This window comes from Camponotus floridanus, unplaced genomic scaffold (genome assembly GCF_003227725.1).
Source record: "Camponotus floridanus strain SB8 unplaced genomic scaffold, Cflo_v7.5 scaffold34, whole genome shotgun sequence".
Classification (NCBI taxonomy): Eukaryota; Metazoa; Arthropoda; class Insecta; order Hymenoptera; family Formicidae; genus Camponotus; species Camponotus floridanus.
Window position 1 is genome coordinate 1,596,752 of NW_020229481.1, and position 103,572 is coordinate 1,700,323.

At 38.5% G+C, this 103,572-nt stretch overlaps 6 protein-coding genes across 12 annotated transcripts; 4 read left to right on the forward strand and 2 right to left on the reverse strand.

Moving 5' to 3' along the window:
* Positions 1-7,402: 7,402 nt before the first annotated feature.
* Positions 7,403-18,275, forward strand: LOC105252190 (transformer-2 protein homolog beta). Of its 2 annotated transcripts, none has more exons than XM_025410696.1 (5): positions 7,403-7,598; positions 11,847-12,344; positions 15,941-16,155; positions 16,253-16,350; positions 17,238-18,275. In XM_025410696.1, the coding sequence occupies exons 1-5, from the start codon at positions 7,584-7,586 to the stop codon at positions 17,246-17,248; spliced, it is 837 nt and encodes a 278-aa protein (XP_025266481.1). In that variant the 5' UTR covers positions 7,403-7,583; the 3' UTR covers positions 17,249-18,275. The 2 variants fall into 2 exon arrangements, with proteins under 2 accessions (XP_025266481.1, XP_011257774.2); XM_011259472.3 differs by having other exon boundaries at positions 17,825-18,275.
* A 2,210-nt stretch (positions 18,276-20,485) lies between these two features.
* LOC105252191 (beta-1,3-galactosyltransferase 5) lies at positions 20,486-22,386 on the forward strand. Its single transcript, XM_011259473.2, has 2 exons — positions 20,486-20,837; positions 20,929-22,386. Exon 2 carries the CDS (start codon positions 21,086-21,088, stop codon positions 22,169-22,171), a length of 1,086 nt encoding a protein of 361 aa, XP_011257775.1. The 5' UTR covers positions 20,486-20,837; positions 20,929-21,085; the 3' UTR covers positions 22,172-22,386.
* Positions 22,387-22,774: 388 nt separating this feature from the next.
* On the reverse strand, positions 22,775-26,348 carry LOC105252192 (protein angel). The gene is made up of 6 exons (XM_011259475.3): positions 26,177-26,348; positions 25,541-25,913; positions 25,145-25,323; positions 24,688-25,061; positions 24,370-24,616; positions 22,775-24,069 (listed from the first exon to the last, which is right to left on the reverse strand). Exons 1-6 carry the CDS (start codon positions 26,201-26,203, stop codon positions 23,653-23,655), a joined length of 1,617 nt encoding a protein of 538 aa, XP_011257777.2. The 5' UTR covers positions 26,204-26,348; the 3' UTR covers positions 22,775-23,652.
* Positions 26,349-28,849: 2,501 nt separating this feature from the next.
* Positions 28,850-35,928, forward strand: LOC105249811. Of its 5 annotated transcripts, XM_025410753.1 has the most exons (12): positions 28,967-29,177; positions 29,417-29,584; positions 29,832-30,011; positions 30,259-30,434; positions 31,366-33,765; positions 33,911-34,165; positions 34,256-34,354; positions 34,418-34,501; positions 34,592-34,857; positions 35,265-35,424; positions 35,512-35,614; positions 35,687-35,928. In XM_025410753.1, exons 5-12 carry the CDS (start codon positions 33,570-33,572, stop codon positions 35,706-35,708), a joined length of 1,185 nt encoding a protein of 394 aa, XP_025266538.1. In that variant the 5' UTR covers positions 28,967-29,177; positions 29,417-29,584; positions 29,832-30,011; positions 30,259-30,434; positions 31,366-33,569; the 3' UTR covers positions 35,709-35,928. The 5 variants fall into 5 exon arrangements, with proteins under 5 accessions (XP_025266537.1, XP_025266535.1, XP_025266536.1 ...); XM_025410749.1 differs by lacking the exons at positions 33,911-34,165; positions 34,256-34,354; positions 34,418-34,501; ... (2 more) ...; positions 35,512-35,614; positions 35,687-35,928 and having other exon boundaries at positions 28,854-29,177; positions 31,366-33,535; XM_025410750.1 differs by lacking the exons at positions 29,832-30,011; positions 33,911-34,165; positions 34,256-34,354; ... (3 more) ...; positions 35,512-35,614; positions 35,687-35,928 and having other exon boundaries at positions 28,851-29,177; positions 31,366-33,535.
* Positions 35,929-36,392: 464 nt separating this feature from the next.
* Positions 36,393-38,192, forward strand: LOC105252193 (putative nuclease HARBI1). Of its 2 annotated transcripts, XM_025410762.1 has the most exons (4): positions 36,393-36,888; positions 36,969-37,218; positions 37,391-37,526; positions 37,584-38,192. In XM_025410762.1, the coding sequence occupies exons 2-4, from the start codon at positions 37,012-37,014 to the stop codon at positions 38,156-38,158; spliced, it is 918 nt and encodes a 305-aa protein (XP_025266547.1). In that variant the 5' UTR covers positions 36,393-36,888; positions 36,969-37,011; the 3' UTR covers positions 38,159-38,192. The 2 variants fall into 2 exon arrangements, with proteins under 2 accessions (XP_025266547.1, XP_025266548.1); XM_025410763.1 differs by lacking the exon at positions 36,393-36,888 and having other exon boundaries at positions 36,955-37,218; positions 37,391-37,496; positions 37,584-38,191.
* A 7,273-nt stretch (positions 38,193-45,465) lies between these two features.
* LOC112638647 (putative nuclease HARBI1) lies at positions 45,466-53,952 on the reverse strand. The gene is made up of 3 exons (XM_025410725.1): positions 53,686-53,952; positions 53,484-53,582; positions 45,466-46,083 (listed from the first exon to the last, which is right to left on the reverse strand). Exons 1-3 carry the CDS (start codon positions 53,899-53,901, stop codon positions 45,466-45,468), a joined length of 933 nt encoding a protein of 310 aa, XP_025266510.1. The 5' UTR covers positions 53,902-53,952.
* Between the last annotated feature and the right edge of the window lie 49,620 nt (positions 53,953-103,572).

Sequence of the window (103,572 nt, forward strand, 5' to 3'; positions counted from 1 at the left end):
ATAGTCGCGTGCCGTGTTGAGGACTTCCTCTAGTTTCTGCAGGCCATCCTTTTCTCCTTCGGCTGGAATAATCAAGTCGTCTAGGTAGGTTAATACTGTACCTTTCGCTATCAATTCTTGGAAAACCGCCTTAATATGTCGTTGGAACACCGCTGGAGAGTTGCTCAGTCCGAAAGGCACCATCAGAAATTCGAACTGCCCGTCCGGTGTGATAAAGGCCGTGTAGTGGATACTTGGTTCATCTATTGGTACGTGGAAAAACCCGTCCTTCAAATCTAAAGTGCAGAACACTTTAGCTTTCGCCAGCCTGTCCAACTGATCTTCCACCAATGGTAAAGGATACCTGTCCCGGACTATCTTCCGATTCAAACGTCGATAATCAACGCATAATCTTGGCTCTCCGTTTTTCTTCTTCACTAGCACAATGGGACTAGCGTATTCCGAATGACTGGGGCGGGCTATTCCCTTACTGATCCACTCGTTGACGATTCTACTTACTACGCTCCGTTGCTCCGCCGATAACCTTCGTGGGTTTTGATGAACAGGTACTTCATCCTTCAGAATCAGATGCATTTTTATGCCACTATCCTTCACTTTCTGGGGATGATAGCTTTGTACCAGCTCCTGCACATGCTCCCTCACTTGGGCACTCTTTACATGGTTGAGAATAATTTCACCTTTCGATCTTTCGTCTTCTTCGTCTTGAATGTCGATGCATAGGACTTCCGTCCACGTTGCTTCGTCCTTCGTTGTGTCGGTAGAGGCTTCCGGCCCCTTGTCGAGGAATTCCGTCAATGTTGCTTTCTGCTTGCGTATATGAATTTCCGCGAAATCAGATAATTCGCCACCTAAGAGACAGTCGTGCGTCATGAAGTGATCGGGCACCACATCAATATCCAGTGTAAGGGTGAGACCATCTATCGTTACGTATGCCGTAAACCTTCCTAACGTGCTGTGGCCCGTGGCACCCATACCGTCGAACTTTACCGTTGTAGGCCGGATTGGTGGAGCACCGAGTAGTACATAGAAGCTTGATCGCATTAAGTGTAAGTCACTACCGGAATCGATTATTGCCGTAACATCTTTGTTTAGAATCTTCACGTCCTTGTATATCTTCTTATCGCCGTGCGAGCATACTGCATCGACCCTCTTGGTTATGCCACCTTTGTCTTGTAAATCCGATCCCTTAGGGCATTTCGCCGCGATATGGCCGAATTCACCACAAGAATAGCACTTCGATCCTTTCGCCTTATGTGGACACTCCTTGCCCAGATGTTTGCTATCGCCACAGTTATAGCATTTTTTGGGGTTAGAAGCCGTTGTCGTCCGATTGGCGTTACCGGCTGGCTTATCCTTGCCCGCCGCCTGCGGTCGATGTTTTGCCTTATTCCTATTGGTTCGTTGTGCCTCGTATTGTATAAACCTCTGCCGCAATTCCTTGATAGATGTCGCGTTATACAAGATAGCCTTATTGGATTCTTCGTCTCTCACGCCGTCTATTATGTATTGAATCTTAGCTTCAATCTCAATCTCAGCGTGACTCGCTAACTCCAACACCCGATATATGTATTCTTGAAAGGTCTCGTCGGTTTTTTTCGTTACTGCGCTCAGTTCCTTATGTATCTGTCTGCTGTTTAGTGCCTTACCGAATTCTTCGATGAGCGCTTTCTTGAGGTCGCGATATGACCGTGCGTGGCACTCGAAATTAGCGAAAAGTTTTGCCGACCCGCGCAATAGTCTTTTCACATATACAACCTTCTGCGCATCTGTCCAAAAACATAGTTCGGCCGTTTCTTCGAATAGCACGAACCATCTTTGTACACTTTGGGTGCCGTCTCCGCTGAATGTCACTAACGCATCCTCGACGTCCTTGAATGTCAACACCGTTCTCGATCTAATATGTGCTTCCTCGCGCATAGCGTGACCATCGTCAAAAGCAGTGTCCTCATTGGTCCGTGACATCCCTAGATCGCGGATCGATGTCACCGCTCTCGTGCCGCCACCTATCGTGCTGCGTGTAACGCTCGTTATACCGTCGCGCACGTCCGCCGTATTTCCGTCATGGACGCCATCTGTGTCTTTCCCGCCATCATCTTCTTCATCACTCGTGTTGTCCTCGTCGTCCTCGTTTCGTTGTAGGGCCGCCCGCAATCTTTCACGGAGAATCGCCTTTGTTCCCATCGTCTGTAATCCTAGCTCGCGTAATCGGCTCTGTAACGCTTCCTTCCGTAACTTCTCCAGACCGTCGCCGATCGCCATCGGTGTCCTCTCGCTGCCGGGAATCCCCGATGCCTCGCTCACCTGCGGTAGATTTTCTTTCGGCTCTAAAGCCCTTCGCAATCTCTCGCGTAACACCATTTGGCCGCCCGTCGTTGGCAATCCTAGATCCTCGAGCTTCTTTACTAGCTCGTTAGTCGACATATCGGTCGGCACGCTTACCGCACTCGCCATATTCGTCGTATTCGTCGCGTTTGCCATTAGGCCTGTCGTTTCGTCACTTCGACACGCGCACGTTTCTCCTTGTAGCACGTAGCCGCACCTCACTACATCTGCCACCTCACAGAATATAGTTTTACCGTGTCGTCACTCAGACAACGTCCCGCCTTATATACTCGGTTTGCCGCGTTGTCTCTCGTGTGTCACCCGGTTATTTTCTTGTATCCGAAAATTCCGTCCGCGATACTATTATTTCCTTCGCAATTCCGACTCGCGATCCCGGACGAGCCCCCAATTTGTAGGATCGCGAAACTAGAATACGGAATTAACTGGCGGACAAAACTTTATTCGTAATCGAATTACACACGAAAAAAAGATCGCGACCGTTTTTTTGCTCTTCTTCCTCTTCTTCTTTTTTTTTAAGATGCTCTCTTTTTCGCTATCCCCTCTACTCCTCTCTCGACTCTCTCAGTGTCGCCAACTGTGGGAGATCCCTCGTTCCCACATAATTATAGTGTTTTGGAAAGCTCTCGAGATAAGCTACAAGAATATGCAATGAAAAATAGGGGTTCCCATTTAAGATTTCAAACTTGCCCCCCCTCACCGCCCAGGGGGAGGGATAGGGGGGGCTGATTTTAACGTCATTGTACGTCCCCCTCGAAATGACGAAATTTTGATTCTAACCATTTTTTCGTAGTGTGCTTATTTTTCGAGTTATTTGGCTGCCTAAGTTAAAATGGGTCACCCTGTATATACAATAATAATTATTTAAGAACATATTTACTATAATGCAAATAGAGTTCAACATTCTTAATCTAATTTAAATATTTGCAAGAAAAATTGCTAATAAAAAAAGTTTGTATAAAGAAATGATTATACATTTTCTGGATTATTATTGTTTGTGCAAGATAATTAGTATAATATGTAAAACTTTAAAAATAACTCGATCCTTTGAAAACTAAAGAATTATATATAGGAAATATTTATAAACATACATTGTTTGTTTTATTGATAAAAATTCACTGAATATACAATATTTAACATATTTTGAATATTTTTTTAAAAATATTTTTTGAATATAACCTATATACAATTCTTATTAATGTTTTTCAATAAACTAAACTATTTAAAAAAATATATATGTATTACATATATAAGTTATCTTGTATTAATATTCTAAAATTCTTGTATTAATATTCTTAATATTCTAAAAAATTAAATTCTAAATTCTAAAAAATGTATAGGCACTTCTTTATACAAGCTTCTTTATAAACAAACTCTTCTTACAATATTTAAATTAAATTAATAAATTTAAATCTATCCACATTAGTACATTATTATGGTATATATGAGATAAAGTTTAATACATGCATTTTTATAAATAACATATTGTAATGATTTAAGAATATATGTACTAACTTAAATAGAATTCAACATTACGTATTAATCAAATTTAAATATTACAGGAAGAGTTTACTTATACAAAAGCTTAATAAAGGAATAGCTATATATTTCCTAGATAACAAGCTTGTTGTACAAGCTTCTTTATAAGCAAACTCTTCCAGCAATATTGAAATTAGATTAATAATAATGAATGCTATTCGCAATAGTACATATACTCTTAAATCATTACTATGCATAGTATATAAGACTTCCTAGATAACAAGCTTGTTGTAAAAGCTTCTTTATAAGCAAACTCTTCCAGCAATATTGAAATTAGATTAGTAATAATGAATGCTATTCGCATTAGTACATATACTCTTAAATCATTACTATGCATAGTATATAAGATTTCCTAGATAACAAGCTTGTTGTACAAGCTTCTTTATAAGCAAACTCTTCCAGCAATATTGAAATTATAATTTATAATTTCTTATCATTCATATATTATCTTGCTATATGTATTAATGTTTTATTAAGAGCACATACAATAATGCAGAGAGGATTTAAAATTATTAGTGTAATTTCACTACAAACAAAAATAATTATAATTATAATTATTATATTATTTTACATATTAACATATATGTGTACATATGTATATGTCATGTATATATATTATATATATGTATATATATGAACATTGCGCGACAACGATTCGTTCCGTGGCCCCTTTCTCGCGGGACAAGAGGAGCGTAGAAGTGACCAATCAGCTGGCAGCGTGGCAGTGACTGATTGGTTAGAGGCTACGCTTCCCTTGCCCCGCGAGAGGGACCACGGAACGAATCGTTGTCGCGGAGTGTACATACATATAATTACAATATAGTTTATATATTTTATACATATTGTAAATATAATTGTAAATATAAATATATACAAGTAATATGACCTTTTTGCGATCAGTTTTTCATACTTTCTTTTAAAAAAGAGCATTATTTATGCACATATTTACATACCTTCTTTATTCGACTTTTTTTTCTCTCTTTCTCCTTCTTCTATCCTCTTCGAGATTCTTTTTACTTCTTTCTTAACGCACTACTATTATGTAACACGAAAGAGCAGAGTAAAGGCCGCAGCACACACTTTTGCATAAGCGCATAACCATAAGCATAAGGAAATTGATTGGTCCCCAAGTATATGCATAAGAAAATGAACCAATCAATTTTCTTATGCTTATGGTTATGCGCTTATGCAAAAGTGTGTGCTGCGGCCTTAACAAATAGGTTATGGATGACGCAGCGCTCGAGCGCTATGCTACTTCCCGCGAATATATCGGAATGCACCAGCATCCAATTGCAGAAAAGGAGGCTTCAACATTTCGATATATTCGAGTTATCGACTTAACATGCACTTTTTAAGATAGGAGGATACGTAATACAGTATAAGTATATACAGTAGTGTCACTTCGGTGTCGGCACCTTTGATCGGTGCTTATGCCAAGTCACATGACCCATCGCCATATTAAAAATTGTAACTAAAGCCTATCGCACACGAAATTGCATAGCTGCATGTGCATAACATAAGACCATATGGACCAATGAGCATCGAGTATTAAGTCGCCATATTGATTTACATAACATAGCATAAGCATAAGCATAACATGTGCATAAGAAATGAAAAAATCCATAAGAACGAAATTTTTATGCATATGGTCTATGTACAGCCAATCAAATGTCAGACATGAATTCCCGCCAGGATGACAACCTAGTTCCACCGTTATAGAAGTCTGTGGTATTTATGTTCACGCTAGACTGCATTAAAGAAAATAAATAAAAATTCATAAAGCTAAAATATGGAAGATCATAATAATTATTATTTGAAAAGAAGTGAAAATGAAGAAAATATGTGTGAGAACAGAATAATTAATACAATGACTTCGAGAGAGGAAGATTCGTTATTAGTGGATCTTGTTAAAGGTTATCCGCATCTTTATAATAAGGAATCAAGAGATTTTAAAGATATTATTAAAAAAAATAACTCATGGAAAGAAATAGGTCGCAGTATATCCAATAATTTATTAAAAGTCAAGAGATTCATTCTTGTGTATTTAAAAAACATTGTCGCATCTTCTTTCAATTCTTGAAAAAGATGTTGAAAATCACCAAATAGTGGTCGACGTACATATATTGGTCGTATCCATAGTCGTTTTTTTACTTTTTTACGCTTTTGTAAAAGAACATAACTTGCTGATATTATCGCAGTGAAAATCAAATCATCCGTGTCCATTTTGACAAATTTGCTGAACGTATCGCGAGTTTTTGTAAATAATAGGTTAGAGACACGCATTTTCAATTGTTCCTCAATTCTGATTGGCCAAACTTATGTCTATGCACATTTGTGTAGATTGCGTTCTTTCTTTATGCTTTATGCTATGTTATGTCTATGTTCTATGCATTTTGTGTGCGATAGGCTTAAGGGCCTATCCAGACAAACTTGCATAGGTGCATATGCATAACATAAGACCATATGGACTGATGAGCATCGAGTATTATGTTATGTAAGTCAATATAGCGATTTAATACTCGATGCTCATTGGTCCATATGGTCTTATGTTATGCATATGCACCGGGTGGTACCCGATTGACCACGTCGCTAATTGGCCAATTCAAAATAGGACTCTCTGATTGGTTAATCGTTGCTGGTTACCTTAGGCACAGGTCGATATAATTGGCTGTGATCAATCGCAACGTGGTCAAACGGGACGCTTCCATACGCACCTATGCAAGTTTGTCTGGATAGGCCCTTAGCGCCGTAAATTAGAATTCTTTCTTATAAAATGCAAAGTTATTGTATAAGTGAATAAACAGAATGCAATTGTTAATCGCATTAAAATTTGTTTAGAACGAGATTATAGCTTTTTAAGTAATGTTAATACATATATTGAAGAGGTTAAATAAATCGCATAAGCACAAGATGCATATTATACACATTTAAATATCAATTACCTTCAGACATTTTTATTTTTTCTGTGATTGACACAAAATTTAAATTTTATCTTTATTACTTAATATTTGAATATCACAGCATAACATGTACAGATAGCATGTGACACATACGTAGCCATATTGAAAATTGTACAATTGACGCATGCGCACTCAAAATTACGGTCTTTAGAGGACAAAGAAGTGCCCCTACTGTATGTACACTCCGCGACAACGATTCGTTCCGAGGCTCCTCTCTCGCGGGGCAAGGGGAGCGTAGAAGTGACCAATCAGCTGGCAGCGTGGCAGTGGCTGATTGGTTAGAGGCTACACTCCCCTTGCCCCGCGAAAGGGACCACGGAACGAATCGTTGTCGCGCAGTGTACATACATAACGTGAACTATATATTTTCAGCACGGGCAGTGAATTTTGGAACACGCCCGATGTCCGCATTCAGCGGACTCAACCGCTAAGTAGCAAACAAATATGACTGGTTTCTACTTTCAGGTCCGACCAATTAGCGTCGAATTACATCGGAAAATCTAGTAATGTTGCTGAACTGTTGAGTCCGCTGAATGCGGCCAATGTAAATTCTACATGAGGCTTGAATCGCCATTTCTATATCCATAGCAACGCTGCCGGATGTTGGTATGTTCATTTGTATACACTTAGGCCCGGCGTTTCCTGTTAAGAGATACGCCATATTATCATTAGTCGACGATACGGAGTATCTGTTGGAGCTTTCCATTATTTCTTCGATTAAGAGACCTCTGAGGAAGATTAATAATGAGCGACATCGAGGTGAGTCTAATCTTTGTGAGCCTCGCATGACAACGAGATTTGTGATGGGTGAATTTTGATAATACCTCACGGGCAGCCTTCAAAATAGCCATTGTATCGATCCAACAACGCGGTTTTATAGTCATTATCAATTCAACATAAACAATACTCGATACCCTTTTATACTTCTTTTATACCCTCGATACTTTTTTGCTTTTCCATCCTAAAACATATTTTGGCAGTAAATATAACTCTAATAATGACGTTGAATTCATAGTGCTTTATGATGATAATTATAGTAGTCTTTTAATAAAAATGTAAGGTTATAGATATATTGAAATTGAATCGTTTTTCCAAGCAATTGATCATTTAGTTTATATTGCTCTAATATTTAGAATTATATGTACAAAACGATGTGTTAACTCTTATTCTTGGTATAAAAAAATATTCCGACATGATAATTCTAAAGTTCAAGCTAAATTTGTATAATACTTGTAATATATGTATTGTAATGAAAATAAAAAGTAAATGCACACACACACATACACATACATATACATATTTTTTTCACAAAGAATCAATCTGTACGAATGTTTTCATATTATCTTATAATGTAGAATATTAATAAATTCTGCTACGATATATATATTTATATCGATTAAAATGGGATACTCTGTATATATAGATATATATATTTAAATTCCATTTGATTAATTTTTATTTCAATTAAAGTTAGCTATATATATAACTAACAAATGAAATCTATATATATAGATTAAATTTCATTTGATAGCTATATATATATAGCTATCAAATGAAATTTAAATGTATATATTTATATATACAGAGTATCCCATTTTAATCGATCACCTCGAATAACTTTTTTATTTTTGATTGCAGAAAAAAAACGTTTCAAACAAAAGTTGTTTGGATCGAAGGGGGACATAAGATGGATATAAGATATCATTGGTTTGACCTTGAGTGAATATGCCAAGGTCATATGTTTAATTTTGTTTTTTTAAATGAAATTCCCTATTTTTCATTGCATATTCTTGTAGCTGTCTTTAAGAAAAAATATGTAATTTGCAATTAACAACTACATTTTTTTCTTAAAAATAACTAAGTGTTTTTTTACATCAATTAATTCCTCACATTATTTTGTGCATAAAAGTATTGATATAAGATAATCGAAAAATAAATATTCTAGATATTTTACGTTTATATAAAATTAAGAAATAATTATTTCAAGTCTCATAACTCAAAAAGTACTTAATAAAAAAACATTTAATTATAGTGTTTTGGAAAGCTCTCGAGATAAACTATAAGAATATGTATTGAAAAATAAGGAGTTCCATTTGAGAAATTAAAGGTAACTTTCGCGTGATCTTCAAAAGACTATCCAAGGTCAAATAATTGTCACCATCTTATGTCCCTCTTGAAACCATACAACTTTTGTCTGAAATGTTTTTTTTTTACAATGAAAAATAAAAAAGTTATTTGGAGCAATCGATTAAAATGGGACACCCTGTGTGCGTGTGTGTGTACAGGGTCACTTAATTGGCACCCACTATTTTTATATCGATATTCCTCGTGGAAACCTGAGTCGAAAAGTCCTGAACCATCTTTTTCTATAATGTTTAATAAAACGGTAACTATTGAATAAAGTTACGCCAATAAGAACCGGCTTTTAGCCTCCTTGACGAAATTTTCTTTAAGGAAACGCTTTTAACGAAAGAAATAATTTTCAAAGGAAAATAAAGTTTTTCGCATTATAAAAGAAAAAATGGTTTCAAATTTTTGTCATTAAAAAAAGAAATGGTTCAGGACTTTTCGACTCAGTTTTCCACGAAGAATATAATATAAATAGTGGGCGCCAATTAAGTGACACCCTGTATATACACACACACACACACACACACACACACACATTTATAAATTCAATTTGATTAACTTTTATTTCAATTAAAGTTATCATTTATTTCAAAATATTAATATGATTATTGAAAAATTATTCAAAATATTAATGTGGTTATTGAAAAATTTAACTTTTTTTTTACATTTAATATCTTTGTTTTATTTACCGTTATATGAATAGCTTAGATATCGTGATACAAGTCCATCCAAACTTAATGTTGAGTTATTAGCAGATTTGAGATACAGACAATGTGATTTATTACTAATCATTATAACTGAATTTGTCTATTTTCGATGTCAATCAGATTGCATAGTTAAATTATTTTTATCTGTATTTAAGGTAAAAGCAAATGTAAAAGTCTATTTTTGAAATTTGTACCATTTAATATCAGACCAATTTATATAAAGAAAAATATATATATCTTAATAATTATATAAATTATATATATATAATAATATAAAATGTGTATACACACAGAAAATATAATAATAACAATGTATATACAATAATAGTTAGAAGTAATGACACTAAATGAGTTACAAATTATGATAATTACATATTTCTGTAAAATTTTATACATATTTTGAACAGCGATTACTTTTAAACAGCTAATTTTTTCCTTAAAATGTAATTCCTGAAAATTTAAAAAGTAAAAAATTTTACCATTATAATTACAATGGTGAAATTCTTTGTTTCCACCATAGGGAGAAAGTTATATGATTGTTCTGCATTTAATATTTAATGTTGCATATACAGGACGAGTTATTAGAATCTTTATAAATATTGATACATTTTGGTCGTTTTCTTTAGGTGAAAATGTCAAAAGGTTCGAATTTCTTCAATTCTTTAAATGGAAAGGCTATTTTTAATCAGTTATAATTGTAGAGACTAAAGAGAATTCAACGATCTAATCTTAATCACAGAATAATTTTGAAAAGAATCTAGAAAAACAAAATGAGTAATAAGTAAATAATAGAAGTAATAATTTTTCGAACAAAATAAATTTTATTTAATAAGATGTTCAAAGTATTGTCTATTCATTTCATGACACTTTTGACTCTATGAAAGATGCGTAAATTTCTTGCAACATATTCTTTGGAATTATTCAATAAGTATTGCTTCGTGTCTTTTGGATTGATAAACATAATGTTGAAAGATACAAAAGAACAGAATCTGTCAGGGATTTTATTGGAATAATAGTAAACAAATAGTATGTCAAGATGTACCAATAACCTCTTGAAGATATTGAATAATTGAATCAGTATTGAATTCCAAAAGCTAGCATCATATTAAATAAAATTCATTTTGTTCAAAAAATTCTTATTTTTATTACCTATTATTTATCTTATTTTTCTGGATTTTTCATTTCAAGGTCACCTCACATGGTTAAGATATTACAAATCGTAGAATTTCTTTTTCATTCTCAACAATTATAGTTGAAAAACAAGTTTTTCTGTAAAAAATTTTAAATATTAATCTCCAAAATTTTTTTTCCACATAAAAAAAACTAAGACAATCAAAGTGTAGGCCTTTCAAAATTATTTGCCTTTTGTTTTAAACTATTTTTGTATATACTCAACATTTATGAACATAATAATAAAATAGATAACACAATAATCAGTGTTTCCTGTAGATAATTTCAAAATTATCTAGATAAAGATAAAGATAAAAATCCATAAATTTATCTTAAATGAGATCAAGATGATTTTGCTTTTACTTAATCTAGATGAAAGATAAGATGATTATTGCGATAATCTAGATAATTATCTAGATATTTTTGTTTATTTTATAAGACTATAAATATTTGTAAAAAATGTGACACAGATTATAAATGGGATATTAAAATCATAAACACATATTCTTCCTCTTTTCCTAAAGAATATTTAAATAATAACAAAAAGGTATATATAAATGATATGATAAATATTTATTTATTAATTTATATTTATAATATATTTATAATATATTAATAATATAATAATCAATGTGTAACAATACATATATCATTTTTATAAAATATACATTAATGCATTGCACAAATTTAAGTAAAACAAGTACAAGATAAAGTATATTTGTAATATTATTTTTCAAATAAAAAATATATTTTAGATATTTTAGATAGATTTTTAGAAGCTTGCCTGGAAAACTCTTTTGCATAATGAAAACGTCATCTTAGACAATTTTTAGATAAGATGACATATATTTTTTATCTGAGATAAAGATAAAGGTACTTTGTATTTCTTCATCTAGTTAAAGATAAAGATGATCCATTTCTTTATCTAGATAATTATCTAGATAAAATTATCTAGATACTAGCAAAAACTGACAATAATATAATTATTTTTAATTTACAGAGAAGTGGCAGTCGCAGCGCGAGCCCACGAAGGCCACGAACTGCAGATGGCGGTCTAAGGGATTCGCGATCGCATTCACGATCGCGTAAATCACGCGAACGGAAAGAGGCGCATAGAGAGGTCAAGTATTCGAGATCGCGAAGCCGTTCCGTATCGCGTGGCCGGAAGTCATATCGCGGTAGCAAGTACACGAATGTCGGACATCGAGGCAGTAGCCGTAGTAGGAGTCGCTCGCCATATCGTAGTGGCCGTTATTCCCGTAGCAGATCACGTTCATATTCTCGATCGCGATACTCTCGCGACCGACATGTATATCGATCTCATTCGCGCAGTCCAATGTCGTCTAGGCGACGACACGTTGGCAATCGCGACAATCCATGTCCATCCCGATGTTTAGGTGTATTTGGACTATCGATTTTTACAACTGAACAACAAATTCATCACATATTCTCTAAATATGGTCCCGTTGAACGAGTACAGGTTGTTATTGATGCAAAGGTACGTAAAATTATTGATGAAAATACATAATAACTGAATCAAATTCATCTATAGTGTACATGAATTTTTGCTTAGAATGAACTCTACATTTTAGAAGTTTGCCGATTTTCTAATGAAACACCCAACATAATGTAAATAATACAATCTTTGTAAGTTATATATGTATATACAGGATGGACAAAAAAAATGTTCAAGCTGTTATTCCTGAGAGTATGCATTAAAGTAGAAAATGTTCTAAATAAAAGTTGTTTGGCTCTGAGGAGAGAAAAAGATGGGAATATTAATTCGACCTTGGAGTGTAGGTGTCAAGATGAAGTTCTATCTTGTTTTTTTAAGTGAAATTACTCTAATTTGTCTGAAAGTAATCAATTGATGTGAAGAAAACATATAATTGTTTTGAAGAAAAGATATGAATTTGTAACGAGCAGCTACATTTTTTTCTTAAAAACATTTTTTTTACATGATTTGATTCCTTTCATTATTCTTTTTCTTAAAAATATTTTTTTTACATGATTTGATTCCTTTCATTATTCTATGCATAAAAATATTGAGATAAAATAATCGAAAAATAAATATTTTACGAAATATTTTATGATTTATGTAAAAAATTTTGTCAACATAAAATATAAAATATCTCTTATAAACTATTTATTTTTTGGCTATTTAATTTTAGCCTTACAATTTTTTATAGTGAAACATTATGAAGAATCGATTTATATAAACAAATTAAGTTCCATTTAAAAAAACTAGATTAATCTTCAAGCGATTTTGATACCCAAAGTCCAATTAATATTATCATTCTTTTTTCCCATCTTAGAATCAAATAACTTTTATGTAAAAACTTTCTTTACTACTACTGTAATGCATGTTTCCAAAGACAATAGTTTGTAATGCTTTATTTTGTCCATCTTGTGTATGTATATGTGTATTATACATATAGTATATATATATATATATATATATATATATATATATATATATACAGGGTCTACCAAAAGTGTGGAAACCCCTAAATATCTCGGAAAATATACGTTTTACAGAAAAGTGTTTCCAACAAAAGTTGTAGGGTTTAAGAAGATCTATATACTGATTCTATCAGTTTGACCTTGGATGGCGTCGTCAAGGTCAGGTCAAGGTCACATTGACTTTTTTAAATGACACCCCTACATTTGATTGCATATTCTTATAGCTTAATTCAAGAGCTTTCCAAAACACTATAATAATGTTCATTTTTATTAAGTACTTTGCGAGTTATGAGGGTTGAATGATAGAGTAGCGCCGGTATTAACATTATCCAAGGTGTACTACATGGAGGTTACTCGCTCGGATTTGCATCTGTTGTGTGTGTGATCCAGCTAACTAAGGCAAGATCGGTCGTGGATCCAGTCAGCAAAAGCAAAGACCCAACCAAATTACAATCGAGCATTTAAAGACCTGGAAAGCAATCGACATAGTAAACAGTAAATAAATTTGTGGATGCTCATTTATCATAATAATTGTTCGAAATGTGTGCGTGTGCGTGCGTGCGGTGCGTGTATACAGAGATCAGGTTAGGTTGCACCAAACGATTGCAAATGTGTTTCAATGTGTTAAAGTAAATGCTGAAAGTGGCTGCCATTTACTTCCTGACAATATGCTAATCTTTGGTAGAATGTAGAAATGACTTTACGATTCGTTTCAAAAGGTATCAAAGCCATTTCATCCCTTATTCGCTGTATCAATTCGTGAATGGTTTTAGGTTTTGTTCTGTAAACCTTACTCTTCAGATATCCCCATAGATAATAATCAAGAGGAGTTAGATCTGGTGACCGAGGTGGCCAATCCTCTCCTCCCTCATTTCCGTTCCTTCTTCCAATCCACCGTAGCGGAAAAGTCTCATTTAAAATACGACGTGGTCCTGCACCAAAATGAGCAGGAGCTCCATCATGCTGAAACCATATTTCTTGGAAATTATTTGGAAAAGTATTCTGTATGGCTGGAATTATTTGATCAACAAGTAATCTCTCATACCTTTGAGCGTTCAAATATTCTTCAAAAAAAAACGGCCCTATTAAATAGCCATCTATTATTCCGCACCATACATTTATTTTTTGTGGATGTTGTGTGTGAGTTTCCCGCACCCAATTCGGATTCTCATCTGACCAGAAACGAAAATTTTGATTATTAACTTCTCCTGTTAAGGTAAAAGTTGCCTCGTCTGTGAAAACAATTTGATAAGGGAAGATGGGCCGGACATCTATTAGTGCCATCATTCTTTCACAGAAATGTATACGACGCTCCTCATCTCCGTTTTGCAATTCTTGAACGTATTGCAATTTATATGGATGGAACTTGTTCTTCTTTAAAATTCTCCAAACCGACATGGGAGCAATATCGTGAGTTTGAGCGACTCTCTGAACACTAGAATTGGGATCTTCAATAAATGTCTGCAGAACATCAAGTTGTTTTTCTTCGTTGGTTGCAGACAATGGTCTTCCTGACTTAGAGCGATTTCTTACGCTACCAGTTTGTCTAAAACGTTTTATTGTTTTTAACACAGTGGACTTATTAATTCGACGGTTCGGATACGTGTCATTAAATAATCGAACGACATCAGAGAACGATCTTTCGTTATCACCCCATCCACGCATCATGAGGATAGTGATTCTTTCACGTTCCGACAAGTCGCCAGCCATTTTTAAAACGTTTAATTTTAATTAATCGTACGTTGTATTTGGACGATAACAATTAATTTCTGCTTGCTCAAAGCTGAAGTTAGAAGGTGCTCGTTCTTTGATAGCTTTATACATTCTTAGTTGAATTTTAAATGCGAGTTAGACTGCATGTAGTGCGTCACATAGCGGTAAATGAAGGAACTAACGAGACGTTTCATACACGTTTTATGGAGCAATTTTTTGGCAATTTGACTTCAGCGAAATATGAGGATATGTTGAGGAATCGATCTTGCCTTAGTTAGCTGGATCACACACACAACAGATGCAAATCCGAGCGAGTAACCTCCATGTAGTACACCTTGGATAATGTTAATACCGGCGCTACTCTATCATTCAACCCTCATAACTCGCAAAGTACTTAATAAAAATGAACATTATTATAGTGTTTTGAAAAGCTCTTGAATTAAGCTATAAGAATATGCAATCAAATGTAGGGGGTGTCATTTAAAAAAGTCAATGTGACCTTGACCTGACCTTGACGACGCCATCCAAGGTCAAACTGATAGAATCAGTATATAGATCTTCTTAAACCCTACAACTTTTGTTGGAAACACTTTTCTGTAAAACGTATATTTTCCGAGATATTTAGGGGTTTCCACACTTTTGGTAGACCCTGTATATAGTATACGTGGTGTGTGCGCGCGCGCATACGCGCACACACACACACACAACATTTACAATAGTTACTCCAAGGTATTTATATTGGGGAATATAAAATAATACCAAAAGTTTAGAACATTTATATATTTAAAATACATATGAACCATTGCCTCTTGTCACATTGTATATATAAATTATAAATTAATATAACTTAATAATACATTGTAGAATTAATGGTGATAATAATATGTTACAATAATATAAGTCATTTTTATTACATAGACTGGAAGATCTCGAGGATTTTGTTTTGTATATTTTGAATCATCGGAGGATGCCAAAGTAGCTAAAGAGCAATGTACTGGCATGGATATTGATGGAAGAAGAATAAGAGTAGATTTCTCTATTACACAGCGTGCTCACACACCCACTCCTGGAATATACATGGGAAAACCTACGCATTTGCATGATAGAGGATGGGACGGACCCAGACGTAGAGAGTAAGTGTGACTCTCAATAGTATTCCAACTCGCAATTTAATAAGATGATTGTGTGTGGTTTTGTATATAATATTTGTTTTTTTTTCTTCCAAACTAGGATTAGTTATAGAGGAAGTTACCGTCGTTCTCCTAGCCCGTACTACAGCCGCCGACGTTCTCGCTACGATCGTTCCAGATCACGTTCTTATTCACCACGTAAGTATAACTTCTATTTTAATTTGTATTGTAATGTAAGCAGTCTGCAGTCATATGTTTCATCATTATATTGAAATATTGTGTATATATATATATATATATATATATATATATATATATATATTAAAATATACGCGATTACATATTTTAGAAGAGAGGGAGAGAATGTAGATATGTTTTTTTATCGAAAACTAAATACTTACACAATTACAAACGTTTTTAGTTAATTTTTTATGCTTTATTTTATTATTTTATTATATAGCTTTTTTTATTGACGAAAATTTTATAAAAAAAATTTCATAATCATATCTTATAATTTCTAAAGAAGAATATGACTTATTATAGTCATATTTGTGTTATGGTCCGACAATTATTTGCTATGTTATACATACATATATATATATATATAATGCATATTAATATATTGATTACTTCTTTGAAAATAATTTTGAAGATATAAAAACATTGATTTATATAATATAATTGAAATGTTTTTCATACTCAAGACACAAAAAAAAATTGATTGAAACTAATAGTCAAATATAATTAACTCAAATATATATGACATTATTACAAATCTCAAAAGAGAAGATATTGATGAATAATTGTTTTACTATATTTCATTAATAAGCGTTTTAATTTGAAAAATTGTCAGATATTTATGCTGCAATATTTCTTTTAGATTCATATTTTTGTAGACTGCTTATATGTCTTATTGAACCGATAAACGATTAATTAGATTGCAAAGTAAGTACTTAAATTAGCGAGAAATGGCAGACGGATGCGTCAGAGAAATGCATTCAATAAATCGTACGGTAGTAATTAAGCAGCAATCCGTAACTTGCGTAACAAAAATCATGGTTTTTTTGTTCCTTAATGAATTTCAGGTCGGTATTAAGTGACACGAGTGTGATGCGAGAGGCCAGGTGTTTTGGAGAGAGCCCTTGACTTTGACCCAAATATTTCTCTCTTCTAACAACGGGTCAAAAAAGAAATTATATTAAAAAAATATGTCACAATATTACTATTCTTACCTTACCAAAATTCTGCATCATATGCGATTCAATTGTGCAGCATTTAAGTTGCAATATTATATAACATCGATTAACAATATTTCAATGCATAAAATGTAGCATATTGCATGAAATCAGTAAGGTTGGAATAGAAGTAAAAACCTTATTTTCATAAGTTTATATTTCTTCCTACTAGTATTATGAAGATAAGGTTTAAATTATGTAAAAAAGTGTTATAATGTGAAAGCTGGAATATGATTGAGAGCTCGGTGTTTTCTCGATTGTTAGCTTATAATTATATCGATTGTATTCCAGCCATTGGGCTGAATCTGATAAAAATATGGAGTTATTCTCTCCAAAAAACAAAAAAAAGCAAGAAAACGAAACAAAAAGATGCAAAAAAGAATAATAATGAACCTCGAGTAAAAATAAGTTCTCTAACTTGTTTGTTTGTTTATAAGGTTTTGAATCAAGAGGTATTGGATGATAGAGGGAAGTTTGAAGTTTCTCTCACTCTGAAAAAATGAGTTTTGAAAAGTTGAAGACAAGATATCCGAAGACACGTTTATCTTGCTCATTATCAAGAATCCGAAGGTTTTCTCGGTTGCTTGTGACAAAGAATATGATCTGCAATTCATTTCCGGCTGAGAAGTCTCAAGCTTAGAAGAGAACTTCAAGCGCTCAGTAATGCAAGTCCGAAGACAGTTGATCGTCAGGCCCCCCGACCGAGACAGACGAATCGTTTGGTTGGGGGTGAAACAGGGCCGATGTGTTTCCGAAAATATTCAAGAAGCATCGAAATCTTTTATAATAGGAACGAGCGTAAGGTGCTCCCAGACCTTTATACCGATCATATTCTTTATCAGTTGGTTTGGTTGCTACGTGTCATATTATTCGCTTTAGAGAAATGCAGATTATATATAAATATATATATATATATATATATATATATATATAAAATATTTATAATATATATATGTATGTATGTATGTATGTATGTATGTATGTATGTATGTATGTATGTATGTGCATATATATATATATATATATATATATATATATATATATATATATACACACACATTATATATATATATATATATATATATATATATATATACATACATACATACATACACACATACACATATATATGAAAATAAAATAAAAGTTGTATATCTTTCCTTTATCATCTTCTCCCTCCACCATCCTAAGACCTCTCCAAGAAAACATTGTTCTGTTATGAATTTTATCTATCCAACAGTGATCAGAATTTATCATAACATTTCATCAATAAATGTTTTTCTATCATGACCGACTAATCCCTTTACTTTTTACATTATACGACGTTTCTGCCTAATATAGACAACTTTTTATATTTGTGCTAAAAAGAATTCTAGTTCTAGATTAATCTATTTCAATAATTCTCCATTAATATTGCCTTTACAAATTTATAGATCTTAATCCTGTAGAAGTATGATATGTATATAATAGAGAAGTCCGTCTATCTCGTCCTGATTTGAAATATAATGCCAATAAAACCAGCTTCCAATAAGAAAAATTACTTCACGAATTTATAAATTCCAATTTGCCACAAATCATATCATAAAATTTTTAATTTTAAACGAAAAAATTTAACGAAATTGGATTAAAGTTTTTTATTTGCCGAGCTATGATCTATATCATTCTAAATATTGAATTGCGATCCACGAATCCTTTTTATTTATGTCAAATGCCCACTTAGAATCATAAATATTAATTTCTCGTATATTTTAAATTGAAAGAAAAAAATAAGTAATTCACAATTATTTCTAATCTTATTGTTTAAAAGTTTAAATCATGATTGTGCTATAGATTTGAAAATTATGTTCATATGAATTATTTACGTGTATAGTTTATATATTTACACACAGACATTTTCATATAAATTATTATAAATTAAATATCAAAAGCAGAAAAACAAGAATAATATCATGAATATATATAAATATAATATTTATTTTCTCTTTTTATCAGTATAAAATTTATTCAATCTTTTATTAAATTTTTCGTGACATAAACATTGTTATATGTTAAATCATATGCAACACGCGCATATATATTTTTTCTCACACGCATATATATATATATATATATATATATATATATATTATATATATATATATATAATATATATACACACACACGCACACACACGCACACACACACAGGGTGGCCCCGAACGTTCCAGCCAGATATATGTCTCAAAAGTCCCGGACCGGTCGAATATTTCATAAACTATGCACTTTAGAAAGAAATATTTCAGACAAAAGTTGTATGGGGCTTGAAGGGGACCATCAGATAGTGGCAAGTGATTTGACATGGGAGAGTCATTTGAAAGTCACGTGAAGATCACCGTCAATTTCTTAAATGGAACTCCCTATTTTTTATTATATATTCGTGTAGCTTATCTTGAGAGCTTTCCAAAATAATATAATAAAGTATTTATTCATTGAGTACTTTTCGAATTATGAGGCTTGAAATCATTTCTTAATTTTACATAAACCATAAAATATCTTGTAAAATATTTATGTTTCGATTATCTTACCTTAATACTTTTATATACAAAATAATGAGAGGAATCAATTAGTGTAAAGAAAACACAGTTATTTTTAAGAAAAAATATGTAATTTTTAATTAACAATTAACAATCGAAAAATGAATATTTTACTAGATATTTTATGGTTTATTAGCAAAATTAAGAAATGATTTCAAGCCTCATAACTCGAAAAGTACTCAATGAAGAAATACTTTATTATAGTATTTTGGAAAGCTCTCAAGCTAAGCTACACGAATATGTAATAAAAAATAGGGAGTTCCATTTAAGAAATTGACGGTGATCTTCATGTGACTTTCAAATGACTTTCCCATATCAAATCATTGCCACTATCTAATGGTCCTCTTCAAGCCATACAACTTTTGTCTGAAACATTTCTTTTTAAAGTGCATAGTTTATGAAATATTCAACCGGTCCGGGACTTTTGGCACACTCTCTGTGTGTGTGTGTGTGTGTGTGTGTGCGTGTGCGTGTGCGCGGGCGCGCGCGCGCGCGCGTGCGTGCGTGTGCGTGTGCGCGCGCGCGCGTATATATATATAGCAGCCAATTCAGCTAAAAAAAGAAAATGTGTGCCTCCAGAAGCACAACTGCTCACTTAGATCCGATTTTATCATTTAACTTTAATTTTAGTTTAACTCTGTCTTTTTTGAAGGGCACAGAAGGAGAGAAAGAGCGAAAGAGTTGATGAAATCGGACATTAACCGCTCAGTGAATGGTCGTGCTTCTGTACACACCCATTTTCACTTATTAATGGCCAATTAGGTTAAATCCAACTAGATCAGACTATTTTTTTAGCCATTTAAATACATAGAAAAGAAAAGAATTTTGTCAATCTAATGGCTCTTCCAATCACGAGAAGAAGGAAATTCTTAAATTTGGTATGTTGATCATTTGTTGGCGTGTCAATATAATTCAATTGCATTGTATCATTATTAATAAACATTTTTTTTTTCGTGAATGATTACGAAGAACAATCCACTTGTCATCATTATGTCTTCAAACATAATAATTTGGATGAAGAAGTGTCTACAATAATATTGCGATGCAGGAAGCTATGATTATCTTTTATTCCAATTTTCGCTGTTAATTGATTGTTGATCCTAAATACAAGGAATACAGGCAAGATATGGTTTCCAAGCTTGGGTTCTTGCTGCTTGGTTGTATGGGATGTGTTTTGTTATTCTTTATATTCATGGAGAGAGATTTACGGTCACAGACTTCTAAAACGAATCTACTACAATCTCAAATGACATATGAAAGGCTAAGCAAATCATCAGATGATACGAGAATTATAATCGAACCATCATGCAATGCTACCTTCTTGATATGGATTATCACATCTTATGCAGGTGATCCATCAGATAGAAGCGCTTTACGACGAGCGTATATAAATGAGGAATTACAAACCTTAGGAATTGAAAGAGTATTTCTGCTTGGTAAGTTAAATGATGACGCCAAGAAAAGAACGCATGTATCGCAGGAAGCATTATTGGACGAGTCGCGACGATTCCATGACATACTTCAGGGAGATTTCCTTGATACTTATAGAAATTTAACTTGCAAACATCTGATGGGCCTTCGATGGGCAACAAATAATTGTAAACACGCAAGATACATTATGAAGATGGACGACGATATAGTTGTAAATATATATGATTTATTAGAAAAGTTACACTCAGGTATAATAGAGAAGGATTCATTAGCTGGTTACATAATGAAAAATATGGTCCCTGTTCGAGAGCTAGCCAATAAATGGTATGTAAGTCAAACTGAATATGCGGACAATATTTATCCTGATTTTGTCTCTGGTTGGCTCTATATTACAAATTCACAAGTGACAAGTCAATTGATCAATTATGCCAAATCTTCTCATAAATATTTTTGGATAGATGATGTATTTGTGACTGGTATTTTAAGGAAAGATCTAAACATAAAAATCCAAGATATCAGTAAGATATATACAATAGATCATAGATACTTGGAATGTTGTATAAAGGGAAAAACAAATCTGTTGAAATGTGAATTCTTAATTGGTCCTAACGGCGGTGATACAGAGTTACAAGTGAGATTCCAAGAATTTGCAAAGTTTTGTCATGTAAACTGTTTCACTCGTGCCGAAAATATTTTGGTTGCCAAAACCTGTGTAGTTGCATATAAAGAGCCATATCTGCACAAAGGTGCTTTCCACATAAATCCCTTCAAAATTTTATAAATGAATAGGAGCATAGATGTAAAAATTAATATTTCCTTATTTCATGTAAAATCTTTGCTATATTTTTTAAAATAGATTCATTCCCTTGGGCAAAATCTCAAATGTTATTTAAAGCACGTTTTGATTAAGATTAAAAAGAGCAAAAAATTTTTTGATGATAGAAAGTAGCAAAGTGGAAGCATTTTTTATAAAAATGAGGAAGTACTATAATTTTATTGGAGAGAATATTTTCTGTTTATTATATTGTATACAAAATTTGTACAATATTTTATATTTTTTATTATTATATAAAGTTTTATAGAATTGTAGCTGTTTTTTATCTACTTTATATGCATTTTAATAATATTAATTTTAATAATAGTTACTATCACAGTCCTATATGTGATAATAATTTCTCTAGTTTGCAATATATTATTATTATACATACAGCTAATACAGATCATATATCAATATTTTTAGCGCAAAAATAAACAAGCTTTTGATACTCGTAAATCTTTAAATAAAATTAAGCAGTCAGGAGAAAAAATAAAATAAAAACATAAAATTTTATTATCAAAATTGTTTAAAAGAAATTTATATATATTATTTGTAATTACTAAGTCATTGAAAAAAGAAAATAAAAAGTAAAACAAAAAAATTATATCTCCATAGTTTTTGTGAATACTATATCCAAAGTATGTTAACTCTTCTTGGAAAGAGAGAGATTAAACAAGTTTTAGTATCATTTAGCTGTTATTGAAAAATATGTTATATATTAATGCACAGTTTACATGTTGCTTTTTTACTAGTTACTAAGATGCCAGTAACTAGTTTTAAATATAAATAGTATGTATATTTATGTATTTTTATTATAATAATACAGCTGTGGCACACTATGGCTCATAACTTGATGAAAATGTATTAGTTACTGAAGCAATCTGAAGCATGATTTTTCATAAATTAGGCAAAATTCATTTATTCCGAGTATATTTGATCAATTTTTTTTAAGAACAATATTGTTACATCATACAATAATAATTATGACAAATTTGGAATACATACAGATTATTCAAAGTAGGAAAATTTTATTTACTTAATCTGCAACACTTAAATCATTCTCCAGATTAGCAAATAATACATTCCAAATCATAAGACTGTTCTATATTATGTTCAGCCATCATTAATAATAATGAATGATACTATGAGGTCGATGATGCTACACTGCTCTCAAGCATTACATTTAAAATAGAGAGTTAGCATGCCTTGGCTATATTAGAAATAAATTGCAAATTTGTAATTTTCATAAAAAAAAAATATATATATATATTTCTTAAACTTTTGCTTTGAAAAACTAACAATGCATCTGAATTTCCCATTTTTCAGAAATACCAAATACGTTATCTCCCAACATAATTCACAAATTATTGATAGTAATATTTTTAAAGATCTATTTTGTTAGAATAAGAAAAAAATAATAATAATGATATATGAAAAGCAGTATTTTAAAGCACAGATTTTTTTCTTGGTAACTGAAAAGTGGCGCCTATACATAAATGATCACTACCTATTATAAAATTTGGTATTTTTGGTAAAGCGGTACATTGGCTTACTGTAGGTAGAACATATTTTTCTATAGGTTGGATATTATTGCTGTAAAATATGTAATCGACTGTAATCCACTTATCCTGATACGTCGTTGCTTCCTTCTCACCATGGGCACTTGCATGTCTATAAACACTATGCATCTTGAAAGGATGTGTTAGAGTGCCAGATGAAAATCTTACTGAATAGCCCTTTTCGATCTCGATTATCTGTGTACTAGTATTAATGTTGACATTATTTTGTTGTAGAATATTTGTGTTACAAGATACGGTCATATTCCCATCTCGTTTCTGAAGAGGCAACTCGCTATTTTCTAGCTAAATAGAAACATAAAGAGATAAAAAGATAATTAATAACATATATATGCTCACATAACACGTAGAAAAGAAAACTGATAGATTGAATCATGGATTGAATAAAGAATAAGACATACATAATAAAATTTTAAAAGCATATCATAGTATCATGATATAATATTATTTTATAATCTATGCTAAAGTTAAAGAAAAACTTTAAACATGATAGTACTCATTGAAACGAACATATTAAAGTAAATCTTTGACTTCACAAAATAAAATAAAATTTCAGTATTGTTAAATGTGCAATTAAAAACATACCATGACTTTACCAGTACCTTCCTTTCGCAATCTTTGAGTCAAAATGTTAAAATGCTGACAATTATCAGTAATGCATAATCGTGATGGTATCAGAGATTTGGACAAAGAATTATATTGAGAAGGCTCTAAGCTTCGTCCTTTGCCATAATATTCAAACGAACCTTCCGTTAAAAATTTGTAAACGCCTGTAAATGGTTCCAAGTTGAAGTCACCCGTCAGTATGATCGGTAAATATTTTGGGCCCGTTCTACAGAATTATAAACATACATATAAAGAACATTGGATATGATAAAGATATTTTGTTAAAAAGTATATTACATGGTATTTTCAACAAATGCAAATCGTTCTATTTCTGCTAATAAAAGCTGTGTCTGTGCTAATCGTACATCGTTACGTCTTGGATTATATAACAAATGAGTGGTTGCAACCACGATTTGTGTTTCTGGATTATCCCTGAGGGATAATTTAGCAATTATTCCAACATTATCTCTATTCAAAAGCTCAATACCAGCTTGATATAACTCCACTTTTGCGTAATCTAATAAAACAAATTGATTGGAGTGATATAGCAAGAGCAAACCATCCTTTTTATCATTGGTTCTTTTTTTATATAGATATTCATATCCAAGTTGTTTGAATGGAATTACGAAATCTAGTAGATGGTCCTCCTGCATTTCTTGAAGACATATTATCTGGAATATGAGAAAACTCGCAATATTTTGTTTACATTCTTATTAAATTTGACAGACCTAAATATAGAAAAATAAGTCTATACATTTGCATCCGCCTCACGTATCTCCTGTATCAGCAGAGGTTTTCGAATTTTCCAACTCAAAGCTTTCTTGTTATGATCCTGATATAAATATGAATGATCTTCTAACAAGTTTTGTGCAAGGATGTTAAAAGATAAAAGTCTCAAAATAAAAGAATCATCCATATTGTCAGCCAATCTATCTAAAAATGTATAATAAATTATGTTCTTGGGGCAATAAATAATAATATATATAAATGATTGTTTCTAACTGGACACACATACATACATACATACATATATATATATATATATATATATATATATATAATGTGTGTGTGTGTGTATGGTGTGTATGTACATGCATGTCCATTTGATAATTTTTTTTTACATTTGAAAAAGAAAAATAACAATCTTTACTTTTTCCGATTCGTTTCCACTTTCTCATAATCTTATATCTTTCTTTATCAATATAATTTCCATGCTTTGTATCTGCTGCACATATATTAGTTTTAACATTGTGCGTTATATCCGAAAATGCTCCAGGTTGACAATAAACCAAATTATTCGAAGTTGTGTGAAATGATACATCGCACATTGTAGTAGTATTATTTTGATCATAACATGTGTCAAGATAAGATTCCATCTTGGTTTTTGTACATTTTTGATGAGACGCAGGATCCATAAAGATGGCGAGATCGAGATAATTAGAAACAAAAGCTTCCGGAAATGGATTCAGATATAGGTTCTCTAGGGACAATCGTTGCCAAATTGGCTCTACCATGTAAAAAATCTGAGGAAAAGTTGTATAATAAATAATTAGAAACGGTGTAATGAATGCACACGCAATGAATACAATTAAATATTATATAAAGAAAATGTAAAATGTGTAAAAGATGTATATAAAATAATTTTAAACGTTATTTAATAAAACTAACTTCGTACTTCTTTGAAAAATACACAAAAAAGTGTTTACACATGATTAAAAATTATATTAAATTTAAATAATTAATATACACTATTTTTCATCTTAGATGTTTAATTTAATCCGCTTACCTTAAATCTTGATAAAAATATACTCATTCGATGTATTTTGCATAAAAAAATTGAAAAAATTAAAATTGCTGCTTTTTAATTTTGAAAAGAATAATTAAGTATTAAAGATAATAATGCGTGTGAAGGTTAGAAAATCTGTCATATCGACGATGTAAGAACAATCAATTCGTTCTTTTTATTTGAAGTGCTGTACTGGGAGTGTATTGGAACTAGCGAATTCAAGGTAATGTTTCATGGAACGAACGTACGACGTTAAGCCGTAATCACACTACGGGTTGCAGGCTCGATTGCGATTGGAATTGACCAATCAGAGTAGCCGGCCGATAAATTGCTTTGTTCTGATTAATTTCAACCGCAACCGAACCCGCAATCCGTAGTATGATTACGGCTTTAGGACCACTTCGACCAAACCATTGAACTATAGAACTAACTGGAAAGAACGCTCCTTTATTACGAGCCGAGCCTGCCTGTGCGACGAAGGCCATCGCTATTTGGAATCGCTTTCTCTGTTACACTAACATGCTATATTTCTCCTATAGTTTCATGACTATCTATGCCCATACCTTAGTCAGTATGGCCCGGTTTCACAACTCGAGTTAATCCGAGTTTAATACGTTAAACTGGGTCCTGATTGGTCCATTTGCTACTTAAACTCGGATTAACTGGATTGTGGAACTGGGCCTATATGTTCGAATAATGAATATATAAAAAATATTATTGTAATGAAATGAATTATTTAAGGAAATATAATGGCGACAATAAACAAAATAAAATAATGTTCTATTTTGTTAAATTTTTGAAAAAATTCTGTACACAACTTTAATACACAGACATATATTTTTAGTTAAGGTAATACATGAAAAAGAGAGACGGGAATACCAAATAGATATTGTCTCCCTCGGCTCGAGATCACCGGGCAATAACAAAGACAGCGCTCGTTTCAGTTAGTTCTATAATTCAATGGACCAAACTCAATATCAGTGCGTTCGAAAATATGTTTGGTTGGTGTTGGGAAAAAAGATAAAGTTGGCAGTATTGAAAACTCCCAGTGCTGCGTTTTGTTTCTCCCACTGGGATCACTAGGATTAAAAAAATTTGCTACTTGAAATATTAAAAGAGGTAAATAAGTAGTTAAATATATTTTATAATAATATGTTTAATAACATCACATATATTATTATTAATACGAAAGTGTGTTTTATATTAATAATGCTATAATTATAATAAAGTGACATAATTTACCTAAAATGTGATTTAAATTCAATATTTGTATATCTGGTAACAACATTTTCCAAATAATCTGTTATTTTTTGTACTATTTTCCTTTCACCTCTATTGTTATTACCTTTATTTTCGAATAAAATATTTTGTAATTCTTTATCATTGGGTGTGTTTTGGGGTCGCATCGCTACAGTAGCGCTACAGCTTTTTTGCTACAATTGTAGCGGTAAAATTGGTTGAAATTGAGTATAGCGTTACATTTGTAGCGCTATACTCAATTTCAATTAGCATTACTATTGAACTGCGTAATGCTATTTTATGTAGCCTCAAAATTAAATTTATTGTAAAAGTCCTGCTCGTAATATGGAAAATTGATATGAAAAATTTAATTAATATGGAAAATATAGAAGATTTCCTCATAAATGAAATTTTCCTTGAGGATGATTCCTCAGATGATGATGGCGAAGAAGAAGAATTTATAAGGTTCTTTTTACATAATTTACAAGGTAAGAAAAATGTATAGATAATAAGAAAAATATATAGATAATTTTGTAACAATAATTGAGATAATCTTTAAAAAATAACAAGTTCGATCTTATATCTAAAAAATTAAAAAGAAAATCTTGTATCTATTTTTTAGAAGAAGAAAACAACAATAATCTGATTGCTTTAGAAGTGGGAAATGTAATATTACATGAAATATTTTATCCTGAAAGGGAAAATAATGAAGTGATAAACTTAAATTATGTTGAAGAAATAATACCACGTTATAATGATGATCTCCCAGATAGCACAAAATGTCCTTAGGATTATCCTAAATATGTCCAGGACATCCTAGGATATTTATGGGCTATTTTGTTGTAAAATTAAAAATATTTTTTATTTGCATATATGACCATTTTCAACCATATTAGGCATTTTATTTAATTCAAAAATGTCAAATATTGTAATAAAATATAAATATCCTATAAATATGTACTGGATGTCCGCTGGATATAATTCAATTGAATAATATCCATCGGACATCCAGTAGATATTTATATAGGACATTTATATTTTACTGAATATACATTTATCTAATTTTAAGTACAAAAAGTGCTAAAGAGTTTAAATAAAATAAATAAACCTATATATTGTTAGAAATATAAGATGTCCTAGAAATATCCTAAGGATTTCCCAAGGATGTGTCTACATTTTAGCATAAGTATTGATATAATGGAGATATGCAATTGCGTTTTTTTATTTAATGTATCTCTCTTGGAACTAAAGTTTTGTCTGAAACATTCTCTACAATATTTTTACAGTTAGTATTTTTTGCAATTTAGTCGTATTAATAAAAATATAGGACATTCTATATAGTTTATAATAATATTTGATGTTATTTTCATAAAATATTAACGTATCTTCTATATTATATGTATCTTATTCCTAAGCGAGTCACATCTGTCATATAAGGCCGAATTCCCACTAAGCGCGACACGTAATGCGCGACATGTAACATGCTCAGTGAAAATTCGGCCTAAGACTGTATTGCGCGTATGTATTTAGCAAACGCGCATGCTTAAAAAGCACCTTCGAGAAGCTTTGAGAAGGTATCATGGCGGTATATGCTGGCAAGTATTAACGTGTGAGCACGTGTAAGAATAAAAATTTCTTTTATGGTGCGAATGTATGTGAATAAAGCACTAAAAGTTGTATATTTTTGTATACTGAAAATTGTGTATTATATGGGAAGGCAATTGAGATATTCAAGCATCTGGAATTACTCGGCACAATAGTGGTAAGATATTAATCCAAATATATATTATTTTTATATTCATAAAAATTGTGTTCTTATTAATTAAAGGCTTATTAATTTACGTTATATACGTACATTATAAATTTCGGTATACTGGCAATTATATTGGAACACGGTCTATAATTAATAGGAAACACAGCTATAATAAAATAACATATTATTGTTAAAAATGCATCATTTGTATCTTTTCTTGAACAGATTTTTGTTTCATTTTATTATAGAAATTTCTACGGATTGTTTAAGCGTTACGTTGTTTATCACATCTGAAACGCTATATAACTTTAAGGACAAATTTTCTTTGATGCAAGTTGTGGCAACTGAAAATTGTATTTCAAGCAATTGAGATATTCACAGGAATTGCTCCTGAAATTATTATCAGCACAATAGTGGTAAGATATTATCCCAAATATTTTATTTTTATATTCATAACAATTATGTTTCTATTAATTATAGGCAGTGTTTCCCGATATAACTGCCATTATACTGAAATTAATAGTTTTTACGTTACGTATTATAAATTTCAATATACTGGCAATTATATCGGAACACAGCTATAATAAAATAACATATTAATCTTAAAAATACATCATTATTTTCATCTTTTCTAAAATAAATTTTTGTTTCATTTTATTATAGAAATTCCTGCGGATTATTTAAGCGTTATGCAGTTGATATGCATAACATCTGAAACATTAACTTTTAAGAGCTTTTTTTGATGCGAGTCGTGGCAACTGTATATACATACTGAAAACTATATTACAAACAATTGAGATATTCACTGGAATTGCTCCTGAAATTATTATCAGCACAATAGTGGTAAGATATTATCCCAAATATTTTATTTTTATATTCATAACAATTATGTTTCTATTAATTATAGGCAGTGTTTCCCGATATAACTGCCATTATACTGAAATTAATAGTTTTTATGTTACGTATTATAAATTTCAATATACTGGCAATTATATCGGAACACAGCTATAATAAAATAACATATTAATCTTAAAAATACATCATTATTTTCATCTTTTCTAAAATAGATTTTTGTTTCATTTTATTATAGAAATTCCTGTGGATTATTTAAACGTTAGTTGATATGCATAACATCTGAAACATTAACTTTTAAAAGCTTTTTTTGATGCGAGTCGTGGCAACTGTATATACATACTGAAAACTATATTACAAGCAATTGAGATATTCACTGGAATTGGTCCTGGAATTATTATCAACACAATAGTGGTAAGATTTTATCTTAAATATTATCTTTATATTCATTAAAATTATGTTTTTATTAATTACATTTCGTTTCTCTAAGTTTTTTTTTTAAAAATGAGAAAAAATATTTTAAGACGATATATAAACCTACAGTTCTGAAAAAAAATAATTTTTAGAAATTTTTTTTAAATTAAACTTTTTTTATTGAAAAATATACATAATTTTAAATATATTACCTAATTTATAATAATTTTAAATATAATACCTAATTTATAATAATTTTAAATATATTACCTAATTTTTGTTTAATAAAATTCCTAAAAATCATTTTTTCTGGCTTTTAGATGTATATAAATTTTTAAGTATTGCTATAAAATTCAAAGATGCAGAATAATTTATTTATTATGAGAAATTAAGTAAAGAATCTTGTTTCTCTCTTTAAGTATTTTTTTAAAGTGTAACATAGAACGATTATAATGATATACTCTATCATATATTTAAACAATTATATTGAAAAACAAATTGATTGATTATGTTTAAAATTGATTATGTTTAATGAAAAGTCCTAGATCAATATTCAATTATCGGGGATTGCCCGATTAGACACAGTACGATTAGACACAGCCAATTATATCGACCGATGCTTGGGGTAACCAGCACGATCAAGCACGATTAGCCAATCAAAGCCAGTTGTGTCCAATCGTACTGTGTCTAATCGGAGGTGTTTCCAATTATCCATATATCTTAAAACTTTGCTTTACATTAAATTTTGGGAAGGGTAATATATAATGTAAAACAAACACCATCAATCAGATTGCTTACATAGGTAAGATTGGGTTATATCTGGCTAATCTATGTAATGGTTGATGGTTTATTTTATCTGGGATTTATTCCTAAATTTTAATTTTTTCAAATTTATTATTTTAGATAATATCTATCTTTAAATTGTTTATAGATATGCAAACATGTCACGGGGGGAAAAATTTATATGCAAACGTGCAATTAGTTCTTCACATAGAATGAAATTAGCGAAGTTGGAAACAAAAGTTTTAATGGAATCCTTTGATAAACCATCAATGTCCAATTCAACATGGTCTTGCAAAAATGACTTACAAAATGAAAATGAATTACAAAACAAAAATGAATTGCAAAGTGAAAATGAATTACTACATGAAAATGAATCACAAAACGAAAATGAATTTCAAAATGAAAATTTCACATCTGATAATGATACAAGTGAATCTGAGATATCTGATCATAATATTAGAATTTTGCAAGATTTTACAAACAATTTTACAGAAAGTAATGATTCGAATAATGAATCAGATCAAAATATTGATTTTAAGAAATTTTTAGCTAATTGGACAGTTACAGAATGTATTTCACATTCATCATTACGCTTATTATTAAAAGGTATAAAACAGTATGCATGTCAAAATTGTAGTTTTGATATTCCATCTGATCCAAGAAGTCTTGTAAATACTCCTCGCAATACTGATACAGATGTTTGTGGTAATGGATATTATTATCATTTTGGTTTGACAAAATCAATATTAAATGCCATATCATCGATTTCAAGAAATATCACTAATATTAAAATATCTATAAATATTGATGGATTACCATTATCAAAGTCGTCACAACGCCAATTTTGGCCAATTTTGGGATTCATAGCTGATTTTAAAAAAGTTTTTGTTATCGGTATTTATTATGGTACAGAAAAACCAACCGATTCAAATGAATTTCTTCAAAAATTCGTGAATGAAGCTAAACTATTATGTAAAGAAGGAATAATTATTAATAACAAAAATATTCCTTGTATAATAGATTCAATAATATGTGATGCGCCAGCAAAAGCATTTATACTGAAAATAAAAGGACATAATGGTTATTTCAGTTGCACTAAATGCATTACTGAAGGCAGTTACATTAATGGCAAAATGTGTTTTCTTGAAATTAATGCACAGTTACGAACAGACATAGATTTTCGTTTAAGAAAAGATGAAAATTTTCATGTTGGATATTCAATTCTCTCAGAAATTCCAAATTTCGATCTTGTACATAATATACCTTTAGATTACATGCACCTTATTTGTTTAGGAGTTACGCGAAAATTATTGTATATCTGGTTATTTGGAGAACTTACAGTTCGTTTACGAAACAGAAAAGTTAAAGCAATCTTATGGCAGCTAGAAAATGTATTAAAATTATATATGCCATGCGAATTTGCACGTAAGCCAAGATCACTTACTTTAGTAAAACTATGGAAGGCTACAGAATTTCGAAATTTATTATTATACACTGGTCCTATAGCTTTGAAACCTTCTCTTCGAAAGGATTTGTATGACCATTTTCTAGTGTTACATGTAGCAATTAGAATATTATGTTCCTCAAAGTTACGAGATTTTATTGATTATGCTCACGATCTTCTTAAACATTTTGTATCATCATTCAAGTTATTATATGGTGTACATAATATTTCCCATAATATACATGGACTAATTCATATTGTAGAAGATGCAAAAAAATTTGGCACATTAGATTATTTTAGTGCTTTTAAATATGAGAATTACTTACAAACATTTAAAAAATTATTGAAAAAGCATGATAAACCACTAGAACAAATAGTTCGCAGATACACTGAATATGAACAAAATAAGATCAAAGAGAACAAAGCAGAAGAATGTGAAATAACGTGTACTCATTTTTTAGTAGACCTCAAATCTACTCATACAAAAGGTCCTTTAATAGAAGGTTGTTATAATCCACAATATCGAATAATGAGATGCTTAAATACAACAATACGTATCGATACTTTGGCAGATAACTGTTGCCGCTTAAAAAATGGAAACATTATTGAAGTGAAAAATATTGCTTACTGTAAAGAGCTTAATACAAACGTTGTAATAGGAAACGAATTTTGTCATAAAGAAGATTTATATAATATTCCTTGCCATTCGTCTTTTATAGGAATATTTATTATAGAAAACTTATCAGAATTAAAGATGTGGCCGGTAGAAGATGTTGAAACAAAATATGTTAAGCTACCATTAATAAAAGATAATAAATTTGCAGCTTTTCCATTGTTGCATTAATTTTAAACATATTTCAAGATAGAGAAAAATAAAAATAAAAATAGAGTATTTACTGATTATCATCATGGAAGAATACTCCATTGTTGAATTTGAAGATGGTTTGCAAATGATTCCCACTTCCTGGCTAATAAAAGATAAGAATGCTGCTTATTGGCCACAATTTACTTCACATGTGAGATTTATAAAAGCTGTGCAGAAAAATATTTTACCTGATGATAATTGGCCCATGTATAACGTGAAAAGGATCTTAGCTACTTCAAGTAAGTTATAAACAAAACAAAAAAATAAATGTTATATAAACAAAATAAATGTTTAATGTTAAGAAATTGCTGTTATAAATTAAAAATATAATGTTGTGTTTCTTTTAACTGTGTTAAGCATTAATAAATTATATCTTCTATTTAGACACATATGAGAAAGGACTACTCAAATTAAAAAAAGCAGAATTTATATCGGACATAAATTCAGAAAGCGATGACTCAGAAGAGTTAAAAAAATCTCGAAAGAATAGGGCCAAAAAAACAATATCAAGCAGCGATGATACTAATGATGATGAAAGGATTCAATTACCAGCCTATCCTAAAATTCCACATATAAAAAAGGATACACGTGAAATGAAAATGAATATATTTCATAATAAGTCGAAGCAACAATTAACGAGTATGTAAAAAATAAATAATACATATTTTTTTATAACACAATAATTTAATTAAACTTATTATTTATATTATTATTTATATTAAAATATAGAAAGGATATATACCCTTGAAAAAAAAGAATTGGAAAAAAAAAATATTAATTTAACAGAAACAAATCAAGCAACGTACAATTTGGCTGATGATTGTGGAGGTAATTTTTATAATTATCATAAGAATATCATTAAAATATTTTTAAAACATGTATGTTTTGTAGCAATACTTGATAAAGATGAAGAAATTATATATGATGATGAATCTCCTAATAACCATTATAAAACTGAAAATAATAATAGTTCATGTAAGTATGAAATATGATTTATGAATCTATTAAAATAATTTTATGTTTTATTAATTTTTATATTTCAATAATTTTATTTTATATTTTTAGCAAACTCTGATTTTCAACGCTATATAATAAGAAAATTAACAGATATAGGATTTAAATTATCTTCAATAGAAGAACAAGAAAGACTTTTAAACAATAGAATTGATATTATGTTACGTAAACTTGAGAAATGTTTTTCATGTGAAGAAATTTTGGACAAACAAATTGCAGAAGAATCTTTAATGGATAATTTTCCTATTGACAATATTGAGGATCTGGAAAAATTCGAAAAATCGTTAAAAGATAATATTATTAACCGCAAAGAATTGGTAAATATATTAAAAAATTTTATTAAGTGTATGTATAAAATTATATTTTTAATAGTCAAATCTATTAAAACAAATTTCTCCAAGTGTCTGTGTTTCTATTCTTATTAATTTAGTTAGTAGAATATTAACAGAAATCTAATGGTCTCTTTGATGTCCAACGTATGATGATATTCATAATAATAGCTTCTTAAAAAATAAGAATTCTTAAAAAAAAATTTTGTTATTTTGGATATCAGATATCGGCAGCATCGGATAAATCCTCAATCTCAAATTATATTAACAAGCTCTGTTGATAGAATAAAAGCTTAATGTAGACACATATAGTATTCTAACTGAAGTTGCCAATTTGTCGACAGATTGTAATTTTACTTATTAGAATTTTTCTTATATATTTTTCACTTTTATAGATTAAGCAGCTATCATCTATTGGAGGAAATAATATCAAAGGCATCACTTTTAATCTTTTACGAGTGTTAATGTCAGATAAGTTAGCTTCTACATTTAGTTATGTTGGAGGAAAAAAAAAACGGATATTTTATGATTTACAACTACGAAAAATTATATTTAGTGAGTAAATAATCAAGTATTTAAATATACATGATAAAAACAATATTTATTTATAAATGTAATTTATGTAATTTGTTATTTTTTTAGATGTTGTACGACTTCGATTTGCAGAAGCAACTGAATATTGTATTTCCGAGCCAATCAAATCTTGGTTACGACATGCGAATGAGCGTTATCTAAAGAAAAATAAGTAAGTTTTTACAAATTTTCGTAAATACACGGTATTTATGAATAAGTTATTAATTATCATTTATTTTCACAGGATGGATGACACAAATGTATAAATGCATCACGTAGCAATTTGTTACAAATGTGGAAAAATATTATATACAGAGTGACACACGCATATATTATTATGAAGAAAATTATTCATTTATTTTTCTCTTAGGGAAAAGATTATGTATATTATTATGAAGAAAATTATTCATTTATTTTTCTCTTAGGGAAAATCTTTTCTATTTTATGAATATAAAGTACAAATGTTAAAAGCGTTCACATATTTTATACAGTTAATAGATAAAAGTTATTATATATATAAAAGTTAATAGATAAAAGTTATTATATATATAAATACACATTTATTTTAAATGTAGTTTTAAAGTTTTGGTTTAAATTTAGTTTTAGTTTAAAGTTTAACTTCAATTTTGAGTTTAAGTTGTTTTGTTCACATAAATTTATTTGCACAAAATAAAAAAAACTTTTTTTCATGCAAATAAACTTATTTAAATAAATTATTTATATAAGTTCACTCATTTCTTATTACTGTTCTTTGCGAAAATCTAAATTTTATTTTTTGTAACATATAAGTGTTTGTAATTTTTAAATTTAATGTTAATTAATATAATTAATATAATTAATAAATTATATTAATTAACATTAAATTTAAAAATAAATAATACTTATAATTTAAAAATAATAAATTAATGTAATTTGTTTTTAATTAATAATAAATATTAAATGACGAACTATTTTCAGTATTACATTTTAATAGTTGCAATGAATAACAGAACGTAATATTAGTTTATTTCATTTTCAGAGCATCAATCATGTAACTTTTCCCTAAGAGCAAAAATGTGAAAAGTGAAAAGTTTTGGCAATTTCGAATTCGGCAATTTTATTTATCAAATTCACGAAAAACTTTTCATTTTTTACGTTTTTGCTTTTAGGAAAAAATTACATTGATGCTCAGAATTTGCTCCTTAAAACATATGAAAAATATCCCTAATATATCCTGTAGAAATCCTTAGGATGTTCCACAAGATGTCCCTGGATTTTCCAGAGGCTAATATATGGCTATCATTTCCTCTTCCCGAGGACGTCCAAAGAATATCCACGGATAAAAATAGGATATCCTTAGGATATCCTACATGTATATCCTGGATGGTCTTAGGATGCCCTCAGGATATCCTTGTGCTATCTGGGCTATTCCATACGCATTTTAGAATGCATCGAAGAACATATATCGTAAATATTGATTTATATCTAATCATAATAGTAAATAATATTTAGTATTTAAATTTATGTATAATTAACTATTTTTCCAGGAATTGGAAAATATAGTTGGACCTCTGATTATACAGAGAGAAAATGATATATCATTATTTATCAAAAAAACTATTATTAACATTATGGATTATAGCTACTCCAGAAAGTTTTCGATCTGTTGCAGATAGATTTGGTCTTTCTAAATGTGTAACTTGGAAGATCTTTAAAGAAGTGGTTTGGGTGTTAAAGAGAATAATGCCACGCTTTATAAGATGGTCAAACGATGTAGAATGTGTAGAAAGTGAAAGGGCATGTATCTTGTACTTTCCAATTTACAGAATATTATGAATGCTTGCTGCTCTAACGATTTTAATTATTCCAAGTTTACTTATTTTTTTAAATCTTAATTTATCTTGCAATATTTCGTATCTATCAAATCATAAATACTTCAATATTTTTTAAATTCAATTATCGATTTCAGATTTTTCGAATGCGATCAAGAGGATTTCCAGGTGTTGTAGGGGCTATTGATGGCTGTCATATCCCAATTAAACAGCCGCCTGGAAATGCAAATGATTATTACAATCGTAAAGAATTTCATTCTATTATTTTGCAAGGTAAAATTTATGTACTTTTTTGTCAAGCATTTTTGCAATGATTATATTTCATTATAGGTGTTTGCGATCACACTGGAAAATTTATCGACTGTTTAATCGGTCGGCCAGGACGTGCACATGATGCGGCAGTTTTTCGAAGCAGTAATATTTATGGCAGACTGATAGATGAAGCAAATCCTTTGTTACCTTCTCAACGACACATTATAGGTGATTCCGCATATCCATTGCTCAAAAATGTGATGACTCCATTTCGAGACAATGGAAATTTAACCCCAGAAAAGTCTATGTATAATACTACACTTTCCTCAATACGATCGATAATAGAACGTGCCTATGGATTGCTGAAAGGAAAGTGGCGAAGATTAAAATATCTTGATGTGAAAAGTATTGATATGGCAAATCATATTATTGCTGCCGCATGTACTCTTCACAATTTTCTTATATTACATAATGAAATCGCAATAAGAGAGAATGTGAACATTGACATTAATATAAATATTGAGCACGAAGATTATAACAGTGATGAAAATGATAATGATTTTCAAAATGAGAATGGACAAATGAAAAGACAAGAAATTGCGAATAGATTGCTTCAACTGAAAAGACAAGAAATTGCGAATAGATTGCTTTAACTTAATTTAATTAATTTTTTTTATAAATGTATCAATATAAATTTAAACTCAGAAAAATAAGTTTTATTTTTATATCTTAATCTATAATCTTATAATATCTAATCTTTACAATATCCAATATATATTATATTTTTAGAATAAAGGGTATTTTTACTTGTGCAAAAAGATAAATTATGCAAAAATTGTAATTTCTAAAAAAATAATGTAAGATTAAATTAAATAACAACAAGTTTTAATTGTTTGATGGATTTATTTTCTTATTTATATAAAGTTATTTATATAAGATGTATCATTTACATAAGATATATTATTTAAGATATATTACATAAGATATATTATAGATTTATCATTTTATATTATTTCAGATGTATTATTTTTAGATTTTATAAGCATCTCCAACATTTTATTCCTTTTCTCCAAAATATCGTTTCTTTCTTTAATTAATTTATTTCTTTCTTGTAGTGCTATTGTAACTTCTTCTATTTGTTTTGTAATTAAGTCTTTTGAACCTTGATTTTTTTCGATATTTTGCAATATATTAATTTTCTTTGATTCTAGTTCAATTATTTTATTTCTTTGGTTATATAATTTTCTTTTATTTAATGATATGTCTTCATTTGAATCTCTCGTCGAAGCATCATGAAAAGTTGAATCTCTCGTCGAAGTATCATGAAAAGTTGAATCTCTCGTCGAAGCATCATGAAAAGTTGAATCAGTATTAGAAGTAGAAGAATATTCATCAAGCATATTTGATGGTCCCTCCATGCTACTTTCTATATCACTGTCCGAAACATGATCCGACGCGTCATAAGATGATGAAACAAAATCAATATAATTTGACAAACATTTACATAATTTATTAATATCATTAAAGTGTTAAAAAGATAATGTTAAATTTGGTAATGAAAACCTGTGCTTAGAAAGATCTATAGCTTCATAAAAAGGATTTTCGTGAAAAGGTCCACTCTCCATAGATGATATTCCTTTTTCAAAATTTACAGACTTGTCTGCATTAAAAATTTCGTCCATCTCACTATAAAACTCCCAGTCTTCACGGCCTCTTCCAGTTTTCTTTTTATTATTTTTTATTCGCTTGTAAGTAGATTTCATATTTCGTATTTTTCTATCAATGCTATGAGCATTAAGTTTGGGATATCCCAGTTCCTTCATTTCAGTTTCCATCTCCTTCCAAAGGCGACTTTTTTTAATTTTTGGATTGCGGAATTTTGGCGCTCGCCTGTCTATCGCAATGCTCAGTCCAGTGTATAAGTCGATGAGTACTATATATATGGAGTTTGGTTGAAGTGGCCCTTATGCGGCGTCTACAATGAGATTTTAAGAAGACTTAAGGCGTAAAGGCCCTCACACAATGTTAGAGAACAGGCAATAAGAGGTTTGTTTGCGTCGTATGCTCCAATGTATTCCAGAAAGCACTTGCATCACAAGTAAGATGGCGGTTAGAGCAGATGAGTTCATGTGCACCAACGTTTGGTGACACGAACGGACTTTGCCCGGTGTTGCTTTAGAGATTAGAAACACCAAGGAATGACGCCAAGAGGTCGGAAAAGAACCGGAGTCGAAGATGGAATTATAGATATCTAGTAAAAGCGAGAGATATTCTTCTGGTAATAGAGAGAGCATTTTATTATCTATTTTATCGAAGCCTGGAGAAGTGTGAATCTTTAAGTTACGAATAGCTGAAATCAGTTCCTGAATATTAAAAGGATCATCAAATATTTTGCAAGAGTAGTTTGTTGGAAAGTCATTAATGGAAGAAAAAATTTAATTGAAAACAGATGGTAGACAGAGGGAATCGATAGCATCCTGGATGGAAGGAGGAGGAACGAGGCTGAATCAAGGGGACAGTGGGTACTTCAAATTGACGAAATCTAAATCGTCCGATAAACCGCCATTGTTAATGAAATAGGAGTGTTCGGGTCGAGCCTACCACAAAACTCCCTCCAACCCCTCCGTCTCTCCGTCTTCAAAATCCTTCTAGTGGTTACTTCTTGCTTTTTAAAGGCTAGATAATTGGAAAAGGATGGACATCTCTTAAAGACGGAGAGAAGTTCGCGTCGCGAAGTTACCGCCTGCTGGCATGTATCGTTCCATCATGAAGCTGGGGGGAAAATTTTTTTCCTATTTTTTTGCGAAGAATACCCTTCAGAAGTGTGTGATTTATCAGGGCAAGAGGGCCACTGACAGAGAAGATGATCCGTAAAGTAAGTGTATCACTGGGAGAACACAGTGCAGAGTCTTTGAGAGTTTCCCTTAACAAATCCAATGAAGTGCAGAGGTTCTCGACAAATCGTTTGTCTAGTGGTTTTGAGTGCTCGATTCTATGAGAGAAAAAATTTCTTTTTATAGGAATGCGGTTGAAAATAATGGTAGTCAGGAAATGATCAATAAAGGTTTGTTCGCGTCGCATGCCCCAACATACTCCTACTTACTCCAATACGCTCCAATACGTTCGCGTTACCGGAATTAATATGGTGACTAGGTGTTCGCGTCGAGATAGAACATATTCTAAGGAGCAATTAGGAGCATGCTCCATGTGCCTCATCTTCGATGGTGGTGCAGTTGGGGCAAATGTGTGTGCATGCGTAATATATAAAATATGAATTGATGGATAAATTCTTTAAACAAAAATGCATAACAAATTCTCTATCTGTACATATTGGCACTGTATGTTCAACATAGTCGGTTATGCATGTTCTAAGTCATCGGACGAAACCTTCATTTCAATAATTGCGTTAACAGCAATATCTGCAAATATAAATTATATAAAATTTAATAAAAATGCACAAACTAAAAAAAAGGCGAATTTAAAATAACACCAATCTTTAGAAATTATATTAACACAAGATTAGAACGCTACATCTTCTTAATACTCACTTTCTATTTCGTCATCGTTTTCATTTTCAAAATTATTAATAGTCAAGGGTAATAGATTTTGTTCTACAAATTCATCATTAATATTATCAATTATAATATTATTAGTAGTAATACAAGGAGAGTTCTAACCCAGATCCTCTCAAGGGGGGTGAGGCGCGAGGGGAACCGCGGTGCGGGGGAAGTGACGTCACGCGCGGGGAAGGAGGAACCGCGGCGCGCGGTGGGTGACGTCACCTGCAGGAAAGGGGGATCCGCGGTGCAAACGATAGACGAGGGGGTCCGCGCAAAGAAGACGGTGGTGTGAGAAGGACAGTGCTACGTGTGGGAAAAGGATAGTGCTACGAGTGCGACAAGGATGTCATCAGCGTGGGACAAGGACGCATAGGTGTGAGAAGAACAACGCAAAGGTAAGTGAGCAATGAATATATAAAAAAAAAGAGAACGATAATATTCTAAGACAACACATGCGAGAGAGAACAATAGCGCGAAGACGACGAGTGCGAGAGAGAACGATATCGCAAGACTTACAATTAGCGCGCGCGGGAGAGAGAGAGAGATTATTCTAATCGCGAGAGAAAGAGATAGACTTACAACTAGCGCGAGACTTACAATTAGCGCAACGAAGACATCGCGATACTTATAACTAGTGCAAGAGAGATGCAGATATAGGAACGCAAGGAAAGGCGCATAAATAATTAGATTTTTTTAAATTAAAATATATATAAAATTTATTAAAAATGTGTGTGTGTGTGTGTGTGTATTTTACAATTTGTGTGTGTGTGTGTGTGTGTACTTAAAATTAATAAAATAAAATTTTAAAATATAAAATATAGGAAATTAAAATATAAAATATAATAAAATTAATTGGAGGACGGTGCACTAAGCTAAGGGGAGGCCGCTCTAGGGGGGCGATGTGTCGGGCTGAGGGGGCCACTCCTGGTCCTCTCGTCGACCATTCATATATTCTCGTAAACTCTGAAATTAAACATAATAATTGTAAATGTTTTAAATTTATTACACATTAGCAAAAATATTTTTACCTTCAACGTTTCCAAGTCATGTCGTAGCTTATTGTCATGCACATCTTCTTCGAATTTTTCTATGCCTTTCAATGATTCAATATCTTTACATAGTCTATTTCCGAAACATTTTACTGTAGTGTGATTAGGATCTTCTCTGTACATGCACCAACTTATACCACATTTTTCAACAGAGTTCGCAAAATATTTTCGAGATTTGAGAAATCTCTTCAATGAATTTGTGCGGGGTTTTTTTAAGCCGAGCTCTTGATGTCTTATAAATTGAATGATTGAAGTTTCCAGATTCTTCTTCGAAAGTTGTTCCCGCTCATACTGAAGTAATTCTTCAACATCACTAGTCCGAAAATCGAAATCAAGTTCCTTATCGGATGATTCTTCCTTCGCATACAATTTCTTCCATTTCGCTCTCCTCTCTCTCTCTCAATCTCAATTTTTTTCGCCACAACTGGATCCATCCAATCATCATCATCATCCATATCTTCATTGTCGATGATAACGTCGTCTTCAGCCATTGCACTAACGTAACACACAAGACTAACGAAACGCAAAGAACAACGAAATAATATTCTAATGCCGCAGACTCCTCTTCATTATATATCTTTTAATATTTTGCGTCTCATTCCAACTAGAGCATCGCGTCTCATCTACCTTAGCATTTCTTTACACCTTTAGCGGAGCGTGTTAAGAAAAATTGTAAACTATTCTTATTTGTATGAAAAGAAAGAAATAAAATCATAGATGGAATAAAAATAATTATTTATTGCACACATCGTAAAGAATATCATTTATAGCACATGTTAATAATTCGCAATCGATCAATGATTCGCTGTTAACATCACTCTCGTGTATCGTTTTTACAGCATCGCATACAGTAGTAATATTACTACGTTGTAATACAGTTTCAAATTGTTTAAATTTTTCATTAACGAGATACGTATTCTCGCATAACCAATTGTGCATATGATCGATACAATTTTCAAAATTAAATAAATGTAATAACGTTTCTGGTTTCATGTACAAAGAATTACCACATAATGTGAGTTTTACAATTTTTGATTGATATATTTCGATCGTTAAATCTCCAATCCTTAATGGGTGAGCAGTCGATAGTAGAAATTATTCAACGACTGCTTGCTTCCGCATCAACAAATTTCACGTTGAAAAAGGCAACACTATTTGATTGCCTCGATTATTGCCGAGAATCAGTTCCATGTACGATACAGCTCCAACGCTTATTCAAATGTTCAAATACTTGTATACGACGTCGGGGTTAGAGCGTACCTTCTTCCAAGTATGCGAGCCGCACAATGAGGTTGAATACTACAAAATATAAAATATAAATAATTAGATTAATATTTAAGAAAATTTTAAACAAATTGAAAAATTTTTAAACGATTTAAACTTACATGTCGCATTTCTGCTTCTTATACGGCGGAGTTTCACCGTTTCGAATCAGAACATAAAAATTCATATCGAGTTCTTCAGCGGTGAATTTTTCACACGCGCGATTGATGCAATACTGCAATCGTATTAGAATTAATATCAATTCAAATAGTATCGTAAATTGTGATGTAGAGGGGATTATTGCTGACGCAACATTTTAATTTCCTCCAAAATTTTGTCCTGCTGATGTACGGCTGCGATGACATCATCATCTTCAGAACAAAGATTTAGCTGAATTTGTTAAAATCGAGCGCCGATTTACGGCTGCTCTTGATGCAATCACGCTAAATTTTTCAAATGTACGTGAAATGAAAACGCGAAATTTTCAAGGTTAAGATTCACATCGGAACAAAGATATAACCGAATTTGCTAAAATTGAGCGCCGATGTACGGCTGCTCCTGATGCAATCATGTTAAAATTTTCAAATGTACGTGACAAATAGTGAAAAAATAATCGCCAAGGTTAAAATGTGTATCATCCCTAGACAAAGATTTAGCTCAATGCGCTAAAATCGAGCACCGATGTACGGCTGCCCCTGATGCAATCACGTTAGATTTTTCAAATGTACGTGACAAAACGCGAAATTATCAAGGTCAAATTGCACGGTACTACGGGGAATGTTTTGTAAGATGAAATCATTCTAGAATGTTAAACGATGATAAAACATGCTAGAATGTTAAACGATGATAAAAAATGCATGAGACGGTGTATAAATCATGATAGAGAGACACACCCCACCAGTAGATAAAGTACAGTCATTAGAAACGCTAAATTTCGCAAGTCTACTACAATATGGATGAGCAAATTTTGCGAGAGCAATCCGCTTTGCTTGATTCGTTGGAAGACTACATTGTGTGGGAGCAACGATGCGGTGAGTACATCGAATCGTTGGAAGAGTAAAGTCGAATCAAACGACCGCGATTATCGATCGGAAATCGACAATCGCTAATTGCTTAGATCGCGCGTCTCGAAGGGTTGAAAAATTCGGTACGTGGACGTTTCGTACACGCGGATGCCGGATGTAGTGCGCATCAAAATGGACTTGTGTGGCGCGAAATTGATACGGCGTTTGAGAGTCGCGTATCGATTGGTGCGGTGATAAACTATAATCACATCGAACCGCGCCAATTTCTCGAAGATGCCAAAGACATTGTGATAGGATAGAACATGCAGGACGTTATGAAGAAACATTATAATGTAAAAGTAAACACTATATTCAACAGTGAATTTGTGACCGGAGATAAACACGCGAATAAAAGTATTAATACTAGAAATTATGAACTCTTTCGCACATCCGATTTACGCGAGTGGTACGAACGGCGTGTTATCGAATCCACCTTAGCGTCTCTGGAAGAGTTTCAGGAACGTGATAGTGGGTGGGCTTTGTCGCGAATACTTAATTTAACTGTAAATATAAACAAGTATAATCCTTTGCGCGCGGGATGTCACATCAAATTACCGCGGGATATTATGATGAAGAGAGCGGTGATTAACGTGCAATCAAAAGACAATGCGTGTTTCGCATGGGCAGTGGTCGCCGCTCTGTATCCCACCGAAAGTCACGCAGAACGAGAATCATCATACCCGCATTAAGGTGCAATTTCACGCAGCGTCAAAACGCTAGCGGCTCTCCCCACTCTGGTCCCCTCGGTCGACGCGCACTCATCGATGCGCATAAAATTAGCCTCTCATCGTTTTGTCGCTTGAAGTTCGGAGAGGCCTAACTACAGCGAAAAGTAGACGTGTTTGAATCGTTTCAGTAGTTCCAACAATTTAAAAAAATGATATAACTTTAGGATGTAATTTTTCTACTGCTCAATTTGTGATAATATATTATATGATATATTTATATACGTTATATATTTTTGTACCTTATTTATATATAATATACTACAAAAAATAACTCAAATGTTCGTAATAATACTTCTTTATTTATGTCGGTTATTTTGCCAAGGCACCTCTCCTTCACTATAAAAGTAATCGCAAAATTCATCACGCATCTGAATGCAGTTTCGCGCACTGGTATTCGAGCCACAATGACCGATATCTCGAAAAGCGCAGCCATCTTCAATGATACTCCGCCAAGAATCTGGTGTGAAACTATTTGGATCATCGGCATGAATTTCATCTACCATACCCGCAGAAACGTATGCATTTTTGCCAATGTCGTCTTTGCGGATCCAATTATGCAGACAAACTGTCGCCTGCACCATCAATTTAGCATTTTCTGGGAAAGCAATAATTGGTTTGCTATATATTCGCCACTGGCTGGCTAAAATACCGAAAGTATTTTCGATAAGCCTTCTCGCACGATTTAACTGGTAGTTGAAAATGTTCTGTTCCGGTGTCAGTCCGTTCTTGCTTGGATAAGAGCGAAGCAAATATGATTTTAAAGGAAACGCTTCGTCTCCCATGAGATAGTATGGCAAAATTCGTCCTCCTGCAACAGCTGATGGCTTCGGTACATTCATGCGATTTGCATTGAAGTTCTTGCCGATAGCACTGTCGAAAATACCTCCATCGCTTCGTTGTCTATACGCCCCGATGTCAACGAAACGGAATACATAGTGTGCATCACAAATGGCCATCAATATAAATTGCCTTTATTTTCAATTGTGACGTCCTGCTTTACGCCTATATAAGCGTAACGGCGTATAACGCCGAGCGCCTGGTCGCACGGCAACCTAGGCATGCAAGTACGCGCGCGGTAGCGCGGGCATACAGGCGCCGATCTTCGCGCAAGTGAAATCCGGCGAGGCGCATATATAAGGCCGACCACGGCAAGCCGAATTCGAGTCTCAGCTCGAACCGACTATAGGGTCAATAACACTATACGTCAATCAGCTAGAGTACTCCTCTTTTGGAATTGGAAGGTAAAACTTCCAAAAACATTCGCCGCCAGCCGCATTCCTCGACCAACGTCGACGCCCCGATCACCCGGACCACTTCGACCGTCGTACGGTGCAGCTGCCGAGCCGAGGAGAGGAGAGTATCCTTCACCTTGTTGCCGTGGACACTGCAGCCAATCGACCTGGAGCCGCCTCGCTTCACCAGGCCACCAAGGGAGTTGCTAGCCACCTAGGACATCAGGGTACGACGATACACTTCACCACCAACATCCTGGGCAGTTCCAGCGGCTCTATCTCCTCTGCCTCCATCTCCGATCCACCGGACAACCCAGGGGACGCAGACCACCGCAGTCAGCCGGACACAGAGGAGTCCAGGTGACGCAGCCGCCGAAATCAACGGCGGACCAGGAGACCCAGTCCGATTCCGATTGGGAGACGCCCACGAGCACGGCGGCCACACAGACGGAGCCACCGAAGCGCCGCAAACCAGAGGTGGACGTCAACAATAACGTCGACAGCTCCTGGGGACCGCTCCTGTATACCAAGGCGACTCCGCGGATAACGTATCGCGAACGCGTGCAAACCAACGGCCCTTTTCAGGGCCATGTAAATAAAAGATTGTAGAATAAACTGTACATATATACCCATACTGTGAGTAACTGATTTAAGCGGAAATCTCGTCAACCTTGCGGCCAGTAGAGCATACTCTTCCGACTAAGATTGAACGAACATGCAACCAAACGACGCCATACAATTAATGTTCCCCGGGGACAAACCCCCCGGAGTGCAGGTACAAGAGTTACGGCAACTAAGCCGCGCGCAAAATTCTTAAATATTTTATAGGCGGAGGACAATCGCCCCCCCCCTCCCGCCAATGAGCCGAGCAACAACGCGCGCGGTGGGAGGAAAAAACTTCTCCCCTATCAGGTACATTTTGATAATAGTATTGCCACGGCTGATTGGCCGAGGCAATTTACTTCTAAGAATATTGCTCTCACCCCCGGGCCAAACGCAAGCAGTAATAGTTATAAGAATTAAAAAAGACCCAGGGGCGAGCACGCAGCAAAAAAGAATTAATAATAATAAAAATAAATTCAAATAATTTTTTCGCGGCATTCATACTCGACTAAAATACAATAATGGTTTCGCGGCATTCACACTCGATAACAAAGAGGCCCACACAACATGCAATAAACATTAAAAATGGTCAAAAAATAAAAAGATGTACAAAAGTTAAAAACTGTGGGCAAGACAACAACTAACTAATAAATTACGTGGCATTTACACACGACAACAAAGAAGACTTTTATAACATCACGATGGACGCTAGTGCCGCTCCTACTCGGTGGATCCGCGCCGGCGAATTGCGCGAGGGGGCGTAGCGAGCGCCTCAACAGAGGGGCGTGAAGGGGCGGCGTACGCCAGACACATGCTCCACATAAATGTCTCTGGACCAGCGAATGGAATCCGAGACAACGAGACGGCAACAAAGAAGCGTATGCACTGCCAATGTGCAACACCCGAAGCACCGCCTCGTTGGTCGGATCCCACGAGCCCAAGGAACCGACGACGAAGGCCGTCACGACGCGGTACCCTTTGCGCTGGAGCGCCTCTGCTAGGGACGAGTATTTGGCAATTTTCCTCGCCCTAGCCTCCTCGAACGACTGCCAAAGATTTTCAAAGGGCACCGTGACGTCGCATATGACGACGCACTTGGAGGGCTCGTGCCTGACCACAAGGTCAGGTCGTAGCTCCCCAGGTTCCCCGTCGATTCCCTCAATTCGCCGGTTCACTCGCTTATCCCCCCGGCATCCGGCAAGCCTTCCAGAGGCTGTGCAAGGCGACGTCGTGCCTCAGCAGAATGGACCCCACAATAATTTAGTACATGGGGAAGGGTCTCGGCTGCCAACCCGCAACTCCGAGTTTCGGTCTGCCTCCCCCCAACGGCATGCACCGTTGAGAGGGAAGACATCAAGTTTGACTCGGTGTATGAATCGCCAGTCGGCGAAGCGAGTGAAGCTGCCGCCGCAGACGAAGTGATTGCTCACCCCAGTCCGCGACGGCACCTCGAACACCTTCCCCTGGTCCGGTTTAGATGTTAAGGTGTGATAGTAATATGCCGCCACCGCTGAGCGCAGACGGGTCACCACCTGGTTGCGAGCACCAGGTGGGACTTTTACCGCGTCGCCCCTGGGACCCCGGCACTCGACCATCAGCTCCTCGGTCGCTTCACACCACCGCCACCGAAGGGACAACCTTTCGGACTGCCTCCTCGCGGCATCCCTCGCCCTCGATCACAGGGAGGATTCACCCCCGCCTCGCAGCCTCCCCTCGAGCGAGCCCGAGAGGAAAGCTGCGATGTCCTCGTTGGTCGGAGATTTCTGACCGTGTCGGAACCAGCCGTAAGCATACGGAAGGCGTGCGACACGGACAGGATATCCGCGAGGTCAGCTAGTAGTCCACAACCCCCAACTCTCGGGGGGAGGTAGACCACGTCCGCGCTGGCTCTCTGCGGGAAGTTGAGCCAGGACTTGGCCATCCGTCGGACCTGCAAGTCGGCGGCCTTTAGGGGCTTCTTCCCCACCGTGGCCCCCCGCAGCAGAAAATCCAACTGTGGCAGGATGTTGGTTGCCACTACTTCCAGTTTCTGCCACGGAGCGAGGAGGGATTGGTCCACCGCTCGGAGATCCTCAAGGAGGCCCCCGATTGTGGCGAATGATGTTTGGTCGACCGAGGACCCGGTCGGGACACCCAGATGTCTGTAAGACTCCCCAGATGACAGACAATGAACGGGCTGCCCCTGGATGACGAACGTCGTCGGCAGGACCCTGCCGCCAGAACCTGCAGCGAGATGCAGGGTAACACATTTGGCAGGGTTGAACCGCAACTACACCGACGACGCCGCGCCCTCCGCGACGGCCGGAAGCCGTCGCATTCCCTCAGGCGAATCTGCGACGAGTGCAATGTCGTCCGCGTACGCCACATCGCCACTCGCTGTGGCGAGAGCCCAACAGATCAAACCCCGCATCGACCGCGGTAACTGCACGCAGTACCGAGTCGATAGCGAGGTCGAATACTACGGGCTCAGCGGACAACCTTGCCGCACACCCGAGCGAATAGGGACAGGAGTGGTGTAGCCCTCGGCGGTTTGGACCCGCGTGGAGCACCCGTCATATATAGAATTCGACACATTGACGAGGCCCCCCGGCACGCTGGAGCGAGCGAGAGCGCGGCGAATCGCCGCGTGCGGGACCAACCCAAACGCATTGGATAGATCCAGCCACGCGACGACCGCCTGCCGTCGAGTCCGCCGGGCATCAGTCAGGATCTCCTGTAAAACGAAGTTGTGTTCGAAACACCTCTCGTCCCGCAGGAATCCCTTCTGATCCGGACAGAACTTGTTGTTGGTGACCGCCCATTCGGTCATACGATGAGCGCGGCAAAAAGCTTGAGGGCGGTGCCTCCCAGCGCGAGATGGCTTCTCCAAAGAATCGCGGTCCCCTTTCTTATACACCAATACGGTGTTGGAGGTCTTCCAAGACGCGGGGACTGCCTCGAGCCGATAGCACGCGTTAAACAGCGCGATGAGGAGCCGCGCCCCCGGATCCGCTCTACGGAGGTCACGGTAAGTGATACCGTCGGGACCCGGCGCAGAGTTCGTCATACGCCGGAGCCGACGGTCCACTTCTCGCTCCGTGAAGGGATCCATGAGGTACGCAAACTCCCCCCCATTGACCGAGGGGTCAGTGCGCTCCCCCTCCGCGCCGGAACCGTCCAGGTCTTCCCCTCCGCGATACAGTCGCTCGAAGTACGCATGAACCCGATCCTTCGGCACTTGGCAGAATTCTGCGGGCCCCTGCAGCACTTCTCGGACCGCCTTGCGTCGGTTCGTCCTATACAGCGCCTGCAAACGCGTGGCTTCACGCACCCAGCCACCGCGTCCTTCTCCCGACTGCGGAGGGCCAGCCGGTGCCGACCCTCTTCCCCCCTTACACTGCCGCCGTCCCGCACCGACATCCCTCCCTCGCCGCGCCGCACTCCCGCCTCACGTGACCGAACCGGACCGTTGCGGACGCCAGACGCATCCCTGTCGATTCTCCCCGATGCCTCCTCCCCTAAGAAAGCCCCGACCAAAGCCGCAAATTCCTCCAGGTCCGCAATCGAAGTGACGGCCTCGGCACGCCCAACCAGCACATCGCGTCCAGCCACGCGCCAGTCTGCGTAGTCTCGCGACTGCCGCAGGGGCAGACCGGCCACCGGATGGCTGGGCAGACGGGCCGGCGACACGCCGCGGGCCTCGGGGGTGCTCCTCGCCTCTGTTGCTCCTCGAACCCGCCGGTGTCTCCCTGCTTGCTCCGACGCCGCCGATTACGCGTCCTCCTCGCCGACGACCCATCATCCCAGAGACACTTACCGGAGCACTCGGATGGCCGACGCTTCCTGGTCCTCCAGGTCGCTCAGCACGCCCTCCCGGTGCTCCCTCCACACTGGTCCTCTGAGGTGGGATGCCCGCTCCAACCTCTGCAATAGCGCGAACTAAAGTCCGCTGAACTTGGTCCGAACACGGTCTGAATAGTGAATTTAAATTCATCGGCGCTTGCAGCGGGGAAGGGCCGGACACCGGGCCCCGTCCCGCGGCCGCCGGACTCCTGCCGCCGGAGGAGCCACCGCCCAGCCGCCGCCTCGCCCTTCTCACCAGGCGCACTCTCCACGGCTCATCCTCCTCTCCGCTGTCCCCCTCCGAACTCCTCTGCGCTACCTGCCGCCGCTCCTCCTCCCCGGGTGGTGTGGGGGTCCTCTCCTCTCGACACATCCGCTGCTCAACCAGACACGGTGACACCTCCGCGATGGTGGGGAGGTGGGGGGGACGGGGCGGCGTGTCCCGTCTCCCCGTGGGGAACCCCGTGGACATCACGGGGGACCCACACGAGACTGTCGTCACCGTGTTGGTCGTCAGTGTGGCAGGCGCTGACGATACCGCGGGCATCGCTGGTCGTGTTGGTGGCGACCTCTGGCCCCCCATGGGATCGCCGCGGATGTTCTGCGGCGGGGTGGGGGTGCGTCCTGTGGGGGGCGTGGCCCCCCCCTCCTTCTGTCGCCCGCGGTGTCAGCGCTCAGGTCGCGCATCGCGGTGCCGGCTTTGCAGGTGGTGGATGCCAGCTGGGCCCCTGGGTTCCTCTTCTTCTCCGATGTTCTTCGGGGCCCCCGCGATGCACTTTTGGCCGATGGTCTGACCTGTATCTTCGCCTCCGTTGCGCACTTCGCGGCCGATGCGCTCGCCGCCCGAGACTGGTTCCTGGTTCTGGGCCCCGCCCGGGTGGTGTTTGGCGGGGTCCTCTCGGGTGACCTCCTCCTTGTTCCTCCTCTCGCCGAACGTGGGTGTGTCGTCGGCGGACTCCGGTGATGGGAGGGGGGGCCCATGCATCGGCCTGGACGCGCCGCTCTTCTCGAGAGACACGCTGCTGGACCTTCGTCTCCTGGGATGATACGTGGACTCCGCCGAGCTGGTGGTGGTTGGCGGGGCCACGGAGGTCCTCCAGGATGTCCTATTCGCTTCGCCAGATGGCATGCGAGGCGATCCGCGTGCTTCTCTTGACGCGGGAGGCGAGCTCTTCTGATTGGCTGCGCCGCGCTTCAATGTAAGCCTGCCTTTATGTTGCGGATGCGCCTTAAGGCCTGTAGTTGCGGCGGCCGGTGCGCGGCCGTGGCGCTCCTCAAGATGGCGGCCGTGCCACCTGTCACCGCTGTTTCCGCTACTGGTGATGTTGCTGCTGCTGTTGTGACGGCCACCGACGGCGATGACCTGCACGTCGACGGCCCCGGTGCTACAGTGACGCGTACGAGGGGGACGTCCTCGCCGGTGGTATGGCAGATGTGGATGCTGTTGTTGCAGGTGGTTTTGTCCTGTGTTGTCCGCCGCGAAGCGCAACCTGGGTTGCCGCGAGTCGGACGGGCGGCCCCGCGATGACGCCCCGGCGGACGCCGACGACCTCGGGGCGGAACCCGCCGCCGGCCGGTCCCGTGCATTTGTAGACCCACCGGAAACATTTGTATTGTTATTGGAGTTATTCGCTTCGTCCGTGCTGCGACCCGCTCGGCCCCGGGGAATCACGTGTTCTTTCTCGAAGTGTACCTTGACAGGCCTTACGCGGTAGATCCCTTACCCGCGGAAATTGCACTCGGAACATTTGTATGTAATAGTATCCCCGGGGTGTTTAGCTTTGAGGTGTTTTGCTAAGTGGGGTGGGTCGCAGAAGTTGCCCCGTGACTTTATCTTCGGGTTCTCACTCAACCAACAGCGGAGGCATTGCACCCTCGCTGGGAACGGGTATGGGAGGACTACCACCTTTGGAGACGCGGGCATTATTATAATTTAATTCTAATTTATTATTTAGCGACTCAATGCCTTTTAACAACAAATAAAAATAAAATAGTGGGTGGGTCGCGCGGACAGCGCGCGCGGGGCGCGAGGGCAGCGCGCAGCGGGCGGACCCGCGAGCAGTGGGTCTCGGGCGGAACCCGGGGCACACCGCCGTCACGCACTGCACCCTCGCACCGTACGCTCACCGCAGCACCACGCACTGTGCATAACTATTCTGTCACGGAACGACATGCACCTAACCTCACTACACGGATCCGAGCACTCCACGCGTTAGCGGCACTGGAATACGCGTAAACGAGGACACCACTTCCCGGTGGAACACTCCCGCATAAATATCACACTACACGACCGATTGCACTCCGGCTCGCTTTTTTATTCGATACAATCTAAGGAAAATCTCGTCCCGATCACCCCGTATAACGGACAGCCTGCATAAATATTACTTTATTACTTTATTACTTTATTATTTTATTACTTTACTTTATTACTTTTTTATTCGATATATATAAATATTACACTTAAGTGTGAGTCCAAGAAGCAGATTTCGGATATTCATTGTAAGTCAGCCGCTCCTCGGGCGATCGGGACGAGATTTAAACGATAGTACCGGAACAAATTCGGTACATTTATGCGGTTTGCATTGAAGTTCTTGCCGATAGCACTGTCGCCGAAAATACCTCCATCGCTTCGTCATCCCTGTCACGTACGCCCCGATGTCAACGAAACGGAATACATAGTGTGCATCACAAATGGCCATCAATACTACACTATGAGCATGCTTGTAGTTGTAGTACGTGGAACCAGCATTGGGACACTGGAACAAAATTAGCCAGTCATTATTTTGAAGACTGAAAATATAGTTCACCGATAACTGGTACGGTATTGTGTGTCAGGCTATTAATACTATGAATACATACTTGAATTGTTACATGTTTTCCATCAATGGCACCAATGCAGTGAATGAAATTGGACAATTCTTCAAAGTCATTTGCAATTTCGAGCCAGTTTCTTTCCGACAATGCTGACGATAAAACCAAAGGACACAAATTGCTCCAAATTGCTTCGCATGTCTCTCGAATAATATTACATACTGTTGTTACCCCAACTAGATACTGGTATGACATTGATGTCATTGAATCACCAGAAGCAAGATACCTAGAACATTGCAGGGATACGAAGATATACAATATTTAAGCAATACCAAAGCAGTGAACAACAGTTTCGTGTATAAAATTTGCAGTAATTTAAACGTTTACAAACCTCAATGTTATTACCAAACGTTCTTTCGGTTGTATGGGCTCTCGAATAACATTTTCTTTTACCAATAGTGGACCAACAATCAACAACAATTCCTCCAATTGTGTTGCGGACATTCGGAAATAATTGTGGAATCGTACTCCATCCTCTATGGTCAGTTTAGGAATCGACACATAGTAAAAACTGTGCTCTGGACGATCCTTTAGATACGGTGCCACCCAGTATTGCTTCTTCCTGTACGGTCTCTTCTCATTTTCTTGCAATTTTCGCATAATTGCACACAACACCAGTATTCGTCGTTTCCTAACCTCTTTAGCTATTATTGACGGCAATGTATTTCGCAATGTTGCCGACAAAATACTGTTCGGGGAGTTTAAACGCACTTCGACAGACATCCTTAATTTCATCAGTTTCATACACGAATTAAATCTATAGAAAAAACGATTTAAAAAATAAGAATACAAATCCACAACGATTAGCGATTTGTCGCTCCATGAAAAAGTAGCGGGAGTTTAGCGGCTGGCGTTTTGTCGACGGCTTTCTTTCTCCTCATTATTTAGGGGAAATGTACTACAGAGTGGGGGTAGCCGCTCAACTGTATCTAGCGCTTTGACGCTGCGTGAAATTGCACCTTTACACAACAGTGCTGAATCTCCGAGACATTGAGTTTCCAGTGACTGTGAATCAAATTAAGAAATTTGAACATACAAATGACATTTCAATCAATGTGTACAGCATTGAAGACAAGAACAGCATTGTCCCGATATGTCTTTCGCAACAGAAGCGGGACAAGCATGTCAACTTGTTGTACATTGAAGACGACAACAGCGTGGGACACTTCGCTTGGATCAAGAATTTATCCAGGCTCGTGAGCACGCAATTGAGCAAACACAATGGTCAAAGATATATCTGCGATCGGTAAGTTTAATTTATATTATTTGAATAATTATAGGTTATACACTTTGTTACATAAATCTTAATTAAAATTTTTTTCTTTTACAGATGCTTGCACTATTTTAATTCGGACGACAAGTTTTAGTCGCATACGGTCGACTGCGGAACCCCAAACGATTCCGCTGTCCGATTGCCGAGCGACAAGGACAAGTGGCTATCGTTCAACAACTACAACAGAAAAGAGCGGCTTCCATTCATCATGTACGCCGACCTGGAATGTGTTCTGGCCAAGATGGAAGAAGAAAAATTATATCAACACCATCGGGTATTTAGTTTAGCTTGTTATGTACATTGCTCATACAATGAATCGTTATCAGCGTATCATTCGCGTCGTAGCGTTGATTGTATAACATGATTCGTCGCAGACCTCAAAAATTTGGCGTTACGTATAAAAAATATTTTAAAAACAAATGTCCCCATAGTAAATTTAACGTCCGAAGAGTGGGAGAAATTCCGTAGCGCCACTCAATGTCATATATGCGAAAAGCCGTTCGCGCAAGACGATATACGCGTTCGCGATCATTGCCATCTGACCGGGCGGTACAGAGGTCCAGCACACTCAAATTGTAATCTAAATTATAAAGAATCTTTTTGTATTCCGATAGTTTTTCATAATTTATCCGGTTATGACTCACACTTTAATATCGAGGAAATAGCCACAGCGTTCGAAGGGAAAATCGAGTTATTATCGATAACGAAAGAGAAATATATATCATTTACCAAAAATGTTGATCAAAGAAGAATAAAAAAATCAAGTAAAATTACGTTTCCATCGATTCCTTTAAATTTCTCGCATCGAGTCTCGACAAATTGGCATCATTTTTAGATAAAGACAAGCTCAAAATTTTAAAATCGGAATTTCAAAATTTATCTACAGAACATTTCAATTTGTTAACGCGAAAAGATGTATTTCCGTACGAATACATCGATTCCATTGATAGGTTGCAAGATACGTGTTTACCATCGCGCGAATAATTTTACAGTTCCTTGACCGGTGAAACTGTATCCGAGAGCGATTACGCGCATGCCGAGAATTTGGACGCGATTCTCCATTCGGACGCTAGGCGAATATAGTGACTTGTACCTCAAAATCGATGTTTTGTTATTAGCCGACATTTTCGAAAACTTTCGAGATAAATGTATCGAAAGTTACGGACTCGATCCCACGTATTACTATACTCTCCCCGGATACACGTAGGATGCCATGTTGAAGCATACAAAGATCACGTTCGAGCTACTTACAGACATCGACATGGTTATGTTCATTGAACGTGGTATACGCGGCGGTCTGAGTCAATGTTCAGGTAGATACGATCGCGCTAATAACAAGTACATAGAGTCGTACGATCCATCGAAATCATCATCATACTTGATGTACTTTGATATAAATAATTTGTACGGATGGGCAATGTGTCAACCATTGCCCTATGCCGATTTTCGATGAGTCGACGACGTGTCCAATTTTGACGTATCATCCGCGCTAGATTCGCCTATATCTTCGAAGTAGACCTCGAGTACCCGCAACATTTTCACGATGCACACACTGACCTACCGTTTTGCCCGACACGCGACAAACCACCTGGCAAGCGAGAATTCAAGCTGCTTGCAACGTTATACGATAAGAAGCGTTACGTGATACACTACCGCAACCTGCAGCAGTGTATGCGTTACGGTCTTCGTGTAACAAAAATATATCGAATTTTACAACCTCCATGGCTTCAAAATTACATAGAATTAAATACACATTTCAGAACATTAGCTAAAAATGATTTCGAAAAAAATTTATACAAATTAATGAACAATGCGGTATTTGGCAAAACGATGGAAAATGTGCGCAATATATATCGTGTCGATGTAAAATTATTAACAAAGTGGGACGGTCGGTACGGCGCAGAGGCGATGATCGCGAAACCAAATTTTCACAGCAGAAGCGTTTTTTCGGAAAACTTAATCGCTGTGGAATTGCGTAAACTCGAGGTGAAATTCTACAAACTGATTTATGTGGGTATGTGCATCCTCGACATATCCAAGACATGTTTGTGAATAAATTTCATCACGAGTATATGACGCCAATGTATCGCGACAAATGCCGGGTAATGTACACCGATACGGACAGTCTCATATATCACATCGAGTGCGCGGATGTGTATGAGAATATGAAGCGCGACATCGCTAGATTCGATACGAGCGATTATGCGGTGGATAATGTGTACGGTATACCGCTTGTAAATAAAAAGGTACCGGGTCTGATGAAGGACGAAAACAACGGTGCCATAATGACCGAATTCGTCGGACTCAGAGCAAAGATATACGCGTTACGAGTGAATGGGAAAAAGGACACAAAGAAAGTTAAAGGCGTCAAGAACAACGTTTTCGCGAGAACGATAACGTTCGACGATTACACGCGGTGCTTGAACGAAAAAATTGAAATGACGCAGTCGTGTATAGGATCTAAACTGCATCAAGTATACACGAGACGAAAATTGCTCTGAGTCCGTACGACGACAAGCGATATATCGTACTCGATACCACCGATACGCTAACGTGGGAACATTATCGGATACTGTTGTAAATAAATGTATATTTTGTTTATTGTATATTTTGTACATAACCATGTATATATTTTATACATTTTATATTTTTATAAATTTTATATATTTTATACGCATATTTTATATGTTTCAATAAATGTTTACAATACATTATTTTTATGTATCCAAAAGTTGTATGATTTATCCATTCCCAACCATTTCACATAAATCTCGTCACCTTTTTCTCGCAAAATTTTTTCCACGAGATATACGTCGGGATTGGCAACGCGTTGTAACTCGTATTCGTAGAATCCTCCAGCGACGAGATTTTCCTGCGAATCTTCGGGTATGAATATCGCGGGATTAGTTTTCTGCACCTCGATAATCTTAAAAACTTCGGTCGTCCAATTTGGTATGAAACCTTTTTCAAAAAGGGTCTTGTATTTGCTCACGCGTACCGAATCGCCTACTTTAAATTTTGTCGGAGCCGCAATTTTTACGTTGCTATACACCGTATTTAAAAGTTTTTCGGCGATCGCCGGAGTGACGTCGACAGGTCTCATACCGATGGTGCGATGTTTTCGCGTATTGTACTCTACAACGAGTCGAGATAGCTCGTCGATCCATTTGTAATTTCCATTCAACGTAAACATTTTCCATATATTGTTTTTTAAAGTATGATTGAATCGTTCCACGGCCGAGGCTTTCATAACGGAATATGTCGAGTAATGATTAATGTTATGTTTCTTCATGAGTTTCTGCACACTTGAGTTGTAAAATTCTTTTTCTCTGTCGATTTGAAAATTTTTCGGACATCTTTTATCGTCTCCAATAATTTTTGCGATGTATATCCGTATATCTCGCTTACTGTGTCGAGTCAGATATTGCATATCTCAGCACATTCTTTATCTCATCCATCATTATTCGCAGCGCCTGCAGGTTTGTTTCGAGCGGGATAATTTTTTGCTCAATTTCTCCCTGTCGATTTCTCAAAAGTTTATCCACGTATCGTTTGTTGACGGCGTCGGTATCGTTTCGGACATTTTGTTTCCGCTTTTACTCTTGAGCGATATGGCCTACGCATACTTGCTCAAATCGATATAACCGTGAGTATGTATTTATGACGCTTGTTGAGTCGAGAGTACGAAAGCATGTCCACCACGTCCGCCTGCCACAGATCGTCGTATCCGCGTACAATGACGCGTCTTCGTGGAAAATTTCTTCTCGCCGAAGCATGTAATTCCTCGACTAGTTGTCGCTTTTCGGAGGTGTTTTTGTTCTCTCGCACATTTGATCGAGGCATAATTAATATGCCATATTAGTATATCCGTATATCTCGCTTACTGTGTCGAGTCAGATATTGCATATCTCAGCACATTCTTTATCTCATCCATCATTATTCGCAGCGCCTGCAGGTTTGTTTCGAGCGGGATAATTTTTTGCTCAATTTCTCCCTGTCGATTTCTCAAAAGTTTATCCACGTATCGTTTGTTGACGGCGTCGGTATCAGTTTCCGGTTGTGCTACGCGTTGAATCTTGCGCGATCTTGCGTCAAAGCCGGTAGTAGTCTGGCAGAGAGCGTTATCGCGAACGTAATTTCTAAATAATCCATTCCATTCATAGTACAAATTATTCCCAGCGATAATCCAAATTTATTAATCGACATTTCGATACCGAGAACATTGACCGAATGACACGTATAGTCGACGCATAGTTTAATTTATAATAATGCCAGCTTCGCGAAGTTCTTCGATAATTGACAAGATTTCATTGTCGTGAGCATTGTTGCCGGCTCGACGCGAGGCGTCTAGCAATCGCAAACGATCCACTAATTCGTTGGGATCGTTCCAATGCACGTAATCGATCATGTTGTTGCTTAGCGTCATGGTGCGCGGTGCGTCTATACCTCTTCCCACCTTTCTATCGGGAATAATGGCGCAATTATATATTTGTACTTATATCCTTTATTAGTTTTAATAGGATTATTAACTTTGTTGTCGCGCTTATGCGCATTCGTTATATTTAATATACTTCGATATTTATACAAATCGTCTCGAGTATATTTTTTATGATTGGGAAATTTTTTAAAAATCAAATCGTAGATACCTTCAGTTCCCTTATATTTTATTCCATCGATAATTATATTATCTTCCTTGTCCACATCGAAACATTTATCACCGAGCATCAACTCCTTCGTTGGTAAATTTAACACCATAGACATAATCCATGCTCTTATTTTTATCAACACTCATAATATCTCCTATATATTTTTGCGCCAGTGGACCAAAATGCTCTCGGAACGTTTTCGGACGTTTCAAATTGGTGTCGGACCGATGTTACAAACGAATCGGGCGTAAATTTCTTCGACGGACGTGGATGGTATTGTTTGACGCGGTTGTACTTTTATCGGAGTAGAAACAGTAGCTATATTAGAAAATTGCTTCCTTCGTTTTGATCAATTTGGTGTCGAATATTATATCTGTGAATCGTTTATCGGCATATTTATCAGTGCTCGCTTTATTCCTTGCTTTGACTCTTTTATTTTTTCCTCGTGCTTCTCTCCAAACGTCAAACTCAATGGTTCGATTTTCGGCACATCAGATTCCATAGTATTTTCGACAAGCTGTTTTAAAGGCTCGGTAATCGGCTTAAATTGTCTTTCTAATATGATATCTTCCTCCATTTTGCCAGTTTTCAAAGCGCGATATTTTTTACGAATCGATTCGCTCGTTTTTGCAATCTCTGTCGCAATCTTTTCACGATCGCCGTTCATGATGCTCGATCGATGTGTCGATGACAACTGATCGCTTTACGGTATCGTGAAATCGTTAAATCCTCTTCTATATCGTCCATTGATCAACGTACTATCTTTATCAATGACTACGAAACCATATTTGCGTTGCCAACATTTCTGACACAATGCACGGAAATCGTCGTAAGACATGTCGATATTCACGTGATCGTTGTACACGTGTTTCAATTTTGTGCCGTCTTGTTTAAACAGGATCAGCAGGTTCGCGTTGTCGCGTATAAGATGCTTAGGTATCTTGGCGTACGTCTGACAAAGATAGAAACAGTCAACGCTCGAGTGTCGACCCATTGCAAAGTACTCTCTTATTGTATCTTGCTTGTCGCACGCCACATCATCAAAGATAAAGATGGAATTCGGAAGCGCCTCGCTCGGTGGAATGACGTCGCTGTTATTAGAGAACGTAAAATAATCAATTTCGTCTATAGGTGCTAGTAAATTTTCCAAGTATTTGTATTTCGACTGTTGAAGCGATTTCGAATATACGTACCGTGTGGTTCTCGAAACGTACCGTGTGGACTTTCTATCAAACTAATCAACACGTTTGTCTTACCACAGTTTGAAGGGTCGCAAACAATGCCGCGTATAGTAGTCGGTAGCATGTTTCCATGCTTGCGTACTTTTTTCTCCGATATTAGTCTATCGTCGAAATTTGATACTTTCATTACCCGCGCTTGTCGCACGAACCGCATGTTTTCTCTTTCGAATCAATTCGCATCATTTTGCGAATGATCACGAGGGGGAGACCTATGTATAGAAGTGTCTCGACTCGAAACCGCTCAGTATCAAAAATGTTTCTTCTTCTGTCGGATGAAAGAGACATTCTCTGGCTTATCGAACAACTGCAGTATATCCCAAAGATTCTTTTACTGCAAAATTTTGATGATTACGTGGAACGATTGTGGGACAAGCTTCCAGAATATATAAAGGCTGATTCGGAGGTTCACAATATCGTTCGTGTATGCGACATTACAACCAGCCGTAGCAACGAATACACAGATGGTCCACCACTGTTGATAAAAGATTGCTACGAATGTCAGTGAGAATCGTAAGAGGCAGCAGTCTCTTAAATCGTGCGATAAACGAGCTTCCCATCGAATTACATATTCCCGGTTATCAGTTTTGCGGGCTGGGAACTCGATTAGAGAAACGATTGGCTAGAGGCAATCGAGGTATCAATCCATTGGATGCAGCGTGTCGCGAACACGACATTGCTTACGCGCGAAGCAACGACCTTGACCAACGTCACATCGCGGATCGCATACTAGCTGCAAGAGCGCGAGAACGCATTACCGAGAGGGATTCGACTCTCGGTGAAAGAGCAGCCGCTACGACTGTTTGAGCGGCAATGAAGGCAAAGACAAAACTCGGCATGGGGATGAAAAAGCCATCGACGACAAAGAAGAGGAAAAAACGAATACTTCCAGTAGCGAAACGCGGTAGTATTTTACCACTTTTACCGTTGTTGGGAGTTGTCGGTTCTTTGGCGGACGGTGCGGCGGGAATCGCAAAGGCGGTAAATGATAGCAAGGCGGCGCAACGTTAGCTGGAAGAGATGTAGCGTCACAATCGCGCTATGGAAGGTCGCGGACTTTATCTCGCTCCGTACAAGCGTGGACAGGGATTCTCAACAAAGTCTAAGAGAAAAAAAAACGTCGAAAAAACATTAAAAATGCGGGTGCGACAACTAACGTGCAATTGGAACAATTTGCGAAACGTATGCGCATACCTTTCTTTAGAGGTGTTTTCATGCGCAATAATTTACCGATAAGCGGTGTACGACGAAACGAGAGCGGTATCGTCAATTTGGATAACGTTGATAATCTTGGTACTCATTGGATAGCATGCGCAAAGAAGGGTGATCGTGTCGTATATTTCGTTTTGGAAATCTTCGACCGCCCAAGGAACTTGTGCGATATTTCGGACGAGTGAAAATTGAATACAATTACACATCTTATCAAAGTTATAATCAGAGTATCTGTGGACAGTTGTGTTTAAAATTTCTTCAAACGATCAATTTAAAGCCTGACAATCCATCGTCACGACTCAGTATTCGTTCGACATGTCACTGGCACTTGACTGTTGACTGACAGAAGCAGCGTTCTCGCTGTAAGTTATTTCCCCGCTATAGATTTGACCGATGCCGATTACGAGATTGGATTAACGGATTTTGAAACTTATTATACGATTCCGAACGTAAATTTTTCAAATAATAAATTTTATTTTGGCAACGACGACAAGGAAATTACGATTCCTGAAGAATCGTACGAATTGCACGCCATAAATGACTATCTCAAACGCGCAATTTTGCAAGATGAACACCTTTCCAGAGAAGTTGAAAACGATTATGATGAGGAATATCCAATAGCGCTCCGCGCCAATCATAGTACGCTAAAGAGCGAAATCAAATGCGCCTACAGAATAAACTTTATCAAACTCGACAATGTAGAATCCTTGCTTGGATTCTCGCCGAATCGTATATTGCAACCTCGCAAGTGGTATGAATCGGACGAACCTGTTAATATTATAAACGTAAATATTATTCATATAGAATGCAACGTGACTATTGGTGCGTACGGCATGCGTGTACACACGATACATGAATTTTCATCGAGCGCCAGGATATAAGATATCAAAAACGCCGGCACAGATCATTTATCTGCCGATCGTCATACGGAGCATTACGGATTTAACCATACGTATTGTGGATCAAAGCGGTCGATTGCTCGATTTTCGAGGAGAGGAAATTATCGTAAGATTGCATATACGGCGGCGACAAACATAGTATGCTCGTGCTGAACAAAACGGAGCACGCGAGAGACAATACTTTTACGCGGGACAATACTATTGCAGTAAGGCGAGCGGTATCGGGTGACAATAATAAGATAGCCGTTAAAAAGAAGCTGAGCACGTTGAATCGTGAATTTTTGAAATCATTGGGATTCATCGTACGAAAAGAATGATTGATATTTTGAATATCGAAGGTGAACCAGTCTTTGACGATCGCATCGTCAAGATTGAGACTCATACGTACAATCCGTACGCCAATACGACGCTTACAGGACGGATACAGTGACGAGATACGAATACCTATACAACATCAGGATTTGTACACGTTAGCGTGCAAAAGCTTTCTTTACATCGAGGGAAGATTTAATGTGCGTATGATGAAATGAAGGTTGTATTAGGAAACAATTGCGTCGCATTCATGTTTGATGAACTTTGATACGAACTCGACGGAGTAGAGATTGATCGCAACAGAAATGTTGGAATAACATCGACGCTCAAAAATTATGTCTCTCTAACGCACCAGAAAAGTATAAACTTGAAGAACGCTGCGTGGAATTTGACGTACAACGGTGGAATTTGACGTACAACGGTGACAAAAATTATTTCAACTTTTGCATGCCGCTCAGCATGTTGTTCGGATTTTGCGAAGATTATAAACGCGTTGTGATTAACGCTCGTCACGAATTGATTTTAATACGTTCGCACAACGATAATATTGAACGAGATTAATAAATTATCAATGTTGCGAATGTTGGAAAGCGGACGATACTTGAACATGAGTTTCCGACCTTGGGATCTGTATGAATTTCCTCTGCTACATAGCACGACCAAACATTCGTGGACCGTGAAAACCGCCTCCCAGCTAGAGAAACCGCGATACGTAATCTTTGCACTGCAAACTGGTAAAAAGAATTCAGTGTCACAAGATGTTACATTATTCGATGACTGCAAATTGACCAACATTAAACTCTATTTAAACTCGGAATTTTATCCCTACGATGATTTTTTAGATTTTGAAAAAAATAGATTCGCCATCCTATTCGACATGTACTCTCGTTTTCGCAAATCTTATTACGGATGCGATAATAGCACCGCGCTATTAACCATTCCAAAGTTTCTACATTGCAGTCCTCTAGCGGTCATTGATTGCTCGCGACAAAACGAGTCTGTCAAAACTGCTACCGTGGACGTGAGAATAGAATTTGAGTGCAGGGAAAATATACCGGCGAATACTACCGCCTATTGTCTCATCTTGCACGATCGGATTGTCGAATATCGTCCATTGACTAATGTAGTCCGCAAAATTACATAGGTCAGCAAATATCCCCTCCATTTCACATGAAGAAAAATATAAAAGATTGAGATGCTTGACGACATCAGTCTGCGATCGGCATCAGTCTGCGATTGGATCTTGTTATCATGACTGCGCCAACGTTTGTGGATCTGCAAGGATTTATCGTTGGGAAAAATTTTGTCATGAAGAAAGCTGCGGTTTTGAGAAAAGGATCCATACTTTCTCATTACATTTTTACATGTCCGGTACCATGGCACACGCTTACAAAATCTGAGATGTCAGGTTTTATGGCTGATTTGAAAAACCACCATGGATTATTGTGGAATGATGGACACGTTTCATATTGGAAGTCGAAAGGTTTAATCACGACGGTGATGAGTGCAACGGAGGAGGATGATGCGTCATCTCTTCTGTACGTTAAAGGCCACGAAAAACGGCAATGGCTGGCTGATATACTGGACAATGATGCGAGAAACAATGTCATTATCGAAACTTTGGATGCAGACTATGAGGATGCAGTATCTTTAAATAAGTTAGATGTTAAGAATATTATGCGTTGTGAAAATCATGTAAAAAATTGCGCTCTACAAAATGTATTTAAGATTTATAATTGGTGGTTAAAACATCATGATAATGATACATCGAATCCATATTTATAATAAATTGATGATGCGATATATTTTTATCGTCTTTCTTATTCTCTCCTTTCTTTCCTCATCCCTATTTATGTACGTGCGCAGTATCGTGTTTCAGTACGTGACACAATTGCCACATATATTGTATTTCGATACTACATTGTGATACATTGTAATATATTTAAATATTTGTTCGATAATTGAATATAATTTTGCGTTTGATTTTCGTTTAATGGGTGTTGATTTACATTCGATGATCGTTCGTTTCCGTCCGATGGGGCGTTCGATGACCGTTCGATGATCGTTCGTTTCCATTCGATGACCGTTCAACGGTCGTTCGATAGCCATTCGACGGTCGTTCATTTCCGTTCGACGAGCGTTCCTTTCCGTTCGATAATCGTTCGATGACCATTCGACGGTTATTCATTTCCGTTCGATGACCGTTCATTTCCGTTCGATGACCGTTCGTTTCCGTTCGATGATCGTTCGTTTCCGTTCAACGACCGTTCGTTTCCGTTCAATTACCGTTCGTTGAGCGTTCAATGAGCGTTCGTTTCCGTTCAATTATCATTTGATTAGGGTTGACACATTATATTATATCGTGCTAATTTGCATGGGAACATGCATACTTTTGTCTTACAACGCGTTTTTGGTAAAGCGATAATGATACGTCCCCTATTCTAAGGTTTCGTACCGTTTGTCTGCTCACAAAATCGCGATATGACAATATTATATTATATTATACCACACCGAGTTGCGTGGGATCGCGCGTACTTTTGTCTTACGACGCGTTTTTGATATGGTGATAATGCAGCATCTCTACTATAAAATCCCGTGCCGGGACTTCGTTGCCGCATCAGAAAGTTTGAGAGTGCGCGAGTAAAGTGTGTCACGAGTTAGTTTTTAACAATATAACAATGGATCATCTAGCATCATTTTTAAATAAAGATTGGAAGACAAAATTATTAGATCTATTTTGCATCGTCGTGTTAAACATGACTTTTGGAACGTAAGTAGTGTTTATGAAAAATTGTGAAAAATTTTGTGATTATTTTTTAAATAAATATTTTTTGTAGTTCCAGGATTGAAGTCCGGATACCCGGTTTTGTAAATATAAGCCACCGCCAGTGGGTGCGGGCGGTGCGCCGGGCTAGGAGGGAGGATTTCTCTGATATGTGGGGCGACACCCCGGAGAGTTGCCATCGCCAGATTGATGATATATTTGACTTGCGGCGGCTCTTCGGGGAAGAGCCATATGATATTATTATAGAAGAGGAAGAAAATTGGGAGCAAGAAGAATGGAATATTGGAGAAGAGGAGCAGGAGAAGGATGTGGTGGAGAATAGGGAGCTGGAGGATAAGGAATGGATAGACAGATGTAAGTATTTTTTTAAATCTTATTATAACTACGCTTGTATTAATCCAATATCCTTTTTCTGTTACAGGAGCGGCCATCCCCCTGGCCGGCACCCCCCCCCCCCAATTATATATATTTTTAAAATTATATTTTATTTTATATTTTATTTTATATTATTATTATTATATTTTATATTTTAAATTTTATTTTATTAATTTTAAGTACACACACACACATACAAATTGTAAAATACACACATTTTTAATAAATTTTATATATATTTTAATTTTAAAAAATCTAATTATTTATGCGCCTTTCCTTGCGTTCCCATCCCTGCGTCTCTCTAGTTATAAGTATCGCGATGTCTTCGTTGCGCTAATTGTAAGTCTCGCGCTAGTTGTAAGTCTATCTCTTTCTCTTGCAATTAGAATAAGTAATCTCTCTCTCTTTCGCGCGCGCTAATTGTAAGTCTTGCGGTATCGTTCTCTCTCGCGTCGTCTTCGCGCTATTGTTCTCTCTCGCATGCGTTGTCTTAGAATATTATCGATCTCTCTCTTTTGATATATTTGTTGCTTACCTTTGCGTTATCCTTCTCACACCTATGCGTCGTCCTTGTCCAACGATGACGCTATCCTTGTCGCACGCTGATGGCATCTTTGTCGCACTCGTAGCACTATCCTTTTCCCACATCTAGCACTGTCCTTCCACCACCGTCTTCTTTCCCCCTTCACTGTGCAGACCCCCTCGTCCATCGCTCGCGCCGCGGATCCCCCTTCCCCGCGGGTGACGTCACCCACCGCGCGCCGCGGTTCCTCCTTCCCCGCGCGTGACGTCACTTCCCCCGCACCGCGGTTCCCCTCGCGCCTCACCCCCCCCTGAGAGGATCTGGATTAGAACTCTCTTTGTATTACTACTATTATTAATTATAATATTGAAATCAGTAAAAGCATCAAGATGTTGTCAGTAATGTGCGATTGGTTGGAAGCAAAAAAAGAAGGGAAAGTGTCTCAAGCATGGATGTAGGAATAACTGGATGGAGCATAAGGTACTTTTATGGGCGAGGGGGGTGAAGCTTGAGAGGTGAGGGGAAAATCAGTCAGCAGCCATCTTGGTTGGCAATTTAACATGGCGGTGCGAGACACATGATGTGGAAAGGTATCGATGTCAAGATTAAAATTGTGTAGTTTAACAAAAAAATAATAAAGTAAAAATGCCAAATTGTTGCTTACAATATTGCAAAAATAGAAGAACTGCAAAAAAAGCAGAGCAAATAAAGTACGAGAAAATGCATCAGAAGATTTCGTTTCATAGGTAAGAATTATTAATTATTAAAATTTTTATATTATTGTTTAAATTCTTTTACAAGTTTAAGCATTAAAATCCAACTTGGTTTATAAGCTCACTTTATAACCTTTACTTAATTTTTTATAACGTCATATAAATTTATTAATATTACTATTATTATACTTTTAATTTTATATAAATTTGTTATCATATATGTATTATTATATCTATTATATTATTATGTATGTGTGATTGTAGAATTCCAAAAGACATTCAGCTCAGAAAATTATGGCTAGATCGCATTGGCTCGGTTGTAGATAATGTGGGAATAAATTCTTACGTATGTTCCCTGCACTTCAAGGATGATGACTTTGATAGAACTTCCCTTTCTTGTGTTAGGCTTTGAAAGAATGCACTTCCAATGGTATTATTTCTACTATGAAGAATTTTTAAATTACTTACATATGTATTTTTAATTTACTTAATATGTATATATTATATAAAGTAAATAACATAACATAACTACATAATTATAGATATTGATGTCTACACAAGCAAATGACACTTGTTCAGATCATGAATCAAATAAAATCACTACATCCATGGATGAAATACAAGAACAACCTATACAAGAAATACAAAAAGATTCACTTATTGTCGATATAAGTGAGGAGCCATTAGAAAAACGGTGGAAAGAAAGTGATCATTTGGAGAGACTTGAAGGTAAATAATAATGAAAGTAATTTGATGAATATACTGTTAATAGTACATATATACTGCTAATCATAGAAATAGTATATTTTGTTTATATTTAGCCTTAGATTTTTATTTTAAATATGCTTTGTCCTCATTTTTGTTAAAAGATTTCTCCATACAATAAATGTCAAAAATCACTATTTCATTATTTAGTACTTAGTTTTTAAAAAGACAACATTAAATTTGATTATATATTAAATATAGAATAAAATTTTTGTCATGGTTTATGTACTAAAGTGTTATTTATTTTTATTTGTGTAGAAACTGAAGTAGCATTAGAAACGGAATGTTTCATGGCAACTACACCAAAACGAGTCACAGTAGGTACATCTGTGTCCCCATCATTTACTGAAAATTCTCCTCGGAAAGTTTTCCTGAAGAAAGTTTTAGAAAATACAAGGGTGATGTACAAACATAAAATTAAAATTCTTCAACAAACAATTCAAAGAAAAAATAAACGAATTGCGCAGATGCAAAGCGTACTAGTATCGTTACGCCAGAAGAATTTTCTTTCTGATGAGCACTTAAATGTGTTGGAAACTTTAGGTACTTTTAATCAACATTTATTAAAACGTCAGTGCGCTAAAAGTAAAAAAGTACCATTAAAGAAAAAATATAGCCCCGAATTAAGACATTTCGCGTTAACGCTTCATTATTACTCACCGCGAGCATATATGTACGTTCGTTCAAAATTTGATACTTGTTTACCCCATCCAAAAACACTCGCTAAATGGTACATGTCAATTAATGTCGAGCCCGGTTTTCACACTGAAGCTTTAAAGCAGCTTCAATAGCAGAACGTAGCCAAAACTGTATCATATCCTTTATTTGGTGCATTAATATTCGACGAGATGGCTATAAGGCAGCACGTTGAATATGATGGTAGCAAATTCAGTGGTTACGTTGATATGGGGCCTAACATTGAATGTAGTGAGGCACAAACAGCTAAAGAAGCATTAGTTTTTGTTGTAAATTGTATCAATGAGTCTTGGAAAATTCCTATTGGATTTTTTTTTGTTAGTACTGTTGGTGCAGAACAGAAATGTAATCTTGTTATTCAAGCACTGACATTACTTCACAATCATGGGATGAATGTTATTAGTATAACTTTTGATGGTGCGCCATCAAATATCAGCATGTGCAATAAGTTAAGATGTAACTTAAATGTAACTTGTTCCTTTCAGACTCATTTTAAACATCCTGACTCTGGGGAACCAGTCGTACTATTTTTTGATCCATGTCATGCATTGAAGCTATTTCGCAACTGTCTTGCAGAACATACTTCAATGGTTGATGATAAAGGTGATCTAATTCAATGGAGATATTTTGTTGAGCTTAACAACTTACAAGAACAGGAAAAGTTACATTTAGGTAATAAACTTAGAAAACGACATATTTTATTTTATAAGCAAAAAATGAAAGTAAAGCTCGCTTTACAAACTTTTAGCACATCGGTAGCAGATGCATTGCAGATATGCGATGTAGATTTGCAGCTCATCGGATTTGCAGGTTGTGCATCAACTATTCGAGCAATTAGATTGATTAATGATTTATTTAATATCTTAAATACTAGAAGTATTAAACATTTTCAATTCAAACAATCATTACATGAAGGCAACCAACGATACATTTTTAATAAACTTGATGAATGCTTCGAATATATTTCAAAACTGCGACAATGCAAAAATGGACAATTATTAATTGATAGTAGAAAAAAGACAGGTTTTCTCGGTTTTTTAATATGCATTAACAGTTTAAAAATTCTTTACAACGATTTGATTGCATCGAAAGATATTTTGAAATATATACCTACTTACAAACTTAGTCAGGATCATATTGAGTTATTCTTTGGTTGTATTCGCAGTCAAGGCGGCTGCAACAATAACCCGACAGTCAGGCAATTTAAATCTGCATATAAAAAATTACTTATTCATTCTGAGATAAAAAATATTGATTCAGGCAATTGTATACCATTGGAATCGATAAGCATTTTGCACATATCATCAAATCCGGTGGCTGCATTAAATGCAACAACCCCACAGTTTCGAGTGACAAATAATAATGACAATAATAATAACAATATAAGCACTTTAGAGAACGAATGTTATTTGCCTATGAATGTACATTTTACTGAATTTTCATTACGAGTAATCACGTATATAGCTGGTTTTGTCGTCAAACATTTAATTAATGTACTCCATTGCGAAGATTGTCTAGAAGCTCTTGTTGGTGATAATAATAATGAACAATGTAATTTAATAAATATTAAAAATCGTGGGCACTTAACATATCCTTCTCGAGATGTTATTATTATTTATCAACGATCTGAAGCGGCAATACGATGTGCTTTAAAAGAAAGTGGTGGCGAGCATTTACAAAAAAAATATACACAATTATATTTGACTACTTCTGTCTTAAACTCATTTATTGGAAACTCCAATATTTTTGTACATTTAACACAATATCATTGTGCGGACCAAACGGCATTTGAAAATCATGTCTTATTATTAATGAGAGCAATTATTAATAAATATATTAATATTAGATTATATTCAATAGGACGTTCACTTATTAAAGATGTGATATTAAGCGAAAGACACGCGGCCAACAAACTTATTTTATTTAAAGGACAATAAAATCTTTTATAGTGTATTTTATTTGTTTATAATAGTTTTACAAATAAAACATAATATATATTTATTTATTATAGTTGATTTAACTTTTTATCCTTTTTATTATTTTTATAACACTTATATTATTTATAAATTATATTATTTCTAGATGATATTAATAAGTTATACATAATTTAATTTATACGCTAATTTTAATGGTTTATTATTTTAATTTATTATTATTAATTAAAACAACTTTAAAATCATCTTAAGTTTATCTTCAGATACTCTGTAGCCATTTAATTGTAAAATGTTCTACACAGCATTTTAACTTAAGACAATCTTAAATATAAAATGAGGTTGAGTATCGCCTTGCTCGTTTAATCATCTGTCGCCGCCATCTTGGTTGGCAATTTCCCTCCTACGTCTCTGGCTTCACTTCCCCTCTCATATACTCCATCCAGTTATTCCTACATCCATGGTCTCAAGTCGTTCGTGTCACCAAATGTTGAATCGCGGTCTTAGCGTGCGTTCCATTTCGCGCATAAAACGTATGATGAATGCCTAGCGCAGAGCATGAACTGCAGAACTCGTTCCGTTTCTTAATGCACGTCATGCATGGACCATGCGCCTGTTAGTAACGGAACAGATTTTATGCAATTTATGCATTAAACATGGACGACAATATAACTGAATCACATTTAATTTCAATTATTGCTATTTGCACTGCAATAATGTGCAAGTCTTCCTTTTCACCAACAAGAACTGGTATATTAACCTTATTCGCCATTTTTCGTGCTATTTCTGCTATTATGCATGGACTGCATGAACTGCCTCTGCTCGTGAGGTGAGGTACTCCGGCAGTCTCATGGACCGGAAAGGGCGGAGCAACGCAGTTGAAAAACATTGGATCATGCATGCAGGGAGTGCGCATGAAGAGAAACGGAACGAATTTCCATGCTTCTATGCGCATCATGCACGAAACGGAACGCATCCTTACATACAGGTCTGGAAACTCCGGTGGTAGGGGAGGTCTCACTTAGTGTGTCCGTTTTTCGGAAGTTCACGGCTTGCCTGCTAGGTTCGCTGCGATCTAGAAGTCGCAATGGGAGCGAGAGAAACAGAGATAGAAGGCAGTAGTCGGTCTTTCTCTAACATATGTCTTGCATTGCGACTTCTAGATCGCAGCGAACCTAGCAGGCAAGCCATGAATTCCCGTAAAACGGACACACTAGAAGTTTGTTCGTGTCGCATGCTCCAATGTACGCCAGAGAGCACTTGGATCACAGGTAAGATGGCGGTTAGAGCAGATGAGTTCATGTGCACCAACATTTGGTGACACGAATGGACTTGAGGCACTTCCCCTTCTTTTTTTGCTTCCAACCAATCGCGCGTTACAGTATTATGACAACATGGATCTTGATGCTTTTGCAGCCATCCATCAATTCATATTTTATATACTACGCATGCGTACACATTTGCCCCAACTGCACCACCTTCGAAGGTGAGGCACATAGAGCATGCTCCTAATTGCTCCTTAGAGTATGTTCTATCGCGACGCAAATGCCTAGTCGCCATATTAGTTCCGGTGACGCAAACGTATTGGAGCGTATTGGAGTGAATAGGAGTATGTTGGAGCATGCGACGCGAACAAACCTTAAGTGAGACCTCCCCCACCATTAAAAAAGGCCTGAGTTTCCAGACCTGTATGTAAGACCGTGACATAAACTCATCTGCTCTAACCGCCATTTTACTTGTGATCCAAGTGCTCTCTGGAGTACATTGGAGCATGCGTCGCGAATAACCTTAAGAGGTTGTATCCTCTAATACTCGCCCACTCGCAAAGACCAATGATAGGCGGTGAAATAAAAGAAAGATCAATTGCCGAGAACCTCTGTCCAGGACGAGTCAAAAAAGTAGGCGAGCCGTCATTAATGCAAGTAAAAGAGGACCTCGACCGCCGAGGAGAGCAATAACTCGCCCTCGCCGTCCGCGCGCTCACCATTCCACTCACTGTGGTGCGCATTGAAATCGCCGAGTAAAATAACATTCGGGAAGGATCGGCAATAAGAAAATAATGCATTGTATTCTTTTGGGGAGAGGGAACCTCCAAGATATCTGTAAATCGAAATAATAATAAGATCACAGTTGGTGAGGTGTATAGAAATAGTTTGAGATATTAGTTTATTTGCAAAAGTAATACTGTCGTATCTATATAGGAGTAAGATAGAGAGGAGCGGACCGCGAGGACGAGGCCACCTCCAAATCGAGAATCAGTCTTTTCGAAAAATAGTAAAATTGTGTAATTTAAAACGCGACTTCACAGTTAATCATGTCTCAGAGAGTGCAAGGACATCATACTCTCCGAAAAGAAATAAAGCAACATCTAACTTACTCAAAACAGAATGGCAATTCCATTGGAAAATGATCAGGGACGAGGAGGCCGAACGATTCGATGAGTCGGAATCAGTCATTACGACGGCACTCCCCAGCTGAAGACCCAGTCAAAGGAGTTACAACAAATCGGTCAATCAGGCCACTCACTACGTCATAAAGACCAAGTAATCTGAGAATAGGCTCGAGCTTTTCCAACACCGCGCAAACCATCTGAATAAGAACACACAACTGAAACGTTTCCAGTCCCAAGAAACTCTGGAGTAGCGAAAAAAGAGGCGGCGGATCCGCGGTCACACCCAATGCCACACTGTTGCCAGAAACTGAAGGGATCCTGCCATTGGAGTACAACGGAGAAGAAGAGAAATTCGGAGAGGAGACGTCGGTCCTCAGCGAAGAGGACCCTAACGCAGAAGAGCATGAGGGCAGACGCGAGTTTTTAATATTATTATTGTTATTATTATGGTCTGCAAGTTTGGATTTCAAATTAACAAGCTTTCGTTTGAATTCAGAGAAAGCGGAGGATCCAAGAAACAAAAGGAGCGGAAGAACGAAAAAAGAAAGAAGGAGGCGCCGACTCGCTCGTCTTCCCTCCTGCGGGGCGGAAGACAGCACTCCCGAATAAAGTCGAGCAGGGCGAGAGGGCAGAGGATCAAATCTCTCTCGTCCCAGACGGGGAGGACTCGGAAGCGATGGATATTCCCTATCAAGCCGTCTAGAGCGGTCCACTCCAGAAGCGGACGTCCCATCTCGAATGCAGAGGTTACAACCTTAGAAAGAGGAATGTTCTCATAAGCCGCAAACTTTCTGATTCTTCTCTGAAGCGCGTACTCCGGGCAGGAATAGTCAGAGGCTTTATGCGGACCATCACAATTTATACAGATTAGGGAACAGCACTTTTTAGGACAAATCTCGTTGTCTCCGTGTCTGTCGTCACCACAATCGATACAACGAGCTTGGCTCTTGCATTGAGTGCCAATGTGTCCAAATCGAAAACACTTGAAACATAATGAAGTTTTCGAGACAAAAGGAGAGACAGGATATCTTAACATAAATAAATATAAGTAATTCGGAAGAATCTGCCCTCTAAACGTGACCATAATTTGAGAGGGAGTCAATATACTACTATTTACATTGTTTCTATTTGTATTTGATTGTTCAGAAGAGAAGAAAGGAAGGAGACCTCTCTTATGCCTACTTAATCTTTGTACTGAGAGCACTTCTACGGTCGATTCGAGGCCACTCAAGATCTCCTCCTCCGAAAAGTCAAGCGGAACACCGCGTATGATAGCTTTTCGAGTTGTACGATACAGCGGGATGTATATAAAATATCCTTTGTTTTTTAAAGTTTGATTTGAAGTCAAGTGATTAGCTGCTTCCCAAGTTTTGAAGCGAATATTAATTTTTGAGAATCCGATTTTTTTAAGTTCTAGTATGTCATTTTTGTTAGAAAAATAAAGAAGGCGACCGAATCGCTAAAAGGTCAATGGAAGCAGATTTTAGCATATTATTTTCATTGGTTTTTTGAACTATAACGTCAAAAGGTCCAGCGGATTTGTGATCATAAAGATTCACACTTGACGAGGACAGACCCTGAGTGCCCGATGTAGTCGCGATCTTATCTGGGGAATAGGAGGCACGGGCGGCCTTACCTTGCGATAATCGACTATCTCCCTCACCCAGAAGCTGACATTTACTCACATCTGACATGGAGTTTAGGTCCCTTTTCCTCTTGTTTTTATATTTGATCGCAGTCAAATCTTTGTCCGAAGAGCAATCACAATGGTCAACGTTTCATGGCCAGCTCAGTTATCGGAGTAACACTTTCTGTATGGCTGCGAAACAGATATAACTGAATTAGTATTAGCTTCCGTAACAATCTCCATAACGGAGTCCGAGGATGGGGAAAAAGGAGCAAGAGAGAGGGCTATAGAGTTGAGTCGTTCCTCGTCGGTAGACTCGACCGTATTAAAAGTAGGTTTCAACATATTGCTGTCCTTGTCATGAGGGGTTTCTAAAAAGTTGTTAATTGAAACATTTATAGGATTTTGTATGGACATTATAAAGGATTATTACTCTTGTCGAAAAACCACGTGGCCGACTGGCCAAGATGGCCGGGAATGACGTGGCGCCGAACTGCGCCGAATTCTAGTCGGTTCGATTACTTAATAGTTCGAACAATTAGTCAAAATGCCAAAGATTGATGCACATCGCAATATGATATACAAAATAGCACTCCTCAAGACCGAGGCGATTGTTAAAAAGAAACTTTATGGATTTGAGAAACAGCGGGAGATCACCTCACACGTCCGACTAGATCAAAGGCGTTCGGTGAAACACCCGAACTCCTCCGAACGGGCCCGACCGTATCGTTTTCCCGAAACCCGTTCGAAAGGGATAATACCGCCGCGCGCCGACGCGCGGGTAATTAGCCGGTATAAAAAGGGCACACTCGGCAATCTAATCACCTTTTTCGATTCCGATCACGCAAGTGAAATGTCTCGCAAAACCTAGACCGCTCCTAGAAAACACCGATCTTAAGAACGGAGGTAAAGAGCACTCTTCCTCCATCGAGAACTCTGGATCATAATCCGGCAATCCAGCTAACCGCTTTCCGACCGCGAAAACGAACCCGAGCGCAATCCGGTTCGACCGAGGGATCTCTATAAAACCAGCATCCGACCACTTAATGCTTGTGCATCGTATCTCGAGGAGAGAGGAGAACTGCCTCGAACGAGTATCTTTCGTCAGCACAACGTTCCCAGGAAACCTTCCATCTATACCGGGAATTACTTTTGTATTTCAACCGAAGATGCGTACGCCGAATAGACCAGGTAATTCGCGGAATCACGTACGAAAAGAACTACGCGCATTTATAAAAACAAGGCTAGACCGACCGCCCAGACACGCGCGCATAGAAAAAACGAGACGCGCAACGTCAAACGGTCATTCACCGCGCCCGAATATAAACACGCGCGATATATATAACGTCGTACCCATAGACGTCGGCAGGGGGGGGGGGCAAGATAGGGCATTTGCCCCCTTGAATCAGAGAAATCATTTTCAAAAGCTAATATCTCCAAGTGCTTCTCAATTTTAGCAGACCAGTGACATTGCTGGGGTGGAACAACTTTCTTAGGTTCCGATTTGCCCTTTTTGAAGATAGCAAACTAACAATACTAGAAGATCCCGATTCAGCGACTTCGCCCCGATATTTTTCTCGTCTACGTCTCTTCAGGGGGGTAAAGAGGGTTGTATAGAATTTCTCAAAAATGAGAATCTATATCTTGGTTAAATGCACCAAGTAAAATATATGCATATGCCGTGTTTTTCGTTTAAAATTTCGCGTACAATTAAAAAGAATTTTTCAGGCATTTACCATCCTCTGTGGCTCGTAGACGCTAGTTTTCTTATCATGTTATTGAATATATAACGAGCCTAATTTCTTTCGATTTAATTTAATTCACGCGCTAGCTGAAATGATCGCGTTTCATTGTCCATAGTTATAAACAAATAGACGAGGGTAGTATCGGTGTGGGGCTGAATAGCTCAGTGGTAAGAGCAGTCGCCCGGCAAGCGAAAGACTCGGGTTCGTTTCCCGATTCAGCGACTTCGCCCCGATATTTTTCTCGTCTACGTCTCTTCAGGGGGGTAAAGAGGGTTGTATAGAATTTCTCAAAAATGAGAATCTATATCTTGGTTAAATGCACCAAGTAAAATATATGGTTTTTTTTAATTTTAAATAAAAAAATTTCGGCATTTACCACTAGATGTATTTTTTCGAAATTTTCACGCGCTAGCAAATGATCGGTCATTTATATAAAAAATAGACGATAGTATCGTGTCTGTAGCCAGTGGGAGAGTCGGCTTTCCGATTCAGCGACTTCGCCCCGATATTTTTCTCGTCTACGTCTCTTCAGGGGGGTAAAGAGGGTTGTATAGAATTTCTCAAAAATGAGAATCTATATCTTGGTTAAATGCACCAAGTAAAATATATGCATATGCCGTGTTTTTCGTTTAAAATTTCGCGTACAATTAAAAAGAATTTTTCAGGCATTTACCATCCTCTGTGGCTCGTAGACGCTAGTTTTCTTATCATGTTATTGAATACTAGAAGAGTTCCTCGGCTTTGTTGAACTTAAAAAATTTGATGCTCAGTCTATTTCCGATGCAATTTTATCAAAATGCGAAAGCTTAAATTTCAATATGGCATATTGTGTGGGCCAGGGTTATGATGGATGCTTTGCAATGTCGGGAAAAGAAAATGGTGTAAAGAGCATAATACAACGAAAGTATCCAAACATTCATTATGTCCATTGCTCATCGCACAGATTGAATTTGGTTGTCCATGATTTAAATAATTTGAGTGATATCAGGAATACTATTGGTACTATAAAAGAAATAATAAATTTTTTTTAGGGACAGTAATATTCGAAGGAAATTGATTCCTTCAATCCATATGCTTTGCGAAACTTGTTAGACCGAGAAGTATAAAACTATTCGCTTGTTTAAAAAGCATTTTGAAATAATAATAGAAAAATTGTTCGAAATTTCCGAAGGATCCACGAATGGTAAGCAAAAAACAAATTATTTATATTGTGCCGCAATAAGACCTACATTTCTGTTATGTCTATTCATAATGTCAAAATATTCGGAAATATTAAAACCAATTTCCTATTATAAAATAAACAAATAAATTTGCTTGAATGTCAAAATCATATAAAACAGTTAATCTCTCTTCTTCACGATGAATGGAATGAATTTAACCACATTTTTATAGAATGCCAGAAGTTCAGTTGCACGATTGGTTTTGAGATTGAGATACCACGGACTACAGCAAAGCAATAAAAGGGCGAACTATCCTACAAAAGATCCCAAAGAATATTATAAACTAAGTCTTTTTCTTGCCATAGATTCGCTTATAAGTGCTTTGAATATTTGATTTTCAGAAGAAAATACAAGTATTTTCAACTATTTTCGTTTATATCGTTCCACTTTTAAAATCATGACTCGTGAGCAAATCAATCAGTTATTGTTGGACATTGATAGGAGTGGTGACTTGCTTAATGATGGTCTTGTATGGCACAAAATAGTACAGGACACTAATATATCTACTTTAGATGATATGCTTAGTGCTGCCAAATTTGTACCTGCAATTCAAGCTGTGCTTCTTAAATCGCTTTCATTGCCTGTTACGACAGCAACGATAGAAAGATCGTTCAGCACCTTACGGCGAGTTAAGACATGGTTACGTTCAACCATGTCCGAATCTAGAATCAGTGGTCTTTGCATGTTAAGCATTCATAGACAAAAGATTATAAATAACGAAGAAAACTTTATCACTCAGGTCATTGACAAATTTGGGCAGAATGAAAGAAGATTAGTTTTTTTGTTTGACAAAAATGAAAAAGTGCAAAAAATATAAAAAAATACAAAAAAAATACAAAAAAGTACAAAAAATACAAAAAAAATGACCCGTCTCTCCTTTTCGTGGCGAGAAAATGATGCGCTATCATTTCCACACCACCTTGCGGTAGATAGCATGGTGCGCTTTTTTTATAGTGGTTTCCCCCATAGGCCTATTCCACTCTCAATTTAAAAATTATTCAAAATGCCATTTACTATACGCTGAATATATCGTAAATGTAAAAAATTAATGGACAGTACCTTTACAAAAATTGATTCGTGGTTGAAAATCCCTCGATAAAATGTATTGCACACGTTGATAATGTGATACGATGATAAAATTCTTCAAGAATCCTTTCTTCATCTCGTACACGAAAACGCACTACTGGACCGGTTATCCCGATATTATGCACGACACTCAGTTTCACATAATTATTGCACAACACGTAAAATTGTACGGCCACTTGGTTTTCGTGCACGCCCGAGAAATGATTCCATGTAAATTGCGGCCGCACGATAAGTATTTTCTCCCGCTAGTCCGTATGCCACAATCATATCCGTATATTCCTGCAGAGTACACTTCATTTTCTCTGTTAATTTACTACGCAAACACAAGATTTTTATTAAAACATCTTAGCTCTCGCACGCTGTTACCAGACTGCGTACGCCAGCAGCACGCAACTGCGTACCATGCACGCAAGATCCGGAAACAACGACTTCTCCGGAGTCGGGGGTGCCCGATAACGTTGCACCGCGTAATACGAAACCGCCCTCGCGAGACCGCGAGACTCTGGCCGCGTTGAGTACATCTAAGGCGGAAACAGAGTCAAAATCGAACTCGCGAAAGGAGAGGAGGAATAAAAATCGCACAACTCGAGCCGCGACCGGGACGGAGGCTGCACAGGAGGCTTCATCGTCCTCAGGGGCGACAGCCGCAGATTCGACAGCTTCGCGAAATTCCACGCGAAAGTGCTGGAATTGTGATGGCGTAGGTCACATTTCGCGAAATTGTAAAGCCGCTCCGCGATTACACTGCTATCGTTGCGGTCGAGCGGAAGTGACGTTACGGACGTGTCCCGACTGTTCGGGAAAAGAGTAGAGGAATCGAATAATGGGGGGACCTGACTCCTGTTAAACCCCAACCCCCTTTTCATGTCGTTAATTGTTCTCGTGAATTTTCGTTCAGTACTTTTGGTTTGCTTTGTCGTGATATTCCGTCGATGTTATTTATTCGTGTTAATTTATTAGGAAATGAGATTAGCGCTCTAGTGGATTGTGGTTCGACTCGTACTTTTCTAGGATCTAATGTTGTCGAATTGGTGAATCATTTGAAGTTAAAATTTCGAAAGTCGGATGGCCGACGAGTAGTTACGGCAATCGGCCAAACGACACGTGTGAGGGGGAAGGTGGATCTTCCTTTTTCGTTATGTGGTAGGACTAATTCGTTGAAAGCGTATGCTTCGCCGTCTTTAGCAATCCCATGCATTCTGGGACTTGATTTTTTGAGCTTGTTTGGTATAATAGTAAATTCGCAAAACCAAACGAGTTCGGCTGTCAAAATCTGATCCGTTTATTTGCTGCGGTTTACATGAGCTGTCGTCGCGCGAAAGTAAAAAATTAGCTAAATTTTTGAAGAATCATATTGTAGGCGATCCGGATAAACCGGGAGCGACCAATTTAACCGAAAATAAAATTGATGTCGACGGGCATAATCCGATTAAACAACGATATTATCCCGTTTCGCCAAAGATTCAGGAAGCGATCTATGCGGAAGTTGACAAAATGTTAGCGGCAGGAATAATAGAGCCCTCTAAAAGTGAATGGTCTAGCCCGGTCATAATGATAAAGAAACCCAACGGCAGCTATCAATTTTGTCTCGATTTTAGGAAATTGAACAGCGTTTCGAAGAAGGATGCGTACCCATTACCGTACAGTGTTGTGAGACGGGCCGGGTTTTTTCGCGCATGCGTGGCTATGTTGACTGTTAGGTTAGTAGTTACAGGTACGTATCTAGTATCTGCAGAAGGTTAGTGCGACATGAATGCTGAAAGTTTTGGCGGGCTTAACGTGCAATAGAGGAAAAGAGAGATTGGATAGTTATTGGTGAGTAAATATTAAAATGGATTATAATAATAATAGTAGTAATAGTAGTATTGGAGTAGTAATAGTAGTAGTATTGGAAAAGGAGTTGTTAAAAAACGTAGAATTAGAAATTTTCAACATTCTTGGCTAGATGAAGATATTTTTAAAGGATGGTTAACTCCTCATCCTGTAGAGAATAGAGCGCTTTGTACTGCATGCAATAAAGCCATCAGATGTTGCAAAACAGATTTAGTGAAACACTCACAGACGGCCAAACATATTAAAAATGTAAAGTCATCGAATTTTAAAGCTACCGTTAGTGTTAATAGTGTAATCTTTATCGCATAAAGATAAAGTTAAACGCGCCGAAATTAAATTATCTGCTTTTTTTGCGGAACACAATGTAGCTTTTTATGTAGCTGATCATTTAACTCCCTTATTAAAAAATATTTGTATAGATCCCAAAGTTGTGCAAGATCTTTCACTTGGTCGAAATAAGTGTGCAAATATTGTTCAAAATATTATTGCAAAACGTGAAGTCGAGACAATTATTCAATGTTTACAAACATGTAAATTCTCTATTTTAATCGATGAGAGTACGGATATATCGGACACTAAAGTAATGTGTTTACTTGTAAAATATGTTTCGCCTTTAAATAAAAAACTTACAACTCAATTATTAGAATTGTTATCTTTGGACGCTACTGATTGTTCCGCGAGTAAAATTTTTGAAATATTTAAAAACTTTTTAGAAGAAAAAGAAATTCCGATTAAAAATATTGTTGGAATGGCGTGCGATAATGCATCCGTTATGATTGGATGCAATAATTCTTTTATGTTCGTCTTAAATAGAAGTACGGAATTAATAACGTTAAATTGCATTTGCCATTCATCTGCGATTATAGCCAGTAAAGCTTGTGAAAAGTTACCGAATTCTTGCGAAAATTTAATTAGAGGAGTTGCCACTTATATTTCGGGTAGTGCGAAGAGATGTGCAATTTTGAACGAGTTTCAAGATTTTTTTGAAATTGAAAAAAATAAAATATTAAAATTATCGGAAACGAGGTGGCTTTGTTTGCACAAATGCATTGTCAGACTTCTCAATAATTGAGAAGTTTTGAAAAGTTATTTTATTTTAGCAACAGTAGAGGATAAATTAAAATCTGCCGAAATTATTTTAGAGTATTTAAACGATGATTCCGTTAAAGCATATTTATTATTTTTAAAATACTCATTACATTTTTTCAATAATTTCAATGCATTATTTCAATCGCGTGATATATTAATACACAAATTATACGATAGTAGTCGGGAATTGATTTTAAAAATAGCTCAAAATTTTGTAAAAATTGATATTTTACAAGATATTAACAATTTAGATATCGATAATAAAAATATTATACAAGAAAATATATATGTAGGACCAGAATGTGAGAGTGTTTTGGATACATTGTCTTTAGAATGTTCACAACAGATTAGATCGAAATGTTTGGATTTTTACATTACTGCAGTTCGAGAAATGCTTAAACGTTTGCCTTTTAGAGATACACTTTTCCAACAATTAACTTTTTTGGATCCCAAAATTGCTTTGTATGATGAAGGTAGATTAAAAATTAAAGATTTAACTTTAATCGCGAAACGAGTATTGAAAGATATTGACATTACTGATTTAGCTTTCGAATGGAGAATTTTGCCATCGAGTTTTAATGAAGAACGGAAAAAAGAATTAGCTTGTTTAGAAATAGATGATATGTGGCAAAATATTTTAAAATCTACAAATTTCGATGGGGAAAAGATGTTTCCAAATTTAGAATCATTAATTAACGTAGTTCTTTCTTTTCCCCACTCAAATGCCGAGGCCGAACGAATATTTTCTATTGTAACAGATGTAAAAAATAAAAAAAGAAATCGATTAGCTAATGAGTTAGTCTCTTCAATTTGTGTAGTTCGGTCCAGTTTTCAAGCAAAAAATATTAATTGTATAAATTTTGAAGTTGATTCAAATCATCTAGAACTGCATAATGCACAAAATTTATATGGACAAAAGGGCAAATCTGATGGTGCTTAATATTTTTGCTTTTTGATTTATAATTTTGCTTTTTTATTTATATTTTTTTGCATAACTTTTAATTACATTTTCATCTCTAGCCAATATTTACTAATGCATGCTACACAAATGTGATATAAATGTGATAATATATATGTGTATTAATTTTATTTATTTTTTAGATTTTATTTATGTCTTTCGGAACATGTGCAATATTTTTATTTTAATATGTGCAATATTTTTTTTTAAATTAAGTAGTCTTATTATTTAATAAATTTAAGCTGTTTTTTAATTATAAAATAATTAAATAATATAATGAAACGTTGGTATTTATTAATTTTATTAATTTTTTAGTTTTAAAATGATTAAAAATATATATTTTTTGTTATCTACGTGTGTAATATTTATTTATTTAATTTTAATATTAATATAAAGATTTTAATATTTATAAAATTAAATTTAATTTTGTATTAAATGTACTTTTGTTTTATGAATAGGTTTTATGAACTGGTAAGGTTTTTGGCAGTTTTCCTTACCCTTGCAACAAATGTTGGTATTCTATTTTTCTGCCAAATAAAATTTTTTATTTTGTTCAATATTTTGTTGTATATTTGGTTTAAAGTTATTTTAACATCCTTTCATCATGTTTATAACACATCCTTTAAACTTTTATAACACATACATACACGCACGCAAGCACACACACACACCCACTTTTTGTAATTTCAGAAAAAATAAATTAACATTTATATAGTATAAAATATATACAGTATATATACACATAATTATATATATATATATATATATATATATATATATATATATATACAGGGTCTACCAAAAGTGTGGAAACCCCTAAATATCTCGGAAAATATACGTTTTACAGAAAAGTGTTTCCAACAAAAGTTGTAGGGTTTAGGAAGATCTATATACTGATTCTATCAGTTTGACCTTGGATGGCGTCGTCAAGGTCAGGTCAAGGTCACATTGACTTTTTTAAATGACACCCCCTACATTTGATTGCATATTCTTATAGCTTAATTCAAGAGCTTTCCAAAACACTATAATAATGTTCATTTTTATTAAGTACTTTGCGAGTTATGAGGGTTGAATGATAGAGTAGCGCCGGTATTAACATTATCCAAGGTGTACTACATGGAGGTTACTCGCTCGGATTTGCATCTGTTGTGTGTGTGATCCAGCTAACTAAGGCAAGATCGATTCCTCAACATATCCTCATATTTCGCTGAAGTCAAATTGCCAAAAAATTGCTCCATAAAACGTGTATGAAACGTCTCGTTAGTTCCTTCATTTACCGCTATGTGACGCACTACATGCAGTCTAACTCGCATTTAAAATTCAACTAAGAATGTATAAAGCTATCAAAGAACGAGCACCTTCTAACTTCAGCTTTGAGCAAGCAGAAATTAATTGTTATCGTCCAAATACAACGTACGATTAATTAAAATTAAACGTTTTAAAAATGGCTGGCGACTTGTCGGAACGTGAAAGAATCACTATCCTCATGATGCGTGGATGGGGTGATAACGAAAGATCGTTCTCTGATGTCGTTCGATTATTTAATGACACGTATCCGAACCGTCGAATTAATAAGTCCACTGTGTTAAAAACAATAGAACGTTTTAGACAAACTGGTAGCGTAAGAAATCGCTCTAAGTCAGGAAGACCATTGTCTGCAACCAACGAAGAAAAACAACTTGATGTTCTGCAGACATTTATTGAAGATCCCAATTCTAGTGTTCAGAGAGTCGCTCAAACTCACGATATTGCTCCCATGTCGGTTTGGAGAATTTTAAAGAAGAACAAGTTCCATCCATATAAATTGCAATACGTTCAAGAATTGCAAAACGGAGATGAGGAGCGTCGTATACATTTCTGTGAAAGAATGATGGCACTAATAGATGTCCGGCCCATCTTCCCTTATCAAATTGTTTTCACAGACGAGGCAACTTTTACCTTAACGGGAGAAGTTAATAATCAAAATTTTCGTTTCTGGTCAGATGAGAATCCGAATTGGGTGCGGGAAACTCACACACAACATCCACAAAAAATAAATGTATGGTGCGGAATAATAGATGGCTATTTAATAGGGCCGTTTTTTTTTGAAGAATATTTGAACGCTCAAAGGTATGAGAGATTACTTGTTGATCAAATAATTCCAGCCATACAGAATACTTTTCCAAATAATTTCCAAGAAATATGGTTTCAGCATGATGGAGCTCCTGCTCATTTTGGTGCAGGACCACGTCGTATTTTAAATGAGACTTTTCCGCTACGGTGGATAGGAAGAAGGAACGGAAATGAGGAGGAGAGGATTGGCCACTTCGGTCACCAGATCTAACTCCTCTTGATTATTATCTATGGGGATATCTGAAGAGTAAGGTTTACAGAACAAAACCTAAAACCATTCACGAATTGATACAGCGAATAAGGGATGAAATGGCTTTGATACCTTTTTGAAACGAATCGTAAAGTCATTTCCTACATCTCTACCAAAAGATTAGCATCATTGTCAGTGAAGTATGGCAGCGCACTTTCAGCATCTTACTTAACACATTGAAGACACATTTGCAATCGTTTGTGCACATATCGAATAGGTACATGAACCCTAAACCATCGATTGATACAGCGAATAAGGGATGAAATGGCTTTGATACCTTTTGAAACGAATCGTAAAGTCATTTCTACATTCTACCAAAGATTAGCATATTGTCAGGAAGTAAATGGCAGCCACTTTCAGCATTTACTTTAACACATTGAAACACATTTGCAATCGTTTGGTGCAACCTAACCTGATCTCTGTATACACGCACCGCACGCACGCACACGCACACATTTCGAACAATTATTATGATAAATGAGCATCCACAAATTTATTTACTGTTTACTATGTCGATTGCTTTCCAGGTCTTTAAATGCTCGATTGTAATTTGGTTGGGTCTTTGCTTTTGCTGACTGGATCCACGACCGATCTTGCCTTAGTTAGCTGGATCACACACACAACAGATGCAAATCCGAGCGAGTAACCTCCATGTAGTACACCTTGGATAATGTTAATACCGGCGCTACTCTATCATTCAACCCTCATAACTCGCAAAGTACTTAATAAAAATGAACATTATTATAGTGTTTTGGAAAGCTCTTGAATTAAGCTATAAGAATATGCAATCAAATGTAGGGGGTGTCATTTAAAAAAGTCAATGTGACCTTGACCTGACCTTGACGACGCCATCCAAGGTCAAACTGATAGAATCAGTATATAGATCTTCTTAAACCCTACAACTTTTGTTGGAAACACTTTTCTGTAAAACGTATATTTTCCGAGATATTTAGGGGTTTCCACACTTTTGGTAGACCCTGTATATATATATATATATATATAAACATATCCTTATATATCCTTAAAATAATTTAAAAAATAATATTTTCTCTTAAATTATAAAAACTTTTGCAAAATTATAAACAGATGACCAACGTGGTACTATGGTACACTTTTTTATGTATAAAGATACTTCATTGATACTACGTTCGCCGCGCATGCGTGAAGAAACCCGGCCCGTCTCACAACACTGTTACCGTACATGAACGCAATCCTCGATAAATTGATATCAGCCAGTTATATTTCGACCATCGATTTAAGCCAAGCATATTTCCAGATTCCGCTTGAGAGAAACAGTCGCGAATTAACGGCATTTACCGTACCGGGTAAAGGGTTATTTCATTTCACCCGAATGCCGTATGGCCTCACCGGTGCCCCCGCGACATTTCAACGTTTGCTTGATAGGCTTATAGGCCCGGAAATGGAACCTCACGCTTTCGCCTACCTAGACGATATTGTTGTCGTAACGCGTACTTTTGAAGAACATCTGACTTGGCTAAAACGCGTATTAGATCGAATTAGAGAGGCAGGCCTTACGATCAACCTAGAAAAGAGTAAATTCTGTCGGTCTCAAGTAAAATATCTTGGCTTTCTAATACAAAAGGAAGGGCTTAAAGTTGATCCTGACAAGACCGCGCCAATTGTTGAATATCCACCACCGAAGAACATCAAGCAATTACGACGTTTTATTGGCATGGCGTCATAGTATCGCCGATTTATACCGCAATGTGCAACGCGTTTAAAACCGCTAACTCATCTCCTCCGGAAGAATTTCTCTTGGGAGTGGGGGGATGAACAAAAATCTGCATTCGAATCTATTAAATCGTGCATTACGTCGCCGCCTACGCTGTCGTGTCCGAATTTCGAACTGCCGTTTACGCTGCAAACGGACGCTAGTTCGGTTGGTTTAGGAGCAGTTTTGACACAAGAATCGGAAGGCGTAGAACATGTGATCGCGTTTGCGAGTAGGGCACTGTCGGAAGCCGAAAAGAAATACTCTACGACCGAACAAGAATGTCTAGCTGTCGTCTGGTCAATTAAAAAGTTTAGGCCGTACCTTGAAGGATACAATTTTAAAGTCATCACAGATCATAGCAGCCTACGATGGTTACATAATTTAAAAAATCTTACAGGCCGTTTAGCGCGATGGGCCCTAGAATTATTAGAATACGATTACATGATCGAGCATCGGAAATGAGCGTTACATCATGTTTCTGATGCGTTGTCGCATATGTACGAGACTACCGACGAATTATGTGCTGTCGCAATTACCGGAGACCCTTGGTATGATGCACGCGTTCAAGACGTGGAGAATGAGCCACGTAAAAATTCGGGTTGGAAAATTGAAAACGACCAACTCTATTTTCGAAAACCGAATGCTGTCGTATCGCAGGTTGTCGATGATCTCGAGCAGTGGAAGCTCGTACTTCCTAAAGAAGCGCGCGCGAACGTTATTGGGGAGGCCCACGATGGACCACAAGCAGGTCATTTAGGAGTCGAGAAAACATATCAGCGTGTAGCGACGCGATATTTCTAGCCGCGTATGTTCAAAGAGATCGCCAACTATGTTCGACATTGTGACGTTTGCCAAAGGACGAAAGTAGAGCAGAATTTGCCGATGGGTTTGATGGGACGCCGAGCTGTCGAAACTCCGTGGACGGTAGTAGCAGCGGATATTATGGGTCCTTTTCCGCCGGTAAAAGCGGTAACGCGTACATTCTAGTAATTCAGGATTTATTTACCAAATGGATAGAATGCTGCCTGCTTCGGAAAGCAACGGGCAAAAAGATCCGCGAACAATTAAATGAGTTAATTGTGAATCGTTGGGGCGCGCCGCGTGTACTATTGAACGACACGGAATTTATCAATCGCGAATTGCAGGCGTTTGCGGATAAACACGGCATAGTTCACTCTACGGTACCTCCGTACCATCCGCAGGCTAATCCTGTAGAGCGAGTTAATCGGATACTCAAGACTATGATTACGGCTTTTCTCGAGAACGATCACCGCGAATGGGATGTACATTTGGCTGAGTTCAGATTCGCTTACAATACGGCGCATTATACTTCTTTGCAAGCTATTCCAGCGTTTTTGAATTTTGGCAGAGAGCCGCCGCCGGTTAACACCGTGCGTGGGAGGCATCAGCCTGCTGTCGAGGTCGCAGAGACGAATCCCGCGAATTGGAAAGAGCGCATGGAGAGAATTCAGGCTTTACGGAATTGGGTAGTAGAAAATTTAGAGGCTGCGCGTAGTAAACAGGCGCACTATTACAATTTGCGAAGACGAGATCACCGTTTTGCGATAGGCGATCAAGTTCTGAAGCGGCAGCATGTGCTGTCGTCGGCCGCTCAGAATATTTCAGCGAAATTAGCCACTAAGTTTCACGATCCATTTGTCGTCGCGAAAATTTTGTCGCCGGTAGTATACGAATTGCACGACGACGCGCATAAGTCAGTAGGAAAAGTGCACATCAAGGACATGAAACCATATAATGTTCCACCTGATCCCCCAGGCAACTAGCTTAGTAACCAGGGACTATGTAAGATCTAGGACAAGAATAAATAGATCTCGTCTACTTTCTGTTTTAATTTTATGGTTTTCCTTTTCTCCTTAGTGCTGCAATCCTTTTTCGTTATCGTTAGCGTACTGCGTCACGAGCGTCGTGCCTAAGGACTCGCGAGGAACGTGACCACGAGCCCCGCGAGAGACGACCTCGCAAACCGGAATCAGGAACAGCGATAGCTGACCGCTTATCGTTGATCTTATTGGTGAAAGGTTTCGGAACAATTTTTTTTGTTGTGTTAATATTTTGTGTTCGTGTCTTCCTCGGCTCCGGGGACTTTGGTCGCCCGAACGTATGCGAGCGGACGCAGATAACGTTCGATTAGCTGTGGGTGACCGAAGCCGATATGTTCTCTCCTGGCATGGGGGGATGTGACGTTGCCGTCCCGTAGCGCGTCCATCCGTACCGAGATTTTCACGGGGCGCGGGCCGAGCGGTCGCGCCTCGAGAGAGCATTATCGAGAATCCCCGGAGAGACGAGCATTATCGTTATTTTGTATGCATTATTATTAATTGTATCAATATTTTTTGTTTGTCATAACCGACAACGGGCACCTTGCCGAAGAAGATCCGGAGAACCGGAAGCACATCAAGGAAGATTGCGTCAAGACGCTCGTCGACAGCGAACGGAGGAGATGGTAGCGCCTGGAAAACACTTAGCAAAGGACGCTACCGGGAGAAATCGCCCGCGTCCCAGAAAGAGGGACGGAGGCCCGATCAATCTACTCTCCGAGGAGGACAAACGACAGCGGAGTCTCCATCGGGCCCTTGTAAATGGGCCCGCGACAGCTAAAAATTCAAATCAAATTAATTTCGCGCGAGGCGCCAGGATCTCTCGCGTGTCGCGAGCTGATTGGCCGCGAGGCTGCGCACCCCACCAAGCGATCATTGACGCCGCTATCGACCCCAGGCCGCAAGATCCAGGGATCACTCTGGTGCGGTAGCTCGAGCTAAGTAGTCGCATCTTTCGTTGTCGCTTCGTGCAAAACTCTTTGTGTTTGTCGCCGCTATCGAGACCGAGCAGAGGACGAGGCCGAGGACCATGCCAGCAGGAAGAGGTGTTATCGGTGAGATTGCCCATCTTCCCTTGTAAGCCACGTACGCGATTTAGTCCGCGTGCCGGCCGTTCTGCCGCCGTCGCCATTTTTCGTGTTTCGCGACCGCTCGAGCCTTTTGCTGAGCCGTTGATATTTTGCGTATTTTCGGGCGACCGCAGGCAAGCGACCGAGGAAGGACCATCGTAACGTCGGCATTAGATTGATAAGGCAACGTTCGTCTCTCTCCGGGTTTCGGGTGTTCATTACGCGTAGCTATCGACCGCCGAATATCGACCACGTGCGCGAAGGATCGCGAAAGCGAATACCGCCCGTGTTGTCGTACCGCTGTCGTTGCCGCGTAGTATATTCCGGACAGTATCTCAAGGCGAATTTTGATGTCTGATTGCGTGTATGTCGTCGTCCATTGTTAAGAGTGCGAATGAGCGTTTATGGTATTTTATGGTAGTGTGAGCGTTAGAGTTTGCGTCTTCGTCGCGCTTGTTATGCCGCCGAATAGAGCGTAACAAAGGCTAATAGAATATTTGCGTCTTCGTCGCATGTATTACGCCGTCGAATAGCGCGTAGTAAACGATAATTGGTATCTGCCGAATTGGTCGCGGTGCGAAATAATCGCCAAAGTATCGAGAGTGAAATCTGAGTTGCTTGCGCGGAAGAAAGAGGCGAAACGTCGGCGGAGAAAAATCTCCGACCGCCGTCGGCTATCGAAATTCGAGAATATCGTTCGCCTGTCGCATGCGGGATCCGTCTTCGCAAACGTATTAAGTATTTTTGATCTATGGTTACTTATGCTGTCGAATTATTAGGCTGTCGTTTCGTTTTGCGAACTAGGAAATTGCGAGGAAAAGTCCGTAGCGATAAGTTGTCGATCCGGCTGCCGAAATTACGATATCGTTTGAGTGAATATTATCCACGAATATTTTCGTGCCGAAAATCCTTTGTATTCCGTAAAGTCTCGCTCAGTCCAGCGAACTCCGGCCATAAAAACGGGCTCAGATAAACCACCGGATTGTCTTAGCGCTCTCGTTTTGGTTGTCGATTTCGAGCAGATATTTGTTCAGAATACCGTCGTATTATTTGTGCCAGGATTAATTGTATTGTATATTTCGCTTTCGTATGTCGTTCGAATTTATTGTGAACCATCGTTTCAACTTGATTTGTATGATTCGTTCTCGTTTCTAGTGGAGATCATAGTGAACCAATGTCTCTGTAAGGAATTATTAATCTCAGTTGAATTATCGCTTCTTATTGATTGCTGATTTATTGTTTAATATTGATCCATTTCTTATTATTGATTTATTATTATTCACTCGTATTGTTATTTTATCTTTCTATTAATAAACTTGTTATCTTTCTTTGTTCAAATCGCGTAATTTATTTAAGTGTTCGTCTCTCGTGATTGTTGATTTCTGTCGTTGAGTCTGTCGCATTTCTAATTATTGAAGTCTCGCATAATCAATTGACTTTCTCCCAAAACCCCTCCCCTCTACCGTTAGGCGAGCTAGTCGGCCCGTGGCGAAGCAGGCTATTATTTTTCGCGTTCTTTAGAGTTTCGTGGAAAAAACTGATGCGTGAAAGACCGCATCTGGCGCCCAACCTATCGAGATATCGAAACGGTCTCCGCTTCGCCGCGGCTCGCGCGAGAACGTCCTCCATCCCTGTTCCTCAGAGCGCGAGTACATTAATTCCGTTATTTTTTTTGACGACGTTTCCGCTCCCCCGCGCATACTCCCGTCCAACACCTCGAGGAGTGTCGCAAATAATTCGAATTGAAAAGAAACGTCGCAATACATATATATAATACAAATATATTATAATTATTTAAATATTATTCTTTATCGTATATGTTTATAATATGTATGTGTATACATTGTGACGTTGCCGTCACGACGGACGTCCACCCGCCAAAAAGACTGCGTGACGCTAGCCGAGCGGCCGCGCCGGTAGAGAAATCGAGAGCCCTACCGGGATTTTTAGAGAGGCGAGCGCGTTCGTTTATAAACAAAAGCTTTATTCTTAATCCTATTTGTCTAAATTGTATGATTTCGGGAGCAATAAATCATCGGCGGCGATACCGAAGAACAACCTGGAAGCCTATAAGAAAAGCGGCCTTGCCGAATCATCACCGATCAAAACATTGGCTGTGAAAAACAAGGGTCGGCGATACTCGAGCAGCCTCGCACAATTTCGGTCCATCGGCCCAGCATCCCAGAGCCGGCCAGCAATGACGGGCGCCGAAAGCACCCCGCGAAGGAGCTAAACCTTCTCGGAAAAATCCGGAAAAGTCGCTGCCCTCCGCTGGAAAGAGACGAAGGCCGCAAAGATCGGCTCTGACGGGAGATTTCCCGAGCACCTGGCGCCGAAAAACGCGCCGGAACAGCGGACCGTCGGAGGCGCGGGACCGCGGGCGCATGATGCGCCCTTGCGCCACGCTCGAAAATTCGAGTGCGCGGGAACGGGCCTATCACCCCTCTCGATGGGGTGCGGGGCGATTAGTTAAGGATAAATACAGCGATTCCGAGAGAATGAGAAGACTTGTTCTACGAGAGTTTCGACGAAGATTAAGAGAGAGTATCGCGAACGCTCGGCACGGAAAAAGACGAATTGGCGGAAGCAACGAGAGACGAGTTCAACGGTGAGGTCACCCGGCTACCTTGAGTTTTATTTCGAAAATTTGTACGTCGTTCACCGGTACGGCTCGCAGGTCGACCCCTCTGGCCGGTCGCGATTAGTGTTCCGTTTGCGTAAATTTCGCGGTAGTGAAAAGAAGTCAAGTGCGACCGTAGTCAAGGGGCGAGAGTGATCCGTCGATCGGTCTCACCCGATATACTCGTTCGCCTCTCCGTTATCCATGTGACGCGCGTTAGTGCAGAATTTTTACCTCGAGGCTATCGCCGGTCGGAGTGGAGCGACTCCGACCGATTGTAAGTGCTGTCGACCGCCACCCCAGGGGAAACGTTCCGCGACAGTTTGAGCGGCAAATTAGTGAGTACCTTGGAAATTGTGACAGCGGACCGGAAGTTGCGCGACCAAAACGGGCCTCGACCATCTCTCTCTACGTGCGTTCTGTTTTCTGGCGACTCGCCGTCCGCTGACCGCGGACGTGCGAACAATCGGCTGTCGGAGGCGTAAGCTGTCGACACCCGCCGTGCCGTGTGTGCACCGACGGGAACGCCTTATCGTTGCGACACGCGAATTCCGCGCTCCGATCGACTAGAGATTGCCGTTCTTGCAGTAGGTTACATCGTCTTGGCGTTATCCCTGTTACTGCAATTAAATAATATAAAGTATCAAATGTTCATTTCCGTTTTCGATAATTCTAAGATCTCGTATTTCTTTCTGTTTTGCGTACTCGTAATAGCGTGCCTCATTCGGTTCTCCGAAATCGTAAGCGCTCGCGCGCTTCTTTCCGTTCTTTGTAATTGCGAGAGCTCGCGCATTTCTTTCAGTTCTCAGTAATTGTCATATTCGGTGCGCTTCTCTCTATTCTCCGTAATAATAGTGTTTCGCGCATTCGAGTCTGTTTACCGTAATTATAAAGCCTTGCGTATTTGACTCGATTTATTATACCGTCTTAGCTTTCTTTTCGATTAGTTATCTCGAGCGAACATTTGCGGTGAATCACGTCTCATTATTCCGGTTATTTTTGATTGTATTTTATATTTCATTTGGGTGTCGTTAATCGAAGTATTGTGAACCTCGTTTCGATCTGATTTGTCATTCGATTGGACTTTTATATTTTTCTCTCATTTATTATTTTTTTTTATTAATAAATCTGTTATATGGTCTAGTTAAATTCGCGTAATTTATTTGAATGTTCGTCCCCTGTGGTCATAGATATCCGTTTCTGTGTCTCTCGCGCATCGAATTAATTAATTGGCTCGCTCGAAGAACCCCTCCCCTCTACCGTTAGGCGAGCTAGTCAGCCCGTGGCAAAAGAGGCTATCATCTTTCGCGCTGTTTAAAAATTTCGTAGAAAAACTGATGCGTGAAAGACCGCATCTGGCGCCCAACCTATCGAGATATCGAACTGCCTCCGCTCCGCCGCGTCTTGCGCGAGCACCCTTTATCCCTGTTCCTCCGAGCGCGGAAATCGTATATTCCTCCTGTGTTTGACGGCGTTCTATCCGACCAAAATTAGAAAAGAAGGAGAAAAACGTCGCAAAATTTGGCGCCCAACGTGGGGCCCTTAAGAGCGAGTTGCTGCGAAAAACACGTAATTCGAGAGGGATAAGAAATTCGGGAGTCAAAGAGAGTATTATTTCGACAGTTTTTTTTTGTGTTATTCTCGGATTTGCTGTCGATCTCATTGTCGATTTACTTAGCGCTGTCGATATATCTATTTTTTTTTCCTTAACGCTATCTCGTGCTGTTTGTTCGCTATTGTTACAGAGTGTATTATTGCTCGTATATCTCTGTGTTATTATTTCTTGGATTATCTCGACGTCAAGTTTTTTTACTCGGGAAAAAGTTGACATCTATATTACGAAACTTCTTACAAATAGAGTGAATCATTGTTCGAAGGTGATAAACGAAAGGAACGATAGATTTCGGAAAGATCTGGCGTTTTTATTATCAAGGAGATCCTGACAAATAAACAGGAAATTATTATCGAGAGGAAGAGATCGTCTCGATAAACAAATACAGTCATTGTCGGCTTGAGCAAATATATTGGATCATTGTTATCAAGATTTATGATCTTCTCTGCGGCATTAAGATAAATTGAGTTTATTTTGCAACGAGATTAACGAGTCTAGTGTTCGTCCTTCCGTTAGTCCGGTCCAATTTCGGGGACTTCCCCCCCCCCCCAACTTTTTTTCTTTCTTTCGGTTTTCTGTCTTTTCTTTTCTTCTTTTCTTTTTTTTGTGAATCCTCTTCGCATGCCAAGTGATAGTCCGGAGGACGTGTGGATTTTCGAGTTAACTTACGATCAATTAATTCGCGAATTACGGGTTAGAGGACTCCCGACGGAGGGTCGGTATTTTTCATTAGTAGACCGGCTACTGCGTCACGTGCGGCGGGGTCGCGCGAGTCAGGGAGACTCTCACCTGTTAAGGACTATGTCAAGTGACGAGCATTTAGATGTACCGCTGAGGGCGGACGCGCGCCCAGACAGTCCCACGCCCGCGGGGCACGGGACGATGGGGGAGGCCATACCATCGCATGTGCGATACGAGGCCTCGCGATCCGCGGGACGGAGTTCAGCCGCTGCCGCGTATGACGTAATGAGAAAATGGAATCTGAAATTTTTGGGAACTCGCGGGGAAGATGCCGAGGCCTTCTTAACGCGGATTGAGGAGGGACGCGAGCTAGTAACAATGTCCGATGAAGACGTTTTACGCTGTCTGCCGTTCGTATTAACCGGCATTGCGCTGTCGTGATATCGGGGCAAGAAGGATTCCTTCACTTCGTGGAATCAATTGAAAAATGCGTGGAGGACCCGATTCGGAGATCCCGATTTACAGTTCGCGCTTCGCGACGAAATAATACGGCGCACCCAAGGCGAATATGAGCCGGTGGCCGATTATTTGACGTGTTTGGGAGCCCTCTTCAATAAATTATCGCCTCCATGGAGTGAGAGGGAGAAAGTGAGTAACGCGTTCCGAAACATGCTACCCCGCCTACAGATAGTTGTTCGCCGGGAGGAGGCTGTCGATCTCGATACACTCGAGATGCTGGCGACGCGCGCAGAGGATGGTTATCAGTCCACCCAACGCTACCGAGCCTCCCTGTTGCCAGAAAAGTCTTTGTTCCCGGACCTCGCGTACAAACCTCCGCGAAACGCCGGTCGGCATAAAGCGGCTGAACCGCTGGCCGCCCTGAGCACCGAGGCCAACGCCTCGACACAGAAGGGGGTATCGAAAAAGGGGAAGGCCCCGACAGGGAGCGGCAGGGCCGTCGGCTAACCCGCGCTTGGCAACCGCCAAGTGCTGGAACTGTGATGGCACGGGCCATCTCTCGCGAAATTGTGAGGCCGCTTCCCGCCTCCACTGTTACCGGTACGGAAGGGCGGAGGTCACGCTGCGCAACTGTCCCGATTGCCAGGGAAAAGATTAAGGGAGTCGGGAAGAAAGGGGGAGCCGACTCCGTCAACCGCGAACACCCCCGCTGAGAGGAAAGATAACGAAGAAGCGACGCGTGAATTTTCGTATAGTACTTTCGGCTGTCGCGACGCGTCCTCTTTGTTATATCTTTGTGTTAAATTATGGGATCTTGACGTCACAGCGTTGATTGATTCGGGATCGAGTAGGACTTTCCTGGGACCGGAAGTAATGAATTTACTTCAAGATAAGAAGCTGTCGTTCCAACCGGTGCGGGGGCGCCGCGTGACCACCGCGACGGGCCAGACGACGCGGGTACGGGGGGAAATTGAGGTACCGGTGGGTATACGGGGAAGGACGCGGACGCTAACCGCGTACGCTTTGCCCACGCTGTCGCTAACATGTATCCTGGGCCTCGATTTTCTCGCAAAATTCGGAATGGTGATAAATTTTTCGCGCAATGAATGGGCGTTTCAGGACGAATTCGAAATAACCTATCCGTTCGAAACGCAAAGGCCAACTTCAAACTTTTGTCTGCGCGAATCGTTGAGCAACTCTGATACGCCGGACCCGCCCAGAGAGTGGGACGCGTCGCCGGAAAAGGGCGGCCAGACAACAGCCAACAAACCGACGAAATCAAAACGCGCAACCCGGTCGAAGGTCAGGCCAATGACGTGCTGCGAAATTAGTGAGCTGTCGCAAAATGAGGAACAAAGGCTGTCGGAATTCATAAGATCACGCGTAGTGGGGGATCCAGAGAAACCGGGAGCCACTCCGTTGACCACGCATAAAATAGACGTAGCCGGTCACGCGCCCATTAAACAACGTTACTATCCGGTGTCACCACGAATACAGCAAGCTATCCACACCGAGGTCGACAAGATGTTAGCGGCGGATATAATAGAACCCTCCACGAGCGAATGGTCGAGTCCAATCGTGATGATTAAAAAACCAAGCGGAAGCTATCGATTTTGCTTAGACTTCCGAAAATTAAACAGCGTATCTAAGAAAGACGCTTATCCGTTGCCGTATATGAACGCGATACTCGACAAATTACGGGCCGCACAAGATATCTCGACAATTGATCTTAGTCAAGCGTATTTCCAAATTCCATTGAAGGAATCGAGCAAAGAATTAACAGCATTCACAGTACCGGGAAAAGGTCTATTTCACTTCAAGCGAATGCCGTATGGCCTTACGGGAGCGCCGGCCACGTTCGAACGGCTATTAGACCGATTGATAGGCCCAGAAATGGAGCCACATGCTTTTGCGTACCTCGACGACATTGTGGTCGTAACCAGAACGTTCGAGGATCACCTTGAGTGGCTAGGACGAGTATTTGAACGGATAACAAGAGGGTCTGACGATTAACCCCGATAAAAGCAAATTCTGCCGATCGCAAGTTCAATACTTGGGCTTTTTGGTGCGGGAGGGGCTCAGGGTAGACCCCGACAAAACACAATCGATTATAAATTACCCGCCTCCTAGAAATATCAAACAACTAAGACGTTTTAGCGGCATGGCATCGTGGTACAGACGATTCATTCCGCAGTGCGCGACGCGTTTAGAACCGCTCACTCGGTTGCTGAGGAAGAACGTCACTTGGGAGTGGGAGGGTGAACAGGTCGCTGCTTTTGAAACAATAAAGAGAAGTATCTCCTCTCCCCTTACGCTGTCGTGTCCGGACTTTAGCAGACCCTTCATCCTACAAACGGATGCAAGTACCGTAGGACTAGGCGCGGTGTTAGCTCAGGAAACGGATGGAATAGAACATGTTATCGCATTCGCAAGTAGAGCGTTATCGGAGGCCGAGAAACGCTATTCCACCACCGAGCAGGAATGTTTAGCTGTCGTGTGGTCTATCAAAAAGTTTAGACTTTATCTCGAAGGGTACCATTTCAAAGTAATCACCGATCATAGTAGTCTGCGTTGGTTGCATAACCTGAAAAACCCCACAGGCCGATTGGCCAGATGGGCTTTAGAGTTGCTAGAGTACGATTATTCAATCGAGCATCGAAAGGGGACTCTTTATCACGTCCTTGATGCGCTGTCGCGAATGTATGAATCGACGGAGGAAGAACGTTGCGCTGTCGCGATCATCCAGGATGATTGGTACCTAGCCCGAATGCGAGAGGTTAGGGGAGACCCGCAGAGATATCCGCGCTGGAAAGTCGTGGAGGACAGGTTATACTATCGCAAGTCAAATGCTGTCGTGTCACAGGTGGTTGACGACCTAGATGAGTGGAAGTTAGTGATACCAAGGGAGTCACGTCCCGCAGTTATTAGCGAGGCCCATGACCCAGCGCAAGCTGGTCACTTGGGCGTAGAGAAGACATATAGGAGGTTGTCGATCCGATATTTCTGGCCGCGGATGTTCCGTGACGTCGCCGATTATGTCCGCCGATGCGACACGTGTCAGAGGACCAAGGTCGAGCAGGATGTTCCGGCAGGGTTAATGGGGCAGCGAATCATCGAAACGCCATGGACCGTCGTGGCCGCGGATATAATGGGTCCGTTCCCTCCGAGCAGAGACGGTTTCGCGTACATTTTAGTGATACAGGATCTATTTACGAAATGGATCGAATGTTGTCCGTTGCGGAAGGCAAACGGAAAGAAGATTAGGGAGGTTTTGGAAGATTTAATTGTAAATCGGTGGGGAACGCCAAAGGTATTGTTGACGGATAACGGGACGGAGTTTGTGAATCGTGAGTTGAGAGCGTTCGCGGTGGAGCGCGGAATCACGCACACAACCGTACCCCCGTATCACCCGCAAGCTAACCCGGTAGAGAGGGTCAATCGGGTGTTAAAAACCATGATCACGGCTTACCTCGAGGCCAACCACCGAGATTGGGACCGACATTTAGTAGAGTTTCGCGTATAACACGGCATTTCATACGTCGTTACAGGCTACCCCCGCCTTCCTAAATTTCGGTAGGAAACCCCAGCCGGTGAACACCGAAAAGAATAGACAAGAAGCGGTGGCAGGAGTAGAGGAGGCCTCTCCAGAGAACTGGGGAGCGAGAATGGAGAAAATTCGGGGCCTACGGGACTGGGTGGTCGAGAATCTTGAGGCGGCCAATCGGAAACAGGCCCACTATTACAATTTGCGAAAGCGTGATAGGCGTTTTAATGTCGGAGACCGCGTATTGAAGCGGCAACACGTCTTGTCGTCCGCCGCGCAAGGCATAGCGGCGAAATAGCATCGAAATATCACGGCCCGTTCACAATTTCAAAGGTACTGTCACCCGTAGTGTACGAGTTGATTGACGACCATGATCGTTCATTGGGTAAGGTTCACGTAAGATTTGAAACCGTATAACGTTCCTATTCCGTTGCCTTAGGCTGTCGAACAAAAGATGCTGTCGCAGGAGTTCTTAGAAGAAAACCAGGACCTGTTCGAGGCCATTAACGACGCTCGTCCAGGATTCTGGTCCGCCCTGGGGAGTGAGCTGGAGCGGGTGCGCGACGAGCGAATCACCACGCGGGGAGCCGTGGTGCGCGAAATCCCGCCGTCTCGTGACGCGAACACGCAGACCGAGCTCGGAGGCGTGGAGGCGTCCACGCAAACCGCCCGGGTCGAAAGCCGGGATCAACCGGTGCAGACGGGAACCCTGCGAGAAGAGATCGAGCGGAAGCTCGAACTAATAAATCGAGAGCTGCAAGGAAACCTACCGCCAACGGTCCCGGGGGACGTTAAAACCGTCCCGTTAGAGCGCGACCCGACATGGGTAAAGAAGTCTGGCTTCCCCGATACGGTCAAGGGACCACTCCGCGGTTGCTGGAACTGCGCCAGCAAAGAACACTGGGTGCGGGACTGCCCCTTGCCAATTGCCCGCGAATATTGCTATCGATGCGGGCGCGGGGGCTGCACGGTAAAGACGTGCTCCAAGTGCGGAGTGGCTTGGCGGGCCCAGGGCCCGTACGTCCCGGGGAAGGGACACCCCGGACCTTCACCGCCTAAGCGCTCCCGAAAGAGCACGCGGCGCTCTCGCCCTTACTAAGGGCGGCTGTCGACCCCCGAATGGGGAGGTCCGATTTTTTTTAATTTTATTTTCGTCTCGTCTCGGCTGTCGAAAAAGGACCACGCCTTCCGTGAGGCTTATTTTTTTTTTGTTATTGTTATTGTCCCATTTATATTTTATATTTTGTATGGCGCGGTCGCCGAATAAAAAGTAAGATCAAATTTTGAAGGCATTGTTTCATCTTCCTGCCCTCGTGTATCGTCTTAAATGTCCTCCGCGAGCGCGCGAATCAGCGAAACAACGATGGACGTCACCCAAGAATCACGGCGAGGCGAGGTGACAATGGGTGAGCGTATCCTATTCCCCCATTTCATATTAAATTTGATTGTATTTATTTGTATTGTGTTCGCACTAACTCGCCCTTTGAAAATCCAGGCCACCCAAGTACCTCCGCGCCAGCGGGACCGACTCGCGGACCGGGTGGATGGCTGGGTGACCGGAACCGGTGGGCTCACTCTTGGCATGGGGGATGTGACGTTGCCGTTACGACGGACGTCCACCCGCCAAAAAGACTGCGTGACGCTAGCCGAGCGGCCGCGCCGGTAGAGAAATCGAGAGCCCCACCGGGATTTTCAGAGAGGCGAGCGCGTTCGTTTATAAACAAAAGCTTTATTCTTAATCCTATTTGTCTAAATTGTATGATTTCGGGAGCAATAAATCATCGGCGGCGATACCGAAGAACAACCTGGAAGCCTATAAGAAAAGCGGCCTTGCCGAATCATCACCGATCAAAACATTGGCCGTGAAAAACAAGGGTCGGCGATACTCGAGCAGCCTCGCACAATTTCGGTCCATCGGCCCAGCATCCCAGAGCCGGCCAGCAATGACGGGCGCCGAAAGCACCCCGCGAAGGAGCTAAACCTTCTCGGAAAAATCCGGAAAAGTCGCTGCCCTCCGCTGGAAAGAGACGAAGGCCGCAAAGATCGGCTCTGACGGGAGATTTCCCGAGCACCTGGCGCCGAAAAACGCGCCGGAACAGCGGACCGTCGGAGGCGCGGGACCGCGGGCGCATGATGCGCCCTTGCGCCACGCTCGAAAATTCGAGCGCGCGGGAACGGGCCTATCACCCCTCTCGATGGGGTGCGGGGCGATTAGTTAAGGATAAATACAGTGATTCCGAGAGAATGAGAAGACTTGTTCTACGAAAGTTTCGACGAAAATTAAGAGAGAGTATCGCGAACGCTCGGCACGGAAAAAGACGAATTGGCGGAAGCAACGAGAGACGAGTTCAACGGTGAGGTCACCCGGCTACCTTGAGTTTTATTTCGAAAATTTGTACGTCGTCTACCGGTACGGCTCGCAGGTCGACCCCTCTGGCCGGTCGCGATTAGTGTTCCGTTTGCGTAAATTTCGCGGTAGTGAAAAGAAGTCAAGTGCGACCGTAGTCAAGGGGCGAGAGTGATCCGTCGATCGGTCTCACCTGATATACTCGTTCGCCTCTCCGTTATCCGTGTGACGCGCGTTAGTGCAGAATTTTTACCTCGAGGCTATCGCCGGTCGGAGTGGAGCGACTCCGACCGATTGTAAGTGCTGTCGACCGCCACCCCAGGGGAAACGTTCCGCGACAGTTTGAGCGGCAAATTAGTGAGTACCTTGGAAATTGTGACAGCGGACCGGAAGTTGCGCGACCAAAACGGGCCTCGACCATCTCTCTCTACGTGCGTTCTGTTTTCTGGCGACTCGCCGTCCGCTGACCGCGGACGTGCGAACAATCGGCTGTCGGAGGCGTAAGCTGTCGACACCCGCCGTGCCGTGTGTGCACCGGCGGGAACGCCTTATCGTTGCGACACGCGAATTCCGCGTTCCGATCGACTAGAGATTGCCGTTCTTGCAGTAGGTTACATCGTCTTGGCGTTATCCTTGTTACTGCAATTAAATAATATAAAGTATCAAATGTTCATTTCCGTTTTCGATAATTCTAAGATCTCGTATTTCTTTCTGTTTTGCGTACTCGTAATAGCGCGCCTCATTCGGTTCTCCGAAATCGTAAGCGCTCGCGCGCTTCTTTCCGTTCTTCGTAATTGCGAGAGCTCGCGCATTTCTTTCAGTTCTCAGTAATTGTCATATTCGGTGCGCTTCTCTCTATTCTCCGTAATAATAGAGTTTCGCGCATTCGAGTCTGTTTACCGTAATTATAAAGCCTTGCGTATTTGACTCGATTTACGACTATTATACCGTCTTAGCTTTCTTTTCGATTAGTTATCTCGAGCGAACATTTGCGGTGAATCACGTCTCATTATTCCGGTTATTTTTGATTGTATTTTATATTTCATTTGGGTGTCGTTAATCGAAGTATTGTGAACCTCGTTTAGATCTGATTTGTCATTCGATTGGACTTTTATATTTTTCTCTCATTTGTTATTTTTTTTTATTAATAAATCTGTTATATGGTCTAATTAAATTCGCGTAATTTATTTGAATGTTTGTCCCCTGTGGTCATAGATATCCGTTTCTGTGTCTCTCGCGCATCGAATTAATTAATTGGCTCGCTCGAAGAACCCCTCCCCTCTACCGTTAGGCGAGCTAGTCAGCCCGTGGCAAAGTAGGCTATCATCTTTCTCGCTGTTTAAAAATTTCGTAGAAAAACTGATGCGTGAAAGACCGCATCTGGCGCCCAACCTATCGAGATATCGAACTGCCTCCGCTCCGCCACGTCCCGCGCGAGCACCCTTTATCCCTGTTCCTCCGAGCGCGGAAATCGTACATTCCTCCTGTGTTTGACGGCGTTCTATCCGACCAAAATTAGAACAAATAAGGAGAAAAACGTCGCAACATATATATATATATATATATATATATATATATATATATATACAGGGTCTACCAAAAGTGTGGAAACCCCTAAATATCTCGGAAAATATACGTTTTACAGAAAAGTGTTTCCAACAAAAGTTGTAGGGTTTAAGAAGATCTATATACTGATTCTATCAGTTTGACCTTGGATGGCGTCGTCAAGGTCAGGTCAAGGTCACATTGACTTTTTTAAATGACACCCCCTACATTTGATTGCATATTCTTATAGCTTAATTCAAGAGCTTTCCAAAACACTATAATAATGTTCATTTTTATTAAGTACTTTGCGAGTTATGAGGGTTGAATGATAGAGTAGCGCCGGTATTAACATTATCCAAGGTGTACTACATGGAGGTTACTCGCTCGGATTTGCATCTGTTGTGTGTGTGATCCAGCTAACTAAGGCAAGATCGGTCGTGGATCCAGTCAGCAAAAGCAAAGACCCAACCAAATTACAATCGAGCATTTAAAGACCTGGAAAGCAATCGACATAGTAAACAGTAAATAAATTTGTGGATGCTCATTTATGATAATAATTGTTCGAAATGTGTGCGTGTGCGTGCGTGCGGTGCGTGTATACAGAGATCAGGTTAGGTTGCACCAAACGATTGCAAATGTGTTTCAATGTGTTAAAGTAAATGCTGAAAGTGGCTGCCATTTACTTCCTGACAATATGCTAATCTTTGGTAGAATGTAGAAATGACTTTACGATTCGTTTCAAAA

Excerpts from the sequence above, each read along its gene's own strand:
- LOC105252190 (XM_011259472.3), top strand. Across the intron at positions 16,156-16,252 it reads GACGGACCCAGACGTAGAGA|GATTAGTTATAGAGGAAGTT; the intron begins GTAAGTGTGACT and ends CTTCCAAACTAG. Across the intron at positions 16,351-17,824 it reads ATCACGTTCTTATTCACCAC|GTTTTGAATCAAGAGGTATT; the intron begins GTAAGTATAACT and ends TTTGTTTATAAG.
- LOC105252191 (XM_011259473.2), top strand. The coding sequence starts at position 21,086 with ATGGTTTCCAAGCTTGGGTTCTTGCTGCTTGGTTGTATGGGATGTGTT.
- LOC105252192 (XM_011259475.3), bottom strand. The coding sequence starts at position 26,203 with ATGAGTATATTTTTATCAAGATTTAAG. Across the intron at positions 25,324-25,540 it reads GTGGAAACGAATCGGAAAAA|ATAGATTGGCTGACAATATG; the intron begins GTAAAGATTGTT and ends ATACATTTTTAG. Across the intron at positions 24,070-24,369 it reads AAGGTACTGGTAAAGTCATG|CTAGAAAATAGCGAGTTGCC; the intron begins GTATGTTTTTAA and ends GTTTCTATTTAG.
- LOC105249811 (XM_025410752.1), top strand. The coding sequence starts at position 31,376 with ATGTCACGGGGGGAAAAATTTATATGCAAACGTGCAATTAGTTCTTCA.
- LOC105252193 (XM_025410762.1), top strand. The coding sequence starts at position 37,012 with ATGATATATCATTATTTATCAAAAAAACTATTATTAACATTATGGATT. Across the intron at positions 37,219-37,390 it reads AATGTGTAGAAAGTGAAAGG|ATTTTTCGAATGCGATCAAG; the intron begins GCATGTATCTTG and ends TATCGATTTCAG. Across the intron at positions 37,527-37,583 it reads TCATTCTATTATTTTGCAAG|GTGTTTGCGATCACACTGGA; the intron begins GTAAAATTTATG and ends ATTTCATTATAG.
- LOC112638647 (XM_025410725.1), bottom strand. The coding sequence starts at position 53,901 with ATGACATCAATGTCATACCAGTATCTAGTTGGGGTAACAACAGTATGT. Across the intron at positions 53,583-53,685 it reads GAAAACATGTAACAATTCAA|TGTCCCAATGCTGGTTCCAC; the intron begins GTATGTATTCAT and ends ATTTTGTTCCAG. Across the intron at positions 46,084-53,483 it reads ATGTATTCCGTTTCGTTGAC|ATCGGGGCGTATAGACAACG; the intron begins ATCGGGGCGTAC and ends CGTTTCGTTGAC.